Source organism: Mytilus californianus, unplaced genomic scaffold (assembly GCF_021869535.1).
Source record: "Mytilus californianus isolate M0D057914Y unplaced genomic scaffold, xbMytCali1.0.p SCAF_7, whole genome shotgun sequence".
NCBI lineage: Eukaryota > Metazoa > Mollusca > Bivalvia > Mytilida > Mytilidae > Mytilus > Mytilus californianus.
The window spans coordinates 2,683,083-2,827,261 of NW_026262723.1; the positions used below are offsets into that span (position 1 = coordinate 2,683,083).

Consider the following 144,179-nt stretch of genomic DNA (forward strand, 5'->3'; position numbering starts at 1 on the left):
AACAATTAAACATAATAGTTTCTTGTTTTCTATACATCTTTTCCTGATAATAATCAGATAAATGGTAACTAAGTAAATTTTAGAAAAATGTGTTTTTTTTTGTGTGTTGCTTTAATCTTCAATTCTAAATTAGAACGCTTTCTAAAATAGACGTCAGATTATAAATATATATCTGTGCATTGATTTTATTTGGCATTTCAATAGTTTTTCATACTCAGTTACCAAATCAAGACATATCAAGGTAGCAAACAATCCGAGGAAAAGTTTACCTGACACCTTTAGATAGATTATGACAGAAGCGGTGCTACCCCATATTAGTTTTGTAAATTCTAACCTTAAACGCTTTTGAACATTTCTGATATTGACTGTTTTACCCCTAAACTGATTTCGTTACATGTAGGTCTCCATCTAGAACATACCTTTATAACATACCTTTCTTAAATTATGTTTATAAATTAAGAAATTATTAAAAAAAAAGGTTCCAACTCTCTCAGGCAAAGATGGATTTGTGCTATTTGTTTCATGTTCCTTTTTTCGTGTAGCTCTTCAGGTGATTCGGTACTTATACATCCTTGGCTTTCAAATATTTGTTTTTAATCCTTCCTGGTGAAGGTTAACCAAAACAATTTATAAAGTGTTATTTTTGGAAATGTGTTAAACAGCTGTAATGATTCATATAGTTATGTTATGTAATTATTTATTTATTTCATATAATTCAATTTGTTGCATTAGTCTGTCTGTCTGTCTGGTGTATGTCTTTCTGTCTGTCTGTCTTTCTTTCCTTCTTTCTTTCTTTTTTTCTTTCTTTCTTTCTTTCTTTCTTTCTTTCTTTCTTTCTTTCATTCATTCGTTCATACATTCATTCTTTCTTTTTTTCTTTCTTTCTTTCTTTCTTTCTTTCTTTCTTTCTTATTTATTAATCTATTTATTTATATCATTTATTTTGCTTTCTATTATTCTTTATCTTTATTGTCCTAATTTAAAAAAAAAATTATTCTCAATATAAATTTTAATAAGTTGTAATTTCGTTGATACATTTTATGATTAATTATTTGAAAAGATTTATTGTTATTGTTATTCTATATTTAAGGAATAACTGTAATATTTTTTAGTCTATTCGAAATAAGATAAAAAGTGTGCGCCACATTTTTGAGGTTATTTCGAATAAACAGTAAAAATATTACTGTCACCTTATAATTCAATACTAAATTTCATTTTTAAGGAGTAAATCATGAAAAAACGTAGATGACGTCACGTTCACATGACAAAATTATGTCTATGAACTGATAGCTTATATTAGTGTGTAAATTTACTTAATAATACGTAACCACATATGTATCATTTCATAGGATTGTACTGAATCAGATATTTGGGAAAGTAAACAGTCCCCAGGGCAATAAAAGTGTCACTGTGTGACCCAAATATTTTACCTGTAACAACTGCTCCTGGACCTGTACAAATGTCTTCATGAAGAGAATGCATTACTAGTATTTGCAATAATAATTATGGAAATATTAGAATGATTGGTTGATTGATTTATAGTTGTTAAACGCAACTTTTGAGCACTTCCATTTTACATGCTATTGAGAATAAAACAGGGGTCCGAGATAAGATCGACAATATATTTAGTTATCTTTCATCAATATCAGTATATTAAACAAAAATAGCAAGAGATACAGTTGATTCACGCAATGGTGAAAAACTGTTATTTTGTGTTTGTGTTGTAATGAATAAAAGCATAATAGACAATGATAGAAACAAAAGTAAAAATAAAATATGTCATGTTACAACGAACCACACGATCCAACAATAATCAACTCATCCAAAAAAATAGACCTACAAATAATAACAATCAATTAAAAAAACATGGTCCAGGTAGCCTGGGTTAGAACTGCTATGCAATTGGTACGACTAAAATATCTATTTCCTGGCAAATATGAAAGATCAGAGTTTTCTATACGTAGGTTTATCAACCTTATTAAAACACTTATAATGAGAAAAGACTTCAATAGAAAAGAAATTCAGAATTCTAGTGATGTATGCGAAACAGTAAAACGTTATTGGAAGTTTTCAAATTAGTAACTTATCAGGTACTATTTGTACGTATTTAAGTCCAACGTATTTTTTCAGAGACATCACTAGTATACTAAATTGAAATTATCATTTATCAAAACATCTGGGGAAAAAATGGAATGGAGGATATAGAAAATGAACAAGTATTGATTTATTAAATAGCAAATTTATCATTTCTAAATCGCTTTGATAAAATGATAAGATATTTAACGAAAAGCCATTGCTATGGTAATACTTAATAGTTATGTAGTTTTTCATATTGAGTATGAATTTTTAACCGAAACGCCACAATTATCATGTTTTTTTACCAACAAAACGTTTGTTGGTTGTCTAAATATGCATAATGAACTGATAAAAAAGAGACAGAAGATATCAAGGAGATAGGTCTGTTACAGAAGACTTACATCAAATTACAAAGACTGCAAAGACTAAAAAGGAAACAAAAAATTGATCAACATGTATATGATGAATGCCAACAAAATCTGTCTTTGATTACATATATCTTGCTCAAATAGCACCAACCATCGTTTTGTTCATTGCAAGTAAATGTTGGTTATAAAGTGCATTCGGTGATTTCACAGTTGAGAAAAATAAATATATCAATTATATTTTATGTAAGCACAAAAGTGCAGACAAATGGGCTACTAGGTCACAGATGTTCTATGAAGGTCAACAAAATAATTATGACACCCGTAAATCTGTCGGAGTTGTGACTTAAACTATGCTACAAAGGACTCCTGGTTCAATAGCTTCCACTATAAAAGAAATCGTGGAAGGATCTCGAATATTGTATCAACTGGGAGATTTATTCTCAATAGGCGAACGCTGATGGAATGAAAAAAAAAATTGTATTAAGAAATGGTAAATTCACAAGAGGAAACTGAAATCATCACTTTTACATATCTTACGTAAAGTGGAGTTCTCAACGGACCTTCATTGTCGATTTCTACATGGGAACTACATAGTCAGCAAGCTTGGAATTATTTAGTGATAGGGTATCATATTCATAGCAGAAAATGAAGTTAAAGGATTATGAAAGCTTTCTTTTATTCTTCTGTTTGAAGTCTGTTATGTATATTAAATGTGAAGTCATATTTCCCCACATTAAAAAATCAAAAGATAAAATCACAAACGTCTACAATAAAAGAATTGCAAGAAATCTTATAATTAGATTTGCTCTTAAGGTTGGGCCACGTAAGAGCATTTTAAATCATATAATATCGACTTACTAAAAAAAAACTATTTGAATCAAGGCGTGGTGAAAAGAAAAAATGGTGTATTTGATTTTAATGCAAAATCCCTGAACGTGCTTGACAAGAACACAAAGCAATAGAACATCACGTTTATTAAATGTTTTATAGGGTTATAAATGCTACTGTGCAACGAGAAAATTAAGCCAATGGAAGGATTTAGGGAGAGTTGATGAAGTGTCAACTAATGTATGTTCAAAAGATTGTCCTGGTGATAAGATCGATCGTTGTGGAGGTACCAACCTTCAGATTGTGTCTGCATATAAATTCAAGGGTGATAATAACGAAGGTAAAGTATGGTTATAGCTACACCTTTTTTAAAATGTTATTCAACAAAGAACTGTTAACTCACCACTCTACTCACATTGGGGCTAAAGAGAGATTAGTATGTTTCGTAATCAGTTTGAAGTTTCAATTCAAGTCACATGAAACCTTTTTTTTCTTTTGATAATTAGTGAATTATTTCTTGCTGATGAAAATACCCTCCAAATAAATTCAGTTTGTAACGATTATTCTGTTTCCTTCTTCCCAAAAGTTAAACGTACTGTTGAAATAGAAAAAGTAAAGTCACATAGAAAGTTTTGTTTCGTTGTTGCTTTAAATTAACCAAAAGACAGTTATATAAAAATAAGGAGATGAGATATGATTGCCAATGAGACAACTATCCACCAAAGTTCAAATGAAGTGGATGTAAGCAATTAAAGACAACCGTACGGCCTTCAACAATGAGAAAAACCCATACCGTGAAGTCGGCTATAAAAGGCCCCTACATGAAAAATATTAAACCATTTAATTGAGAAAAGTAACGGCCTAATTTATAACAAAACAATTTACGAAAAACAAATCGGACAAACATGAACCAAAGACAACCACTGAACTACAGGCTCCTGACTTGGGACAGGCACATAAAGAATGTGGTGGGGTCAAAAATGTTTGTGAGCACTCAACCCTCCCCTTACCTGGGACAGTGGTGTTACAGCACAACATAAGAACATAAATATCAGTTCAAAAGGGCTTAGAGACTCATCAGATCGAAACAAAGCAGAAAAGCATCAAACATAAACACAGACCGGACGTGGCAGGGTATTTATCCATTCCTCATCTCTAACAACAAAAAGGACACGAAGTACAGATCTGAGACTACTTGCAGTTACTGACAGCTAGTTCAAAGCCAATAACAACTAATAAAAATATCATGTATCTAAGACTAAAATATCAATCAGTACACATCCAACAACCAATGGATTTATTGTAATGACTTCATTAACAGTCAGAGAAAAACTTTGTATGTTGCATTCCACACAAATTAGTTTACCATGAAATTGTTAATTGAAAAGAAGATTGGTCTGTTCAAACATATAAATAAAATGTGGGCTATTGTAATTAATGTGTAATTACAATGTGACACTAAAAGCAGTATATATCATCTAATCTGGTTAATTACTGATTACTTATATCTAATGATTTTGGTTATGTAAAATCTAGCGACTGTTCGACCAAATGTTGGCCAATAGTGTGTGACCTACCCGAGTGCTAACAACCGTTAAGCTGTGGTGGCGAATCAAATTTAACAATCTTTTTCATGGTGCATTAACAGAAACACTTAAACTTTTCAAATTGTATTTAAGATAAGCCTACAATGATGTCTTCTACGTTCGCACCATGATGGATATCTGTTTTAAACACTTCTAAACTGAAACGATACAATGTAAGTGCTATTATTTTCCTCTTTATGATAGAATGGTTTCTATTTTTCATGTTTTTCCTTAAATTGTTTGAAGGGAAAAATATTATTTTTTTTTAGTTTTGATTCCTGTATTGACAATTAATAATATACGGTACTATTTCAAATGATAAATTACGTTAACCTTTATTTTCAGATAGATATCTTGGAAGTACATGCTTTTACACAGCCCCTAATAGAAAAGATCCATCAGTATTAATCCGTGGCAATTGTTTTCAGAAACTGAAGTTTAAGTGTCAGACGGTAGATATATCAGGTATATTGAACCCATAGATTACTATCTGTGGTATTGAATCCCATTTATTAGAAAATGGACATTGTGTACTATTTGTGTATTGTACAAGCCCAAGGCACCTTAAAATAAACATACAACTTTATAGTTACATGCTTTAATACAAACTAAACAGCAAACAAGTGTTTGTATAACATGCATTAAAGTAGAATTACAGATCGTCGAAATCTTAGATAAAGTCATTCACTAGTAACGGTTTTTACTACTGAAACGGTAATTTTAAACTGAACAACTCTTAAATGCCTGAATTTACCGCAAGGAAAAATGTCAAGACCTTTTTTAGTTGTCCAGTACATGTTCAGTACACTGGTTACCTTGAGCGATTAAGTATCGATCAGTACTGGTTCAGGTAATTAAGAAAAAACGCTTTGCGTTCGAATCAGTAGAGTTAAGAACGTTTTAGATCATGTCAGTTTATCGATAGAATTGTTGTCCACGAGTGTTCAGTGTATCAAAATATATACGGATTGCTTCCCTTTGGTAAGCAGAGAGTCAACAAAAGGAAATCGAAATAAAAAAAATAATTGATGAATAATTAAATAAACACATATACTTTTTTTATTAGAGACATAATCGACAACTGTATTGTATACATGTTTTTGTTTTGAACATGTGTTTGGTTTTTAAACTGTTATAATATTCTTCTATAACCAAAATGAAAAACATAATTTCTTTTAATATTGTTACGCAATATATATATATCATGTATATTGAATTCGGAACCTCATTCGTATAAATGTTAAAATAGAGTAGAATCCCGATATCTTCCGAGGGGGTGGGGGGGGGGGGGGGGGCGACTGGGGGGTGGGGGGTGGGGGGGGGGGGTGGTTATACAGCTCTTCATTGAGATCCCTGTTCTTCGACCTTTACATTTAAAACAAAATAATCTTAAATAAACAACTGATCATTTCAAGCATTAGTAGTATGAAATTTAGTATGAAATTTAGCCTCAGCATCAAAATAATGGGGGAGAGCTCAGCGGGGGTATTTTATCAGAGGGGTGGACAGGGGGTCCCTGATTCCCACTTCCTATCCCCCACTTCCTTCTCCAAACTTCCACTTCCCTCCCCTTACTCCAAACTTAAAATCTGCTTACTCTTGTCCCAGAATTATCCCAATTTTACAGCCCCTGTTGCCAGAGTCCTGCCTCTGACTCCCACTTCAAGTCCCTCCTTGCAAGCTGAATCTTATTATATAATTTTACAATATTTAAGAAACTAACAGTGCATATAACACCGTTCCCTTTTCTACTCGGGATGTATTGACATATACATGTATAATCCTCATAGGGCCCGATTAAAATCAGAGACGTGTATATATATCCCTGCTAAATTGTTGCATTTTAAATCTTGGATAACAATATGCCAATTGATAATGTTGAAATTCAAATGTCTAATGATCCAAAACAAACACTTCTTTCTAAAAATAAAAGTATCCTCCTCCTCATATATAAATTAAATATCTACATGTATTATAAATTTCAAATAGTTTGACACACTATGCGACATATTATTTAAAATGTATACATGTGTATAGCAAGTTTTCTGATATTTCAAAATGTAAAGTACTGTGCCTTTCAACTTCAGAGTAATCAAATCATTGATTTTGGGCCAAACTTTTAATGAATAAAAGTAGATGTACACGATGTAGGGTACATATAAATGAGATATCAACCAAACGAGAAAAATAACCAAGAGGGCAACCTCGAACTTCAACAACTGACAGATCTTTATACAAACAGATCTAAATATACATGTATGTTGTAAATAGAATTATTGGCAATCATACCACATCATCTCATTTCTGTAAAGGTTTATACACAAAAAACTCCAAATAACTATTTGAAAAATAAGATTTGACATATTCATGATATATCTACGTCTAGTGAGGTTCCTACCTTTGGACAGGTACATTAACATGGAAATTTGGTGGTGTTGAACAGATCTCAACTTTTCAATCTAAGTAGATTAACAGAACATGTATAACAGAAAATAGAATAGAGACCAGTACAGGAACAGCACTTTACTCTTGTCTGTTTAATGTTTTGCTACAAAGCATTTTTGGTGCCAAAAATATCCTGTCCTACATCATTTTGTGCACAATTTACTGTTGTTAATCATAATTGCCCGCAAATAGACATTTATATTAAAATTACCATCCTAAAGGAGAATACAAAGAACAACTTTTAAATTCCGGGAATTTGCCTTTCTACCTACCCTATATGTAAACAAAAAAACGTTAGACTTGTTTGGATTTTATTTTTGCCTGGAATTACATTTTATATTTTTGTAAATGAAACTACTGTAACAGTACAATTGCTGTGTTATCTTCAATGTTAGCCTATACAGCAAAACTATATATTCTTGATATTTATGAGTATCCTTTGTATTTTACATCATTCTATTGACTACACAGTAAATGATCTCTCATAATCTATATTTTGTCATGTCTGGGTCTTTTAAAATTATTCTGAACTTTATAGTGGGTTTTGTTATGCTTTGTTGAATGCTGTATGCATGGTGACCTTTAGTTACTTTCATCCAAGTCATTTAGTCTCTGCATATACATTTATCGTCTCTGGAAGGTAGTCTCATTGGAGATCATACCACACTGTTTATTTTTATATAGTACACCCGTGATCAATTAAATTCATTACATACAGTAAGGTACATGTACATGATGTACAAAATGTATATGGGTTGATGACATTTTGGCATATTACCCATGTACCTTCTATTTGATATGGGACTAACAGCAAAAATGGACATGAAGTCTGCAAATATTAAACAAATAAGAACTACTAATATACCATTACACCAACCCTGTATAAGGGTGTTGATGAGGTTTACAGAACAGAGAATAATGGGCAAAAATACTAATATACCATTACGCCAACCTGTATGAGGGTGTTGATGAGGTTTACAGAATAGAGAATAATGGGCAAAAAAAATAAAGAATAGAGAAAAATGAGGAAAAAAAGATAAAGAATAGAGAATAATGGGATGCTAAACTATAAAGAATAAGTGCAAAAATTAAAGAATTGGGTAAAATATACTGATGACAGAAATGAACAATGTCCAGAATACAGTTATCAAGTAATTACAGAATAGCCATTATTTTTTAAAGATAAAGAATAATGAGCAAAAAAATTAAACAATGCAGTGATGAAGGACCCTGCATCAATACCCTCCTGCATTACACCCCAGTTTTTGGTGGGGTTCGTGTTGCTCAGTCTTAAGTTTTCTATGTTATGGTTCGTGTACTGTTGTTTGTCTGTTGGTCTTTTTCTCTTTTAGCCATGGCGTTGTCAGTTTATTTTCGACTTTAATGAGTTTGAATGTCCCTCTGGTATCTTTCGCCTCTCTGATAGTAAAAAATAAGAAAAAATAAGAAGCTTGAATTTATTTTTTCTATTTTCCTTATTATTGTAGCCTTGAAACTGTCAAATCATATCAAATCGACTCTCAGAAATTCACAGATTTTTTCCCTCTCCCAAACCTTCATTTGAAGAAAATTGCAACTTTAAAGATTTGAAAAAAACCCACAGTTCAACTAGTTGTGATTTTATGATTTGTTTTTAACAAGACAACCCCTGTATTTCAATGGTGTGTGTTGGTTCATTGCTGTCATATTTGTTTTTTCTAAATTATATAATAGATTTATCATGTTTATAGGTCATTAGTTTTCTCATTTACAAAAGGTAGGTTTTAAATTTTACATGTCAGCAATTTTATAGTTGACTATACATTTGATATGGGTTTTTTTATTGTTGAAGGCCAAACAGTGACATATAACTGCTTATAATTTTGTCATTTGAACTCTTGTGTATAGTTCTATAGAGGACTATATATATATATATGTTTCTCATGGGCAATCATACTAAATCTCTTTATGTGGCATGCCACATCTCCTTATTTTTTTTAAGTTTATGAGAACATAAATCATGGCATTGATTTTCTCTTTTGAATATTCAGAATTGATCATGCTGGGCCTTTAATTCTCACTATACCCAATGGGTTCTGCATATTGTTGATTATAGTACAGTGTGCTATAGTTGTTAACATCGTTGTCCTTTGGTCACGGGTGAATAGTTCCTCATGGCAATCATACAACATCTCCTTATCTATTTTATATAATTTTATGTCATACAATTGATATTTATCTAGAAAGTAATCTAGTTTGTGTCTGTGTTAGAATTCATTTAAAAATAAATTTGCTCCTGAAAAACATTTTTATACCAATAATACAGGTACAAAATATATAATATATTTACTGAATATGAATTAATGACCATGAAATTTGAAATAAGAATAGGTAATAATCAGGGAGCGAACATTGTATTTGTAATAATCAGAAATTAGAATGTACATACTATAGGTAATAAACAGATGTCAACAAAACAGTTAATTGCCTGCAGGGGAGAATTTCTAACTGTCATGGGTATTGCAGATGACTTCAATGATATTCACAAATGTATAACTGCCCCCTTATTTTTAACATGTTCAAGTGATTTTTGGGGATATTCAAAACGATATAAAAGGGAAGAAATATAATGCAACGTGATGTACTTTTATTCTAGTATTTTGTAAAAGAAATATAGTTTTATAAAGATTATGTGGGTATTTATTTATACACTTAAACATTGGTAATAATTGCAAAGCATTAATTAATACAATTGTAATGAGTAAGAAGATCAAACACAAATGTAAAACGAAATTCTGATTGGTGTGACCATGAATCCCAGCTAGACATGTTAGAAAATGAAGCGTCTACAAATGATAAATATGCACTTTTGACACATAGGAAATAAAGATGTCAATGACTTGGTAGTTGCAAGTGCATGTGAGGGGATAATTTTGTGTAAATTGTTTTTGGAAAAATGAAAAAACGCTTACAGCATTCTACAGTACCATAAAGTGATGTTTGGATTAATCTGGACAAGAAGCAAATTGTGCATTGAATAAATTGCAAACTTGTTATTTGTTAGAAAGATCACACAACTTGATGGCTGTGAATAAATTGGATAATCATGATAATCATGATAACTATTCCTTTGAAATAACTACATGTATAGCAATTTGGAATGATAAGAATTCAAAGTATCAGTGAATATTGTAGTGCATCATCATGATCATATCTGAATTTGATTAGTGCCTTTGATAAATATTATTTTAAAATATCAGTTTGGAATAATAAGAATTCATAGATTCAGTGAATATTAATTATATCAAAGCAGAGGTATTGATTTTATAAACTTATCTAGTATATTTAATGACTCTACCGTTCAAAACTTCATACCTCCCTATTTTGATAACACAGAAACACCTATTATTTCATACACATACAAAAAACCCAGCAGAAGTTAAATTTTTAATTATACGCCGGTAACATCAGACGTCAATGTAGAAAATGATACTCCTTTAACTTGAAACTGTGAATCGTCGAAGTTTAGATATGTTCCCTATGGCCATGTTATTACGGGGGACCTCAATATCGTCCAGCACAGAGAGGTTAAAAACTTTTTAAAAAAAGGACCAAAATATCGTCCTCCATCTTAAATAGATTAGAAACAGTGTCGTCAGGTCACCAAAGATGCTCTTTCCTCGTTTTGTAAAAATTGATGTAAACGGGAAAAATCTGATAAAAAATGTCTTGAATCTTATTTAAATAAATGTATGAATGTGGTAGATAATAGAATATCACATTTTGAAAATAATTTAGAAGTAAATAATAGAGTGCATAATACGCCTATTTCCAGAATAAGAAATAAACTTCAAGAACTTTCAAAGCGGTTTGTGTTTGTACCGGCCGACAAAGCAGCCAACAAGGTGGTGGTGGTAAGCCGTAAATACTACACGGACATTCTTAAGAATGAAATTTTAAATTCATCTACATTCAAGTCCATACGCCCCACAGAGAGTCATATAGTTAACAAACATATCATAACCACATCACAGATTAAGGCGTCTTCTGAACATTTGAAGGTTCCTACTATGTATTGGTTATCTAAACTACAAAAAAACAGTAAAATATCGTTTCATCTTGGTCTCTAGTAAGTGTTCTACAACTAATCTTTCAGTGCTTTTAACAAGTTCTTTAACTACTATCAAAGATCTTATCATAAACTATTGTAATAAAATATATAAAAATAGTGGAATTAACTATTTTTGGAGTGTAAACAATTCTTTGGATGTTTTAGATAAATTACGTGCTTTTGATGGTCCTTTTGATTCTGTTGACAGTTTTGACTTTTCTACTCTTTACACTACACTTCCACACAATCTTATCAAACAAAAATTTGATTATTTAATTAAATTGTCGTTTGGTAAATCTGAATGCAAATATATTTGCTGCAACTCATTTAAAGCCTCTTCTCTAATGAGAAATGTAAATATGCTAGATATACTTACTGGAGGTGTGATGAGATGATTGAAGCTGTTAATTTTCTCCTTGATAATATTAATGTACGTTTCGGCAGCAAAGTTTATCGACAGGTTGTAGGTATTCCTATGGGCACTAATTGCGCCCCTTTAATAGCAGACTTGTTTTTGTACTGTTATGAATCACAGCTTATGACCAAACTCAGTAAAGACCCGTCTAAGTTGCATTAAATTGATAAATTCAACAACACTTATTTTGATGATGTTTTTTCGTTAAATAATCAAGAATTTTGTCAATATACTGCCGAAATTTACCCAAAGGAACTTACTTTAAAAAATCAAATTTAAACGGTAAAACCTGTCCTTTCCTAGATTTAGATATTTCGGTTTTACACGGGAAACTCCACACTATAATTTACGACAAAAGGGACGATTTTTCGTTCCCTATTGTTAATTTTCCCTTTTTGGATGGTGATGTTCCTTTGGCACCATCTTACGGTGTTTATATTTCACAACTCGTTCGCTATGCCCGTGTATGTTGTGACGTTTTTGATTTTAACGAACGTAATCTATGTATTACTGGTAAATTATTAAGCCAGGGATTTCGTTACCACAAATTACTTAAAACCTTTACTAAATTCTTCCACAGATATAAAGATTTGGTTTTGAAGTTTGGTTGTACCTGTAGAAAACCTATTTCAAACGGGATTGCACATCCTCATTTTTACGGCAATATTGTTTACCGTGCCCGGAAATTTAGAAACGTTCCTGGTAAACTTATCGATCCTTTAAATAAACTTATTCTAAAAGGTTACCAATTCAACACTGTAAATAGATCATTAAATATTGTTTTTATTGGTGCCAATATTGATTTTGTTATCATTAAATTAAAAGCAAACTAAATATTATTGTTATATACATATACACATTCATGGATCTACAATCTGTCGATACCTGTATCTTGGCATTACACAAGGTCATGTTTTTCTCTGACTGTTTATGACGTCTTTACACTAAATCCGTTGGATGTGTACGGATTGATAATTTAGTCTTAGATGCATGATGTTTTTTTTGTTATTTGTTAGTGGCTTTGAACTAGCTGTCAGTAACTGCGAGTACTCTCAGATCTGTACTTAGTGTCTTTTTGTTGTTTGGATGTACAAGTACCCTGCCACGTCCACTTGTATTTGTATTATTTGTATTTTTATCCATCTGATGAGTTAAGCCTCTTTCAACTGATTTTTATAGTTCGTTCTTATGTTGTACTGTTACACCACTGTCCCAGGTTAGGGGGAGGGTTGGGATCCCGCTAACATGTTTAACCCGTCCACATTCTGTATGTATGTGCCTGTCCCAAGTCTGGAGCCTGTAATTCAGTGGTTGTCGTTTGTTTATGTGTTACACATTTGCTTTTCGTACATTTTTTGTATATAACTTAGGCCGTTAGTTTTCTTGTTTGAATTGTTTTACATTGTCATTTCGGGGCCTTTTATAGCTGACTGAGCGGTGTGGGGGGTTTGCTCATTGTTGAAGGCCGTACGGTGACCTATAGTTGTTAATTTCTGTGTCATTTGGTCTCTTGTGGAGAGTTGTCTCATCGGCAATCATACCACATCTTCTTTTTTATATCACATCTGAATAATATATATATATATATATATATATATATCAAGTATTTACTACCAAATGTCTGCTTACGGTGCTTAAAGTCTAAATGTATTCATGCATTTATCATATGGATTACAAATGTACTGTTTATAGCCAAACTGGCATTTTGTACTGGTCAAGCATATTAAACAATGCTTCAAAGTATCACTTTATATAAAAAATATATGTATATCACCATTGATCAAAACTGCTTTTTTGTCTCGCCTTGATGGAGTCAAAAAGCGACTCTGGCGTCAGCGGCTGCGGCCGCGTCAACAATATATAAGTTTGTGATTAGGTCTAGTTTGTTGTGAACCACAGGTGGAAGGTCAATGATATTTGGTATGCAGTTGTATTAGCATTGGCACATCTCATTTCCATGGAGATTATTTGGCCCTGCCCTCTCAGTCATGGTCTATTGACTTTGAAAATTTTGCTTAGTTTACATGTATTAGTTTGTGATTAGACCAGTTTAAGATGAACTGCTAATGTTAAGTCAATGATATTTGGTATGCAAATTTATTGGTATTTGCAAGTATCGTTTCCATGGAGATTATATAGCCTCACCTCCTTATCATGGTTCATTGACTGAAACTTTTACATAGTTTACAAGTTAATGTTTGTGTTTAGGTTTGTTTAAAGGGAACGACTTATAATAAGTCAATGGTATTTGGAATGCAGTTGTATTAGCATTGGCACATCTCATTTCCATGGAGATTCTTCAGCCAAGTACCTTCAGTCATGGTTCATTATCGAAATTGAATATTTGCATAACTTACATGTTGAAGTATTGCTATTTTAATTTCAACATTTGCATTATCAAAATTACAAAAATGCGAGACATTTCTCTGTGATAACATTTTATGCTAACAAAAGTCAGACAACTATAAACATTAAATTACGTGTAATTATATTTTAGTCTTGTGTAGTATAAAATAGGAAGATATGATATAAATGCCAGTGAGACAACTATTACCCAAGACCATATGAGGTAGTTGTTACATGTAGCAACTTTAATGGTCACTGTACATCCTTCAAGGATGAGCAAAACCCTTACTGCATCATATGCATAGCAAGCTATGCCAAGGCCAGACATAACAAAACGTCAAACAATTCAAAATAGAAACCCAACAGCCTGGTTTATGTACAAAACAAACGAATAACAAATAGGATATTACAACAACCACTTAAATGTAGCATGCTTGTTTTAAATATGGGATATTGAACAGATATATCATGTTAAGGAGGGGTATTTGCGAAAAATACCAGTCGAGAGAATGTTAAATTTCGCGAGCCGTAAGGCGAGGGAAATTCATTCTGAAGACTGGTATTTTTCGCAAATACCCCTCAAGAACATGCTATATCTGTTTAATTACACCGAATGTTAACGTACAAAACGCATTGATGATCGTGACATAAAACGCATTGATGATCGTGACATAAAACGCATTGATGATCGTGACATTACAAGCGTCCAGTCGGATAGAGTATTTTTTGGCAAATACCACGGCAGAGAGGGTAAAAAAGGCATATCCTTTTTGCATATACCCCGGCGCTGTTTAAAAATGAACGATATTCATTTGATAAAAGTAAATTGGTGAAAAATACACTGGCTATCAACCAATCAAAACCCAGGATTCTTACATAAGGTGTAATTATGTTGGTTAGATTCTTATTCTAGACGAAAATTTGGCATTTGCTGATCTTCACTACACATGGCAAAGCACGTAGCATTTAGGAAAAGAGTTGATGTCTTTCAGCAGACTGATATATAGACAATAATAGTGCATTGACTTGACATATCAACGATATAAGGATGAGGCTTAGAAACGGGGAAATGCGTGGCTCTGCCGAGCTTTTTCCCCGTTTCGGGCCGAATCCTTATATCGTTGATATGTCAAGTCAATGCACTATTATTGTCTTTATACTGCAATCAAAAAAAAAAACATTTTCAATTGTTGTTTAATGTGTTAATGTTATTATTTGATTTAAATATTGGGAAACTTCCCCCTTTTATAAAAAGGCCTCATATCATGCAGGCGGAGAAATATACAACACAAATGAAATGTACATTACCTGTTGAAACCCTCAATCGATGGTGAAGGAATTTGTTTGAGAATGAACTAAAATATCAACAATAAACATAAAACATAATGATTTATAGTTTGCAAACCAAAAATATTAACAAATGAAATATGGTTTTTTTTTCTAAAAATTGCAAAAGAAATAAGTTTGAGTCGTTGTATACATTGGAAACAAGAACAGGTGGAATAGGTCGTATGAATAATTAATTATAATTTCGGCAATTTCTATTTAAATATTCATGAGAAAAAGTGACATCAGGTCAGTGACTGTATATGACATAGAAATATACGGTCAACGCATTTTGACTGCTCAAATAGAACGAGTGCAGTATAAATGTCAGTATGTTGCATGCTTAAAACCTGGGTAAAACTATTGGCCTTCTACAAAGCAGGTTTCATACATATTAACATGTTGTCCTTAACATGCTTAATATGCATAGTGTTTGCCATTTGATGTATAGCCACCTTCATTCATTGAATCAGAAAGTTGATCTTGTGATTTGTTAATATCTATTTGCAAATTATGTTCAACAAAATTGATAAATTTGCCACAACTTGCATTGGTGTAATCATATATATAACCACATTGTAAATACCAATTCTATACATCTTGTTGTGTCATGTCTGTGTAACCAATTAGAAAACTTATAATTCGAAGCTAACATAATGATCATATTACATAAATAACACTTTTGATTTTGTTTTGTCATGCTCCCTTTGTGAGCCCCATATTTATTTGAATTAGCGATATATACATACAGGTTTGATGGCCATGGTCCAACCCACCATAAAAATATGATTTACATTGATTTTGAGAAATAAAAAAATACATGAATACCAGTGTTAATAAAGGTACCAGCTGGGGTCCAAGTCAAATTTAATAAAAAATTCAGTTAATGATATGATACAATACCAGTTATTCCTAGATGGTAATAGTATGTCACATTTTTCAACAGAATTGAACGAAGTCCAAAACCGTCTTTTAGTCTGGATGTGGCTCCTTTAATTTCTGTATTCATTAATTTTTCAAAGCATTTTTCTTTATCTTTGAAAATAATGTTTATTCTGTGAAAATTCTTCTGAAAATGATTTTTTTTTCTAGTAAACATGTTAAATTTCATTTAATAAGCTAATAAATATTATTTCTTTATTCTTCTGTTATGTCTGTATTTCAGCATTGTTTTAACTAATTCTTTTATTTTCCACAGTTATTCTTTATATTTGTTCGCTTATTATTCTGATTCATTAAACCCCCTCCAGACCCACAGTATTGTGGACTCGTATATTTTCGTGGATTCAGGAAACAGTTAACAAGATTTAAGTTATTGATTGTATATTATTTGTGGAAAGCCTCGATTAACACATTTTTTCTGGTTCAATAATCACAATTTACATAAATGTACCGTAACATCCCCGGACACGTGCCAAACTGCCCATTTCAAATTGGAATTTATAACTTTATATGGTGCGTAATTACTTCGTGATTATTATTGAATTTTGTAAACTTACCCAATAGCTACATTTATGTCACAAGTGAACGATGCCTTTAAACGTGTGTTAGTTAAAAGTGTTTTTTAGGTCTCGGTAGTATAAGGATGTACCCTACTAGAGATTTCCAATAAAATGACATTACTCGACATAACCAACCTATCTGACCGTATCTCGGCCTATTGCATTGAAGGATGACGGAGGGGAGCATAGACTGCATAATTTTTTGGCTTGTTGAATACACATACGTTGTTGGAATAGATGCTGTTCAAAAATTAGCACAATCAGCTATTTTAATTCTTTACATATTTTGTTATTAAATTCGGGATGACTTTATTGACAAAAACCTTTTAAGGGAATAATTAATTCAGTTACCGGTAATCAAATGCACCGATAATTACTTTGTGATTTCACTTGACCCATATATTTATTTCTCAAAGGGTGAATTTTTAAAGTTAATAAATCAAAATTAAGTTTGAAAAAAATAAAAATAATGGAATATGAAGCGAGATGATAATCTCTTTTTTGATTTATAATTTATAAGATTAAAACAAGACTTTCAAACACGCCGGAATGTAAAAGGTTTACATGACTTGCTTCTTTTTTTTTAGCATACATCTATAATTTATTTCAAGATACTTTTGTCAGTGGTAGAAATTCAGATCACTGATGCATCTATCTGATAGTACTTTGTCACCTTTCCGTAGAATTTTATCAAATGGAATTCATGAGGATGCATCTTCAAGAAAAAATATGATTACACTTTACTAAATCAGTTATTTGTTTACTTCTTGTCGTCTTTAATTATAATGATGCATGGATTCTAGGAAGAGTCTGTGCAAACGTATGCATAATTAAACGTCACTGCTCACAAATTGTTTTTGGTAAATGTTTGGCGTTTAACTTAGGCAAATACATTGTACGTATGAAAAACGGACATGTACGAAATATTTGATTAAAGTTTTGTTAAGTAGGATGGTCATTTTAGTTTTATGACCAACTTATGATAGCAAGGGGATATTATATTTACTGGTCTGTGCGTCCGTCCGTTCTTCCGTCCCGTTCAAAATATATAAAGTTTAAAATTATATATCAAACTAGAATTTGACCCAGATTAAGTGGTGTATTGAACATGGAAATGTGATCATGTGAAGGGGTACGGTGTCTTAAGGCCCCAAATTCTTGTTGCAAATGTTTTGATTATTCATGTACATGTTAATGTATCTTCCATGTTCATAACCGCTTCTTTTGTCTTGTGTTAGCGTGATTGCATGTACAGTAACACCCCAAGGGCGATCAGGGAATAGAAATATGGTCACTATTGGTCTTGTTCCTATCGGCAGTAAAACCATTGTTAAAGCTGGGCGTCCGTTTGGCTGTGCGGGATGTGCAAGTACGCAGTCACGTCCGGTCAGAGTGTGGACGTTAAATCCGATGCTTCTTGTAGAGAGAATGCCACGCTCTCTGCACGTTAAACAAGCATGAAATATTTACTACTGGACGTTAAGCAACCAACTATCAATCAACCGACAGTAGCGTAACTTGAATTTTATTTCTAGTGAGGCAAAATATTAGCAGTCAAAGCCTCAACTTGGTTAAAAGACGTCAATGCCAATAGGGAGTGGACGTTTAATTGAAAATCGGAATCGAAAAATAGTTTCCTACTGGACGTGGCTGTGTATTTATACATCCCGGACAACCAAACAAACGACCCTTTTAAGCATGTTTTACTGTTGAACAAAGTGTTGTATAGAGTACGTATTGGTACATCCTGCAACGCTAAGGAACCAACCCCAGGATGGAGGGGGGGGGGGAGGGGATCCCCCGGGGGTATAGGTGACCAAACTCTCTTGATATGTCACATACTTGCACAAAGATCCTGTCTATGAACAACCCAGATTTGTCGAATTTTATCATGAAATACTAATATTTCTAGTGCGCAATAAATCAACACATTTTAACGAAACTGCTGGTTAAAAGTTTAATTCTCAGTATTCAATTATAGTATGGTCCTGATCATAACAAAAATAACTGACAGAATTATACATGTATGTATGAACTCCTCTAAAATGCTTTTGTACAGGTTTTGGGATATTATAGCTTAAGATCCACTATGTCTTTTAACTTTATACGTTTAGCTTTTGTCAAAAGGCATGGAATAAAATAACTGGGTGAACTATGTAGTCTTGCTAATATCACCCAAGGTACACGTCAGTAGGAAGGGTACTACATACAATGTGGGAATACCAAGTGTCTGTTGAAAGGTACGTCCATCTAAAGTAACAAGTTTGTTCATTGTCAAGAAAAATCAAGTATCATGTCAGTTTCACAGTTATGACCTCTTATTTGAATCAGTTTTTTACAAGGTATACTTTGTCTATTTCTTAAAAAAGATATTTGCATCTACATGTACCTTACATGTATTCATTTTATGAAAGAAAGTTTGACCTATATTTTTTTCAAGAAGTTAATAATGAAGAATGAGTGAATAAAAAGTAAAGCAGTCAACGTTTTGAACCGTCGTCACCCTGATCTCTATACTATGAATACACGGTAAATATTTTCTCTCTATCTCTCTTTTTTAATGGTCAAAATTTTGGTGAGGCGGTTGCCTCATTGCGTCAATAGAAGCTACAACACGGCTCGTGTGTGGGAGATCCTGGTCTCGATCCTCACCCGGTTCAAATTAAAGATTGGCTGCTACTCTAGCTGCAAAGCACGCAATATTTAAGAGTGAGAGCAAAGATTGGTCGGTCCGGAGTCAGAATCATGTGTCCGGGTAGGGTGACATGTCTTCCTGCAATATGATTAAAGTCGGGTTCAAAGTCATCATTGGCAATCATTAAACATCTCCTTATTTTAATATACATATCCATCTTCTCGTCCTAAATACATTCATATATATATATGTCCCTACATCCTGTTAATACTTATATTTTGCCTGGAAATGAATTTGGTAATTTTACTCCGATAGCATTCCCGTTTAACAAAACAACTCAGAACAATCCTCAATCGAGCACACCTCAGAAAATACAACATGTATTAATAGAGAATTTTTTATCATTACATTTTATAATAAAAATTAATGAAAAATACCTTTGTTAAGAAATTAAATGAAAGCAAAGTTTTATCTCAATTTTCGACTGTTACATGTATAAAGAGACAAATTCTGACAAACACTGATTTCGATATTTCTGAAATTTTCTGAAAAATATCCTTCCAAAAATGTTTTCTCCACAACAATTATAATAAAATGATAGACAAAGAAAGAAAAACATCGGATAGCATGTATAATATAGAATAATGGGGCGTTCATCTGCAAAGTATATTGAAAAATAATTGTTATAATCAAAAACCATAAAAGATAACTCAAATCGATCGTATATGTAAGGGATACGTGTGTTTTTATGTGATCTTATTTCAGTAAAAATAAAGGCGGAAATCTAGAGAACCACGTGATGAATGAAAATGCAAGATTTCTATCATTTTTCATTATGATAAAATTATTTTATATGGACAAAAATTCCAGTTTGTGATTTTTAAAGTCTTGGAATACTTTGTTTAAACTTGAGCGACGTGTTTAACCAAATTCAATGGTTGGCAATAACCAGTCCCATTAGGTCCGAACCTCGAGTTACGTACGTATGTCATTTTATTGGAAATCTCTATTACCACCCTTCCAGTCTTATTAAGTCGTAGAAGTTTGAGTAGCCAGGCATTCTGGTCAAACCTTCGCTTCACGTCAGTACGAATTAAATCGACCTGTCGATGGATTTATGTGAGAAATTTAATAAAAGTTTCAAAAACAAGGTAAAATTATTCGTTCGCTGTTTAGGATGTATAATATATTGGAATAAGCTAGTCCAGCATCTCTGTGGGTTATACGTCGGTATGACAGCAACCGAACGACAAAAACAACCAACAGACATCTTGAAGGCAGCATGTCATTATTCAACAAAAGACCAGAGTCTATAGAATATAACAAGCTCTAAAGCATCCAAAGTCTATACAACTGTAAATTAATAAGTTAGTTAAACAGAAACCATCTAGAGATCTTATCTCCTTGTCTGAGACGGTGGTAAGTTTCCTTCTTTGAAACTGGTTTACTTGTATCAAAACATATATAGTTGTATCCATTAATGCAGGGTATATATATACAACTAAGGAGATGTGCATGGTATGATTGCCAATGAGAAAACTATCCACCTAAGGTCTAATGAAGTGGATGTAAGCAATTAAAGGCAACCGTACGGCCTTCTAAAGTGAGAAAGAAAAAGAAAAAAACATACCTTATAATCTTCTTTAAAAGACCCAGACATGAAAAATATGAAACAAATCAGTTGAGAAATCTATCGGCCTAATTTATAACAAAGCAGTTTGCGAAAAACAAATATTACGGACATGAATCAGCGACGACTACTGAATTACAGGCACATAAGAAAAGTGGCGGGGTAAACCATGCCTGGGACTGGTGTAAAAGAGGGACGAAAGATACCAGAGGGACAGTCAAAATCATAGATCGAAAACAAACTGACAACGCCATGGCCAAAAATAAAAAGACAAACAGACAGTGCAATATGAGATCAAACTATAAGGGCTTAACTCGTCAGATCGATACAAACCAGTAAACCAACAACACAGACCGGACGTGGCAGGGTATTATTACACCCTCATAACAAAAGAGACACAAGTTACGGATCGCAGTTACTGACAGATTGTTCAAAACCAATAACAACTAATAAAAACATCATGTATCTAAGACTAAAATGTTCACTTGTGTGTACAAGTTTATTCTTTTAATTCATAACAAATTACTTTTTTATTTGTGTGTGTTAAAAAAGGGGATTACTTTACGTGATACACTGGATTTTTTATCAACAGGATAAACTGACCAGAGACGTTAAACCTAGTGCACAGGTCCGCTTAAGACGGTGCTTGGACACACAAACAAACCTTTGCAAGAACACTTTTGATGCGGGGCACTCATTAATCCACATTAAACTTTGACGGATAACGGTTAAAATATTCGCTCTTCATCCCGGTCGACTAACTTTGCAAAACCTCATATTTTATTGTTCTTGTCCACTGAAATATTTGCCACTGGACATTTAAATAACCACAATAATTGATTTGACCATATGAATTGGTTCCAGCAGAGACACATGTTACTAACCGAACCCAAGATTGTGAAGAAAATTGACGTGACATAAAATCGACATTGCAGGAAATATCCCTTTGTTACAATATTAGCTACATGTAAATAAAATTTTTGATTTTTTTCGTACCATGCTAACATCAAATGTTTTTTTTTTTTTTTTTTTTTTTTTGTCGTGAACTTTTTTAATGAACTTAAAAGATTTTTCCCCCTTCTCCCTTATCAAAATCTTGGGGTTTTATTTGGAAAAAAACAAACATTACCCCTTAAAAGGTCGATCCCTATGATCTATCTTGCTAAAAAGGGAGCTAAGATAGCCAAAACAATATTCAAATGATTGAATTTGTTAAAAAATTTTTTCGATATATCTTAAGATTAATAAAGTTAGATAAGAAACTAGAAACCTCGAATACAAATGTATATTGACCATTAAAATACAAAATATTGTATCATAAGAAAAAATTTCAAATGATCTATATCTTCTTCTTCTTTATATACAGAAAAACATCAACTGGTTGATGATTACTTTCTGGCGCATGCCTGGTTTAAAAGTATTGTTAATGATTAAAAATATATTTAATTTCATAATAATTTTCAATTTTTATATTTAATTTTTGGTATAAGATAAAAAGAAGATACATATTAAACATGTAGGTATTTGTAAGTGTCAAGGAGAATTTCTCTAGTTGGTTTCTCCTTGAAGCACTCAGTAGTGGTGCTGCAGGCTATTGGTTCTGGTAGTTAGTTCCAGTCTTTTATAGTTTGGCAGAAAAATGAAAATTTGAAACTGTCTTTGCTACATCGAAGTTGTCGGTATGTTTGTTCGCGGCTAGACCTGGTGTTTGATTTGCTTTTAATTAGTATGTCAGTATGTGGTATGGCAATTTTGTTGTTTGTTATTCTATGGAACATATTTAATCGGCTTTTGAGTCTTCTTTCTTGTAATGTTGGCCAGTGAAGTGTGTTAAGCATGTTTGTTACACTTTCAGTATATTGGTATTTAGAACATACATATCTTGCTGCACGTCTTTGGACGTTTTCTATGGAGTTGATGTTCTCTGTTGTGTAAGGGTCCCAGACAGTGCAGCAATATTCTAGTTTCGGTCTGATAAGGGCTTGCCATGCTCAGTCTTTGATGGTTACTGAGTTTATTTTTAGATTTCTTCTGATGAATGCAAGGGTCTTATTTGCTTTTGATGTCATGTTCTGAATGTGTTTGTTCCATTTTAAATTTGATGATATAGTTATGTCTAGATATTTTGCATTTTCAATTGACTCAAGAATATGACCGTGCATATTATAATAAAAATGAATAGGTGTTTTATTTGTGGTCACTCGAAGTATGTTGCATTTGTCAGGGTAGAACTGCATTAGCCAGTCTTGTTCCCATTTAATTGCCCCTTCTAGGTCTTCTTGAGTTTAAGGCAATCTGATGTTGATTTTATCTGTCGGTAAATGATGCTATCGTCAGCAAAGACCCTGATTTGACTGTGTTGTAAATAGTCAGGTAAGTCATTGATATGGAACGCCATGACTGTCTTCTGATGTTGATTGTTAACTATGTTCGGTGCTTTATGCATTACGTTCAATAGTATTTATATTTTGTTCAGTAGAAGTTTTCATATCATGCTCAGTAGTTTTGACATTATGTTCAGTAGTTTTGACATTATGTTCGGTGCTTTGGTTATTATGTTCAGTAGTTTCATTATTATATGCAGTGGTATTTAAATTATGTTCGGTACTTCTGACGTTATATTCAGTGCATTTTGCATTATGTTCAGTACTTTCGACATTATGTTCATTAGATTCAATATTATTTGCAGTACATTATGTATTACCTTCCGTGGTCCCGGTTTCTTTATATTCGGTAGATTATTCATTATGTTCAGTTAAAGCATCAGTATTATACTCGGTTCAATGAACTATATGTTCAGTAGTTGTATCATGATGATGATGCAGTGAAAGTCGGGAAATCAATAACGGAAATTTTCAGAAAAAAAACGAACGCGGATATTTTCGACGGACGTTTTCTTCATGGACACTTTAACGGGATCAGGAATGAAAATGGAAAAAATGGAAGCTGTATTAAATTGGTTTGGTTTACGTTGACACGTTGGCTATTTTCACAAGGAAAAAAATACTCCTGGCTTAATTTGTAAGATGATTGATTGATTGTTTGTTGTTTTCTGAACGTACAGTGGCAAATATTTCACGCATATTTATGACGGAGAGAAGAATTTTCAAACAAGAAATAAGAAGTTGCATGCGTTGTCGTTGATACACCATGACCTTAGAGAGACGACAAAAAGATAAACAGCAAAAAATAAAATATAAAAACATATTCTATAGCTTTTTGTATTCCTAGTAGGTAACCCTTTTTGTTGGTGGTTTGTAGCATATTAATCTCATGCACCGATTTTTAAGAGACCACGAAAAATCTCCTTGCAGATACTCCTATAGTATTCTGCATCCTACCCCGCTAATAGACGCTTAAATATCAGATATTTATTAGAAATAACCCAAGATAAATGAGGTTGTGGATGAGGTTTACAGAATATAGAAAGTTGATTCATAAATATGACCATAACAATGATAATTCATGGTAACACGGATTAGCCTCGAACCTGTATCTGGATATTGTCAATCTATTCCTCTTCATTCTGGCTATCATTGGTGCATAGATCTAGAGACTAAATCCAGAAATATGTTTTAAGCGCTCTGTTCAAGAACAGATATTAAGTTATTGGTTTGGGTAGTTTCTAGTCTCTTATTAAACAAAAGGGGTCATGTTTTATGCATTACTTTAAAATAATAAGAACCATAACTGTACAGAAATGGTGAAAATTTGCACATAATTAAAGTTTTGCACTTTGTATTTTGATATTCATTACCTGTCTAATAGACAGTCTATGGTAATCATATTTACACTTAGACCAGTTAGTTTTTGTGTATACAGCTTGAATTTGGAAAATTAAAAATCTTAATAAATGATTTTAAAATGACAATCATACTGATACTCAATGTTCATTTTTTGTAGCACTTTGTACAATATTTCATTCTATACCCTTGCATACCAGCATAAATTTCAATGTAGCTCTCTGAATGTATGAAATTTTTGACTAGTTGTTTTCTGGTTTTTCTGCTATTGCAGAGCGTTTTGCTGTCATTTTTGTCTGAACTCTATCACGAACTGTTTTATCTTTGTTGTAATAATTTCTGACACAATGCAGGAGAAGAATGTAAGATTATCTTTGTCTGCAATAGTGGACGAAATAGTACGTCAAGATTTGTTAACTCGTGCAAGATCGTGATTTTCGAGGAAAATATCGAATGTACAGAATTTGCATGGTAACATTAATTAACCAGTTCTGATTACGACCAGTTCAACATTTCATTCCATACCAATAATAAATTCGGTACGCAGAAAAAGTTTAGTTATTCTGTTAATCATTTAATTCTGTAATTACTTTTTATTTTTTTACCTTTTTCCAAAGTTTTAAACATTTTTTTTAAAGCACCTCTTTATTCTCTATTCTTTATTTTTTGCCCACCTTCTCTTTTTTGGGGGTAGGGACATTATTCTCTATTCTGTAAACCTCATCCACAACCTAATATATCTTGGGTTATTTCAAATAAATATCTGATATTTAAGCGCCTATTAGCGGGTTAGGATGCAGAATACAATAAGAATATCCAGAAGGAGATTTTTGGTGGTCTCTTAAAAGTCGGTAAGTCGGTGCATGAGATTAATATGCACAAACAACCAACAAAAAGGGTTACCTTCTAGGAATACAAAAGCTATAGAATATGTTTTTATATAAATTTTTTTTGCTGTTTGTCTTTTTGTCGTCTCTCTATAGTCATGGTTTATCAACGACAATGCATGCAACTTCTTATTTTTTGTTTAAAAATTCTTCTCTCCGTCATAAATATGCGTGAAATATTTGCCACTATACGTTCAAAAAACAACAATCAATCAATCATGACATCTTACAAATTAAAGTCAGGAGTAATTTTTTCATTGTGAAAATTGACAACGTGGGAACGTAAAACAAACCAATTTAATACTGCTTCCATTTCTTCCATTTTCATTCCATCCCGTAAAAGTGTCCATGAAGAAAACGTCCGTCAAAAATGTCCGCGTTTGTTTTTTTTTTCCGACAATTTCCGTTATTGATTTCCCAATTTTTACTGCATCATCATAATGATACAACAACTGAACATATAGTTCATTGAACCGAGTATAATACTGATGCTTTTACTGAACATAATGAATAATCTACCGAATATAAAGAAACCGGGACCACTGAAGGTAATACATAATGTACTGCAAATAATATTGAATCTAATGAACATAATGTCGAAAGTACTGAACATAATGCAAAATGCACTGAATATAACGTCAGAAGTACCGAACATAATTTAAGTACCACTGCATATAATAATGAAACTACTGAACATAATAACCAAAGCACCGAACATAATGTCAAAACTACTGAACATAATGTCAAAACTACTGAACAGAATATGAAAACTACTGAACATAATATAAATACTACTGAACATAATGCATAAAGCACCGAACATAGTTAACAATCAACATCAGAAGACAGTCATGGCGTTCCATACATTGATGTATATTAAAAATATTATTGGACCTAATACAGTGCCCTGAGGAACACCTGGTGTAACTGGTATGTTGACAGAGGAATGGTCTTTTGGTATGACTGTTTGTGTACGATTCGAAAGAAAAGATTTAATCCAGTTTGTAGCTTGTCCTGATACACCAAAAAAATTTAAGTTTATATAGTAAACGGTCGTGTGGAACTTTATCAAAGGCTTTTGCGAAATCCATGATGATTAGATCGGTTTTTTTTTTTTAATCGTTATTTGATGACAGCTGGTGAATTGGTGAAATTATCTGGGATTCGCAAGATCTATTTGCCCTGAAGCCGTGTTACAAGTCATAAAGTATGTTGTTGGATTCAAGATATTTCATGATGTTGCTTGCAAGTATGTGCTCTAATAATTTGCAGGAAACACATGTTAATGAGATTGGTCTATAGTTACCAGGATGATGTTTGTCTCCTCTTATGAAAACAGGTGTTACGTTTGCGTGATTCCAACCATAAGGTACTTTTTCTGTTTGTATTGATTTTGTAAAAAATAGAGTGAGTATGTCTGTGCATATGTTAATGTTTTCTTTTAACACTATTACAGTTATGTTATCTGGTCCTGTTGCTTTTTTAGGATTTATATTTTTTAATTAATTTATAGATGCCTTCTCTGTTGATGTCTATGTTGTCCATTATTGGGTGTGTTGGTGGACCTTTGTCAGGGATTACTGTATTAGTCTCAGATGTAATAGCTGATTTAAATTGTTCGTTTTATATATTTGCTTTTTTTCAAGGGATCTGTATGTAGTAAACCTTCACTCCTAAGAGGTGCAATACCAGTGTTTTCATTGTTTTGGCCTTTTATGTATGAAAAAGAGTTTTTTAGGTTGTTTGTTGAATCTCTGATTTTCAGGTTCTTGTATTTCAATGTCAAAAATCATGTTTTCGATATATTTCTAATAGGCATTTCTCATCTCTTTCTGTAATTGTGTTTTGATTTGTTTTAATTGTTTAAGGTTTTTACCATCATGTTTTTTCTTTTTATATAATTTGTTTTTTCTTATTTATTAGTTTTTTCAAGTTTGAATCTATCCATGGTAGGTGGGTTTTATTACCTATTAGCTTAGTTGGTATATGCTTTTTGATACTTTCTTTTTTTTTTTTTTTTAAGTAATTCCACATATTGTCTATATCAAGTTTTAATTGGTGTTCTTCCGAATGTGTGTATGTTTCTTTCAAATCTTTTCCAATTTTTACCCAGTCTGCTTTCTTGTAAATGAATACTTTGTGTGGTGACTGTTTGGCTTTTGAAAGGGAAAGGTTAATTTCACTGAAAATTATGTCATGGTCTCCTAGTGGTGGTAATGTTTCTACTCTGTTTACTAGGGATGGATTTGACATGCACAGTAGATCAAGTGTGCGGTCCTTTCTTGTTGGTTTGTCAACTACCTGTGTGAGATTATGATCTTTTAATATGTCTAATAGGTGTTGATGAAGAGAAGGATCTGGTTTGCTAGGTATTACCGATGAATTTGACCAGTCAATATTGCCTAAATTGAAATCGCCACTGAGCATGATAATCGCACTGGATATATTGCATATCCTATTTAGTGAGGTACTTAGATGTTCTAGTGATTCCCCTTTGTCTGATGGTGGTCTATAGTATGTCCCAAGATAAGTAGTTTTATTTCCTGTTGGAGTTATTTTTGACCAGATTAATTCGCACTCTGTGTCTAGTTCAGGCACCTGTGATGTAATCAGTGTGTTAGTGATTGCAAGTAGCACACCTCCATAGCCATCTTTCCTGTTTTTACTGTAGATGGTGTATTTGGATGGTGAAATATATTCATATGCTGATGTGTCATTTGAAAGCCAGGTTTCAGTACCAAATATAAGATCAGGTTTGCATGAGTCTATTATCTCATCAATTTCTGGCTTTTTGTTTTTCATTGATTGAAAATTAATAGTGAGTACTCGAAGAGGTGGAACTGTACTTTGTTTCTTATTCTGCTTAAATGGTTTCGATTTTTGTTTGAGTATTGGTGATGATGTATGAGTTGGTGTTCCAATGTGTTCTAAGTTACATGTATTATCATCTGTGCTTAGGTCTGCAAAGCTATTTGATGTTTCAATAAGGGTATTAAAAAATGTGGTAGAAAAGTTTAGCATGCCACATTTTATGCATTCCCAAGAGATGTTGCTATTATTTAGGATTTTATACATGTGCTGATCAATACCTTCACATTTAATGTGATACCACTCATCACATGTGTCACAGCAGACTGCTTTTTGTCTCCATGTGACTGCTTTGGCACAAGAACCGCATGGGTATTTTGTAGGACCTGGGTTTGGCTCTGGTGCATACGAGTTGACTAAGAGGAGGCTACATAGGTAAGTCAGTACTTATTTAATATGTTTTATGGCTCTGCCTCTCCATCTACTGATGTTTATTGAAAGGGTAAATATGTTTGACTTACTTGGTTCTTGACTTATAGTTGACCAAGAATTGTCTGGAAAACTGCTGTTATAGTGCAGACTACTTTGTCTTGACAGATTAGTGATGTAATTGTTCAGTACTTTTGCTGTTAAAGTCGTCACAGCTAGAGTGATAAGTGCTGTGTGTATGATTTGCATTTTGCTTTTGTTTATTAATACTAATTAAATGGTCTGTGCACGAACTGAGATAGTGTCGAAGTGCAGAGAAAATATATAGCAGGATCGTTAAATAAATGTAACACAAGTTAGTCTTCGTCCCTTGAGCAACTCAAGGGTACAGGGTATTATCGATTAGAACAATCTTATATATATATAGAGGCCGAATAAGTCTAGGTTAGTCTATGGAAAGGTATATACTATGAAATTCAGAGCGAGGGGCTTGTATTATATTTGCCTTCGGGTTTATATGATCCGTTCATCCTATTTTGACTCCTCAAAATGCAAGAGTCTATCCTAAATTGAGGTAAATTGTATGGCTTTCCAAATACCGTTTCGATTCCTAACATCACTGAAGAGACATTAATTGTCGAAATCCAGATATGGTGTACAAAAACCTTTGCACCTTTTGTTTGCGGTGTACCATCTTTTCCGCATGTTTATTGTTTTCTGTTTAGTATTCAATTTATAATTAAGATCCATTTATTACATCGGTGATCCGTTTATTTGGCAATCGCCAATGGCAGTCAGCAGGGTTTAAGAACATTTGTTGTTCGACCTGTTAGTCAAATGCGTTTTGTTAAAATATACTTTTTCACTTTTTTGGTCTTTTGAAAAATGTTGTTTGTGCTGTATTGAGACCCCTCTAACAAGAAATTTGTTTTGCATGCACATGTATAAAAATTATCTGCGGTTTTTATCCAACGCAATCATAGGTTTGAACGTTGTTTTCAATTTAGACTTGTTTATATTTTTTCGTTTGGGCTTGTATTATATTTGCCTTCGGGTTTATATGATCCGTTCATCCTATTTTGACTCCTCAAAATTCAGGTCTATCCTAAATTGAGGTAAATTGTATGGCTTTCCAAATACCGTTTCGATTCCTTACATCACTGAAGAGACATTAATTGTCGAAATCCGGATATGGTGTACAAAAACCTTTGCACCTTTTGTTTGCGGTTTACCATCTTTTCCGCATGTTTATTGTTTTCTGTTTACTAATCAATTTATAATTAAGATCCATTTATTACATCGGTGATCCGTTTATTTGGCAATCGCCAATGGCAGTCAGCAGGGTTTAAGAACATTTGTTGTTCGACCTGTTAGTCAAATGCGTTTTGTTAAAATATACTTTTTCAATTTTTTGGTCTTTTGGAAAATGTTGTTTGTGCTGTATTTAGACCCCTCTAACAAGAAATTTGTTTTGCATGCACACGTATAAAAATTGCGGTTTTTATCCAACGCAATCATAGGTTTGAACGTTGTTTTCAATTTAGACTTGTTTATATATATATATATATATATATATATATATATATTAAAAATTAAATACACAAAAAGAGTTTTAAAAGCAGCATTGTCTAGCGCTTTCATCCATCTTGGGACTATAGTCTTGAAAAGTCCCAAGATGAATGAAAGCGCTAGACAATGCTGCTTTTAAAACTCTTTTTGTGTATTTAATTTTTAATATAAAATTCTGTACACCGCTTGAAAAGAAACCTTTTTTTTGTATGTCTATCCTAAATTGAGGTAAATTACTTGGCCTTCCAAATACTGTTTCGATTCCTAACATCACTGAAGAGACATTAATTGTCGAAATCCGGATATGGTGTACAAAACTCTTTGCACCTTTGTTTGCGGTATACCATCTTTGCTGCAAGTTTATTGTTTTCTGTTTGGTATTAAATTTTTAATTAAGATCAATTTATTACACCTTGTGATCCGTTTATTTGGCAATCGCCAATGGCAGTCAGCAGGGTTTAAGAACATTTGTTGTTCGACCTGTAAGTCAAATGCGTTTTGTTAAAATATACTTTTTCACTTTTTTGGTCTGTTGGAAAATGTTGTTTGTGCTGTATTTAGACCCCTCTAACAAGAAATTTGTTTTTGCATGCACACGTATAAAAATTGCGGTTTTTATCCAACGCAATCATAGGTTTGAACGTTGTTTTCAATTTAGACTTGTTTATATTTTTTCGTTTGGGCTTGTATTATATTTGCCTTCGGGTTTATATGATCCGTTCATCCTAATTTGACTCCTCAAAATTCGAGAGTCTATCCTAAATTGAGGTAAATTACTTGGCCTTCCAAGTACTGTTTCGATTCCTAACATCACTGAAGAGACATTAATTGTCGAAATCCGGATATGGTGTACAAAACTCTTTGCACCTTTGTTTGCGGTATACCATCTTTGCCGCAAGTTTATTGTTTTCTGTTTGGTATTAAATTTTTAATTAAGATCCATTTATTACACCTTGTGATCCGTTTATTTGGCAATCGCCAATGGCAGTCAGCAGGGTTTAAGAACATTTGTTGTTCGACCTGTAAGTCAAATGCGTTTTGTAAAAATATACTTTTTCACTTTTTTGGTCTGTTGGAAAATGTTGTTTGTGCTGTATTTAGACCCCTCTTACAAGAAATTTGTTTTTGCATGCACACGTATAAAAATTGCGGTTTTTATCCAACGCAATCATAGGTTTGAACGTTGTTTTCAATTTAGACTTGTTTATATTTTTTCGTTTGGGCTTGTATTATATTTGCCTTCGGGTTTATATGATCCGTTCATCCTAATTTGACTCCTCAAAATTCGAGAGTCTATCCTAAATTGAGGTAAATTACTTGGCCTTCCAAATACTGTTTCGATTCCTAACATCACTGAAGAGACATTAATTGTCGAAATCAGGATATGGTGTACAAAACTCTTTGCACCTTTGTTTGCGGTATACCATCTTTGCCGCAAGTTTATTGTTTTCTGTTTGGTATTAAATTTTTAATTAAGATCCATTTATTACACCTTGTGATCCATTTATTTGGCAATCGCCAATGGCAGTCAGCAGGGTTTAAGAACATTTGTTGTTCGACCTGTAAGTCAAATGCGTTTTGTTAAAATATACTTTTTCACTTTTTTGGTCTGTTGGAAAATGTTGTTTGTGCTGTATTTAGACCCCTCTAACAAGAAATTTGTTTTTGCATGCACACGTATAAAAATTGCGGTTTTTATCCAACGCAATCATAGGTTTGAACGTTGTTTTCAATTTAGACTTGTTTATATTTTTTCGTTTGGGCTTGTATTATATTTGCCTTCGGGTTTATATGATCCGTTCATCCTAATTTGACTCCTCAAAATTCGAGAGTCTATCCTAAATTGAGGTAAATTACTTGGCCTTCCAAATACTGTTTCGATTCCTAACATCACTGAAGAGACTTTAATTGTCGAAATCCGGATATGGTGTACAAAACTCTTTGCACCTTTGTTTGCGGTATACCATCTTTGCCGCAAGTTTATTGTTTTCTGTTTGGTATTAAATTTTTAATTAAGATCCATTTATTACACCTTGTGATCCGTTTATTTGGCAATCGCCAATGGCAGTCAGCAGGGTTTAAGAACATTTGTTGTTCGACCTGTAAGTCAAATGCGTTTTGTTAAAATATACTTTTTCACTTTTTTGGTCTGTTGGAAAATGTTGTTTGTGCTGTATTTAGACCCCTCTAACAAGAAATTTGTTTTTGCATGCACACGTATAAAAATTGCGGTTTTTATCCAACGCAATCATAGGTTTGAACGTTGTTTTCAATTTAGACTTGTTTATATTTTTTCGTTTGGGCTTGTATTATATTTGCCTTCGGGTTTATATGATCCGTTCATCCTAATTTGACTCCTCAAAATTCGAGAGTCTATCCTAAATTGAGGTAAATTACTTGGCCTTCCAAATACTGTTTCGATTCCTAACATCACTGAAGAGACATTAATTTTCGAAATCCGGATATGGTGTACAAAACTCTTTGCACCTTTGTTTGCGGTATACCATCTTTGCCGCAAGTTTATTGTTTTCTGTTTGGTATTAACTTTTTTATTAAGATCCATTTATTACACCTTGTGATCCGTTTATTTGGCAATCGCCAATGGCAGTCAGCAGGGTTTAAGAACATTTGTTGTTCGACCTGTAAGTCAAATGCGTTTTGTTAAAATATACTTTTTCACTTTTTTGGTCTGTTGGAAAATGTTGTTTGTACTGTATTTAGACCCCTCTAACAAGAAATTTGTTTTTGCATGCACACGTATAAAAATTGCGGTTTTTATCCAACGCAATCATAGGTTTGAACGTTGTTTTCAATTTAGACTTGTTTATATTTTTTCGTTTGGGCTTGTATTATATTTGCCTTCGGGTTTATATGATCCGTTCATCCTAATTTGACTCCTCAAAATTCGAGAGTCTATCCTAAATTGAGGTAAATTACTTGGCCTTCCAAGTACTGTTTCGATTCCTAACATCACTGAAGAGACATTAATTGTCGAAATCCGGATATGGTGTACAAAACTCTTTGCACCTTTGTTTGCGGTATACCATCTTTGCCGCAAGTTTATTGTTTTCTGTTTGGTATTAAATTTTTAATTAAGATCCATTTATTACACCTTGTGATCCGTTTATTTGGCAATCGCCAATGGCAGTCAGCAGGGTTTAAGAACATTTGTTGTTCGACCTGTAAGTCAAATGCGTTTTGTTAAAATATACTTTTTCACTTTTTTGGTCTGTTGGAAAATGTTGTTTGTGCTGTATTTAGACCCCTCTAACAAGAAATTTGTTTTTGCATGCACACGTATAAAAATTGCGGTTTTTATCCAACGCAATCATAGGTTTGAACGTTGTTTTCAATTTAGACTTGTTTATATTTTTTCGTTTGGGCTTGTATTATATTTGCCTTCGGGTTTATATGATCCGTTCATCCTAATTTGACTCCTCAAAATTCGAGAGTCTATCCTAAATTGAGGTAAATTACTTGGCCTTCCAAATACTGTTTCGATTCCTAACATCACTGAAGAGACTTTAATTGTCGAAATCCGGATATGGTGTACAAAACTCTTTGCACCTTTGTTTGCGGTATACCATCTTTGCCGCAAGTTTATTGTTTTCTGTTTGTTATTAAATTTTTAATTAAGATCCATCTATTACACCTTGTGATCCGTTTATTTGGCAATCGCCAATGGCAGTCAGCAGGGTTTAAGAACATTTGTTGTTCGACCTGTAAGTCAAATGCGTTTTGTTAAAATATACTTTTTCACTTTTTTGGTCTGTTGGAAAATGTTGTTTGTGCTGTATTTAGACCCCTCTAACAAGAAATTTGTTTTTGCATGCACACGTATAAAAATTGCGGTTTTTATCCAACGCAATCATAGGTTTGAACGTTGTTTTCAATTTAGACTTGTTTATATTTTTTCGTTTGGGCTTGTATTATATTTGCCTTCGGGTTTATATGATCCGTTCATCCTAATTTGACTCCTCAAAATTCGAGAGTCTATCCTAAATTGAGGTAAATTACTTGGCCTTCCAAATACTGTTTCGATTCCTAACATCACTGAAGAGACATTAATTGTCGAAATCCGGATATGGTGTACAAAACTCTTTGCACCTTTGTTTGCGGTATACCATCTTTGCCGCAAGTTTATTGTTTTCTGTTTGGTATTAAATTTTTAATTAAGATCCATTTATTACACCTTGTGATCCGTTTATTTGGCAATCGCCAATGGCAGTCAGCAGGGTTTAAGAACATTTGTTGTTCGACCTGTAAGTCAAATGCGTTTTGTTAAAATATACTTTTTCACTTTTTTGGTCTGTTGGAAAATGTTGCTTGTGCTGTATTTAGACCCCTCTAACAAGAAATTTGTTTTTGCATGCACACGTATACAAATTGCGGTTTTTATCCAACGCAATCATAGGTTTGAACGTTGTTTTCAATTTAGACTTGTATATATATATACATATATGTAGGTGGCACATTCTCTTCAGACATTATCACGGTTTTTGAACTAATGACATCGTCCTGAACATGCATGAAATATTTGCCACTGGACATAAAGCAACCAATAATCAATCAATCAATCAATTCATGACGAAATAGATCAAGTTGCCTTAATTTCCCTTCACAAGGTTTCATAGTACACACTTTTTTTGGTGTACAAAGTAATTGCATGGATGATTAATTATCACAATTTTTAGATGGCGTTGTACTCGAATCAAGGTATAAAGAACCATATTTGTTACTTTTTATTTAAATGAAAGAAACTTGCAATTGTCAAAAACATTTTTTTTTTAGATCCAAAGATTTTAATAGCAGGATATTTAAAAATAAGTGTGAAAACTAATTACAAACTATTTAATTTAATTTGGAACACAGCATTTTATTTCAAAATAGCCGGTGGCAATTTTTGTTTCAATATCTTGACTACGATACGATGAAATCTTACCCTTGTGGTCATTCATGCGTAGTTACTTAGTACACGGAAAAAGTATGTACTATGAAAATTAGAAGGCAAATACAAGCAATTCGATTGGACGAGAAGTTGTAAGTATGTGCTAAGGTTGATTCCATGACCAGGTGTTCTGTGTTCGGTGACCCATATCGGTTCACTTTATACACGTATATATCGGACAAATAAACAAATGCTAACTGCAAATCCAATCAAGGACGACCACCTCGGCTTCACATCACATAATTCAATCAGTGGGAAATTACCTGTGTATATTTAGATTCTAACTTCTAATTTAAAAAAAAAAATCATGCAGATGTACAAGCTTTATATGTTTGCACATTTTATTCTGATTTCGACAGATTACCGAACTATCTCAACTCTCTTCTCGAATGTACTTTTAAGGATTAGGATACAATGTATCTAAACAAAAAAAAAAGGGGGGGGGGGGTAAAATTAAAAAGTTTTAAACCGTGTTATCGTGTTACTATCAATGAACTTTACATTAAACAAATTGAATGAACTTTGTTTCATAACACAGTCGCAGTTTTCTGCGATACAGGAGATACAATACATATGAGCACATGATGTAATCAAGGGCGAGTCCAGGATTTTAGGTTAGGGGGGCGCAAACTTAAAATTTTTTTGAGGTAAAATTATCGAAACATTCTTTATTAAGCTGAGGACAACTCATGCTTTGCAAATTTTAGTGGGGCGCACGCCCGCCACGCCCCCGCCTGAATCCGCCCCTGGTAATGGCTAACAGAAATACATTTACAATATAAATATAAATAGTACTCAATGAAGGTTCGTTATTTACAAATTGATACACATTGAATGAACAATTGACATTTAAATGACCATCGGAGGACCTGTCTCGCAAAGCACGTGCAATTTAACACCCACATTTGGGGTTTATTCCCGATTGTCCCACTTTTTAAAATTTTAGAGTTCTGATTGTCCCACATGAAAAGTTCTGATTGTCCCACATTATTTTTATATTTTTAATGTTCTTGAATAAACAATGTAATTGTTGTTTGTTTTGCAATATCAAATTAAAATTAATTATTGCATGAGCAAACTAGTAGTTGATATAAATTTTATAAATGTAACTATGAACTGTTGAATAAATCATCAGTTAAAATGCACTTCTGATTAAGCAATATAACATATATGTAATAAACGATATCTATTATGTTACTAGGTTAATTTATAAATCAAATATCAATACTTTTTTTTGTTTTAAAGTTGTTATTTAAGTTTTAAAAATATGGACGCAATTTTGACTTTCTTTTCATTTTTAAGAGCGCTCAGACTGAAAGGTCTAACGACTGATTTAAAAAAAAAAACATTTACAATCTCAATTTTATATAAACAATTTTTATATGTAATAAAATAGATTGCAAGGTCTCAACCTATATTCTCACTTAGGGAAAAGAGATAGGTGTGGACAAGAAATGTCATCATTGTCCTCTGAACAAATACACTGTTTTAAAAACGTCCAGTGGCAAGTTAAATGCTTTAAACAGGACGAGAACATGTTGGTGTTAGATGAATATAAAACCTTCTTTGAAAAGAACTAGATCGACACAGTCATCAAGCCGGAATTTTAACTTGCTAGTTCACAAGATAACAGTCTACAGCTACATGTAGACACATGTGTCACCATACACAGACAAATTATTCTAAGTAAGGACTGACCAGTCTTTCCTCTTAGTCCAAAATGTAGCGTCCTTTGAAGAGAAGCAACAAATTCCAATTTTCTGTTCATTGGTTGGACCTGACTGGGGTCAATTTATTCTTATTGTGTAAAGTTAGACCAGATATCTATACAATCAATATATCTGCACATTATTTCATTTTAAGTTTATGATTTTCTAATTCAAGGATTTTCTTATTAATATTCAAATAAAACTTTCCCCATTTTTTGGCTTGAACTGAATGCTTACTTGAACAATTTTATGATCAGACTTATTATATAGAATATGTTTCATTTCTTTGTTTTATGAATATATCTAATATCAGCTTAAAACCTGTCAATTTTAGAACAAATCCCTGAAACTTTGTAACATGTAAAATTATTCTTATCTCTTTGCATTTCTCTTAACCACATCTTTTAATTTAATTTTATTTTTTTCTCTTATCAAGACTGATTCCTTAGTGTAATGTAGTGACATCGATGAGAGAATGATCAAATTTCAATGCATTAGCATAGTGATGATATTTTTAAGATGAATACAGCTAGCTTATTCAAAAGAGAAATATTACAGTGCGATAAAAAACCATACATTTTATAATTTGATGGAATATTAGTAAACTACGGCAATATTAATTTTGAACGAACGTGTGCAACTGAAGAATGATTACAAATGAATAAATAATGGAATTCGTCTCAAATTAAGCGATCTTCGATTAAAGTGCAGAATATTTCATCGCGTGGTATGATATGCTACCTTCCGTTTATAATTTCGACTAGAACTTGACAGTTTCGACAGATATGACTGTAACCGAAATTCCGTTTTTTTAAAGGAATGTAAATGTCCCTCGTGTGAATTTGTACTATCGATGTTCGGACAATTTAAGCATCAATTTGTAAAGCATGTTTGATAATTTATTCTAGCACTGCTGAAGTCTTCACCAGAAAGAAATTATTTTTGTTGTTATTTGACAATCTAGAGGCACCATCCCTCAAGTTCACCGTATACCATATAACCGGAGTGCTGGTTCTAACATGCATGACATGTAACACTCTTTTACAAAACTAGAGATGACCGTTTTTAATAAACTTGTATTTTCAAATCCCCATATTTCGGAACCATACAGCAATACAGGAGATATTAATGCATCAAATAACTTTATTTGTAGATCTACAGGTATATTTCTATACAACAGTCATGTTAAGTTTTCTGAGCTTGATCTACCAACTATTTGTCAAAAATACACATTGCAAGAAATATACTTAAGTTTCAGATATAGGATTTTCGTTAAGATTATATAAAATTAGATCATAATAACTTGTATGTAAACCTACATGTATGGAAGATTTGGGTATACGTTCACAGTAATGGCTTCATGACTGTATTCTCCATAGACAGCTGATCTTATAGTTTTTTGCCAAATTGAAATTATCCCAGCCACCCCGAAGTTACACTTTTTTAGACTGTCTCTCATTTCTGAAATGAATTCACATAAACACAGCCTATGATGAGCGAATATGTTGGACTGGAGTTAGAGATTCCTAATAAGCGTTTTCTTTTCAAATATTTTTCAATAGAAATTTAATCATTTTTTTTTTAAATCTTTTACTCTTAAAGAAAAACACAGTATCACAGCTTCACTACATACATATGTATTTATTTTGAGCTTCAAAACATAATGTCATTTCATGAAAATGATCGATTGATAATTGTTCAACGTCCAGTGACAAATACTACATGCATGTTCAATACGAATTTTAATGAAAAAATGAAATGGGTGTTGATGCAGATCTTTGATTTTTTCTGTTTAAGTAAATGCTCAAAAAATTTAATTTTTACTCAGTAAAAGAACAAATCAAACACAATACAAGGAGAAAATAAACAGAAAGCTTGAAACAAAAGTGTACAATATAAAATATTTCAGACTCTCTGGTGTATACAGTAAGGATAACTGATATTTGGATGACGTAATTACTATACAGGAACATTATTTGATTAATATTGTTATTCATTATAAACGGCCACTGGCATTGACAGACTTATTCAAGACAAGAAGATGTGGTATGATGCCAATGAGACAACTATCAACCAACTCGTTTTTCCACCGACAAGCAAATAACAAAACTTTTAGGCCTACACGTCTTTCAAGAGCTTGTAGTATAAACGAGAAAATAAACTATTTCTGAAGAAAAGTGTATATCTATTTATTCATTTATTTATTTTGGGGTCGAGTAAATAACCTTACATGTATGTAATACCTAGGAATAATCATACTAATGTATTTTCAGCGGCGGATCCAGGATTTTTGAAAAGGGGACTGGGGGGCTTAATTTCAAAGAACGTTTTTGGTTGTACGATGTTATGCTACAACGTCATATAGATAGTGAGAAACATGACATTTTATTAGCATCAAAGGCCCTCTACGATCTCTGGATCCTCGACCGATTTTACTATCAGTGTGTTTTACAAGGATTTATATAGGATTCAATTCTATAGCTGGTTGCATGAAAAGTATAATACATAGAATACCGATACACACCGCACAGTAAAAAAAGACCAATTCCGAGCAAAAGTTGACTTATGAGACACTGTATAGACATGTTCTGAACTATTTGAAATGTTATATATAAAAATAAAAATGCGTGGTATGATTGCCAATGAAGTAACTCTTCACCAGAGACCAAATGACATAGAAGTTAACAAATGAATGTGTTATAGCTATAGAATAATTCACAAATCGGTGTAACATGAGGGTCTGGGGTCTGGATTGGGGGGGATCCTTCATTCAGTCTGCATTCTTTAATTTCTTAAGTCGTTTTTTTTCTGTTCTTAATACTTTTTTTTCTCTATTCTTTATTTTTTTTGTCCATTTTTGTCCATTTTTCTCTATTCTTTATATTTTTTGCCCATTATTCTCAATTCTGCAAACCCACATCCACACCCTCTCACATTTCTTGCATTTGTGTTAGGTAATTTTTTACGGAATTCTAAATTTTATTATGAATGATCTTTTAGGTGTTTAATTGAATCATAATATAATCGGAAAAAAATATACATATCTCCTAATTTGTTCCAATTATTATATAATCAGTGTTTTATATTATATTATTTTTAGAAGGATCCCAATTACGTTTACTGACACGAAATTTTGCAAGATATTGTGTATTTAAAAAAAATACTTATGTGCAAAATGTCGTCCTCCTCTTTAAATTATATTTTTATATATACAAGTTGATACAAAAATGTCTTGAATAGTTTTAATATTATATATATTTTTTTATACGTCATAGTAAGATTTTTGCAAAGATTCATATAGGGTCAAAATCTTAATCAAGCTGAGGTTTTTATGACGTATTTGCAATATTTATAATGGGACTGATCTTTAAAAAAAATGTGTCACATTTAACAGGTTTATATATTTAATGATTATGTATTCGAATAAACATAAAACAAATATAAATTGCAAAGTGAATGCTCATAAATCTACGTGTCAAAATTGGTATTTACAATAACAAAATATATTTGACATTTGCGATTTATTCAGCAAAATATATAAAGTCATAAAATTGTAGAATGTACTGAAAATTATAGTCTAAGCTCGAATAAAGGGAGACAAGCCTTATAAATCTGCACAAACTTTTTTATGTCAAAATTGATTAAGAGTTGTTCCGTTTAAAATGACCGTTTCAGTAGTGAAAACAATTACCAGTGATAACTCATTTCACAGCATCCGATGATGCATACACCTTATAGTAATGACAGCCGATTAATGTTAACAACATACACTTTATAGTACCGACAGCTGTCTTTTGTAAACAACCATTTGTAAATTTATACTACAAAATGCCATTGAACAATTCTTCTCCATGTTGCATAATCTTCCGTTTAAAACTAGAAATTAAATTGGAAACTTTTGTTTAACTTTTTGATGTACTAAAATAGATGAAATATCAGTTAATGATTTCGACAGTCTTTTATAGTAATGAACAAATCCATTTCATTAAAATTATTAAATTATTTTTTTAGGTTCACGTGGGAGGAAACAAGTGTTAACGAAATGGTGTTACCAAATACTTTTGAATTGGTATCAAGCACAAAGAAAGTGTCTAGAAAGAAAAGATTATCTACCAACTTACACCCCAACAAGCCATGTATGTATTTCAGAACAAGACGTAGACGAGGGGAACAATTGGCACAATGCGTTTGTAAAAGAAAAAAATGTTTGGGAAACGGGTAAGAATGTCAACGAATCAAAAATTAATATTACATGATTATATAGGGATGAAATGCACTCAATCTGTATAATTGTGAGCACAACCAATGTTGCAGGTGTCTAATCTACTTGCTTTTTTCAACACAAGAGTTTTATGTATTAATTTCCTTTTAGTTTAAAGGTCAAATGTCATTCCGTGGGTCTTGTCACAGATTTTTGCCAAAATTTGTATCCAGCTGTGGTATGATGAATTTTGAACTGAAATTCGAAAAAAAAAATCATTTATCTCTATTATTTTCTTAAACATTACAGCATGACATCAAGAAAATTTAAGCACATTTGTCTTACAATCATCTCTTTTGATGTACTATAACCAATCTATAACCTAGTACGTAAACGGCGTACAACGAGATGATGTTGCGCTTATTTCGCTGTTAAGTGGTATTGTTTGTTATTTTGAACACCATTTTTGGGGATATATACAGAAACAGCAAATTCGGTGACTCTTTAGTTATTCTCCATCATTTAACCAGAAAATCATGTAACATAACCAATTTCCTGTACCCTGACTTTGATTCTGAGTGATTACTTTTATCATTAGTATTCTTTTGAATAAAATGTTCACAGCTTTACATTGATCGGAAGATTGATTGAGCGTTACTTGCTTTTTGTCCGGTAGGTAATATTCAATCCATATTCAGGACAAGAACACATTTACAATTAATACAATATGTAGGCCTTGTAAGTTACGTTGAGGTCAATCGGGGTAAATGGTGGAAGGAAAAGGAAAAGGTATGATATTTACAATTCTGTCAGAGGTTAGATATCACTCAAGTGACAATATAATGACATATATATTGGAAAAGGCATGCATTGATCTATTTTTCACCTATTTTTGTGTATAAATAATGATTTATTACTTTATTACATCAAAAATATTTTTTAACCAAAAAGAAATCAGGAAAGTTCAGTTCAAACTAAAACAACAAACTTGTCACGGGTTTCTGTAACCGTAAATTGTAACATTAATTATGTCTCATTAAATGACCAAGTATATTGTTAAATTAAATTCCACAAAAAAGCCTCTATAGTCTAGTCTGTCTACGGCAAATATTGCATAAATCTAAACAAATTGCAACAGAAATGGTTTCAACGGTTTTATAATACCAAAGCATGACACAATCATGTATGAAAAGTCTAGAAAAATCGTACGATCGGAAATCACCATTTTGGGCTAAAAACATTGATTTTAACCAAAAATCGATGGAAATTGTGAAAAAATTTTGAAACCGAAATTATGGCACTATGTTAGCCAATCAAATGTCAAAAACGAATTCAGATGACTAAAACAACTACAAAGAACATTTCCGATGTAAAATTTACAATCCAGAGTTAGAATTTATTGGTAAAATTATTCCTTTTAATGATAAAATCACAAAAAAAAATGCAAAAAAAACCCATATATTTGAGATTCATATATAGCTGTTTTCAAACGTTTTATTTTGAAGGCAGCTTTGAAGGACAACATTTAACACAATTATTTACAATTATTTACGAAGTGAAAAAAGAAAGCAAACGGTTGTTTTAAGGAAAATCTATTTATCTATCAACGAAATAAGTCCAAAATTACCCCCCCTCCCCCCCACAAAAAAAAAATGAAATAAATTTCTACATAAAATGTATTAATGTTAGATTTGTTATAACATTCATTGAATTAATATAATAAATGGCCTTAACTGTTCAATAATTGATTACTTTGTTTTTTACTTGGTTACTTTTGTTTTCACCTAAAAGTATTAGGATGGTAAATATAATTTCTGAAAAATTTATCTTTGAAAATATTTGATTTTGTTTTAATTTAACAAAAAACAGACAATTTTGATATAAGTCTTCTCAATGTATAGTTAAATGTCTCTGCAATGTACATGCATATTGATGCCTTCACATGTCGTCAAGTTCATCGGCTTCTGTAATGTTACTTGTATTTGAACAATTCATTCCCCGACATTCCCCACATGCTGGGGAACAGTCTATTCCGTGTTTACGACAGGAGCATCGTTTTGTGTCACAGTTCAATTTGCAATTACATCTGATTATCCGAAGAAGCTTTTCGGGAGCCGGTGGTAGTATTGCTCTAATTGGAAGCAATTTATTGTCCTCAACATGCCAACCCCAGTCCTTTGGATCTAATTTATCACCTTTCCCAATCCAAACTTGGGTTTGATGATAAACTCTCATGCAATGTAGCTTAGCAGCGTCAGATGTTGGTGGGAGAGTGTGCACTTGTACATATATATTTCCAACGCAAACTTTAGAGGCGAATATTCTGTAGCGCAGCATATCTAATGTTTCAACATCTTGTAACCCTCCATATAATGCAACAAAGATTTGTTCTCCTGCTTTATGAAGGCTCTCGACATTAGACTCCTGGCAAAAGACAGCTGCATGATCTTGTAATTTAATGTTAGCACTAATTTTCTTGAAAACCGTGCCCTTGCCTTGACCAAAAATTCGAGATGTTGTGTCGCATCCGCTAAAGGCGTGAATGAATGGCAAAATATTGCAAACAAGTGGTCCAATTTTTCTCCTTGTCTCTGTTATGTCCCAAATCTTTATTTTGTGAGTGTTTTGCTTGGCTTCTGATTTGAAGTAAATCTTGTTTATAGTATCTTTTGAATGATAACAGAGCAGTATGAGTAGGTCAGTGTCCTCTCCTATGACGGTAGTTGTATGTTGTGCCGACTTTTCTATTGCTGTAAGCACAATCTTTAGATCGGCATCGTCTTCTGCATGGATAACTTGAACATGTCCGTCCTTAAGTTTTTCTCCAAGGGTATTGATAAAGTGCTGTTTATTTTCTGAATTTGAAAGAAATTCATCTTTTTTTGTTTTAATTGGTGTGTCATTGTTAAAATTGACTTTTGGAGATATGATTCCTTTAGTACGTCTGAAATGAGTTACATCTTTTGTAGTTGGAACTGATGGATATCCGTCAAACACAACAGTTGCATCTTTATAGTGATTGCTTACATAATTGACGTAAGTCATACATATGGTGTCAACTGTAGCTCCTTTTGTCCATGGTAAACGGTGTATAAGAGAACCACCATCAAGTACAAAGTGGGTTTCTGTTGGTGCTTTTGGTTTAAGTTCAATCAAATTCCACATATATTCGGCAAGGGTTGATTTTTGGGGTTCTCTTAAAAGGCCCGTGGTTTCAAATATTGATGAAGGAACTCCGCATAATTCAAATTGAAATATCTCTGAAATATCTTCGAAAATACCATGCGCAGCAGTGGTGCATCTCTGAAAAAGGAGCTGTGAATCTATTCTGATAGGTTCGCCGTCAAGTTTTGCCTGAACTTTGTTTCCAAGCGTAATGGCTTGTTTCTTTCTCCTAAACGTGTGGTCAGCTATATTCTTTCCTACTAGTTCTTGTAGAATGGAAGTCCCAACCTTTTTGGCATCATCCACATTCACGGTTTTATCAGCTACTACTCCTGTCTCAATGTTTCGTAGTGAACGGTCTACCTCTGAATCAATGAATGGATTCCGACTTTTCAAGAACGTGAGAAGAGTTTGAATGTCGTTAGTGTCCTTTTTTTGTCTTGCATGTGTTTCGTCTTTGTGTTGTTCACTAGAAAAGTATCCTACCCCGGACAAATCCTGCATAGCTTGATTAATCTCAGCACATGCTGGCATGGACATAAGCCAAAGGGAACGCTGGCTTTCAGTCATTCCTCGACCTCTCGTCAATCCACCCGCTGTTTTCACACTTCTCATTAGGACTTGTTCTATAAATAGATCTGAAGATATTCCAGCCCAGTACCTATTGCTGCGTCTTATGACATGATTCCCATTGATAAAATTAGCATACACATCAGGATGGTCTTTGTCTAAAGATTGCATTGTCATTAAGTAAACGTATGCTGTTTTCGTGTACAGATTATGTCCAGATGCAGCCAAAAAGGGCAACATTGCTTGGATGCTTTGCAAATGAAGAGGCCAGTTACCGGTTCTCTCTGCTTTGATAAATTGTCTTAAAACCTGAACCATTTCTGAATATTGCAGCCACAACTTTGCTGTACGACTTTGCTTTAAAATTTCAGTTTTTCTCCGGACCGTTGTTTCTAGGTTTTTCAAGACGTCCGATTCACCCGCCTCTGAAGCTGACAGCTCTCCAGAGGATAATTGGGAATATAATTCATCAATTTCCTTCATTTCAGTTGTTTCAAGGGTTGAATTGGGTTCTTCCAAAAGTTTAGATACGTCAATATTGAATATCTCTGCAATCAACAAACAATACAGTGCTGTAACCACCAACATGTGACCTCTAAAAGCTCTAGCTACAGCTTTTCCGCTAAGGATATGCGTGACGGTATTCGGAGCGTATATGAGTTCTAACATCTCTTTCAAACCAGTATTACTCATAAAATTCCCTATTGAGCCGAGGAAGCTCATCTCTGTGTGGAATGGTCCTAATCTTAAAACCATAGACTTCAAGGTGCTTCCTGGATTTTCGTTTTCAATAATTGAGAAGGCTTTCCAATACAGAGGTTGATCAAACGTCAAGATTGCTGTTATGTCATAACGCTTTGCTTGTTTGGCGACGAAGTTCAATGTGGAATAAATACAGGTCATGTCCGAAGCATTTAAATCTATCATAGGCAGGAATGAAACCGATGATTTTCCTGGGTAGTCTCCTGTCTGAACCATCTGCATGAAGCCAGACCGCATTGGTATTGGATACTTAAAAGGCCAAACAATAACCGACAGCAGATCAAGACGAAAAGTCTTATCCAGTGTGTTTAAGTTTTTCAACTCAGCATAACTTAATTCAGCCATGCGATCTGATTGAGGTTTGTAATATATGATCTCTATCTTTGCTAATGCCTTTATTTCATCAGTAGAAAAAGCTATTCTAGGAATGGGTTGTGTTCTCTTCGTACCAGGCGTAATTCCAGCTATTATGCCCATGCCATGAAAAGTGTTGAGGCCATCTATCGTTCTTGTGTTGTGGTCAACGTTATCTGCTACAAATTGTACAAAGCTGTTGCTTACATCGCCTGGAAGGTCAACTCCTTGTACAGCTGCAGCACTTGATTCAAACTTCTGGACTTCATAGTATGACGAACAAAATCCTAAGCTGTTCAATGTGGACACAAGAAATCGTGAAGCGAAGTTGTGATGCACTTGTACTCCTAGACCGAGTTGAAGCGGTGTAATAAGTGCTCGAGGTCGTGAAGCTTGCATTACTGCTTGTCCTATGGAAGCTATTTTCACTAATGGGTCCTTCTCAGAAAATATAGTAGAAAGGAATAACAGCAGGCTTTCTGGTAAGTATGATAAATTTGTATCAACTGATGCAATGTTGGCTGGAGTTGGATAAATAGACTTTGTGGTATCTACAGATCGGATGTCGCTTTTTATCAGTTTGGCAGCTGCTTTGATCAAAGCTCTCTTTTTGTCATCTGGATTTAGATTACTTGGCCTCTGGTAATAGTCCTGAAGAATACAACTCACGGTTTCTCGTAGAGTTACAACACTTTTTTTACCTGGTATATCGGTAATAATGATTTCGTCTCCAAAATGTTGCTTCAATCTTTTCTTCAAATATATCTGGCTATAAGCATTCCCATCACACATCTCGTCCATTTTTTCAACAAGATCTGATATCGAAATCTGTTCGTCGTCATGATGTTTAAGGAAGTTGACTATTTTGTAGAAGCCGTCTTCTTGCAAAGCTGGCCTTCCTCTTTTGTTTTCAGGCTTTGCGTCCGGTGATATGGGAGAACGAAATACAGGAATATTTTTGCACGTGCGGAAGTTTACACTACATGCCTGGTGATAAACAGCATCCGCTGCATGGAGGTCGCTCACGCTCTCAAGTCTTCCGCGAACCTCGGCTGCCCAATCATCATTTCGAAGATCACAAGCATCTTGTATGCTACTCTCAAAATCATCAGTACGAACTGGAAATACATTTTTGTCTTTTTTCTTGGAGTCTGTTGCTTCATTTCCACAGAATAAACAATGATGTTTAAAATCAAAATGGGACTTTGATCGTAATTTTGGAGTGTTTGTATTTGTTTCTCGTAGAACAAGTTTTTCTTTTTGTATTTCTTTATATCATTTGGATTGGTATATGTTTTCCTGCAGAGTTGATGGACAAAATTACCCTCTAATGCGGACAGTCTCCTCTTTCCTGGCTAGCTCTGATGATTCCAAGACAACCTTTTTGTCGCAATTTGATCAGCGTTGTTGGGTGGTCATCTTTTAGGCACACAATGCATTTCTCCATGGTATAGTTGTAGCTGAAAAGAGTAAGAACACAAATTATTTGTTGATGTATACTTTAATCATTATATGTCATATAACATATCAATACACATTATAATATTATTCGGAACAACAAGAATTAACAACGTTGACTCTAAATAATAATGTTTTCTTGTTCGTGTGATGTTTCTTTTTTAGTGTGTCTATACACTGTAATTCATTTGTCCATTTCTCAATTTCTTAGGAATTCTAGTACTACTGAAGATAATGAATTATTTGAAAAGCGAGAATACCGAAGTGTCAAAAAGGATGACAAGAGAAGTTGAATCAATGGGCTTAAATCGCGTCCGAGAAAACGAAAAAGGACATACAAACAAACAAGACAAAATATACAAAGTACACACAGAAACGAGCAGCTTGAACTAAGCACAATATTTATCATAAAGCATTTAAAAGTATACTATGTTTGATGTTTTCCATACTTGAAAACTTTCGATTGTGTTTTACTGTAGCATATTTCGTACATTTGTTTTGTTAACCATTCATTTTGAATTGACTTATTGATAGAGCAAGATACGCAATCAAATATTTTTGACTCCATTGTGATAAATTATTTTCATAGAAATAAGAAATTCAGAATAATATAATATAGTACCTGATATAGAAATGATCCTTGCGCTAAACAATTAGCACATTGACTGTGGTTAGCTCCAATAAAATAATGACGCTGAATCGAACATAGGTCACTTCAAGTGATATAGCTGAAATAAAGTTACAAAATAGTTTATTTTCGGCAATAATTCATTAAAAAAGGAAGAAAATAATTATTTACAATTAGTTATATGCAGAAAATGCAATTTTAGTTAAGAATAAAGGCTTTGGCTATAGTAATAAGTGCAAAATCGACGAAATTGTAATTATGACTATCCATTTTTGTTAATTTGGCGTTCCATACTTTTTTGTTTTCGTTAGGGACGAGTCTTACTATGTTACTTTAAATTATTTTTATTGCTATATTTTGGACTTTTTTAGTTTAAATTTAATTGATTTTACGTAAAGATAGTTGATTGTATTTATTTTCTTTGAAATAAACAAAAATATAGCGATCTTTGTCGTTTGACCTGCGTCAAGAACTTTTGTACGTCTAATTCATTTCTAGACGCATTTCTGAATATATAAATACACGTAAAACATTAGGGTATGTTAAAAAAACACTTACCAGCATATTTGTATAATAACATAAATTTATGTTAGCGATTCTTTCAGTGATATCATCTACTCAGTAGGTTTCTATAAATTGACATATGTAAGAGTCTTCTCCCCTTGTCGATATGGCGGACCATTTCTGACATGAATCGGTAGGCACATCACCGTTATTTTTATTTTCAATTTTCACCGATTTCCGACCGTACGATTTTGTTAGACTTTTTTAATGTTAATGTGCTATGATAATCTCATATGATATTCAAAAAATCTTTTCTGTTGCAATTTGTTTAGATTGAATCTGTAGACAGACTAGACTACTATGAATACTGTCTTCTCGCTCCCCTATGACGATAGCGCAATATATCATCATTAATGGATCATAGACATAACGACATTGATAGATCAAAGACATGATGACTTTATTCATTTTGATTAATTTTATGCCCTATGGCGGGGTTATCTCGCTTCTTTCGAAATAATACTTGGCCGAAATGATATGACACATAAATAATCTATGACCAACGTGATGATTTCAACTTTCTGATTCTCATTTGTCTATTTCTAACTAGTAACATACCTTCTGCTTAATAGTATGGCGTTTAAATATCTCCGTTAATACCTTATGCTCGTCCACACTCTACGAACTATATTAATAAGTTGTTCTCCTTACATAAAAAAAAAAATGGTCCTTACATAAATACTGCTCCAACATAGTTATAAAAAGAACGACTGAAATCGACATTACATAAGTTTTGCGGTAACCATCACAGATTCGTTTACCGATACGATATGTTATTGTCTCTACTCATTTGTCGCGGCCTTACATCTTTATCTGTAGCTTGGTAAATGTAATGATTATTTTCAAGTTAAACACCCATCTTTGACGTAAACGCAGTCGTTGTCATCGTCATTATACATTTTCTAATCTTTATGATGTCTCTATATTAATGACCTTCTGCCCTTTATACAAAAGCCGTTGGGTTTTTATCACATAAGCATGAAGATTTAACTACCCCTTGTATAAACTTCATTCTCTGTGCATTTTGTGTTTGGAATCCAATGTTAAAAACAACATTTCAAACTAATAATAACTTACAACTATCATCCCGAAGTCGGTCATAGACTTTTCAGACCGGTTTTTATAGGAAAAGATCAAAGGAAAAAAATCATTTCGAAAACTTACATTTGCGAACAAAGTCCATACTTGAAGACCCATCTGTACCTATCATCTTTTATACTTATACCAGACCAATTACGACTAAAATTTTCAATTTAAGTTGGGTTCAGACCAAGACAAAACATGCTAACAGCCGGAAAAAAATAACGCGGCGTTTGCTCTCGTCGTACACTTCGTGTAAACGCCACGTTTACTGTGCGTCATTTTAAAAATGTAGTAGACACAAAAAGGTAACCGCGCGTTCACTTTCAATATTTCGTCGTTAACGTGAAAATGGCTCGTTTTCTAAATTAAATAAAAGTAAACGCACGTAAATTCCCTGTTCTAAACGTGCGTTGATGCAGATTGTCGTGTGGTTGTGGATACATTGATTCATCACATCACATGACCAATGAAGGTCATTTTTTTGTTCTATAAGCATGTTGAGCGATTATGTGCATGTACAGTATGATAAGATATGTTTTTCTTAATAACTGTATTGTGAAAGTAATAAAATGGATATTACTTGTAATAACAAAATGTCTTTTAATTGGCTTAACTGATTGATCGTTAAAAAAGACATCGCATATATATCCTGTAAGCTGTAGACAAACAAACGAGGTTACATGAATACCGATTTAAAAAAAAATACTCTCGGTTCTCCTCAAAATACAGAATCACATTTTTATGTATGCGTATATATATATTTTTTTTCTAGACGTTCCCTCCTGTATTTATATTAATTGCACCGGTGTAGGCTAAGTACTTGAAGATGGCGTTATTTTGTTATACATAAAAACTAAAATAACAAGAAATACCGCACTCCAAGGAAATTCAAATCGGAAAGTCCTTTAATTTCGAGCAGTTTGGGCTCACAGTAACTTAATTTTGTGTTGGCAGTAATTAAATTTTTTTTCTAACTTTCCTTCATGTTTTGAAGCATTGCTTAGTTAAATCTGTCGTAATGAATATTGTTGACCACATATAAAGCTTATTTTCAATAATTTCTGAAAATGATTATTGTTATCGATATTTTATTAATTTATCATTTGCAACATATGAATAAGCCATTTACCCGGGTAGACTGTAGAAATTTACATTTCAACAGCGTTAAAGTAATTATAGGTGGACATTGGAGTAAACATATGAAATATGTGCACTCGGCGGTAACGTGCGTGTACTTTATGTTACGCTTGGTCTGCATCCGAATGTATAAACACGAGTTGCAGGATCTCAGTATTGCACCTGTGCTACTTCCTAGTTAATACCCTTTTCGGTAAAGCCTTGGCTGATAGTTATATAAACGACCAGCCTCAATGAGGTTATGTTAATAGATTTAGGCTAATCGTAATATGTTTGAAGCTTTAATATCAATATGTGGCCAGAAAATTTTCCTTAGCATACTTGTTCTTATGACTGCCACTAGAAAATATAGATATGCTGGATATGAACAACTTCAGAGGTTTGTTGCATCACGAGTTGGTTGACCGTTATGGAATAACCGTTTCACAGATGATATCGGATATGTTCCTCATGTCGTAACTACAATTCCCTTCCCTTTTCACGAATGTGACCTACCGAATTAGACTATTTACCGGATTTGTAATAACATAAGCAACACGACAGGTGCCACATGTGGAGCAGGATCTGCTTACCTTTCCGGAGCACCTGAGATCACCCCCAGTTTTTAGTGGGGTTCGTGTTGCTTAGTCTTTAGTTTTATATGTTGTGTCATCTGTACTATTATTTGTCTGTGTGTCTTTTTATTTTTGGCCAAGGCGTTGTCAGTTTGTTTTCGATCTATGAGTTTGACTGTCCCTCTGGTATCTTTCGTCCCTCTTTTGCAAGGTTTATTGTTTTACGGTCAGTAAAATCCGCTTATTGGCTTTAGTAAATATTCACAACTCGTCGTCCAATCAAATTGCTTGAATTTCCCTTCTTAGTTTTAAAGTGTGTACTTTCCCGTGCACTTGTATGAAGAACGATTACTTTCACCGACTATTTTTAAATAAAAATTTGCTTTCACCATGTACTTTATATATCCTACTGCTGAATTATTTGCAAAAATATATTTAAAAGACAAGAAACAATAATTTAAAAAAAAACAGAAAGAACCTTATCGTGCAGATTGCAATGTAATTTGATTATTGTGGTAATCCATGCAGTTATAGTATGAACCATGTGGGGGGGGGGGAGGGGGGGAGCTAGGGGGTTCAATCAATTTGACTGGACAGGGAGTTGTCAATATACATAAGAAAAATAATAATGACGCGTAAAATGCTGCTGATGGCACCATTTTTTAAGAACATTTACAAGGTACTTGATACCTTTCATCATAACTTAGACCACATATAAAGCTTATTTTCAATAATTTCTGAAAATGATTATTGTTATCGATATTTTATTAATTTATCATTTGCAACATATGAATAAGCCATTTACCCGGGTAGACTGTAGAAATTTACATTTCAACAGCGTTAAAGTAATTATAGGTGGACATTGGAGTAAACATATGAAATATGTGCACTCGGCGGTAACGTGCGTGTACTTTATGTTACGCTTGGTCTGCATCCGAATGTATAAACACGAGTTGCAGGATCTCAGTATTGCACCTGTGCTACTTCCTAGTTAATACCCTTTTCGGTAAAGCCTTGGCTGATAGTTATATAAACGACCAGCCTCAATGAGGTTATGTTAATAGATTTAGGCTAATCGTAATATGTTTGAAGCTTTAATATCAATATGTGGCCAGAAAATTTTCCTTAGCATACTTGTTCTTATGACTGCCACTAGAAAATATAGATATGCTGGATATGAACAACTTCAGAGGTTTGTTGCATCACGAGTTGGTTGACCGTTATGGAATAACCGTTTCACAGATGATATCGGATATGTTCCTCATGTCGTAACTACAATTCCCTTCCCTTTTCACGAATGTGACCTACCGAATTAGACTATTTACCGGATTTGTAATAACATAAGCAACACGACAGGTGCCACATGTGGAGCAGGATCTGCTTACCTTTCCGGAGCACCTGAGATCACCCCCAGTTTTTAGTGGGGTTCGTGTTGCTTAGTCTTTAGTTTTATATGTTGTGTCATCTGTACTATTATTTGTCTGTGTGTCTTTTTATTTTTGGCCAAGGCGTTGTCAGTTTGTTTTCGATCTATGAGTTTGACTGTCCCTCTGGTATCTTTCGTCCCTCTTTTGCAAGGTTTATTGTTTTACGGTCAGTAAAATCCGCTTATTGGCTTTAGTAAATATTCACAACTCGTCGTCCAATCAAATTGCTTGAATTTCCCTTCTTAGTTTTAAAGTGTGTACTTTCCCGTGCACTTGTATGAAGAACGATTACTTTCACCGACTATTTTTAAATAAAAATTTGCTTTCACCATGTACTTTATATATCCTACTGCTGAATTATTTGCAAAAATATATTTAAAAGACAAGAAACAATAATTTAAAAAAAAACAGAAAGAACCTTATCGTGCAGATTGCAATGTAATTTGATTATTGTGGTAATCCATGCAGTTATAGTATGAACCATGTGGGGGGGGGGGGGGGGGAGGGGGGGAGCTAGGGGGTTCAATCAATTTGACTGGACAGGGAGTTGTCAATATACATAAGAAAAATAATAATGACGCGTAAAATGCTGCTGATGGCACCATTTTTTAAGAACATTTACAAGGTACTTGATACCTTTCATCATAACTTAGAGCACAGCGAAAATGTCTGAATAAATGTCTGAATATAATGCGCCTCATTTATTTTGATAATTTAACACAGCTCAAGTTTAAATGTGAAATTTAAAAGAAATATTTCGAAGCATGTAATTCAATGATAAATCTGTTGATAGTTGATTTTTGAATGTCTATGCCACTAGACTATCTATATAATTAAGAGCCACACATATCTATATATCGCTTTAGTTTTACTGCGAAAATTAAAAAAAATCAAATTAAAACTGGTAGAAAACTACCACTAGATTAGCCTGTTTTTGATGAATTCCCCCTAAATATGTAAACCATGTAGACATCTATTTGTATCAATATTAATACAAACCTACACCAGCAGCTACCATCAGGAGTCAATGACCTTTTAAAATCACCATGTTTCAGTTTCAAATGTAATTGCTGCATTCAAAAACTCCAAATCTGATAAACCACTTTTACAAACTGCACAGATATGACAGCAATGATACTAGTGAGTAGATTTTACAAAATTGTACGCAAGACAAAACTTAGTTGATGAAATCTTTTTACTGACTAGTTATTGACTAAACCAATAGAAAAAAACAATCACTTATAGATAAATTATAAGTCAGATTAATCGAGTTGTGAGTAGGTGCTTGATTGGACAGTCAAGAGGAAAGGTATATCACGGCTGTCATTCGGTAAATCGAGAAAAATGATCGTGAAAGAATAAGTAACGATGGTCAAGTATTCCGATTGGATGGTAAAAGATCTGATAAAGGATCGTGAAGAAAATCTTATCGAGAAGACATATACAACATCAGTAAATAATCTAATATAATGAATTATAATTACAAATATTGGAAAAATTTGACAGACTGTCAAAATGTTTATGATCAGTATCCGAGAAAGATCAAGGTTTAAAAATAAACCGTTTTTACAAAACTACAAACGGCAGATTGTTCCTCGAAATTTCAAAGAAATAAAAAAGTTAACAAACATGATTTTGAATGCATAAACTACTTTTCTCTTAAATGATATCGTTTTATATTATTGTTTAAAATGGTTCAAAAAAATTTTTAGTTTTAGTTTAATCAGAAACTTTGCCACAAAGAAATATTTGTAAAATAATGATATTTCGGATCGTGAAAGATCGGGTAAGGCTTTTTGATGATTGTGAAATGATCGTGAAAGATCTGTTACCTCTTATTCTTTTTGCAAAAATCCATGAAAACTATCAAATCATTTTTTAAACACATGATAATATGTATTTGTAATTGTTATAGCAAAAGATTGGATTTACAGGACTTATTCCGCTTCACTTTTGTTTGAGAATAGGGCTATGATAGTTTAATGATACTGGATCTGATTAGTTGATAATACTTCACCGACTATAGTTGCCTTATAACAATATAAGTCCGTCTGTCCGTCCTGAATAAGTTTTATGTTGTATGAAGAGTTAAGATGGTCTCATATGATTTCCATTAATTTTGATGCAGTCATATCTATAAAACGAAGACCCTTGTTGATTTTTGTAACAATTGAAAAAAAAAAAAACATTGTTTGAAAAAAAAAAAAATCAGGAAAACAACTGTCATATTCCGGACTTGTCAAAAGCATTTTCCAAAGAAAATTGTGGGTTGAACCTGGTTTTCTAGCTAGTTAAAACGCCCCCGTGTATGACAGTTGTTTAATGTTCCGTAATATTGCTGAATTGGGTCCTTAACCAAAACAGACATAACTGGTTAACGTGGTCATAACTGAGATCCAGCAGCCAAAACTCCGTAAATATACATTGCAGACATACAACACAACTGAATTAAACATTCAAACATACTTACAATCAAATCAAACAAAGGCGCCTACAAAACAAAATGTTTGTAGTTGATAATACTGGCAGTATAGTAGATCATGACATATACACTTTCCCGATAAAATACAAAATAAGTAAAATAGAAATACAAGGGTATACATAATGAAAACAACACTACAAAAACCTCATGTCCGAATCGCATCTCTGGTCCCATCCGCATGACGAACGCCAAAAGCCAAAAGCCTGAAAGCTGGATAAAATTGAGAATGGAAATGGGGAATATGTCAAAGAGACAACAACCCGACCAAAGAGCAGACAACAGCCGAAGGCCACCAATGGGTCGTAAATGCAGCGAGAAAATCCCGCACCCGGAGGTGGTCCTCAGCTGGCCCTTAAATAAAGTTGTGTGCTAGTTCAGTGAAAATGGACGTCACACTAAACTCCAAAACATATAAATGAACTAAAATAAAAAACATACAAGACTAACAAAGGCCAGAAGCTCCTGACTTGGGACAGGCGCATAAATGCGGCGGGGTTAAACATGTTTTGTGCGATCTCAACCCTCCCCCTATACCTCTAGCCAATGTAGAAAAAAGAAACACATAGCAATACGCACAGTAAAACTCAGTTTAAAAGAAGTCCGAGTCCGATATCAGAATAGGTAACAAAAGAAACTAAGCAAAATGATAATGATACATAAATGAACAAAGGACTACCAGCAGTTACTGACATGCCAGCTCCAAACCTCAATTAAACTGATTGAAAGATTATGTCTTCATCATATGAAAATCAAGTACAATCCCTCCCGTTAGGGGTTTAGTATCATACTATCATAAAATATATGAGAAGAATATAACCCGTATCATGCCAACAACTGGTTTTAGAATAAATGTGTTTATTTCCGATGCAAAGACCCTATGAGTAAATCAACATTAATACCAAAATATGCAATCCTTAATGACTTGACAACAGTATCGTAACTATATCCTTTCCGAATAAGTCTGTTTAAAGGTATGGTTAGCTTTTGAGGTGAATGCCGACATTTTTGTGCTTTGTAAAGAATATTACCTTAAAATATTGGATGTGAAATACCTAAAGAACGTATAAGATGTCTGCATGTTGATTTATAATTACAAATGATGTCCTTGTACCGATGATAAACTTTTGTAAATGTTTTGACTAGTTTGTGATATCGAAAACCCTGGTGTAATAATTTTTCAGTAATACAGAGATTTCTTTCGTTGAAATCAAATACGTTGTTACATACACGAGCAAATCGAACAAGTTGAGATATATAAACACCATAAGATGGCGACAAGGGAACGTCACCATCTAAAAATGGATAATTAACAATAGGAAATTAAAAATCATCTCTTTTATCATAAATATTGGTATTAAGTTTCCCGTTAAAGATAAAGATATCAAGATCCAGGAAAGGGCAGTGTTCATTGTTAGTATTAGCTTTATTTAAATTCAGTTCGCAGGATAAATCTCTTTAGTGTACATACTGAAATCTATAACTCAAGACCACCCTTTTTGTTTGTGAAGTAGATCCTGAATATTTATTTATTATGTTTTGGCGTTTTCCAATGAACTTTTTGAAAAAAAGGACAAAACGTTCTTTCACAAAACCCTGGCTCATTATTTTTTGTCTCAGACACTGGTGACGTTTTACAAATTCTGAGTAGTAGCTGCAAGCTCCTGTATATCGTATGAGTTGAGAAATTTGTACTCCAGACGCGGATGAAGTTGTTAAAATGCTATTGGGGAAATTTAATAATTTCAAAATTGAAATCATCTCGTTTAATTTTTGTCATAGACTCTGGTATTTAGATGACCGCTGTAGTCAAATTCGGGGTATATGTCTAAAAATGAAACGGAGAAAGTTGTATATGTGGTGTGTAAAATCTCTATTTCAGGACTATCAATGGGACCTAATCAGAAAAGTTTTTATTGTTAATGGAAAGAACATCTTCAATTATTTCATGTATAATTAAATGATATATAGCTTCTTTGATCTAAGTTAAACCCTTACTATAACAATAACATGCACATTAAGATATTTCCAGGGAAAGACCACCAGACCCCCTCTCGCTTCACTCATTCGTGAATGCTTTTAACATTATAAATACATAGTATACAATATTTACTGTTCGGCAAATTACTCTCTTGGGGTCTTATTATCATATATGCCTATTTAGCATTGCCGCCTAAATGAAAACAAGTCTTAATTTAAGTTTATATGTATAATGTATATATATCACCAAAACAAATGAAAGCATTGATTTACGTTCTTAGTAAGTAGTTACACGCTTCAACCAATTACATGTATGTCAGTTGGTAAAGTAATGTTGTTTTCCAATCATTCAGCATGGTCACGACTTGTTTTTCACGATCAAAATAATGCGTTGCCTGATCTTTCACGATCAATTTTGATTAAAAATCAACAAAAATATACTTTTTCAAACAAATTTTGAACTTTTTCAAGTAATAACATACTTTTATTTTACTGGCCTATCTGACACACTAACCATTAAGTTTCAAATATATCAAAATATATTGAAATGTGACCATTATAGATATAAAACATGATTTTTCTTAATGATTCTCATAGGATTGTGTGTCGCCTTTTGTGTTTTCTTAAAAAGTACTGCATTTTTTCTTCACGGTAGAACGCAATGTTATTAAGGAAGTTGAATCATTTTGACAGACATATTTCTTTTTTCTGAATGGTCCACCTTTTGGAAATACAGCAAATTTGTCACAGATTTTGAAGTTAAATTACACTTAATTGCATTCACGATCCTATCGCAATGCTTCACCGTCGTTTGTTATTCTTTCACGATCATTTTTCTCGATATACCGAATGACACCCGTGTATATATTAAGAAAGTGAGTGATTGGCAAATGAATAGGCTGCCGTCACAGGAATGGCTGAACTGCGGAGATCGACACAACAGTACATAACTATGTTTTGGTTGTATATGTCGATGGGTTAGTGTCACATTACTGCAAATTCATGTGAATTCATTACTAAAATAAAATATAGGGGGTAAACTGGATATGCAATAGTCCGTGCCATAGCTCCACACCTTGTGGTAGCAAATAATTTAAACAAAATGTTGTATCCAGTTTACCCCCTATATTTTATTTTAGTAATGAATTGACATTTAAAAATTCAGTTCTCATCATGCTATTATCTACCAAATGTATTTTAACTTTGAATAAATAACCTTTTTATATACTCTCATTTACAGTTTAGGCGTTAAGATTAATGACCGAACACATTTTTCAGGATTTAAGCTTATATCAAAGGGTTTAAGAGTAATGCTTAACATCATTTAGGCAATAGACTTACTGCCTATGTGTTAGCTAATCGATTGGGTCTATGCGTAATGACTAGTTTCACTTATTCCGGCTATCATTTATACATATAGATTCAAGATTCAATAGTTTATTAAAGTCTCGCCACATACATAACATGCATATTATAAACAGTAAAACACATTTCGGATTAAGAAAACCAAGAATAAACAAGTTACAATGTATGTGCCATTCTTAAAAGAATTATGAGAGAAGATATTCATGATATTATTAAATATACATTAATTTTACACATTATAAAACACATATTTTCATAAAAAATGTAATATTTTTAAATACAAGTTATATATATATTACAGAATTTCTTCTTATTAAAATATTGTGACAGCTAGGTTTTGGCAACAATATTAAAAATCATATTATTACTGAATAAAAACATAAATTTATCTTCATAAGCTTATTCTATAAAATCATTTTTAAAAGTGACACTACAGTGAATATATTTTGTTTTAAATCGTTATATAGAGGAAATTTTAAAATCACATGATTTTCATTTTCTATTTTGTTAGTACAGTTAAAACACTCAGGTTCGTTCATTAACTTCCTTTCTTTCATACCGACCAGTTTCAATTCTTAAAGATGCTACTCCACATCTGAATTTTGAAAAAGCACTACGATACCGCAGTGGTAAATTCTGTTCCAAATATGATTCTTTACAAAATGAGGACTTAAATAGCTTATATGTTCTTAACCTATAACCTTGACCATATGAAGTAACCCTTATACACCAGTCATTTTTATATTTTATATATATATCTAAAGTTTCAACATTAATTCGGGATACTGTTTTTATCGATACAAAGTTTGGTGACAGATTGAAAAAACACTAATAATATATTTCTTTTTCACTTTTGTCTTTACAGAAAATAAACCTAGATTTAACTATAAATGTTTAGCAATAGAGTTGAGAAAGGACAATAACTATAAATTGTTGGCTGTTAACTGCACAGACAAATATAAGGCTCTTTGTGTGAGGAAAACAACAACAGGTATGTAAACAAAACAATACACGTGTTTCACTTTAGTACTATGGCATTTACAACGAGAATAAAATCAAAAATGTCATTTAAAAAAGAGAGGCGAAAGATACCAAAAGACATTTAAAATCATAAGTAGAAAATAAACTGACTACGCAATGGCTAAAAAAAAGAAAAAGACAAACAGCAATTCACAAAACACAACATAGAAAACTAAAGAATGGGCAACGTACAAAACACGAACCCCACCAAAAGCTGGGGTTGATCGTAATGATGTGAGTAGTTACAGTTTTTGACAATATGGACCAAACGTATGCCCATTTCATGGTATAAGAGATGTAAAACAGAAATCGAGAATAATTAGACTTTAACCGATCTGCTTTTCTAATCCCCACTTTTAACAATTTATCTATTCATGCGTGATCGTCGGTGTAGTTTTGATACTGAATATTATCTATTGTCATTATAGAGAAAACATTATATGTTAGAATCAACAACTCATTTAAATGCACAGCAAGAAACTACTAACCCAAAGGATAGTTCTAAAGCAACAACGTTACATATTATAATAGATTGCTTTTGTTACAATTAAATGATTTATGTTTCAATCATGAATCCATGCATACGATTTTATTTTGCAAGGTAATTGTATTGCAGGGTGGGTGCAGGTTAACAGGTACGGGCACGATGGAGGCTCTGGCTGTTCGTTACCGGCCTGCTACCTTCCATTTGCTATTTTTTGTCTCTCACTCGAACGCCAAATGAAACGATTCTTGATTTTCCTGTGCAATATATAAAACATACACGTTATGAATAAATTGTTTATATTACACCTGCTCATTCAGTTATATAACTTTACTCAATACTCGGAGTACAAAATGTGTGCTCGATCCACCAAATCTAGTATTTTGTATTTTTGATTTTGATCTGGACTTTAGATCTACAACGCTGAACTTTACATCTCCAGCGCTGGAAGTTAAGTATTAAGCGCTTAACTTTAATCTATAGCTTAGACTTAATATCTATGTAGCGCTCGAATTTACATCTCCTGCTCTAGACTTTCTATATGTTTACAGCGCTAGACTTTACATTTGCAGCGCTGGAGTTTATATCTACAACGACTTTGGATATACAGCGTAGGATTTTAGATCTCAAGCGCCAGTCTTGAGTTCTCCAGTGCTTGACTTTACACCTCCAGCGCTAGACTGAAATCTACAGTTCTACATTTTTCATCTTCAGTGTTAGACTTTTCATCTCCATTGCTTGACTTTAAATTTACAGTTATAGACTTTACATCTCAATCGCTTGACTTTGAAAAAAAAACACAACTCTTTTTCTGTATGAGACCAATAGGGCTCCGTAATGTTTGATACTGAATACTATATATTGTTATTATAGAGAAAAAATTATATTTTAGAGTCAACAACTCATTCCAATGCACAGCAAGAAACTACTAACCTAGAAGATACTGCTAAAACAACAACGGGTAAATAATTTAAAAGATTTTTTTTGTTACAATTAGATCATTGATGTTTTAATTATGAATCCATGCATACGATTTTATTTTACAAGGCAATTCTATTGCATTCTTGATTTTCCTGTGCAATATGTAAAACATACAAAATGTACGCGTTGTATATGAATTGTTCATACAATGTAGTACGCGTGTCCTTTTAGTTATAAAACTTTACTCAGTACTTGGAGTACAAAATGTGTGCTCCAACCACCAAATCCAGTATTTTGATTAATTGATTTTTAAGTCTTGAATACAATAATCATACACAAAAGTTTTATGAATGTAACCCCTGTTGTTATGACTATGTTTGCTAAGAAGAAGTAAGATTAACTGGTCAAGAAAGTAAAATTAAAAAAAAGTATATTATATTACTGTACTGCAAATACACAGAGAAATCTGTATAACTGATAAGTAGTTTTTTAGTGGATAAATATAATTATGTTGAGTTTACAACAGTGAGATAGGTCAGGGAAATACATACCCAAAATACATCTACATACTGTACCTCCTTACAGGTTCACCCCTAAACATACAACGATATTGTCTACCCTACCGTTGTTTACAGTTTGTTTGTATGTTGTGCTGTTACACCACTGTCCCAGGTTTGGAGAAGGTTTCAGCGCTCAAAGTATGTTTAACCACGCCACATTCTTAATGTACCAGTTACAAGTCAGGAGTCTGGAATTCAGTGGTTGTCTTTGGTTCATATCTGTCATATATGTTTGTCGTAAATTGTATTGTTATAAATCAGACCGTTAGTTTTCTCGTTTGAATTATTTCACATTCTTCTTGTCGGGAACTTTTATAGCCGACTATACAGTATGGGATTTTCTCATTGTTGAAGGACGTACGACAGTGACCTTATATTGTTTATATATTCGTCATTGGACCTCTGGTGGATAGCTGTCTCATTGGCAGTCATGTCACATCTCCATTTACTACACCGTTGTCTAGTAACTGTTTCTTCTATCTCAGATCAAATCTGCTCATAGTAGAACGCAAGTCTGAAAATAGTTAATGCAATGTAATCACGTGATTTTACAGTGCTTGTGAAATTATACTTATTTTCAATTGACTCGAAAATGTAAAACCTCCTCATTCTATTTATGGTTTGATCACATAGTTTATAAACATAAAAAGTCCAACTTTTTTATTCAGTTCATACTCCTATGTTTGAACTAACTTCCAATTCTTCGATTCTTATAAACATATTTTTTTCTTTCCTGTGCCAGTCTTTACTTCTTGCTGCTATGTGTTGGTTCTAACATGAAGTATATGCCGTTTGTTTTTTACTTTTTTTATTACTATATACTACATCCGTATTAAAAATGATATCTGTGGTGAATCTATTACCAGATGATCATTAGTTATAGCGCGATTTTGTTCCGGTTTTTCTTTGATGTGAATGAGTTTTGAAGTCCTTTTATTTATTCAGAGCATTATAAAACAAAATATCATTCGAATACTTCGCATTTATTTCTATGGTATCCATTAATTTTCATCATGTAACGTTTGCGATAAACTGGAACTGAAAAAAGGTATATGTACTTTTAATAATATGAAGGAAGAAAATATCGTCAGATCTAATTATAAAATTAACAGCACCTGTTATAAACAGCATCCTTGATCCAAATATATATAATTGTTCCATACATGTTACTTTAGCCAAGAGAGCCTGATTTTGGTGTGCACGAGAACTTCTGCTGTATTCTTCATAATGGTCAAAGTGCATGTGCCTTATAAGGACAGAATCAAATTTAATTTAATATAATTTAAAAATATCACTTTCATCGTACTGTACAATGTACAAAAATGTTTTATTAATTAACAATCATACTTTTATTACAAATAGCACTTACAATTCTTCAGATATTAATTTTTTCCAATTTTTTTTGTTCTTTTTTTATTGTTGTTTTTTTTTTAGGATGGGGGATTTATTGGAAAAATTTTACTTGTTTATTTTAAATAATTGTCCTGTTAGTGTGACAGTTCCCCTATAATATCACGGAAACTCTTCAAAAGCAATATATTTATATAGATTATAATTTCCTGTTGTATTATCATTTAAATAGAATCATTTTATCATCCACCTAAATCATCGCATTGAAAATTGTCAACGATTTGTTTAATAATTGATTCAGTTTTGGTGACAGTGTCCAGCGACAGATTATCAAGAGCAGTAGACATGCATAATCCAACCAGTAAAAACCCGAAAGGTATGTGTTACAATTATTAACAAACAATATGAACAGATATAAAAATGCACTGATATAAATCTGCATGTACTGATCGAGATAAAAAAAGGAGGAGGGTTGACATTAAAATAAAAAAACAATACTAAGTAGTATAACCGCGCCACATTTTCATGTACCTATCCCAATTCAGTTATCATGTCAGTACATTGTAGTTATCGACCAATGTATCTTTGTTTTCGTCATTTCTAGAATTGGGTGTTAATGGCAGATCTTTGATGGTTTTATTAATAAAATTGAGAATGGAATTAAGTTTATTCATTTCTTGAACAGACGATAAATATAACTTGAAGTATTGTATGGACACCAGGCTATTGTTAAAAATTAACGACTGTATATTGCCTTTAGATGTCTATTGGTGGTTTTTGTCGTTGTGTTGCTGTCTCATTATTGTATACACCACTTATTTAATTCACATACGTTACATTATAAACATGACTTTAAACTCTTACATAACCTAAATATTGTAAGTGTCATTCACTTAGTTATAACAACTTATATACGATATACTTCATACAAGTATAAGATAAACTTCATAGATATGGGTGTGTATCCTCAATCTTGCTACATCATAACAAAATTCAAAATGAAGATCTGACAACCTTCGATTTTCATTTGTCTTTTGAGGAACTATGTACTAGGACTGGATATTGATTTCGTCAAGGGAACTATTAAAGGATGTGTACAAGAACAATAAAGCATCCATAAATCTTGATGATAATACAGACAAATGCAAAGCCCGATGTGGAAATAATGTGGTATGGTAGGAGCAATTGCTTCGCCACTAAAATCGCAAATACCAGTGGTAATGTTCTTCGATCCTTTCAAAATTTGTCAATTTCATAGTGATATACTCTAGAAGTTTTAGTGCGGATATTGCATCTATGAACTCGGTATCTTTAACCTGTTGAAATAGACATGAGACATGAGACATATAAAAAGTCATTTACACATAAAAAATATTAAATTTTGTAAATCTAATGATCCCAGCCTATTTGCCTTTTTGTATCCATATTCACAAATAATACTTCAAGTTTTGGCATACTTTTGCTACCAAGTGCGTGTTACGGGCATTATAAGTATGCTTGTTTTTTTTTTAGTTGAACTGTACATTGCTGTTCCATTAACAGTAGCAGTTTTGATTGTATCTGTAATAATCACAGTGATCTGTATAAAAAGAAGGTGAGATTTTATTTTTTTCGTTTATTGACAGGATTGGACGAAAATCAAAACCGGCTTTTAGTATGATGATAAGGGGGACGGACGGGAAAAAGTGGGTACCTAACTTGTGCAATCAACACCCCTCCATACAATTCTCAACCCAGGTCCATGAAATATTAGAGGAAGACTGCACACATGTTGAAATTGTGCACCTGCGATTATGGAATTGTTTGCGGAATTTGTTTTCACATTTTTCCAGACATGGGACCATAATTTTTCAGCAAAACATATGAAAGAGGGTACAAGTTTTGTGTAATCAAACCCTCCTACAGCTTTCAACCAGATCACTAAAACTTCATATATATTGAAATTTGGCACCTGCTTTTACGGAATTTTATGAGGAATTTATACATTTCATATTTCAGATATTTAGATGTTAAGTATACAGAATTTGTCCTTTTTTAAGAACATTGTGCGCGACCCGGCCATTTGAGTCTTTGATATCGATAGAATCATGCAGAACTAACACACTGAAATGCATACACAAAGGAAGGATTACGATATTATAAAATAGAAACTATCGAATCGACAATAGATCGATGGACGACAAGGAGCTTTTATCGCGGGTGGAAAAAAGGGGAGGGGGGAGCTGTTCCTATATAAAGATATACATAGACGTGTTGCTGGTATGGGTAACTTTTTCGGAATGTATCAAATATCAATGGGTGCAATTTCACAGAGGTAATATAACAATGGGTAAAATTTTGTATGTCAATGGGTCATACTGTTCATTTTCTACTGATCAGATGTCGGTGAAAACTGTGATCTGATCTTGTATGCGATGGATGATCCTGTGTGGTTAACCTCTAAATACGATGTCATGTACATATTGTATGTCTAGCTGATAGCAGGAAAATATATTAATGGGTTCTGATTTTCATATATGATTTATATATGGGTAGGGATTTTGGCAAGAATCAATATATGAATGGGGTGGTTTTTAAATTCCAGCCAGACGTCGGTACCCAAATTTGTGTGTTGAGATCCCCCCGTGCCGTTGTTTAACCTCGGATTTGTAGTTTGGATAAGTATATTCAACAAATGAACAATTTTATAGATTAAAGACCACCCGGTAACAATTTAAAAAAATAAATAATAATAATTAATTAAGATAGAAATAGAAATACATATACTAGGTAAAAAAAATAAAAGAGGAATTATTTCTAATTATAATCTCAGGAAATCAAGTCATTGTACATTTGTAAAGTCTTAGATATGACAACAGTTTGATGAACAACAAATTTATAACATTGTCATGTCAACTTATTTCAAACGGGATTGCACATCCTCATTTTTACGGCCATATTGTTTACCGTGCCCGGAAATTTAGAAACGATCCTGGTAAACTTATCGATCCTTTAAATAAACTTATTCTAAAAGGTTACCAATTCAACACTGTAATTAGATCATTAAATATTGTTTTTATTGGTACTGATATTGATTTTGTTATCAGTAAATTAAAAGCAAACTAAATTTTATTGTTATATATATATACACATTCATGGATCTACAATCTGTCGATACCTGTATCTTGGCATTGCACAAGGTCATGTTTTTTTCTGATTGTTTATGACGTCTTTACACTAAATCCATTGGATGTTGGATGTGTACGGATTGATAATTTAGTCTAAGATGCATGATTTTTTTTAATTAGTTGTTAGTGGCTTAGAACTAGCTGTCAGTAACTGCGAGTACTCTCAGATCTGTACTTAGTGTCTTTATGTTGTTTGGATGTACAAGTACCCGGCCACGTCCACTTGTATTTGTAGCATTTGTATTTGTATCCATCTGATGAGTTAAGCCTCTTTCAACTGATTTTTACATCGCGATGACCTTGAGGTCATCCCGATGTATTGCTATCGCCTAGATTTCCATTATGTAAATTAGTTTTGGGTTTGTAACCGATCTATAATCATGATAAATACGCGCACATCAACGAGTGCAAAATAACATTCCTTATCGTTTGATATAAATACATCTCTTCAATGAATACTGATAAAAATATTTTTGTTTACAACATAAATTAATAATATGAAAATGTTTTGTAGTTAGATATATATATATAAGTAAAAAATCATTGATAATATCAATGCACACGTACCGAAAAATTGTGTTAAAGCATGCGGAAGAATATCTCAAAGAACGTTTTGTGAAAATACCGTCAAGGACCGGTAACTCTGTAATTGATTTTGCGGGAAAATATGAATGCCTACTCGTATCCAATCTTAGAAAAATCGAATTTTTACAGAAAAGTGTCCACCATGCACTTGCATTGCACTATTTTTAGAATAGTAGAATAGAATGATATACAAATGGATTCAAATCATATATATATGTAACTGTTATTTTAATATAATATAAATAACAACTCAGTGTATACTGATTTGTATCACTACAATATAATAGTTATTACGGTGGAGTTGAATTTCCTGTCATTTATTCATCATCCACGCACGAACTTGTCTCAGAAAAAAATATATCTCTGTACATTAACCTCAGTTTTAGGTAAAGAGATATGTTGTTTTTTTCTGAGACAAGTGCTTTTGACCATCCTCAAGAACTTGTGGTCATCCGATGTTCAGTACTTCAGTACTTTGATTATAGTTCGTTCTTATGTTGTACTGTTACACCACTGTCCCAGGTTAGGGGGAGGGTTGGGATCCCGCTAACATGTTGAACCCTGCCACATTCTGTATGTATGTGCCTGTCCCAAGTCAGGAGCCTGTAATTCAGTGGTTGTCGTTTGTTTATGTGTTACATATTTGTTTTTCGTTCATTTTTTGTACATAAATTAGGCCGTTAGTTTTCTCGTTTGAATTGTTTTACATTGTCATTTCAGGGCCTTTTATAGCTGACTGTGCGGTATAGGCTTTGCTCATTGTTGAATGCTGTACGGTTACCTATAGTTGTTAATTTCTGTGTCATTTGGTCTCTTGTGGAGAGTTGTCTCATTGGCAATCATACCACATCTTCTTTTTTATATCAGATGGGTAGATAGGTTAAGCTCCTCTTATTACAAGTTGGCGTGATTCGCCCGTCATGCAATGCCAGTGTCAACAAATCATTAAAGGACCAAAGATGTCAATGACAACAATTACATGTAGTATTTTAAATGTATATACATGTATGCAGCTAGTGCATGTTTAGTTTCCTCTAGTATGCATTTAACTTCAATTTGTCTTAATTATTTGTCAATTGTAGACGAAAGCGGAAAACAGATGAAATCGCGAGGAATATGTCCACAGTATACTATTCAACAGTACCAGATGAAGTAACACTTGAAAAAGCTTCCGATAATCCTCACGGTGATGGCAACGGAGCATGTCTCCTAAATGAGACAGATGTTTATAATCACTTGGGTGACACAGATCAGCAAAACCAAACAGATTTAACTGGACCCGTCTATGACCATACCGGTTTAAAAGATAACGACCAGTACGACATTTCCATTATTTCTGAGAAGCGGATGAATAAAGATGGCGACGATTTTAATCATTACGATTTAATGCAAGTTAGCACAGATAACAATTCTGTCTACGATGAAACAAAAAGGAAAACAAATGGAAATAAAAATATTGTTTCTATTGAAATATATGATCATGCAAAACAGACAGAAAATGACTATTACACAACAGATACTCAAAGACAACATGAACCATGTGAACATCTTAATGACCCCACGTATGAAAAGTCTGGACCATGTGACCATCCTAATGACCCCATGTACGATCAGTCTGGACCATGTGACCATCTTAATGACCCCATGTACGATCAGTCTGGACCATGTGAACATCTTAATGACCTCACGTATGATCAGTCTGGTCCTTTAGAAGCTGTCATTTTCGAAAAGTGTGAAACAAAGCAAAGTAACACGGAAGAGCAATGACATAACAAATATTCCTCACAATTTTAATTCGACTGACTCTCACTGGTGGCTGAATATATCTATGCTTTAAAAGATACAGAAAAACAATCTCGAAGCAGAACCTTAAGCATAAAAAAATCTTAAATGTTTGGGTAAGAAAATGTTGGGGTACTTGTATGATAAATTGCTACAGTAATGATGGTAATATTATATTGTTTTCAATATGAAAAAAGGGGTTGTCCTCTACTGTGAAAGTTATGAGACATGATATTGTATGTTTTTGTAATTTTGTTAAACATACCAGTTTGACTGCACGAGTTGGTTTATTATAATGCAATGTTTTGTACGCTGAAGTATGCAATAATTGACAACACTTCTTTACATTTGTAGAGACGTAGGTAAGGGTGAATACTCACAATCATTCAATCAGTACCTTTCAAGAAGAAATATTTACGAACAAATTAAACTAAAATAACTGATTCATTTATAGTTTATTCTCTTTGATATAGTATAATTCTCTCGCAAATATGATACTGTGAATTCATTTTTATTCGTTGGATACCAATTTTCGTGGATTTCGTTGGTACAGTGAACCACGAACTCAAATGTTCAACAAATTACAATTTTTTTATTAGGTTGAATGCAGACTCTGACAATACCACGAAATCAAATATTCATGAAAAAGCAATTTTTCCTCAGTCCACGAAAATGCAAGTTTTCCTCAATCCACGAAAATTGGTACTCACGAAAATAACTGAATCCACAGTAGTCTATTAAGTTATAGGCCCTTTGATGTCATGCAAGGCTGAATTGTTAAAAATTTTGAAAGAATCAACTCAATTTTGAAAGCATTACACTAAGTGATTGCTTATAAAATAAACCAGTTCATAGTTAGTTACTTGTTAAATACAGGAATCCGTAATATTAGTCAGTTTAAAAATTGATTAACCCTTTAAGTGAAAAGAATTTATCATTTTACCCGTTTCGTGTTCGTTTCTTCGTCCATTCCCATATTGTATTTTTCACTCCTCAGAAACTATACTGCCTGGATTTTACGGGAACTATTAGCAACCTTGCAGTATCTTATGGAGTTTTCATCTCCTGTCTTATTTTTATAAACAAAACCAAATTATTCTGTAAACAAGAAAGATGGGAAGAGAATTTCTATCCGGAAGTCCTTGCATGTAACAACTTAGTAGATGTCAATGTAACATCTGTTATTATTTTGTAGCCATTTTGTACATTATAATATTATTATTCTTAAAAGTCAAATAAAAGTAGTTATGACTAAATAAAACTTTTAAAAAATGTTTATATTCAAGTTAAAGCCATAGATTATGCATATACAGCATTAAAACCTTGACCAAATGTATTACGCTCAATGATGATATTAATAAAGATAAACTAAACGAAATATTAGAGATGCACACTCACTAGACTGGTATGATATACGTTTAAATTATAAACTAGTATATTAAGTACTGGTTTCATTTTCCAATGTGATCATAATCTGTCTATTATAGTATCAGTTAGCTTTCGTATTTTGCATAACAATAAGTCGACAGTCTTGTCGGGAGCTTTCGACAAAATAAAATGGCGATTTCGTTGTTTGGAAAGTGTATAATAGTTGGGATTATTTGCAAAGGTAATGTTTATTTCTTCTTCTTATTTTATCCGTTTTTATCTTGTCAATCAAACAATTAATATAAAAAAAGGAGATGTGATATTATTGCCATTGAGACAACTATCAACCAGAGTTCGTATGACGTGGATTTAAGCAAATATAGGTCACCGTCCGGCCTCCATCAATGAGAAAAAACCCATACCGTATAGTCAGCTATGAAAGGCTCCGACATGAAAAATTTGAAACAATTCAAACATGTAAACTAACGGCATAATGTATAACTATAACATTTACGATAAACAAATAGGAACCAACACCAACCACTAAATTACAGGTTCCTGACGTGGGATAACTACATAAAGAACATGTTTTCTGTGCGTTCAATCCTCCCATAGCACAACATAAGAACAAACTGTAAAAATCAGTTGCAAAAGTCTAAACTCAATAGATCGATATAAAGCACAAAAACAACTAACATAAAAACCAGAAACACAAAGAACTGATATAAGAGTACTCGCAGTTACTACAAGATAGCTCTTCCAATGTACAGTCGCTGATATTAGAGTGATGGGCATCATGGCTTTATATCATTCCTTAACCACTATTGTTGGTTATTTGTTTTCTACTGTGTGTGTTTTTTGGCTATTTATTCTATATTATTGTGATTTATATTGCCAAGTTAAAATATTTTAGAATATGTTTTATGGACCCTTATCATTCATCTGATTGAGCTAGGTGAACAGGGGGACGATCCAAATCTGAAAACAAATTTCATGTATTCCAATCTCGCAACATGTTCATTTGTCCGTCCCAAGTCAGAAATAAAATTGAGAATGGAAATGGGGAATGAGTCAAAGAGACAACAACCCGACCATAGAACAGACAACAGCAGAAGGTCACCAACAGGTCTTCAATGCAGCGAGAAATTCCCGCACCCGGAGGTGTCCTTCAGCTGGCCCCTAAACAAATATATAGTTCAGTGATAATGATGAACGCCATACTAAACTCCAAATTGTACACAAGAAACTAAAATTAAAAATAATACAAGACTAACAAAGGCTAGAGGCTCCTGACTTGGGACAGGCGCAAAAATGCGGCGGGGTTAAACATGTTTATGAGATCTCAACCCTCCCCCTATACCTCTAGCCAATGTAGAAAAGTAAACGCATAATAATACGCACATTAAAATTCAGTTCAAGAGAAGTCCGAGTCTGATGTCAGAAGATGTAACCAAAGAAAATAAACAAATGACAATAATACATAAATAACAACAGACTACTAGCAGTTAACTGACATGCCAGCTCCAGACTTCAATTAAACTGATTGAAAGATTATGTCTTCATCATATGAATATCAGGCACAATCCTTCCCGTTAGGGGTTTAGTATCATACCATCATAACATATATGAGAAGAACATAACCCGTGTCATGCCAACAACTGGTTTTTAAATAAATGTGTTTAGTGCCGATGCAAAGACCCTATAAGTGAATCAATATTAACGCCAAAATATGCAATCTTTAATGACCTGACAACAGTATCGTAACTATATCCCTTCTTAATAAGTCTATTTAAAGAAACCTTATCAGTGGAGCTTTGTAATATCGTAATGCTTTTTCATTTAGAAAATTTAGAATTGTTTTCAGATCTTTGATGATAGTTTGTGATAAAAATATATAAGCAACCTTTCTATACTCGGGGCGATTTATAGCTTGCCATAGACACTTTTCTCTTGTATAAAACCCTATGCTGACTTTTTTTATCTTTTTTTTATGACTCTGACTGCTGCTGCGTTGACATGTTCTAAACCCGTTCAAAACAAAGGCGTCATATGTTGTATTATTAATCTATAACTTTACAATGGAGCCTTTGTGTATGCAACCAGTGTATAAATCTCAATGACCAAAAATGATACCAATGCGATGTATAGTATAACATTCACAATTATACCATAGTTTCGTTATATCTGAACTTCGAAAAAAAGAGGGAAGAAAGCAAGGCTGGGGAACTTAGAATATTGTGTCTGAATTTTTAGACAAGAACAACAACAGCGTCGAAGCAGGGCCACTAGCCAATCTGATATATATTTATTGGAAACAATTAATTAATTAGGCCAAATAAACTATAACTTCATTTGCACTTTGGTGGATAGTTGTCTCATTGGCAATCATATCTCCTTATATTTATATAAAAAAATGTGTTATAGGTAATATAAATATATATACTAATTTGTTTTTAGTACGAATAGGTTGATAGCCTCAATATTCGGTAATTGAGATTTATACTCGGCCCATAGGCTCCATTCATTATTGTATAGCTATATAGGTTAACAAATTGTAGTACACTGTTGACATTTTGACTTTAATGCGGTTGCTTAAAAAGTAGTAATAATAATGTTCGATTCGTCTCGTGTGGTTATTGACGGGGTTTCAACAAAAAATATGGTATAATTAACGAAACACCGAAAACCTATCCAAAAGATACGAAATATCTACATCTTAGTACAGACATTTTTTACAAATAACTGCCAGCTGCATTGAGAACGTAGTCAGCGTGTATTGTTGAAAACCAGTCTATGACCTCAAGATTTCTAGTTTTTATATCGTTTGGTTGCTGTCTTACTAACGTAAATGTCTTTTCATACATAATTAGCATACTTCAAATGTTTGTCGAGATGGTCGACAATATTTTGGATTGTATCCAATGAATGATTTCGAAAATAGTATTTTTTTCAACTTCCTCCTTTATCACTATTCTAATTTTTTTATGGATTGTAATATGAATATAGTCTCTAATAAGGACTTTAGCTACGGTTTTATAGTTCAAACTTTCACCATATTTCCGCTATATCCGTATCCTTATTGAAAAGTTCGTGATCACTTCCTCAATATGAGATCAATGAGTCCAATATTATTTCTTCCTGATTTGTTTTGTCAGTCAAAGGTCTGATTTGTATTAGAACCAATTGCTAAACTATCAATAGTAATTTTAAAGCACTTCGTCGATATTGACAAATGTTGTGTTTTGTGTACTTTTTTGGGCATTTTAGTTTTTCGTTTTTTGCCATATAGTTGCCAGTTTGTCACCGAGTTTGAATATCCTTGTAGTATCTTCCGCCTCTCTTTGACAACAAGAGTATTTATGAAGCATTGTGTCTACCTTGACAACCAGAGTACTTATTAAGAATTGCGTCTACCTTGACAACAAGAGAACTTATAAAGCATTGCGTCAAGTATCTTGACAATGCATGTCCTTTAAAGCAATGACAATAAGAGAACATTAACGCATTGCTTCTATCTTGACAATAGAGTACATTAACGCATTGCGTCTATCTTGACAAAAGAGTACCTTAAATTTGGTTTGAAGGGCTATTCAGGTATTTGAATATCTTTTTAACCTGTAGCGCTGTACTTCGGTTTTAATTTTGAAAATGTCAGCCCATATAAACCAATGAATAAAACAGTCAAACTGTGTTATAATTAAACAAAGGTTAATGTATTCCAATTAGTGGATACTGATCTGATACTGCTCTCTTTCGTTTTTTTGAAGATCTGGAGAGGGGTGGAGATCTTGTTCTCTCATACCTTATAAATATAAAAGCCTTATATGATCAAAAACATTTTAGTAACAGTGGCGGATCCAGGGGGGAGGGGAGTCCGGGGGTTGGAACCCCCCCCCCCCCCCCTTTTATAAATTTCTGGATCCGCCCCTGAGTAATCTGACATAAATTTACATGCATATTGGTCATTATAATTTTTAAAGATGTTCCGACAAAACATGATTTCCAAACAAAAGGGAGGTAACTTTTAAAGATGAATATTTGTAGAATTGAATGCGTTACAAGTGAACATGAATTCTCACATCACGGCAGCTATCGGTGATTCAGATGTAGAGCTCAGATGTCAGCTTACAACAGAAAACGATGATTTTGTCAATCTCATTCATTTAACAGCCAGAAATAAAACAACTAACAGTTTTTACCAGATAATAACATTTTATCCACCACATCGTAACAAAGTAGCATCTTTAAGCACTGGCGGACAGTATCTCAGTGGACGTGTTTCACTTACGAACCCTACAGGTTCTCTCAACGTCGCCATCATGTCTTATAATTCAGTACAATGTGAAGATGACACTGACTATGGATGTGATGTATATTATGATAATAATGGACAATTAAATACCATGCAATCTGATCCCACAACGATAACTATTACAAGTATGTACATATATATATAATGTTAGTATTTATACTTGGAGACCTAAATAACGCAACACACACATTTATGTTCCATATAACCAGTAGGATTTGGTTGTTGATTGTTGTTGGCCTAACGTTCAGTGCCAAATATTTCAGGACGATCCAGAAATTTAAAAGCTATTTTATAATGATTTAACCATTCAGAAATGTTACAGGTTAGTATTCTGTAATAGCCAGATCATCAATTTTCCTACATTTTTCCAAAGAAAACAAATTCCGCATGTTTGCCCAGGAACTCACATACTGCATATATTGAAAAAGGTTATCATCTTTATTATAATTTCTTATTTGTAAAAAAAAACAACAAAAAACAAAAACCAAAAAACAAGAAAATTAAATATATAGAACATTCATGAAAGTTTTAAAAATTGTATGCATCAATTGTTGGAATCAATGCCATGAAAAATTGGCAATTTTATAAAGGAAATAGCCGTCTACATGTATCAATTGTATCACACAAACATATTTGATGGCCATTTGTACAGGTTATTTAAATGGCAAGTACACATTCTGTATGTCGTTATGTTTTTGGTGAGTTATTTTTATAGTCAATGAATATAGATTATGATAAATGTTAATTGCACTGCTCGGATTTCAATTGTTTAAGATACTAGTACACTGTTTTAAAGGATACGTATGTTTAACAATACAATGGATTTTAACAATAGTCGGGAACTTGTTTGTTTTTTTCTTTCAAGTTTTACAAAAATGTTACTGAATAAATATTTGCTTAACTAATAAAATTGAGAATGGAAATGGGAAATCTTTGTATGTGCAACCGGTTACCGTGCATGATATGTTAATCAGTAGAATGACTTCAGTATACGAATTTTGATCAACAGCAGAAAAAAAAATACACGTTGTAAAGATACGGCTGACCAAAAAGGTGCAGACGAAATCACGCAAAGCAACCAAAAATACATTTTATAGACAAGATGAAAATACCGAAAGGTAGGGAAGATATAGGATATATACAAAACTAAAAACGAAAGACAAATATGTTAGACAGCAACAAATGACAACAAACACATTACAGACTCTTGTATCATGCTTACTCTGTTTGAGGTGGATAATTATTTCAAAATCCTCACTTATCTTATTTACTCGTTTTAATAAACTACTTTTTATGAAGTATTTCCAATTCAACAAAAATAAGCTGTTAGAGTCGACTCTTAGGAATATTTCATTCTTTCCAATGATGTTTGAAAAAGTAAAGTGTATTTACAATTCTTTGTATATTTATGATTCCAACTACTGTGTACAACAAATATAATAAAAAAATGTTTTGAACGTCTAAACTAGATAATGGTTTAGAATATTTAAAAATTTGTGAATTTATACAAGACAGCGTATGCTAAAAGTGGGTAGCAGATTCACAAAGTAAGAAACAAACCGACCATCAAGAATACTGTTGTATAGTATAACTTTAATTATATTAAAATGTAGTTTTTCTATTTCAATAAATTATATTATACTTGAAAAAGAGGGACGAAAGATACCAGAGGGACAGTCAAACTCATAGATCGAAAACAAACTGACAACGCCATGGCCAAAAATAAAAAAGACAAACAGACAAATAATAGTACAGATGACACAACATAGAAAACTAAAGACTAAGCAACACGAACCCCACCAAAAACTGGGGGTGATACTTTTAAAAGTAATTTAAAAGACCTTTTAATTAGGTTCAACCAGTTCCAATCTAATTAAAGGTAGTTCTCAGCACTTGCTCCTTATTTTGATTTGAATGTTTATAATAATTATTTATGTCGTTGTTAGATTATTGTTTACATTAACAAAATTGTACATGTACTGTAACAGACTATATTTATATTGTTTCAAGCGATTTCTACATAACTTTCTACAAATGTAGGTCCATCATCAAAGCCAGACAGTGTGGTAATGTTTCCTTCCGCTGGTATAGTCCACGAGGACTATGTTTCGTTTATCTGTAAGGGTGATGTAGGTAATCCAGCCGGCACATTCATCTGGAGAAAGCATCTCGCTGGTGAACATAATCCTGTTATTTACAGCGAACCCGTGACTGTTCCCACGGAGATACCAGGAAGTTGCAGTTTCCATGGTACCAGTAACTTGACTATACAATTAACAGAGGATGATAATGGTGCAACAATAAGCTGTGTAGAACAGTCATACCAGGTAGAGAATATGATGAAAAAAACGTCACCATTAATCATACATTGTAAGTATTAATCATAATCAAGTATAGAGGTGTTAATTAGGTCGTCAGAATCAAATGTTCCAGTAAGTGTCAATACAAGGAACAGCAACAAAAACTATTCCCGTGATACGTCTGCTATTTCTAACAGAATTCCTCCAAACTTGCTCAGATTTTCTACAAAACATGAAGTTGTGCATCTCACATCTTTTATCTGTTTGAATTATTTGGTTTTTCATGCCAAAACATGAACTGTGCCATCTCTGTGGTAAACTCGTCATCCGTTGGTGAATCACACATTTTGTAAAGTTAATATAGAATGGTCAGTTTGTTTGCAGCTACTTACCTGGTTTAAATGCATGCAATACTTCATAACTAGAAAAACTTTTATAGCAGGTGCATGCATTTAGATATCATAAATTGTTCAACCCTGCTACTAAATTTAGATTAAGATGAGTTCTGCATCGAGCTTTGTACAGTGTTATTGGTTTATTCTTGAAGAAATTTTACCTTGATGATTTTCTAGATATTTTTTAAACAGTTGTTTTGTTGGGTAGGTGTCTCTTTGACGTAAAGCAACCACATGCACATACCATTTTGTTAATAGTTTACAGAGTAATATAGATAAAAAGAGGGGTGTACTATATAATGCTATACGGTATCCGTACAGCAACCAACCAACACACAACAAATGAAGATGGTTTACCAATGTCAGTTCAATATCATAGTCGGAAGCGACGCAACGACGAATTCTTACATGTATTGATGACGTCCACTAACAGGTGACTGAAATGTGAACACCCCTTGCAATCTTTGTATTTTATTTTAGAGTAATCATAAATTTTCAAACAGTAATAATCTCTTGCTGTTTGATATGCTTCATAACTGACTCCTCAAAATTCACCACATATTTGAAACTATAATCAAGGTATTAATTCAATCAGATCAGAATTATTAATTCTTTATTTTAATGTAATTTCAGATAAAGTAAGGAACGTTGAAATATCAAAAGATCCGGATGTTGACACTCATATTCGAGACCCTATGAACCAGATCAACTTAACATGTGTCGCTGAGGGTAACCCTTCACCTTATTACAACTGGTACAAAGAACCAGATTTGGAGACTGTTGTGTCATCTGGCGATACTTTCATTATCAAGGAAATGTTTACAAATAAAAGTGGTATATACAGATGCAAGGCCTACCACTATATAAGCGGGGCAATGTATAGTGAGGAGCAGATGGTCAACATAACAATAGGTAAGGTCACACCAATAAAATAAGCATAATTTCGCCTGTAACTAGTGACTGTTTCCGCTTAGGTTATAAAATGATCACGAAACTATCAATCCTCATTTTTTGACACAACAATCTTCTGTTAAATAATTTTAATTTTGTGTTTATTCTGATTTCTTTTCACAGTCCTGCAGTGATATCTTTTCTGCAATCAATTACATTAAAGAGGTTTGTTTTTGTTCGACTGCATTTCCGGTTTTATATAGCAACAGTTTTACCTGATTCTATATGCTAAAACAAACTAATTTTCGCGGATACATTTGTTTCATTTGTTACACTTTCATTTAATTTCGCAAAGATAAAATTCTAGCAATTTTCAAACGTTCTTATTCTATTTATATAATTGAAAATCCAAGTTTCAAATATACATGGGTTGTTCATTTATTATTCTCCGGAATGTCCCGAAAATTGACGGTGTTTAGACATAGTACAAACTTACGTTCACGTACACGTGACATTGTGTCAAAAATATTAATTGATTGACAATTTCTTTTCAGTTGAAGACCCGAATAAAATGCCATCATGGGGAGATCCTAAAACTAAAAGTGGGAGTACAGGTAAACATCATCCTATTTACATATACTTCATTTCAGGGTTTGAATAATAGTCTTTGTAAACTTGTTATAAATAGTGATAAAAAAATAGAAAGCAAGTCAACACCATTGCCAACAGAAATAAACAACCAAGACAATTTAATTTACCTTTCCTCAAACCTCTACCCCAAAAAAAAAAACATATTAAGCTCGGGTGCCCAGGAAGGGAAAACAATTTTTATATGTGCCTGTCCCAAGTCAGGAGCCTGTTATACCGTGGTAACCGTTGGTTACTGTCTGTCATATTTGGGCTTTTTTCGTCAACTTTATAATTTTGTCATTAATCGGGACGTTGTTTTTTGTTTGTTTTATCGTAGTCTTATAGATGACTGTATAGTATGCGTTTTGCTCATTATTGAAGGCTATAAATGCTTTAATCAATGTTATTTGGACTCTGGTAGTTAGTTATTTTATTTGAAATCATACCATATCCGCGTTTTATATATTATGTCATTCCCTAAAAAACCAAACACCTCGGTGGTTTCGTGGTAGCGTGTTTGCCTCAAGTGCATAAGGTCGTGGGTTCCAACCGTGGTCAATCAAACTAAAGACTGTAAATTGATATTTGCTGCTACTATGCTAAGCATGCGACATAAAGGAGTTAGAGCAAAGACTGGTTGGCTCGCAGTCCAAATAATGTGTCAGGGTAAGGTGACATGTCTTTCTGTGGACTGCTACCTTGTGAACTAGCACGTCAAATATCCGGCTCACCGTGTCGATCTAGTAGTACAATGCAAGGTTCATATTCATAACGCAATAACATGTTCTCTTCCTGAATATGCATTTAACTTGCCACTGGAAGTTAAACAGTCATCCGTTGTTTGACTCCTGACAAGTAAAAGATAAATTTGTTTATATGTCACATTCGGAGATAGACGATGAATGAATTGATGTATCTGTTTTCTTATTTAGCTCACAATATCTTTGCTATGAAACTAATATAATGTATTTTCTGTGTTCTTTATTGTCTCACTGCAGTTTGCAAATAGGGTGCATTATTGTTTGAGCGCACATGAACATGTAATAACTATACCTTGAGTATTTTTATAGAGGGGATCCTAGCCTTTTTTTTTTATCTTATTGAAATTATACATCTTCAGTTGTCATTTAACTTAGCCATCTCAGTTATTTTACGCTCTTTATGTTTTATGTTGTACTTGGTCATGAAATACACATCATTTAAAACCCTTTGCACCTTTCCTTTATTTTCGTGTGCTTATACATTCACTTTATATAGAGAGACTCATTTCAGTGGACGCAATTGTGAATAAAGATAATATCAAGTTTCATTACTTAGGGATTATAATATGAGCTCCACACACATACATATATACCTACGATGATGCATTGTTTCTTTATGATGTTATGAATTCACGTGATTGATGATATAAAGACTTGTAACTTAAGAAAGCGTTGAAGGTGTACATGGAGGCATAGGTTTTGGATTTCTATACACAGCTTTATAATTACCAGATCATTTCATTTTTTAAACATCGAATGAATTTTATATACCTTTTCAGCACATTGACACAAAATAGAGACTTGAAATGGATGTCTATAATTAGTTTTCAAATAAGAAACCGAACAATGTCAAATACCTCTCGATATTCTAATAATTAAAATTGGAGTTTTGCATCGAATTACAATGTATACTACAAGTTTTAATTTGTCACATTTGCATTCCCACCATAATATCTACAATCGTACAATGAAGCAGTTAATTCAAATCTGATATACGAATGATCTCCCCTAACACTGAAAGCGCATCTGATTCCATATACATGTATCTATCCACTGTCAAAAAACACAAGACAAAAAGAAAACAATAGGGTGATTTTTCATTGTTGTGTATGCGTTTATCTGGCATGTGACATAAATGAAATTATTGAAGAATTTGGGAGAAGTTCTGTATTTCCTCTGCACTGTGCACACGCTGCATATACCATGGATTTTATTTTTACATCGCGATGACCTTGAGGTCACTCCGATGTATTGCTATCGCCTAGATTTCCATTATGTAAATTAGTTTTGGGTTTGTAACCGATCTATAAACATGATAAATATGCGCACATAAACGAGTGCAAAATAACATTCCTTGTCATTTGATATAAATACATCTCTTCAATGAATACTGATAAAAATATTTTTGTTTACAACATAAATTAATAATGTGAAAATGTTTTGTAGTTAGATATATATATATATATAAGTAAAAAATCATTGATAATATCAATGCACACGTACCGAAAAATTGTGTTAAAGCATGCGGAAGAATATCTCAAAGAACGTTTTGCGACAGGACCGGTAACTCTGTAATTGTTTTTGCGGGAAAATATGAATGCCTACTCGTATCCAATCTTAGAAAAATCGAATTTTTACAGAAAAGTGTCCACCATGCACTTGCATTGCACTATTATTAGAACAGTAGAATAGAATGATATACAAACGGATGCAAATCATATATATATATGTAACTGTTATTTTAATATAATATATAACAACAAATCAGTGTATACTGATTTGTATCACTACAATATGATAGTTATTACGGTGAAGTTGAATTTCCTGTCATTTATTCATCATACTTGCACGCACTTGTCTAGAAAAAAATATATCTCTGTACATTAACCTCAGTTTCAGGTAAAGAGATATGTTGTTTTTTTTCTGAGACAAGTGCTTTTGACCATCCTCAAGAACTTGTGGTCATCCGATGTTCAGTACTTCAGTACTTTGATAATGATATCCTTCTGTGTCTTTTTTAGGAAATAACTGTGTATGCCATGGTCTTGATTCTCATAATATCTCTTTGTTTTTTTTTAATTCTGAATAACTTATCACTGAACAAGTTTCTCAGATTTTCAGTTTTACAACTTTTTTTCGATATTACTTCATTTTCCAAAATCACACAGTAATTCAAAGAATATATATAGTGCAGTTTAGAATGTACAATATATAAAATAAGAAACTCAGTTCAATGTTTTTCCTTTCAACGATAACTTTTTTGTTTTACGATAAATACATAAAGAATAAATTATTGAAAAAATGCACAAAAGAAAACAGAATAATAGGACAATAAATAGAATGAGAAAAAGCCTCCCCCCCCCCAAAAAAAAAAAAAAAAAAAACAAAATGCATTTAAGAGATATCACTCATCAACGTTAAATTCCTCAAGGAAAAGGAAACGTCAAAATATGACATCAGCTTTTTTTGTTTCCACTGTTGAGGTTTCTGATTTTGGCCAAGGTACATGAAATGATTATGGGTTGACAGGTATTTTAAAAAGGTGTATACAACCGTGTACTATAGAAATATGTTTTTGATAAGGCACTTAACCCTTGGATACATAAGTAGATGTAAAAATCACAGTTCACGCTACATATAGAAAGTTTACCGTTAAATCGTAAACATAATTATCCCCCTCCCCAAGAAATCAAGTAAACAGATTCTAATGCAAAGATAGAGGTGGCGTACAAATGTATCAAATAAATTTAACTGTTGTTAAATCGGTTTCAATTCTTCTAAACATAAGGGGTTGACTTGGGTAAAGAAGTATGGTTTACCCTGGACTTCTGTGCCATCAGTAAAACCATCGGTACGATGGGTGTCCGTTTATATGTGCGGGAGGATAAAATTGCAACCACGTCAGGTCTGAAAAGGACATTAATTTTAATCAGATGCATCTAATTGGTAATTGTCACGATCTTTGTAAATTTAAGATCGCTTGTAAAAATGCTCTGAGAAGTCCGTAGCTAGCCTGATGAAAGGCAACATTTCTGTCACTGTCTTACATTCCCCCTTATTTTCTAGTGGCATTCAAATCTCTCCTTCCATCGAGGTTGTTTTACCTTTTAAGTAATCGTCTAACTGTTTTATTTTCTATTTGTTTTCGTCTTGAATATGCGTGATATAGTTGCCACTGGACGTTAAACATGTTACAATCAAATATTATATGTTATTGTGTTATCTGTTGCAGTGATAGTTGTGGTAATACTGGCTTTAGTTGTGGTGATAACCGTTGTAATTCTCAGTTATATTTACTACCGCAGAAAAAAGTAAGTACAAAAAGGTCGCCATGAGAGTAATTTTTATGAAGGTAAGGTTTTTTCTTCTTTTTCGTTTCGACTAAATAAATTATTAATACGAGTAAGAAATGATTACAACTTTCATTGTAGTTTTTTTTTCTTTTATTTCACACTTTTCCTTATTATCACGATTAGAATGACAAGAAGCTATATCAACTTGAAATTGGCTCAAGGTTATGTTTGGGTCAACATAAAAAAACATCGTTCAAGCAATCTGGCGATAGACAAAATGCACTCTGAAGTCTCGCTCTCATAGTGTGTTACCTAAATTTTTGTTAAAGTTGTATCTATACTTTTAAATTGAAACAAATAACTTCATTGACTTTCATAGACAACTAAAAAAATAAACAAATGCAAAATTGAGTTTCAAACAAAAGTTTCATCCAAAGATGAATATACATGTTACATGTATATGTGCCTAAGATGAAAAAAAAAGGCCTCGACATGACAAAATTCAAAACTAATTAAAAAAAAACCAACGGTCTGATTTATGATACGAATAATTAACGAAAACCAACGAAAGATGACACACAGCAACCAACGACAACCACACAAAGAATGTTGCGGGGTAAAACAGGTTTGTGAGCGTTCACAATCATTGGTTGATTTACATTTAAGTCGATGACCGTGAATGAAATTCGTCACCACATTTACCGAATTATTTCAATTATATATATTTTTTTCAATTCATGTTAATATCTATTTAAAAAAATAATTTAACATACCAGGCATACAGTTTATTTCGTCAAACAGGGATTTCGTCTACATAAGACTCATCAATGTGACTCGAATTAAAATATTTTAAAGGCAACTGAATTACAAAATTCAAGAGCGTCTACTAGATAATTAATCTTTTAAAAGGTTGCCCAAATATTGCTAAGAGCATGTACATGTATATATCTAGTTATATATAGAAAGACAAAAGCAATGGTAATATTATCATATCTTTTAAATACTTTTGTTTCAGCATAGAATCTTCAGACTTAAGAGAAGTTTTGTCCAAATTCAAGTGTCAGCAAGTATTTTCTAGAATCAAATGTCCTCGATCGTTCCCAAGAATCAAATGTCCACGTTCGTTCCCGAAAGTCACATGTCCACAGTTCTTAAGAAGAAAAGTAAGTGAGACAAAGGTTGGTAGCGGTGAGAGTTGGGCGGAGTCTGATAGAAGTTCTATCCACACTGATCATAATATAGACCTGTCTCCAGAATATTCTACAGTTATTAATGAAAACGAGACTATAGATACCAGACCTAAGGCACATCCGAGAAAGAATCATTATGATGACGTAGTAATGCAATTGGATGAGAAATCAGGTCAGAAAAGAATAGTTCCAACTTCCGATGATCACCTTGACGACGACATGGTTAAATCAGCTGATGACTCGACATTGTACACAAATGCAAAACTGGTAGAACAAAACAAATTAACGTGAGTGACTGTGAGATTTACAATTTGCAACTTAATCATATGGCATTTAAGATGATAAAGTACAGGTACTTTCTATCTAATATATATATCTCTTCAGAAAGTATCAAACTTAAAATTTTAAAAAAAGAATTGAAAACAACGAAAGCAATTTTATCTTTTTTATACCGTTAAAAGTAATATCAAAACATTTTTTGGTCAGTTTTGTTCGACGAGTGGTAATATTTTTCACAATGAAATTAACAAACTGTGAATTTTTATTCGAATGACTGTTTAGAACAATTGTACTTCTGTAAGGTGTAGAGTGACAGTCGGATTTTGAAAGATTGGTTGAAATGAATAAATGTATTCTTCCCGCAAAGTAAAAATGAAAAAAAGGATGCTTCGTATTGCGTAGCAAAGACATGTAAGCAAACACAGTACTTGATAAATTACATGCATATATTGGTGATTTTGAATCTGTTCAAAGTTTTGATTTTTCTACCCTATATACCACATTGCCTCACATTCTCATTAAGAAAAAATTCACACACCTAATTAAATGGGCATTTAAAAAGTCAGAATGTGAATATATATGTTCAAACTCTTTTAGGTAATTTTTTAGTAGCAATAAACAAAAAAACTATGTCAATTGGACATGCTTTGATACTTTATATGCCCTTGAATTTTTACTAGATAACATTTTTGTTCGCTTTGGAGATTCCGTATATCGTCAGGTTATCGGAATTCCAATGGGGACTAACTGTGCACCACTTATTGCGGACCTTTTTTTGTATTGCTATGAGTTACAATTTATGACAAAAATCAGCAAAGACCCATCGAAACCACATCTGATACACAAATTTAATAATACTTTTAGATATTTGGATGATATTTTGGCTCTCAATAATGACGACTACAGTATGTATACTAAAGAAATTTATCCTGTTGAACTTACTTTAAATAAAGCTAATACTAACAATGACCACTGCCCTTTCCTCGATCTTGATATCTATATCATTAATGGAAAGCTTAATACTAAAATATATGATAAAAGAGATGATTTTTCATTTCCTATCGTTAATTATCCATTTTTAGATGGTGACGTTCCCTTGTCACCATCTTACGATGTTTATATATCTCAACTTGTACGATTCGCTCGTGTATGTAACAATGTTTTAGATTTTAACGAGAGAAATTTATGTATTACTGAAAAATTATTACACCAGGGTTTTCGATATCACAAACTAGTCAAAACATTTACTAAATTTTATCATCGGTATAAGGACATCATTCGTAAATATAGCTCAACATGCAGACTTCTTATACGTTCAGGTATTTCACATCCAATTTTTTATGGAAATATTCTTTATAAAGCACAAAAATGTCAGTATTCACCTCTGAAGCTAACAAAACCTTTAAATAGACTTATTAAGAAGGGATATAGTTACGATACTGTTGTCAGGTCATTAAAGATTGCATATTTTGGCGTTAATATTGATTCACTTATAGGGTCTTTGCATCGGCACTAAACACATTTTTTTAAAAACCAGTTGTTGGCATGACACGGGTTATGTTCTTCTCATATATGTTATGATGGTATGATACTAAACCCCTAACGGGAAGGATTGTGCCTGATATTCATATGATGAAGACATAATCTTTCAATCAGTTTAATTGAAGTCTGGAGCTGGCATGTCAGTTAACTGCTAGTAGTCTGTTGTTATTTATGTATTATTGTCATTTTGTTTATTTTCTTTGGTTACATCTTCTGACATCAGACTCGGACTTCTCTTGAACTGAATTTTAATGTGCGTATTGTTATGCGTTTACTCTTCTACATTGGCTAGAGGTATAGGGGGAGGGTTGAGATCTCATAAACATGTTTAACCCCGCCGCATTTTTGCGCCTGTCCCAAGTCAGGAGCCTCTAGCCTTTGTTAGTCTTGTATTATTTTTAATTTTAGTTTCTTGTGTACAATTTGGAGTTTAGTATGGCGTTCATTATCACTGAACTAGTATATATATTTGTTTAGGGGCCAGCTGAAGGACGCCTCCGGGTGCGGGAATTTCTCGCTGCATTGAAGACCTGTTGGTGACCTTCTGCTGTTGTCTTTTCTATGGTCGGGTTGTTGTCTCTTTGACACATTCCCCATTTCCATTCTCAATTTTATTTACAATATAGAAGATTTTGAAATGGCATGACAGGAACAGATTTATTTAGTTGTAATCTTGAGGTTGAAATGGCATGACGGGAAAAGGTTAGTTGTAATCTTGAGGTTGAAATGGCATGACGGGAAAAGATTAGTTGTAATCTTGAGGTTGAAATTACATTAATCTTGTCAATGAGGTTGAAATGGCATGACGGGAAAAGATTAGTTGTAATCTTGAGGTTGAAATGGCATGACGGGAAAAGATTAGTTGTAATCGTGAGGTTATTAGAGCCAATAGTTTTGTCGTTTTTACCTAGCCAATATGATATACAAATAAAATAATGCACATATCTAAAAATCCCGAAAAGGTTTAATATTTAATCATAATGATTGTTTATTTTGCACTGTTAATTAATTCATACGATTTTGGTTATCTTAATCCGCTCCTCTATTTGAGTGCTCTCACATCCAAATATTTTTGGTTTTACACTTTTGACCTCTACCGTACCGGATGAAGTTCATTCCAAAAACGCTTGTCGATTGTGAGTACATTTTTTTCTTGAAGTTTGTAAGTAAGTTATTGATTAAATATGCAGAAATGATTACTTCAAATTTGTTTTGATATTATTTATCTTTACAGAAAATCAACAGACCTGTCTAGAATATATGCCTCTGTAAACAAGAGACAAAGCGATGTCAGTCCACAGAGCATACCAGTGCCTGCTGCACGTTCCAAAAGTCAGCTAAATATAGATCATATAGAATTTGCTGATGCCGGAGTTAGGAGTAGACCACATAGTTTCATTGGCGAAAATAAATTGTAAGCAATTGTTCTTAAAACTTGTGTACATATTCATTAATTAACCGCCTCGGTGATCTTGCGGTACAAACGTGGCGTGTTAACTAACCTCGAGTGCGGGACGTCATGGGTGCGATTAAATGCCAGGTCAAACCAAATATCGGAAAAACTATATTTACTTTTTCTTTGTCAAGCACGCAGCATTCAGTAGTTAGAGCTCGCAGTCAGAATAATTTATTCGAATGTTGTGATATGTCTTCTGCGAACAGTTAGCTTGTGAACCACCATCGTGTTTAAATTCCTACTCAGCGTGTCGATCTTATATATACAGGATCATGATTCATATTCGTATAACATAAGAATTTTTTCTCGGCTTAGCCTGCATGTTATTTTTGCCACTGGACGTTAAACATCCAACCATTTATGCTTAATTTTTCCACATTTGCATAAAATCGGTACTTTGAAAAACAACGTAAGCCAATACCATATATCGATATAAAAACTTATTCGACGAAAAAAGCAGCTGTACAACTAACACGATTCGATGTAAAAGAACTGAAGCCTGAATCATAAATGAACGTTAACTTTCCATAATTTTTAATAAAATTTTCCGCAAATCGTGCGGCTGAACTACTATGCCGAACGTACCAATTATTGTTCTGATAATGCACTCAAAAGAAAGTTGAGCAAGTAAAAAACAATTTTTAAAGTTAAATAATTAATAATACTTCATATAGTAGGGTGCCCAGTCAACAAATTTGATCGATTTGGGTTAACGGAATAACACACGGCTATATTGTATATCATTGGAAAGAGGAGAACAAGCCTCGTCGAAATATTGATGTCGTCGTTGTCTACAGTGGTCACGATTTTCTTAAATTTGGGTCAAAGGTCAAATCTCAAATTTCAAGGAAAACGTAGAGTCACGTTTAGACAGCTGGCCACCCCTACATATTTGCGTTTATAGCAAAATAAATTCGAATAATTCAAAAGGATTATAACTATAGTTTCTATATTTAAGACTAATTTGATAATTTTATTGCCAAATATGGTTCGAGATTGACATTTGTACTTGTAAGGTGCACATTTACAATTTTCATTCAGCTGTTAAATAACAGTGACCTTGACCTTTTAAAAGTTCCAAAATCGAAATTTTTACATAAGATTCGATACAAGTGATCTTTAGAGATGTTTTTTAAATACTAACATTTATAAGTTGCCCTCCCAAAATGTTATTTTTTCCGTCTTTTGATAGAAGGTGTTCGTCATGATTTTCTGGGTAAATATCCAATTTTCTTTTGGTGAACGTGGAAGCACATCAAATAGTACTTAGTTCCAAAACTGATGAATATTTACGCAGAATTGATTGAATTAGCAGGTCTGAGTATATATTTGCTTTACAGAAATAAAAAAAAAAAACTGCAAACGGTGAAAAAGGGGGAGGGTTTATGTTACAAGTTATGAAAACAAAATGAGAATAGAAACAGCAGGCTAATCACTCCATCTTACACACTTATATCAAGTGTAATGTACATGACTTATTGAACATAAATTGGCCTACAATTGACATGAAGTTAAAGATTATCTACAAAAAGAAAGTTTTGCACAGCATCGATGTATTTCACAAACACTTGTAAACAACATCAATCTAATTAAAATATAGATCTCTGATTTCGCTATCTTCATTTGAGCTTATATATAAGAGCACGCGAGTTAATAAAGATCAGAATTTTAATAAGAGCGAAACAACATAGAAAAATTGCCGAAGCTAGTAGTAGCTATTACGTTTCATTGTCTACTGTTAAGTTGAAAGCCCACCGACTAGGTGTAGGTAAGAGAGATAATTTCAGTTGTTCTTTTTTAAATCGCATTCGACGCAAGAAGCAGAATGCGAGGCATACAGAATACAATCTGATGGTGGTGGCGGCAACACCGTAAACTATATATAGCTTTATATTTCAGAGGGCAGAGGAACTGGATGATTCATACTTTGTATATAGATTCATTGTGTTACGAAGTTTCCGTCATATAATCATTATCCTTGACCTCATATTCATTGTTAAGTGACTGCTAATAAACTGTATAGCTTTTTTCGTCATGTGAATGTCTCAATTATCATGAGTTCTAGGATAACTATATTTGGTTACTAATATATGGTATCCTTGCAAGGTCTACATGACCGTCAGACATGATTCACCTGACCTCTACCTAATTTCACGGATCAGTGAATAAGGTTAAGTTTCAGTGGTCAAGTCCGTATAGTCTCAGATAGTAGTGGGTTAAATATATTTGGTGTATGGAATGGTAACAAGGTGTACATGATTTTGTTGCAGAGTTCATCTGACCTTACCTCATTTACATGGAACATTGATAGTGTTAATTTTATGTAATACTTGTTGTATAATATAAAAATTAGGAGATGTGGAAGCAAGCAATTATAGGCAACCGTACGGCCTTCGACAATGTGAAAAACTCTTACCGTATGGTCGGCTATAAAAAGGTCAGTTATGAAAAAAATTAAAGAATTAATTTGAAAAAAAACTAACGGCCTGATTTATAACAAAAGCTAGTGTAGTTTTTACGATAATGATGTTTATGATCATACTTTTCTCAGACTATTGATGACGTCCTTTCATTAGTTTTCAGTAAGGTAACACCCATTTGATTTCGAAAACAGGGAGGGAATGAGGATTTTGAAAATGAATTACTTTAATTGGCCTGGTATGAACTGAAATAATTGACTTTGCATGAGAATGAACCCTCTTCAACATGAAATGCAGGTTAGTTGAGGATATGGATGTGTACAAAAGTGAAAATGAATTTTCGCGCCGCCAGCCCCATCCCTTTCTTCAGAATATAAAATGTTCTACCCTAACGGCGAGTACTATTATATCGGTACTTTGCGTTTTTTGTCTTCATGTTAGTTGTTTTTGTGCTTCATGCCGATTTGATAAGTCAAGCCATTTCAAACTGTTTTTTCCAGCAGATTATTCTTATGCTGTGTTGTTATACCATTGTCCAGGTCAGGGGAGGGTTGAAGGATCACTAACATGTTTAACCCCTCCAAATTCTGTATATGTCTGTCCAAAATCAGGAGCCTGCAATTAAGTGGTTGTCGTTGGTTGCTGTCTGTTGTATCTGTTTTTTTTTGTTGTTGCACGAACGGTGGTACATTTTTATTGTCGTTCCCACTGAGAGGGATTTAGGTCGAAAACATCATATAAGACTTTTGATGTACCATATTCCGGGTGTGAAACAAAACCGACCGATTTGATTCTTATACTACAATTATAACAAAATATTTATTCAATAAAAAGTTTAAAGTTTTGAAAAACAGACACAAAGCATATTTCTCCGAACAAAGTGACAATCTACAAAGTTAGTTGGCTATTCACAACAAATAAATCAACCACACAACAAGCAAAAAAGACAAATGTTTTGAGTGACCTCTGTCCTTGTTTTTGACCTAATAGTGTAAGCAACAAAATGATTAATGGCACGATATAATCCGTGTTTAATCAATACCAAAATGTTGACTTAATTTGTGTTTTTAATTGCTAATTTCTTCAAAACGATTTTTATTTCACGCATGCAATTTGGCACACACATGCACTGTGCCTTATTGATTAAATCAGATTAAAAAAATATTGTGATGATACATGTAATAATTTTGCTTTCGATGAAAATAGGGTAAATTTCGGGTAAAATTTTACTCTTACTAAAATGCTGAAATACTTATATCAAAATCACTTAAATACTTTCCGATTTCGTTATATGATATATTTAATATATAAACTATATTATAGGTACTGTTTTGACTACCAACAAAGAACGCAGTAATTTTATTTTTCATGTTAAAGATTCCCCGTACAATACGGTATCTGGTGGTACCCTGTAAAAACACGAAATTTAGAAAATCGTGACCACAGGAACTTACGACGACAATCATGATTGTAAAATATAATGATTTTCCTATAATGTGCAAAAAAATCAGCCGTGTGTTATCCGTTAACTTAAACTCGTTAACTAGAGGACTTTTTGGACATTGGGCACCCTACTAATATGTTATTACTGATATTTTTGTCACTGATAATTTAAATTTTTTTATGTTTTCTAGAAATCTCTTCACAATCGACATTGATCAACCAGACAGGAGAACAACAACCAGCAAGACATTCGGGAAAGGCCCAAAACAGACGGAACAAAATGGCGACGATGATAAACTGCCAGACCCGCCATCTATTTCAGATACAGAAGACAATTTATTGGACAGTGACGAAACATTGACAGAAGAAAGAGCATTTAGAAACGATGCGCTCCATTCTGATGACAATTCAAAGAATGTTGAGAGAGAAAACATTAAATCAAGTTACACAAATCTTTATGATAAAACCGAAAACCAGAACGAGACCGGAACTCAAACCGAGACCATACTGTCGTCGCCAAAAAAATTCCCTTCTATCAAACCTCCAAACATGGACAGTTATATAATCACGGATAAACATAAAGAAAAAAAATTTTCGAGCGTATAGTTGCTAATACTAGTATTCAAGAGTATATTATCTGAGTGACAGAAGAGGCGTCTCAAGTTGAAATAACTCACTGTTCCTCTATCGTGAATGAGCTTTAAATTGCTGTTTCGGAAGTCGTACATATAACAGATGCATTAACACAAAGGACCAACCTCTGTTTGAAAATTGACGTCAATGTGCCTGTTTCAAAGGAAACGTACGAATTTTTTTCATAATGTAGACATTTTTTTAAACTCGGATATATTTAAATTCTTTTACAAGTGGGTAGGATATAGCTCGGAATATGGTTCTTGTCCATGTCCAAAGCAGAAGGGATACTGTTTTAGGTGAGGGTGGGAGTTTAGTCGTAGTTATTGTTTTTACTTGCTATAATTAAAATTGAAGCGTACTTAATCAAGTATTACTACTGAAATCAATACATTTGTTAAACAAAAAAATTATAATTCCACTAAAATATTTTGTCGGTGAAATTGACCAGTTTGACGTCACCGATTTTGTTTCCAAATTCCATAGAATTATGTTAAATTCTAAATATTGCTGTTAAAGTTAGAACTAAATTATGATCTATTTATACGATCGACGTAGAGATTATTAGTAGAATATGTTTGCCTCTTTTTGTGGTTTTCCGTAATATTACAGACACGAAAAAGTAGTTTTGGTCCAATGCACATACGATGGGAATAAGAGGAAATTGAGACCGTCTCTAAAACGTAACCATGAATAATAGCGGGAATTATTTAAAAATATCTAGAGCATACGTTAACCAAAGAACGGAATATAGAAATATTTAAAAACTGATTTATTATTTAGACCATTTTTTTATTTGGTCAGTTAAAATATATCTACACGGAGAGGTTATGCAATTATGTGGTATATTGTGCTATTCAAGAAACAGTATTATCAACAAATCAGGGTATCAGTCAAGTGTTTTAATTTTATTGTACATGTATATCATTTACATATTGATAAAAGACATTATACACAGGGGTTACTATGTGCAATTGTTGTAACTGTAATTGGTAAGAATATGTGACTGATAGAATTTCTGATGCATTTTGGGTAATGAAAAGACAAAGGAATAAAATGACTAAAAAGCATCTTATGTCGTTTTTAAACAAAAAGGGTGTTAATGTCACGTTTCAAGATCTTCAGAATTTTTTACTTTATCATTTTATCATGTTCAATGTTTGTCCAATGCTTGACGAGACGCAAATGTTCAATTTACGACATTGGTCCAAATAGATATATACACTTGTTGGTTTATATTCTGTGATTTGAATAAAAGGACATTTCGGATATACGTTAAAGCGACCGACCACATCTGTATTCAGAAAGACAAAATAACCCATTTAGACAGTACTAGTATTTGATCTTTATGTAATTTTGGTCGAACAAAGTTGAGAAAATACTAGAGGTCATAACTACAAACCGAAGAAATACAGGACACGACGGAAAAGGTACACAACAGTCCAAAACAAAACACAAAAAAAAAAACCTAACGGATTTAGCAACACGAATCTTACCTAGAAATCGTACTTGATAATCAATATTTTACTCCACTAATAGAATTAATCGTGAAAGTAAAAAAGCTCATTCGCCTCGAGTGCGGGAGGTCGTGGGGTCAAACACCGGTCAGGTCAAACCAATGACATTAAAATTTGTATTTGCTGCTCTTGCTGAGCACACGGCATTAATTAGTGAGAGAAAAGACTGGTTGATATGCTAGATATATCTATTGGAAGTGATGAGATGATTAAAGCCAAAATGTTCTCCTTGACAACATTTATGTACGTTTCGGCAATAAAGTTATTCGACAGATTGTAGGTATTCCTATGGGCACCAATTGTGCCACTTTAATAGCAGATTTGTTCCTGTACTGTTATGAATCACAGTTTATGGCAAAACTCAGGAAAGACCCATCTAAATTCCATTTAACTGATAAATTCGACAACACTTACCGTTATCTTGATGATATTTATTCGTTAGATAAACAAGAACTCTCTAAATATACTGCCGAAGTTTACCCAAAGGACCTTAGATAAATAAAATATTAACAGCAATAGGTATCCTTTCCTAGATTAAGACATTTTAGTTTTAAACCAGAAACTCTACACAAAACTTTACGACAAAAGGGATAATTTTTCTTTCCCTATTGTTAATTTTTAAAAAATTCCTTTTTTTGACGGTTATGTTCCTTTGGCACCGTCTTACGGTGATTATATAATATCCCAACTCGTTCGCTATGCCTGTGTCAGTAGTGACATTTGGATTTCAATGAGCGTAATCTATGTATTACTGGTAAATTTAAAGACAGGGATTTCGTTACCACAAAGTACTTAAAACCTTTACTAAATTCTTCCATAGATACAATATTTGGTTGGCAACTTTGGCTATTCATGTAAAAAACTTATTTCAGACGGAATAGCACATTCTAAACTTTACGGTGATGTTGTTCACCGAGCCCGCAAAATTTATACACGATATGGGTAAACTTATCAATCTTTTAAATAAACTTATTCTAAAAGGTTACCAATTCAACACTGTAACTAGATCTTTGAATATTGTTTATATTGGTATGAATATTAATTTTGTTATCAGTAAATTAAAACCAAACTTAATAGTATTGTTATACACATATGCACTTACACGGTACCACAATCTGTCGATACTTATATTTTTGCATCGCACAAGGTCATGTTTTTCTCTGATTGTTAATGACGTCTTTACATTAAATCCATTGGATGTTGGATGTGTAGTGATTGATATTTTAGTCTTAGATACATGATTTCTTTTATTAGTTGTTATTGTCTTTGAACTAGATGACAGTAACTGCGAGTACTTTCAGATCTGTATTTTGTGTCTTGTTTCGTTGTTGCTAGGAATGTATAAATACCCTGTCACGTCATGTCTTTGTTTTTGTAAGATGTTTTTCTGCTTTGTATCGATCTGATGAGTTAAGCCATTTTCAACTGGTTTTTTTTATGTATCTTATGTTGTGCTGTAACACCACTATCCCAGGATAAAGGAAGTGTTGAGTGCTCACAAACATGTTTTGCTCCGCCACATTCTGTATGTGCCTGTCCCAAGTCAGGAGCCTGTTATTCAGTGGTTGTATTTTGTTCATGTCTGTCATATTCTTTTTTCGTAAATTGTTTTGTTATAAATGAGGCCGTTGGTTTTTTCAGTTGAATCGAGTCATATTTTTTATGTCGGGGGCCTTTTATAGCCGACTATACGTTATGTTTTTCTCATTGTTGAAGGCCTTACGGTTGCCTATAATTGCTTACACCAACTTCATTTGAACTATGGTGAATAGTTGTCTCATTGGCAATCAAACCACATCTTGTTATTTTTATAATGGTCAACTCGTAGACAGAATAATGTGTCCGGTTAGGGTGACATATCTTCCTGCGGACTGTTACCTTGTGAACTAGCACGTTTAACATGTTTAAAATCCTTCTAACCGTGTCGGTCTAGTACAAAGCAAGGTCAATATTCATATTGCATTAACATGTTCTCATCCTGAATATATATGCATTTAATTTGCCACTGGAAGTTAAACAGCCATCCATCATCTTCATAATACATGTACCACGAACACATTTCTCATTCAAAATATCGACAAGAAAATACTCTCAAATCGCTTATCTAAAGTTTGAAACACTGTTAATTGATTACAATAATATTATTTCCTTTATTTAATCTATATTTTAATACTGCCCAGATATTTACTCTTTGAAATTCACAAGATTCTTATATACCGTTTACATGATTCTTATATACCGTTCTACCGTTCATTACATGCCAGTAATATGGTGTGTCGCTTTATTTGTATTTGTTATTCATGGTCAGAGTTGTAGCTGTGTACGAAATATATCTCCGTTATTTTTATAAAATTGATATGACAAGCAAATTCAACTATTAACAATTTATACTACTTAATAGGTTGAGTGGACTATTAACCTTTCAAGAATAATCGTAAATTCACATACATAAAAACTTCAAACATGTACTTCCTCATTTGACAACACAAATAATTTAGAACTAAGTGTTTAAAAATACCATTCGAATATCAATTTCGTATTACAGATCAACTCGTATAGTTTCGTCACATTTTGTAAAGTAAGGTTGAACGAGATTTTATTATTCGTTGTATTCAAACAAAATAAAAGCGAATTCAATCTTTATATGACATAAGATTTTTTTAAATACAGTACAACTGCCCACTAGAGTCCAAATGACGAGGATATAAGCAACTGTATACAATAAAAGTTATGCAGATTTTTAACGTATTAACGAACTTTCAATTGTATATTTAAACTCGTTGAAATATTATATAATTATAAATGTTAAGAGTTGCGAAACATTTTCGGTGATTTTGCATGGAATTGTAATCTCCCTCAAATAGTCATATCTTTAATATTGAAGTTTAAGAAATATCTAAGTTTGATCATTCATTATTTCAGAGAAATCCTGATTTCAACACATTTTAATTTTTTTTTTGTTTTAGAAAAAATACAGTTTGTGGTTTACTGGCATGACTGGAAAGATGCAGCAGACTTGTAGAAAAAAGCCAAGAACATTCCAACTAGCACATTTTTGTATGTTCTGTTTTCTTGACTACTACTGGATAGTGTTTGATGATGTAAAGAGTTCACATCTTACAGCATTTTTTCGATCATGCACGACTTCTTCGTATTACAATCCTGAATCACATAATGTATAATCTCAGTACATGTACACAACAACTTGTATACCTGCATCCTTTATATGAGTCTTAGATTTGTAGTAAATTCTCATAGTTAAGTGATGTTATGCATTAAAAAAAGGATATATAACACCCTTCGGTCATAAAACTTGAGTCAGTACTCGGAGTACAAAATCTGTGCTCGAAACACAAAATCCAGCATTTTGATTGGTGGAATTCTGAGTCTGAGTATGATAATCGTACTTCAAATTTTTATGACCGCAAGGAACGTTACAGTTTCTGTTCAACAATCATCATAATTTACATACTAGTTAAACTTGAAAATTAATATCATGCGCAATTGTTAACTAACACAATCAAAGTAATTCATGTGTTACGTTCAAAATACCCATCGAAGGTTCAAACAATGCATGTTTTAACAATTTATGAATTAATAGATGTTTGCTATTAAAGAGTAATCATTTTATATTGGTAGTTCGATTATGATTTCAGCATAAAACACAACTGTTAAACTACATACATGGGATCTGGTAAATGATCATCTACAATTTTCAAGTTCTTTTGGCTAATACTATAATTATTATAATAAATATTGAATTTGAATCAGTAAACAAAGAAGACCACAACGTTGTATATAGTTGATGTAAGTACACTGTACAATACAGAGATAGTAAAAACTGGCATAACAAATTATAATGCGACAAAACAGATTGTTTCAATTTTCCAATTGTGAACTTTCAATTTTTGTGTAGCAAATTTACTGCAGCGCCTATACATGGAGTTTATATCTCCCAGTTGGTATGAAGTTCCAGGACTTGCATTTCCTATCATGATTCACTTGATAGAGGGTTACTGCTTACAAAGAAGCTACTGCATCAAGGATTCAAAAATGTCTAAGTTGAAGTCATACCTTCAAAAGTTTGACGCACTCCATTATGATTTGGTTGCAAAATAACAAATACAAACACCAAAAAGCCAGTAAACATATATATATATATATATATATATATATGTGTGTCTATAGTTTATTTAATTTTCTGAGCAGTTCTGATACAGTTACAGGGGAGGTAATGACGTTGTTAACGTTTTTATCATTCAAACTGATTTAACTTGAAAACGAGTTCATAGACCCCTCTTTTTTAAAATGACATTCGGTTTGATTACGTATCAAGATTATTTGTACCAATTTTCATGAAAAAGTCAATAATGCAATTTTTTTAAATTTGATAAATATACAGCAAAAAATGACGTTTTTTTCTACATTCATGAACATTTGATAAATTTGAGTTATTTCTAAACAAAAGATTTCATAAATTTATAGGATACTTATATAAAACAGAAAATTCAAATAATTTAACAAAAAACAGCTTGTGTTTGTCTTTTGAAACAAAAAGGCTATGCATTTCTGTCGGAAGGAAAAATACGTCCACAAATCCGAATTTTGAGCAAATATCAGAAATTTCGAACTCATTTTACTCAAAAAGTAGAACATGAAGGTACATTTTTTATTACATATTTGATTTAATCAGGTGAAAATAGCCTATTTGCAAATTTTTATCAAATTTTCATTATGGGATCAAAACTGTATCGTATGCCACTAAAAAGGGCTAAGTGTAGGACTAGGACTAGTTGCTTACTTCCACGTTCTCTCGTCTCATTGGAAATCATACAATATCTAAGTTTTGAATTTATATAACTTCTTAAATTTCTTGAACTTATCAGATAAAGATAAAGAAGGACAGGATTATAATTGATTCTATGTCAGATATTAAAAATATCATATTCAATAACGAGCCTCCACTTCTACGTTCTCTCGTCTCATTGGAAATCATACAATATCTAAGTTTTGAATTTATACAACTTCTTCAATTTTTTGAACTTATCAGATAAAGGTAAAGAAGGACAGGATTATAATTGATTCAATGTCAGATATTGGAAATAACAGATTCAATAACGAGCCTCCTTATTGGGTTTTTGATTATGTGATTACTTGGACACCCCCATGAGGGGCCTCAATTACTGTCTTCTTTATCAATCTCTGTTCAACTGTAACACGTGTAAGCTCGTACTTAAAAAATGAAAATGTATACAAATAAATTTTGTTAAATAATAATAAATGTTAGTGTTTATTTTTCTTTAAAAACATATTTGAAATGCAAGAGAATTATCAACACAAGTCCGGATTTGCGATGACAGTTTGAAACTCAACTCTACAGATCATGAAAGAATAAAAAATAATCAGTGGACATATACTACGACCAAACTATAATTGTAAAGGACTGTTTAATACCTCGTTCCCGATATATCATGTGTTCCTTAGGAAATTATACTATCCACGAACTTTTTACGATCATATCTTAATTGGAAACATCTTGCAGATTAAATTCAGATACAGTCTAATGACAAATGTTTTGTCAATACACAACTATGTGTAAAAGTACGAGTGTCGTTTTTTTTTCTCAATTATTAGTCATATTCTGAAAACTTATATTTCTAAGCCCTATAGCAAATTGGAACTTCTAACCTACATTCAGCAATAAAACTGTCATATAAATGTTATACGAAGTTTTCGAAAATGTTTTACGGAAGAACTTGCTGAAAGAAAAAAGCTTGTGCCGACCGATATCCCGTCCGCCTTCCCGCCGTACTACCAGAATTGATCACCTTTTTTTCGTTAAGAAAATCATGTGAATATTCGATTTCAAAATGGCGATTCGAGTTTTTGACAAGGAGCTTTATTATTAAACGATGCATGACCATTAATTTTTCTCTGAATTTGTTCCACCATAGATATATAAATGACTCAGTCGCGGGATTAAATCCGGAAAGTTGTTGAAACCTAGTGGAATTCAGCAATAATTTCCGCATATGTCCATATGCGATTAATATTCACATTCCAATGATTACAATTGCTGTTGTAGACTATTTTGAGAAAAATGATGAAAAATTGTACATGTTTAACTTTAAAGATCTCGTCAACCAAACTTAGTTCATGTCTTAAAGAGTATACCGAGTTTGATTTTTATGCAATCAAATATTCTTACCTTTCGAGTCAAATCTGTTTTGCTCAATCCGTCCAAATCCTCTCTCTCTCTCTCAGCCATCATTTTTGATTATATGTATGGGCAGATCTTTCGGTAAAGAAAAAATCCAACGTCGTTTATCACGTACTGCTGGAAAAACTATATGAATATGACACAAAATATTTTCAGTACAATTAAGTTGTAAGTGATTGACAATGCAGGGAGCAAGCTCAAGAATATTTTGTCGGAAAATGAGTATAGATAAAATAAAAAATAGAAAATTAAAGAATTAAATTTCAAATAAACAGAAGTGATAAGAAAATTGACAGATAAAATTAGAAAATAAATAATTTTACAAACAAATGAATGTATAATGATATTAAAGAAAATTAATAAACAAAATCAGAAAAATAATAAATTGAATTAATAAAATTATTAATAAAAATAGATAAACTGAATTTATAAGATTAATAAAAATTCTAATTAAAATATAACTAGAACTGTCATGATCTGTTCTTAGATAGAACTGTCAAAATCAGTTCCAAGGGTATAACTGTCTCCAAGTTTTCTAGTATAGTGCCTCTTCTGAAATATAATGCAGTGCAAACGTCAATCAAAATCTCGAATTTCTTAATCTTCACTCGGATTTTGTTTATAAAGGTCGGGGGTGGTCATCCAAGTCCTCGACTACCTACCCTTATCAATGGGTATAGTTTTAATGCACCATGGTTCTTTGTCTTAGAGAAGTTGAATACATTTTGTAGTACAAAAATAAACATCTGTGTTACATGTACGTAGTGAGTAAGTTAAACATGCCGCATTTTGTATGTGCCTGTCTTAAGCCAGGGACAGTTGTATTGGCATAAGAACAGTAACTGTCTCTATTTCATGGAGATTATATGGCCTTACTCCATTATCATGATTCATTGACTTTGAAGTTTTACATAGTTTACAAGTAAAAGTTTGTAATTTTAAAGTAGGTTAGTTTAATAGGAATCATTTATGATAAGCCAATGGTATTTGGTATGCAGTTTTATTGGAATTCTCATTTCCGTGGAGGTTATTTGGCCCTGTGCCTTCAGTCATGGTTAATTGACTTTGAATGATTCTTATAATTTACATTTTTAAAAATTGCCGTTTTAGTTTCAACATTTGCATTATACCATCAAAAATTTCAAAACACGAGACATATCTGTGTCAACAGTTTATTATTATTTAATTTTGCTACAATACGTGACAAAATAGTTAGTGTTCTCTGTTCTTTCCAACTAATCTATAAATCTTGTTTTGCTTGTTTTTATTTTTTATAAAACACAAACTATGGCTGTAAACTTCAATAAATAAAATTGAATTGAAATAACCTAAATGTAACATCTTCAAGTAATGAAGGTTTGAGTGACTCGCTCAAAACGTGTATAGATGAGAAAATTTGGCAATATTGATCATCATTCTTAAATTAAAATACAATGTATTACAAGAAAACAAGCACTTCTATTTTAGTCATCCGTCATTCCCTTTACAAGTCTCAATTAAGCATAATCCCCTTTAAAAATACTCGTATCTTAGTTCTATAACTGCCTGACATAATCATATATAATAGACATAATAAAACAGTAAATAAGAACCATAGTTAAAAAAAATAGTATGCAAATTCGATATTGATGTTCAGTCATGTTGTGGTTTGCAAAGATATAAATAACAAAACTATTTAAATTTGCATGATTATCAAGTACTGTAAATGGAAATTTTACATAACAGCATTGTACAAGATCTTGTCGTCGTGTACTGTTTACATAGAACAATTTATGGAGTTGATTGATGATTGCTTTACGTCCAGTGGCAAATATTTCATGCATGTTCATGACGAGAACACATACATTTTACATACAATAGGTAGGTCTTGCAAAAGTAGGTTGATTGTGAGGTTGGACGGGAAATTTGGAATGCCACTGGAAAATCAGGGTATATTGGATAAGGACAGAGATTTAGCCTTGCAACAGCTGGCCCTTTACGAACCCTCCAAAATTGGAGTTTTTAATGTGCAGAGAGCATTGATGCAATCAATTTTCAGCAATCAAAGCCGGGCTTCAAAGTTATTGTGAAACTGCCTACTCTAGAGGTGGCGTGAATCAGATGTGGATACTAAAAAATTCCAAAGATCTTTTAGAGTACATAAAATCTAAGACTCTTTCATCTTGCAACAGTATTAAAACATTTTACGTTTTCTACACTTTACACAAGTATTCCCCATTCCAAACTAAAAGACAAATTGAAAGAGTTGGTATTGCTTTGTTTCATAAAAAAAAGAATGGCCAACGTAGATACAAGTATCTTGTCTTAGGGAGGGATAAATCCTACTTTGTTTTTCAGCAAACTATCGGCATTCCCATGGAAACCAACTGTGCCCCTCTTCTTGCCGACTTTTTTCTTTATTATCATGAGGCTGACTTCATACAGGAACTTCTTAGGAAGAAAGAAAAGAAGTTAGCAGTAACCTTTAACTTTACTTTCCGCTATATAGATCGAACTAGAGATAAAGGATACAACAGATACAGTTAAGTCTGCCACATATCATGACTTACATCTAGAAATTGACAATGAGGGTCGGTTGAAAACAAAACTTTACGGCAAAAGAGACGATTTCAGCTTCCCAATTGTGAAATTTCCATTTCTTCGTAGCAACATTCCCGCAGCGCCTGCATACGGAGTATATATCTCCCAATTGATATGATGTTCCCGGGGTTGTATTTCCTATCATGATTTCCTTGATAGAGGGTTGCTGCTCACAAGGAAGCTATTAAACCAAGAGTTCCAAATGGTGAAGTTGAAATCATCCCCTTCGTAAATTTTACGGACGCCATCACGAGTTGGTTGACCGTTATGGAATATCCGTTTCACAGATAATAGCGGATATGTTCCTAATGTCGTAACTACAATCCCGTTCCTTTTCACGAATGTGACCTACCGAATTAGACTATTTACCGGGTGTGTACTAACATGAGCAACACGACGAGTGCCACATGTGGAGCAGGATCTGCTTACCCTTCCGGAGCACCTAAGATCACCCCCAGTTTTTGGTGGGGTTTGTGTTGTTTAGTCTTTAGTTTTCTATGTTGTGTTTTGTGTACTATTGTTTGTCTGTTTGTCTTTTTCTTTTTTTAGCCATGGCGTTGTCAGTTTATTTTCGATTTATGAGTTTGAAGGTCCCTCTAGTATCTTTCGTCCCTTTTTTTAGATGCATGCAATCTACTCTGAACTTGGCCATCGATATTCAAGTGAAGTTTGCAATGATACAATTTAATGTATCTAATTTAGGTTATATACTTTTAGCTCGCTTTAGTAACTTTGAGATTCTATCAAACTGTATTGTTTATTGTACAAAAAAATTTGTGCATGATATTCTATACTACCGACTGCCTGGGTGGTCTCTTGGGAGCGTGTTCGCCTCGAGTGCGGGAAGTAATGGTTCGAACCCAGGCCTGGTCAAACAGTGAGTTAACATCGGTATTTGCTGTTTCAGCGGTAAGCATGCAGCATTAAGGAGTAATAGCAAAGAATGGTCGGCTTGAAGTCAGAAATGTGTCCTGGTAGGGTGATTTTTCTTCCTGCGAACTGCTACCTTGTGAACTAGCGTGTCGGTCTAGTACCGAGCAGGGTTAAAATTCATATTACATTTGTATGTTCTCTTACTGAATATGCATCCAATTTGCCGCTGGACTCTAAGCAGCCATCCATTATCATCATTTATTCTATATAGAGATGTAAAGTGGGTCGACCTGTTTTTTTGATAGTGACACTCTAATAAGATAATAAGATGGAGGTTTGGCTACAATATAGTTGAACCGCGATCAAAATTGTAAATTAAACTATTATCCCAACCCCTTTTTTCTCTCTACAGAAGACGCATGCCAAAACAAAACAAAATTATTTAAAAGGCAGTAACGGCCACTACAAATAAATGCGATATGCACTTTATTTTGTAAATAAATTCCTACTGCAACCAAAATTTCCCGGTTTCGGACAGGTTTGGATTTCTACTCAAATATTGTCTGAATATTAACCAGAGGTAATCAACCAAGGCACTTTAATTCTTTGAAATTGTAAATTATGGTATTTCGCTGGCCGTTTATCCCGATACACTGGGTTAATAAGTTCGAGATACAATGAATAAACAAAATATATCCTTAATGAAATCAGATCGTCTAAGGTATCTTTGACAATTACTATATAAAACGAGACTTATCGTGGTTAAAGTTGAAGTTTAATTTGAATTATATGTAGTCATAGAATCACTGAAGTGATCAGATGAGAAGCAATGCGCAACCGCAACCTCGGTCACAATTGTTTTGATGACGAAAGCCAATTTGTACTCTACCAATAGCATAAACCTTAAACTACACAGCTGTAGAGAGGGTCGCGGCATCTGATCACTTCAGTGATTCTTTGACCACATAGAATTCAAATTAAACTTCAACTTAAACCAAGGTAAGTCTCGTCTAATTTAGTTATCCTATTACGTCATATCAATTCCGCAATCAGATGACATTTTAAATCACACTCAAAAAATTTCAATAGTTACTTTTATATTTAATGTAAACCAATCAGTTAGTGAACACATTTACATAAAAACTATTTGAATTGATAATTCTTTTGTTATAAAAGGATGCAGAAGTATTAACATTTGTCCAATCCGCTTTACTCATAACATCAGATAAAGAAACAGTTTAGCTTTTGACGTAGATGCAGATATCACTGAATGAGCAGTAACTTGTCTAGTGTCTATACCCGAATTTTGCAAAACTACTGTAATCCAACGGGAAATAGTACTGCAAGTCACTGCTTTGTTGAACTGCCATTCAACTTGATCACTGAACGTCCTAGAATCAGCCTCTGCAATAGTATTATCAGTTCTAGCAATGTGGCTAGCTGTGAGCCAAGCATTTTGTTCCTTAGCCCAAAGCCAAATAGAATTGCAACATAATGACTTAATTCTACCCATGTTATTGACATAGCTTACTGCTGTAGTATTGTCAGTTGATATTTTCACATGTGTAAAACATTTTAATTTAAATTCAAATGATTTTAAACCATACAAAATTGCAAGTAATTCTAAATAATTTATATGATATTTTTGTTCATCAAGGGTCCATCTACCAGCTGTTTTGTTTTCATTAAGTACTGCTCACCAGCCAGAAAGTGAAGCATCAGTTTGTAAAATAATTTTTGGATTATCTCTCTTCAAAACTCTGGACTGCGTATAAATATTACTTGACCTCCAATTTATTTCTATTTACCTTTTATCAGTTATTCGATTTTGTCATCCATCAAAATTGCCCTATCATTTTTAAGGCATGTATTTTTTTCTATTTAAATATCTCTTTAATACAGTTGACAATAATCAACAGCAAACAAACTTGAGATTATCAAGCCTATATAACTAGCAACTTCTCTGATTTTAGAATTTTATCTTGAAAGCTATTTCTGACTTTCTTCATGTATCAGTTCTTTTTTGTCTTGTGTTAACGTGGCAATCATTTTTTCAGAGTCTATCAAAAACCCTAAAAATTGTATTTTCTTTGTAGATGCAAGAATAGATTTCTTCTCATGTAATATGAATCTCAAAGCATAAACCAATTTTACAGTATCTTGGATATTATAACTACATTCTCCAATTGTATCTCCTATCAATAAAGAATCATCAATATGACCAGATCTCCGGAGTGTATCATATTCAACTTTCATAAGTTTTGTAAAATAAACAAGGTGCATTTGCCAACCCATTTGGTAAACAAGTGTATTGATAAATAGAGCCTTTCCAAATAAATCTCAAATATTTTTGATATTGCTCATCAATGGGCACTGAGTAATACGCATGGCGAAGATCTAAACTAGCATGTAACAATTGTTTTTTATCAAATTCAATGCCATTTAAAAAATGTCCATATCAAAATTACGATACTCTACATGTTCATTTAGCTTTAGTATCATCGGATATTCCCCACTCTTTTTAGGTCTCACAAAATTTTGTTAAATATATTCTCCTTGAATAGATTTTACCTTTTTAATTACTTTGATATTCAGTAAATTTTGAATTTCTGCATCTATAATTCTAGCATCATTATTATTTGCTACTATATTTCTTATAGTTGCAGGATTTTGAATTGGATGTATACCATCAATCTTAGGTCCGAGTACACAGTTATTTCGTAGTGCATTTCTTTTAGACAATAAATGAAAATTAAAAAAATCCCACCTGCGCTTTCTTTTTACAGTGTGTTGTACTACTTTTGGGACAAATCATATCAAAATTATAGAAAACTTCATCGGCTCTAACTCAAAATATGGACAATTTTATGTTAAGGGGGTCTTGAAATCTTTTGACAGCTTCCGAAGTGCTAATTTTTAACCTTTTTCAGCTGGACCAAATCACTACTTTACTTTAAAATTCATGACCCAAATTTTTTTACAGTGTCATTTCACCCCCTTACTTGCTATTTGAGGCATAAAACATGGAGAAATAAATTTGGAAGGGGTATAAAAAAAGTGGCAAGTAACACACTGTCCACACTAAGGACTATATTCGTGGACAACGAAAATCAAAGGACGATAACTGTGTACTCGGACCAATAAACTCAATGGGACATTTATGAGCAATATCTAAAATATTACTATCTGAAGTAATTTCTTCCCATTTATTTATAAAAAGAATTAATCTACCTGCTACAAAATTAATACTCACAACATCTGCAGGTTTACGTATTTGTATTTATTGTGAGTCCACCAGGAGTTTTGTGATTCTCCAGTTTTGTCTGAGCCTGCACGAGATGCTCTACAACGACCTACACCTCTACCAGAAATCGTGAAATAACAAAGTCTACGACCTCTTCTAAAGCCACTGTTAAAGCCAACCCTTCTTCGGATTTTATTTGATATTGTACTTCACTTGCATATATCATTAACAGTTTTGACCACAACACCACCAACAAGTTTTTATCATAAGAAACACTGGCATTCAGCAAATGTCAATATTCACCAATTATATCGTATTTCATAAGAGTTCTCCTCATTTAAGCATACCAATCTGTTTCATGCCCCATCAGATCTATTGAATCCATACGATCATCTAACTTATAAATATGCTCAGTACACTCCCCTTTCTCTAACACGAAATCTAGTTTATTTATCACTTTAACCATGACAGTAGCGGTCTTCACAACTACAGACTGAATTGTTTTTATTTCATTATCAACTGTTTTTGTCTCAGGACTAAAAATATCCCAAATAACCTGGAAAATTTAAACAGTTACAAGACCGTCACAATTCTGTGGTCTCTGTAGTTTCTGAAAATCTATCTGGGAATTCCCATTTCTAAAAATGTCAGTAATATTGTTAGTCAACTGTTTATTTATTGGTGGGGCACACTTTTCACCAGACCTTAATTTTTTTGCTCATGCTAGCAAATCTCGTCTCTTCACAAGAGATAGTTTTTTTACTAGGGGGTTCATCCTTTTTTTCACTTTCTGCGTGGGCACTGTCACAAGCGTTATCAAAACAATCAGAATGATTTTCACCAAACTCATATTCTTCATCATATTCACAAAGAGTGTCTATCCTCTAATTCATAGTATCAACCCTCTGGTTGATTTTAGTCTGTTCCGCTCTAATCTGCTTTAGAATATCAAGCATTTCACTATTATTAGCGTCACCACTGGCACTAGACTTTGTTTAAGAACAAGACTGCGTACTCAAGGAAGGGGGCATACCCTGAGCAGCAGGCTTGGACGAAGGTTTCGACCTAGTTGTAGACTCTTTGATTTTATCAAATAGTAACGAGTCTTCATCATTTAGTCGTAGAAAGTCATCGTCTATACTAGATGTCTCCTTATCAGGCCTTTTCTCAGACTTTTTGTCACCACGAGTCTGAATCATGGCGTACGCCATTGTTCACTTTATACTAATCTAAAACCCAAACGAGAAAGAAATTTATTACTGTAAAAATTAAATCTTCAATACAATTTATTAATTAACTTCCACGAAGTCTTATTACACATTAATTTAGGTGGCACGATAGTATTTACATTCCGGAATTTAGGTTGCTCTTTTGTGTACCCTACTTAATTCAATGTATCTGAAAAGTATGATTGGATTATAAAAATACAATATCTACTGAACATACTTTCCCAAACTGAGGGAAGAATCAGGTGTAGAAAAATATGAAATAATTTTACATACAGGTGAAAATGAATTTTTGAGATTTTTTTTAAATTTTGTATTCACTGCGTGATAAAAACACTAGTGGCCTTAGGTTTATAAAGAAAGCAAAAAAAAAAAACGGTCATCATACATATTCAAATTAATTTTTGAATATTATAATGAAAGTACTTCAGTTGACTGTGTATGTAGAATTTTGGGCAGTGTTAGAAAGTGGTGAAAATTCTAAAAAAGGATTTCATTATCCCTATGGGCCAGGAAATACTACCGTGCCACCTTAACTGGTATATATATATGATGTACACTAAATTAATTAAGATATTTTTTTACCTATTCAGTTTGTAAGTTTGTCAATAAAAAGTTGATTTAGGGCAACTAGAATAAGAACAGCCCTTAAATTCCACCCCTTGGAGTGAAAATTGCTGATTCAGCAGATTTTGCCTGATCTGTGGGTAATAATATCAAAAGTTTCCTAGAAAGTACAACTTTATAATTTTAATATAACTGGCAATAGATTTTTAATCATAAATGCTCGCTTTAACTTTTTGCAGTGTCTGACACATGTGCAATCTCTGGAATTTGAGACGCGACTTATTTTGATTGCCTGTACATCCTATAATTTTCACCGAAATAAATAAAGCGCATATTTTTTTCATTTTTTACCACACAAGTACAGCTATACTAGTTTTTTTAAGCTTTAATTTGTAGTTCTGTGGTAACATGACACCAGTATGAGCTTTTTTGGGACCAGTTAGTGGTTAAGGGGTCCTTTCTTATTCAATTAGCCCCCATATTTAGCTGAAATAGAGTTAGCATTAGGGGTTTCTTTACATTGATAAAACATTTTTTTGCTCAAAGAATGTGATTACCATTGTATGTCATATAGATTTGAGAGTTTATTCATTTTCTATGCAAATGTCATTAATTGTTTTGATTTTCTGACCCTGAAAAGCACAAAAAAGGTAAATTGATTATGTAAGGGGACATAATTTAACTTAGTGAATACATGAGAAAGAGACAAACAAGCCAATTTAGAGATATATTTTATGTATTGTCAAAAAGATTTTAGAATAATAGTTTACTGCCATCTAAAGAATCTTGTGATGTTGCCTACATAATCTGAAAATGCTTAAAGGAATCTAAGGCATGCTGTAAAATGTGGAATGGACTTTACTATCTTTTTTCATGATTTTGTACTTGTACTGTTTCTTTCAGTCAGATTAACTAGAAAGAGTTGACAATCCAATTATTCCTCCTGAATCACCATGTTTTACTTTTGTGCTGATTTGAAACATTATATATTTGGTTTTTGTTCACTCCTTAAGTAAAAGTGGTAAGATGAAAAAAAAAGTGAAAACCTGCCAGCTGGGGTAGGGGTATAATCTTTTATTTTTTTTGGTATGAAATAAGTGCAGACTAGTATTCTTTATTGTAATATGTTTCCTAGTAAGAAGTCTATGCATCATAGGTGTCATGACTGGTTTCAAGTTTGTGGTGTCTTTGTTAAGGTGACACGGTAGTATTTACATTCCGGAATTTAGGTTGCTCTTTTGTGTACCCTACTTAAGTCAATGTATCTGAACAGAATGATTGGATAAAAAATACAGTATCTACTGAACATACTTTTCCAAACTGAAGGATGAATCAGGTGTAGAAAAATATGAAATAATTTTACATACAGGTGAAAATGAATTTTTGAGAATTTTTTTAAATTTGGTATGCACTGCATGATAAAATACTTAAAAGCACAAGTGGCCTTAGGTTTATAAAGATAGTAAAAAAGGACTTTATAAAAATTAAACCGGTATATTGTTCTTGCGTTTCATAATGATAATATATTAACGGAAATATTTTAAAAATAACAATTTAATTTATTAATTATTTATTAACTGCAAAACAAAAAAAACAATGATTACAGACACTTATCAAAGATACCAGGCTTATAATTCCTTCAGTTTTTGTTTGTTGACTTGATTGTATCTTCTTAGTATATTCACGAGATTAAGACATCTGTAAACTTATGTCGCCTCACTATATGTCCGTAATATTGAATGAAATTACTTGGTTATTCTTTTTTTTTTAAAGAAGTTTCTTGTTTTAAGACAGAAATTTTTGTTGTTTTTCTCTCCTTTCATTTTATAACTGTGAAATTAAATTTAGTACATTGTCTCGTGACATATGATAGCAGTTAATGTACAATACATTAATGTCAGTTTTTCCTGGTGTCTCAGAAAAGATAAAAAAGAAGCGTATCTAGAACAAAAAAATACACCGACATGTGGGGGGAAATAAGTGGCTATATTACCTCGGAAAATCCGAATTTCTTAATAACACAGTCTGTAAACCTTTAGCAATAATAATTGATGTGTTATTTACCTCTTTTATGATCCTTGCCTATACTTGCTAGATAAGGTTTTAAGTTTCTATTCTCTTTTAAGGACACACTACCGGGTGCAAGTATTTTATATACATTGTTTGAAAGGTTTATTTATAGACGTATTGTTAGTTTACGGTATTATTTTCACTAATCAAGGTGAGAAGAAATTGTTCACTCATGTGCATAGTAGACCTTTTCAACAACTCTCGACACCGACTATTGACACCTACAGTTTACAGGAGAAATAGAGGGGTCGTATCAAAGATAAAAATCCTTCAGGTATAACATGCATGTAACATATACGTACACATTCGATTTGAACGGTATTATTTGGAAAAAGGGCGGATAATAAGCAAATGTAGCTATTGTGGATTTTCTTTGGTTGTTTTCCCTTTCTTTCATATTAAACTTATTATATGTAAGCATTTATTTATAAACCATTTCTCTTTCAATTCTATAAATCGAATAAAAAAAAAATAATCGGCAATCTATTCACATCCGAATCCATTGCTTCTTCGGTAATATCATAATTAATATTTAGTTGTACGAGTTTTCCATCGAAGACCGCACCGCTTGCCAATAGCCGTTAACTCGTTTTTGGAATGGTTTTTTTTTTACTCTACATTTTATCATCCCCATAGTAATTAATTTACGGAGAGGACATTGTAACGGGACTTTCTGTCTGTTCGTTACGCGTCCAAAACACACTTGTGGACATCGTAGAGGTTGCGTTTCTCAACATATCTTCACTATACTCCTGTAAATATTGAATATAATTGACTGTTATAAGTTGTCCTTTTGTTATTGATACATTTTCTCCGTTACCGGGCATACTATTTACGAGAAACACGTCTAGTGTCTTGTCAGAAGCTATACTGCATAGCCTGTCGTAGCACTTGCGTTTAAGGGTGTCAGTTTTTACTCATATAACTTTGGTTTTCTATGAGAAAATTGCCCTTTTCTCTTGTCCCCGGATTTGTTTTTGTTTCTTGATTTTCCCTTTTGTTGATCTACGCTTTGGTTTTCTACTCTTTTCTAGTTTCACTATGCTTCCCAATTGTCTTTTATATTTCACCTCTGACCAAACATAGGGGGAGCTGTTGGATCCAATTATATAAGTAAAACCCCCGCCGAATGTGTTATGCGACGGTTCCAAGCCCGGAATATGTTGGTTAATGGTATATTCTTTTCTCGGAAGAATTTTTATTTTACAATATTATGCTGCAGCATTGGATTTGATCTCTTTTTTTAGTCAGAGCTGATCAGATCTCGCTGCTTGGTAATGATTACCCGACATTATTGAAGATAACGCGGTAACTCTTAATGTCTGTTTTATGTGTTGCATTGTGTGATTTTATGCTTTATTTGTGTCGTGTCCATAACCCGTGTCTGCCTTTTCCCATTATTGTCAAAGTCTGTTATGTGCTTTTGGAATTAAAAACAAAATATAACCAAAATATGAAATATGACATTCGCTTTATGTAAATGTTCTGTACAACTTGTCACTAAATACAGATTTAAATTGAACATAGTATGAGTGAATTAAAAAAAAACCTGCTAAGTAAGAAGGAATCTTGAGGCCAAAAATAACGGATTTTGTATAGAAATGTGCCGCCCATGTCAATAGACATAAAACAATTGTCTGTTTAAATATTTACTACTTTTATTTTCCTAGTTTAAAGTAGCTTTAATCTCATCTTCTAAAAATATTGCATAGAATATTAAAGATCTCCCTTTCATTCATTCATGGGGGTCTGGATTGGATCCCTATTCTGTATTCTCTTACTTTTTAAGCCATTTTCTATTCCTATTATTTTGCCCATTGTTCTCTATTCTTTATTTTTTTGCCTATTTTTCTCTATTCTTTATGTTTTTGTTCATGATTCTGTAGTATTGGTCCATTTATGTCTATTCTGTAAACCCCATCAAGACCCTCATTCATACTCAATTCGAAATTAAAGAATTTAAATCAGTAAATAGTTTACAAAATTTGTGCTATATCTTATAACTTCACAATTCGAACAAATACCAGGAAGTGTAATAGTGTTGATTAAAATATACTTAAAAGTGTAAACAATTGAACCAGAACAACAGCAAGAGGCGGAATATCGCAAATACACAAACCGCATAGTATATTATCCACGGATGGCTGTTAACATACGTTAAAACATGTTTCTGTTTCCGTTATTCAGTATGTTAATTTTCATTTATTCTTCATGTTGTGTTAAACCAATAGTTTGTCGGTATTCTACTTCTAACACGACTCCGGATTTATTGGTAACATCAGAAGAATCAACAACAAACATACATGTAACAACGATGAGTCCATCTCAGGAAATTTCAGAAACGTCAGATCTATCTTCAACTTCGGAATCAACAACAAACATACATGTAACAACGATGAGTCCATCTCAGGAAATTTCAAAAACGTCAGATCTATCTTCAACTTCGGAATCTGTTGATTTTTTTCTCTCAACAGAATTATCTTCAACTTCTATTGATTTTCATTTATCAACACAAACTCCCAAAACAGAATTATATTCTACAGACATTGTATCTTCGGGAATCCATGCAGAATCATCGTTAATAAGCACAGATATACTGCCTTCTCCAGGAATTCCTGAAACAACGGAAGTATCTTCAAGAGGCAAGATATGTTGCTCTAGCATTTTAAATATATACTTAGTGTGGTCTAGTAATGGATATTCATAAATAATAGAACACTTCTGTGACACGCTAAACTATAAACCGAATGACAAAAAAGGTGTTTGTGATATGATTGCCAATAAGACAAAAATCCATATACTTATAAACAAAGATCTGATCAATTACGGTTCACCCTTCGACCTTCAACAGTAAGTAAATCCTATACCCTTTAGTTAGCCTTATGTACTACGGCAGATAGAAATTAAATATAACAATAACAACTAGATTACAAGTTTTTGTCTCGAGACAGGCACGAGTTTGTGGCTGGGTTTTCATGTTAACTTTGTGAGTTCCTTCCAACACCTAACTTTTTGAACCAGCACAACATACGACAAACCGCAAAAATAAGTTAGAATAGTTTGATATGTTCCAATTGTTGTAACCACAAACCCGTCCTATTTTCCTGCAATGTGACCTACCATATTAAACTTATACATGGTATAATCGTGTTTGTACTTATATGCGCAACATGAGGGTGCCACATGTGGAGCAGGATCTGCTAACCTTTCCGGATAACCTAGGATCATCCCCAGTTTTGGATTGGGTTCGTGTTGCTCATTCTTTAGTTTTCTATTTTGTATTATGTTGTATTATGTGTACTGTTGTGTGTCTTTTCGTCGTTTTTTCCTTTGTTGCCATAGTATTACACATTTTTTTTTAGAGCTTCCAACTTCTTGAACGAAGGAATCTGTTTGTTATTTTCGTCTTCTGCAATCATTTGGCACTTGATGTGGACAACAAAACATTAAATCATACATGCAAAAGCAAAACATTTGGGTTGAGCACATAAAGGTTACTCATTAAGGGGTCAGCAAATCCCGTCGCCTTACTCCACTTAAAATTCGTTGATTAAAGAATTTCAGTGATAATTATGCATCACAGTGTATGATAAATTTGTATTTGTTTTTGTTCACTAACCCCAATTCATGACGGAATATGACAGTTTAATTTTTTGACAAATGACAAGACTGTTACAGAGAGAAAGAACTCCGAAATAGAAAAAGAAAGCACATAAACAATAAGATCTACTATGTCTATGTAAAGCAAAATACCCGAAATCTTAAAAAAATACAAACTTTTAATGAACTCGAGTACATCTAAATTATAAGCAGTTCTCTTGTTACACTGAATGAAGCATACTTCATATGAATAAAGAATCAAGCCCAGTAGGTTCCAATAATAGAATCAACGCCTACTGAAAAAAATGTTCACAATACGTTATAGATAAGCAGTCGAACATAAAAAAAACTTGTGATTTTAATCAGCATATGCGTCCTTGAAAAAAAGAGGCAAAAAATACCAAAGGGAAATTCAAACTGACAATGCCCTGCCAACAAACCAAAAACAATATAAAAAAACATACAACAGCATACAATCACAACAGAGAAAAAACAAAAGCAACACGAACCCCACCAAAAAAAACAAACGGCAATGATATCAGGTGCACATGTGGCACCCGTCATGTTGCTAATGTATTCACAAACCCAGTGATAAGTGTTATTCGGTAGGTCATATTCAAGGAAAAGAGGACATAATTGGGGTTACTACAATAAGAACTTATCTGTCGAAATCTGTGACAAAGATATTCCATAAAGGTCAACCAACCTATGATGACGTCCGTAACATTTTCGTAGGGATGATTTAAACTTCATCACTTGAAACTCTTGGTGTGAAAGCTTCCTTTTAAACTCCAATTCTCTATCAAGGAAATCATGATAGGGAATAGAAGCTCTGAAATATCGATTCAACTGGGATATATATTCTCTTTATGAAGGCGCTGCCGGAAAGTTTGTGTTTAAGTTATGTTGTTGGTCTGTATCTTCTTGAAGTATATAAGGTACTTTATAATAATGGAAGGTATTATGAAGGAGTGTATTAAAGTCCTTACTCGTTAAACTCGCTATCATAATGAATGAAGAAGTTCGATTAAAATTATCACTTCTTTGATTTATAAACGAAAGTTGTGTCTAAAGATTGAAGTGCTTTTAATTAATTTTAGTATAATTTTGTTTATTAAATGTTTACTCTTCAATTTGCAGAAGACACGCAACAAAACAGGATTGCAGGTTAGAACATTCTACTTAAAAATAAGGAGATGTAGTATGATTGGCAATGAGACAAATATCCACCAAGGTTCAAATGAAGTGAATGTAAGCAATTATATGCAAACGTATGGACTTCATCATTGAGAAAAACCATACCGTATAGTCAGCTATGAAATACCCCGACATGAAACATATAAACCAATTCAATTGAGAAAACAAACAGCCTAATTTATAACAAAACAATTTAAGAAAAACAAATATGACAGACATGAACCAACGACAATGACTGAACAACAGGCTTAAATAAGACCACAATAAGCAAAATGCATACCGTATAGTTGGCAATACAATGATCTGACATGACACAATATTAAACAATTCAAACGATAAATGCAGCGGCCTGACTTATTACAAAACAATAAACGGAAAATAGATATGACAGACACCAACTAATGGCAACCATTGAATCAAAGCCCACCGACTTCGGACAGAATGTTGGTAAGCGTTCTACCCTACCCTTACAATTTAAAAATGTAATATTTCTTTTTTGTTTTGGCTATTTCAGAAGTTACTATATCGTCCAGTAGTACATCGACATACATAATAGTGTCTGCCATCTGATCCTCTCCGGTTTTTTCGATTTTATCATAACATCAGAAAACGTATCTACATGATAATTCAATATCGCTAAAAATACAAAAGTAAAAGAAACAAGTTTGAGCTTTCTTAAAAGCTGTGGACTGCTTCGCTCTATCCTAATTTACAAATAGACACGACTCCAGAGGTGTGCCTAGATTGGCCGAAGTTATGAAATACAGATAATACATTTTTGTAAACATTGTATAGGAACATTGTTTAGCAAAACAAATCGTGCATATTGCAGATTAACAAAGCAAATAAACACGTATTAATAAATGATATTTCAATATTGAATTTCAGTGTGCAATATATGCATAAAAAAACGAACATGAATTCTTTTCACGAATGTGACTTACCGAATTAGACTATTTACCGGATTTGTAATAACATAAGCAACACGACGGGTGCCACATGTGGAGCAGGATCTGCTTACCCTTCCGGAGCACCTGAGATCACCCCCAGTTTTTGGTGGGGTTCGTGTTGCTTAGTCTTTAGTTTTCTATGTTGTGTCATCTGTACTATTATTTGTCTGTTTGTCTTTTTATTTTTGGCCATGGCGTTGTCAGTTTGTTTTCGATCTATGAGTTTGACTGTCCCTCTGGTATCTTTCGTCCCTCTTTTAATGACACGAGAAAAGTCTGTAATTCTTTATCTAATTTAAACCAATAGCTGTTGCTGTATCTCAGCCGCATCATAAAGCAACCAATCAGAATCTATATGTGATAAGTAATTATTTCAAGATGGCGTGTATATCGACTGAAACTAATAGCTCCGCACCGTGATGCGAAGCAAAAAGAATTGCTTGTAACGTTTTTTGTGCTTTTGATATCTTTCACAATTCTTGAAATAGTATATATTCTTTCAGTTGAAGTGTTTGCTGGCTCATTATGTGCTGTTGTGATTGTTATGGTTGTAGCATTCACAATATTTTATCAATCAAGGTATGTTATGTAAATATGGAAATAGAAATATATTTACTATCGCTGGTATTCGAAAGTGATGATGTTGAAGAACAATAAATAATGAATAACTGCGTTATTTTCAAAGTGATTAATAACTAAAGTAAGTCCGTGATTCTTGCAGGTCCCAATCTTTATAGATTTATTGACCGTTGTCGTTTCACCTTTTTTCTTTACCTTTCTTTCCAAATTCCAGTGCATGTTTGCATCTCATATTCACAGTAAACTTCAAATAAAGGACACTACGGAAACTAGAATGTCAGCTTCATAACTTGATCTTTTCCTCGATATAGGCACTGATGAACGACTTCAAACAATTGCAAGAATCCATGAAAAACGTGATGATTTCAACTTTTCAATTGTCAACTCCGCTCCATCTTATGACGTTTACATATCCCAATTGATACTTTACGCTCATCAATGTTCACACTATAGGACTTTATAAGCATGGGTGTGCTCCTTACACAAACACTGATCCAACAGAGTGTTAAGGAAAAACAACTGAAATTGACACTCCACATGAATTACGGTTAACCTCAGGAATTAGTTGACCGATACGATATGTCTGTGTCTAAATTTACTACAGTCATGTTTCAAGATCTTAGGTCTTGATATACCTTAATAGTTGTGTTGATTCTCATTGTGGTGCATGCACATCAGGAGACGCTTACCCTGTCGACACATCTAGTATCATTTTGGAGTACATGCGATTCCCTTAGTTTTTACTAATTGCACTTTTAATATAATACTAGTACTTTTTATATGACTATTAATTTTTTTTCATTTAAAGTATTTGGGTAGTACTGCTGGCCAAATATCTCTGCAAAATATTATCGTCGTTATAAAAAGATTCGCTAATAACTAACTTTATGAATCTCATTATGTTTCATAATAATGATAGTCTTTTTTGTTATTATTACTTTTTTTATTATCATAATGATGTTTATGACTACAACTAGTAGATGCTATTGTAATGATAGCAGTGGTAGTAATTATTTCCGCTACTTTAACGGATAATTGGTACGGAGGTTTTGTGTACAATGTACTATAAGTCATGTCAGATTGACGAATGACTTCAGCAAAGTTATTTCGTTTCAAAAGAATTAATCAATACGGGGATTCTGTGATAGTGGTTGGTCAAAGTGAGATTGATTAAGTAACGTTACAATTTTATATTCATCTGTCTAGTCTGTCTCACAGGCATAGTAAGAGGATTGATTTTTAACAGACATCCATTTATAGAACCCGACAACGCTGAACCATTTCTACCACATTATATGGTCAGTTGACATCGCGGCAGACGATGTGTTAGAGATGGAAAGCAGACCAAGGTATAACCACTAACCTATCAGCCACAATAGATTGCGAAAATTCAGTAAAACTATGGTAGAGATATAAACATCGGGTTTTCTCATAAATGATGAAAAAAATAAACGCCCAAAATATTAGTATATTAAATGTTTTGTACCCATCAAAACTTACACATAAACTAACATTTCTTCTCTCTAAAATTATCTCAAAACCTGAAGACGGTATGGAAGTTGTCAAGACTTTACATTACCCAACTTTCTGACGTTAACATAAGATTGGTGTAACAGTATCAATTGTATTGCATCAGAATTGCGCAAATTTATGTAATTGTACTGCACTATATGAGCATTTTGAGAATTGTTATCACTTGAGCGATGTTCTATGCCAAAATATTTATAAAAACAAATACATGCTTTGAAGAGCTGATAAACCGAAAAAGAGCAAAAAAGTAAATCAAAACCCCGACAAGGAATCAGATCTATGAATGAGAGAGATATATTTCTTAACTTAAGGATGTACTTAGGTGAAATTAAAAAAATCTAGAATTTAAAATTGATACTATAAGTCAGAAGAGCATTAGTTAAGGAACAAAATAAGCTAAAAATATTGAAAGGTTGTGGATCTCCTTTTCGAGATATTTCATTTCTAAAAAATGGCGGGAAAAGGCTGACTCGGAGTTTTACTTTATATTTGCATTTATATTATTTGGGTGTCAAATTGGAAAAAAAGAAATCTAGAATCTGCTTAAATTTTGGTAAATGACCTTTTATGAGCTATTTAAGTCTTATATGAAAAGAAAAATGGGTGTTATGGGACAACATATTTTACCCTGTATCGTAGGAAAAAAACCAAGGAGTCCGAAATCTAATAAAAAATCCTTAAACCTGACCTAAGTACATCCTTAAAAATATTTTCTTAGACTTATAACAAAATATTTCACTAAAATGAAATCCGTATTGTCATACTAATACAGATGTATTGAGCTAATAGACTAGTTATACCCTCGAGGACCAACAGTCACCATCAGAAAAACGGACATAGTTGTAGTTATATCCTGTAAGCCCTTCTCATTTAAGGGGCATACATTATCATGTCATATTTTATTAGTTTGTTATCATAATTCCAAAATTTTTCGTCTATACCAAAGTATTGTTAAACCAGTATTAACATTGTTAAAGTTGATTTCCATATTAGAAACAGAGGGAATTATATTATCTACGTTTACAAATAAATCTATCAAGCAATCATTCAATGTGCACACAAAACGATGACTACAATACAGGTTATAATCCTGTACACATTTCAACATCTTTTCCTCATTTAAAAACGCAACATGTTACCGGATTTATACTTGAAATATGCAAGACGACGGTTCCCACAGCCGGAGCAAGAATTTCCTACCCTTCCAAAAGAGGGCAACCGTTCCTCAATCTTTACTTTGCTGTAGTTTAGTTTGCTTGCTGTTGTTCGTCTGTTTGTCCTTTTATCTTTGTAAATGTTGTTTTCTGTGTTTCTATGACATATTTTGTTGTTCTCCACTCTGTATCGTCCGACCCGGTTTTATGTTGCAGTGATCTCAATAGCAAAATTTTCGCTCAAGTGCAGCATTGGTAAAGAAGTATTGATTAATATAATCGTGCATACAGTAGTCGATTTAAAAAGCTATTTATGTTTAATTGAAGGAGAACGACTGAAACCGACACAACAGAAGTTTTACGACAACCATCACAAATCGGGTACCGATACGATGTGTCTGTGTATCAACTCACTAGTGACATGTTTTTGCGGACTTTGAATGGTCGTCTGTTACCGAGTGTGGATTCTAAAGGCGGGTGATACATGCATTGCAAGAAACGCTTACCAAGTAGACAAATCCCGTCTCGCTCCTTAAAGAGTTTATGCGATTCCCTTCAATATTTTTGTGTGTTACTTTGATTTTATCTTAGTGGAGTGGCGGAGAGGACAATTTTAGAAATTTGAATTTCAATTTTGCTTTAAAGTTATTCGCGGCTTTAAAGGCGTCGCTAATAGAAATGACGCTTGCAAAGTAACTGTTCGATTTACCATGTCCTTCACTAGAAAAGAATACTATGGCATCCATGTATTATTCTCAAATTTAGCACTGAGTTCGCAGTAATTGCAGTAGATCTTACTAATGTTACTTGATAAGAAAGACTGGTACATTATCAACATTGATAAAATAACAAGAGTCTTTTATTCACGAATAAGGTCTTTGTCTATTATTTTAACTACTCTTTGAGTAATTTGGTCTTTATGGCTAGCATGTGGTCAAACCGCGTTATTGAGCAAATGTTCATGCTTTATATTTGGTATATCATATCAGCGTCGCCTGCTCTAACAGCACCATCATTTAGATTTGCTTATCTTCCAGCATGGTATGTTATGTTTTCACTTTCTATGAGACATTTTCTTGCAAATTATACACTTTTATGAATGGATAGGCCGGGTCAACATTACTTTCAACAAAGAATTGGATAAATCTGGCTTCATATCTGGTGCTTCCCTTTCAGTCGTGCTACTGATTTCAAATTATGTTTAATTGTGTAGCTTTTAAAACAAGAACTGTGATACCTAACTATGGTTGAATCAGTTTACTTATCATTACATTGTTCATTGAAATAAATAAATAAAACGTCACGTCTCACTACTGCAGCATTTAGCGGACTTTTTTTTCTAGATTCTGTTGCTATTCTTAAAATTTTAGCAAATACAAAGTTTCAGTTAATGTATTTGTCAACTCCAATTTCAGACCACCTTTTCTTGGCATTGGACGGAGCCAGTTTTAAAGAACTAGTGTAATTGTCCTTTTATACTTGAATATCCAACAGATCTAAAACACTCCTGAAAACCAAACGCACCCTACAATGATTGTCACTTTCACGGTTAAATTCAACAAATTGTCACTAAACAACAATACCTAACAACATAAATAAATCGCAGTTTCAGAAATTCTAAAGCAAACAAGAATAACGCGTTATAATAACAATCGCAAAATTGTCTAATGTGGGCGTATAACTAGAAACAATAACAGTGTCGGTTCATGTGTGACAAATATCCGGAATCGAAATTCTGATAAAATGCAGATGTTTAACCAATTATATTGCTTATTACTAATTTTTTTCAAAAAGTAAATCGAGTCGATTGAAGTAATTTACGACGGCTTTACGGTTGTACCATTAAAATACACAGTTATTGCACGTGTAAATAATGCTTGGTGAAAAGACGTGGTTTTTTTTTCCAAAAAATTTTAGATGCTCTGTGCTTTAAATATAGCACTTACTAAAAATACCCTCATAATGTATGAAGTTCAAGAGTAACCATATTAACAAATTTAGTTCACAAATCATGTTTAGAAAAGAGTTCATTATGAGATTACTCTATCGAAACAGTAGTGGGGTCTCTGATGACAGTTTGGTAACGTCAGTTAAGGAAATACACCTCTGAGGAGCCAAAAATTTCTACAATTAAACTTTCTTTCTTATCCTGATTTTTTGGGTTATATGACTGTAAACAAATAATTGGTGAGAAAAAATCATATGGTGGTGCAGTTCTTTTTTTGCTACAGCCATTTGAAAGTACCCAATTTTGATGATTTTCCCATTTTTCGTCAATTTTTACCCATTTTTGGGCTATTATCATGAAAAAAATCACAGTTTCACAATTAATTTTTTTTTCATACTTTCACATAAGATGAAGTGGACCAATCTGAATAAATTTAACTAAAAAAACTATAGGTAGGTGTAAATATAAGAAAGTTTTATAAAATTGTATTGCTTTTTTGTGTCATATTTACCATGTTTTCAATTTTGTAAATTGGGGATTTTTCTCTTTTTTAGAACAAAAAGCTTATTATTTTAACTTCTTTGTTATAAATGATTGAAAAAATATATATCTAAGAAATTTGAAACTTAAAGTAAACATTGATATGGTATGTACATGTATCTGGTAAAATCATTTATTGTACCCCTCACCCATTTTCTCAACATTTTGGCTAATGAGACCGACTTGATTGGTTATAAAATTTGAAAATTTTATTATTTAAAAACTACTTATTGTAAATACACAATTTTTTCACAGAGTTAAGTTTGATTATGATATTTTTTTAATTCATTGATATTTTCCACTTGTATCACATGTTTTGGAAGTAATTCCTTAACGAGATTTCAACGAGACTGAAACGTCAGAAGAATACATCCTTAAGGTAGTTTTAACGTCATTGGCATCACATTTGACATTTACGATAAATATTTTTTTGAAGTTGAATAATCGATAGACATTTTACGACATTAATATTCTAGTATGAGGTATTTAGGTAATTTAAACTCGTAAACTAAGCGTCTTTTTCAACATTCGCCGCTCTACTATCTCCTTAATCAATATATGAGGCTTGAAATTGGGTGATCTACTGTTGCCTTAACTTAACTCAAATATCTTTTTTTTTTATTTTTGACAGACGAAAGACAATTTTAAAGAATTTTCGAGACAATTCCAAGCATAGTGGTTCGACCCTGTACGAAAATAGAATCGAATTGGACCAATCTAACTACCAGGATCTGACTCCGGCCAGGGACGCTGATGATCAATCATATGCTGTCACGCTCAACACTAATACATATTACAACATTAACTCATAGGAATCCAAACAAGTTGAATTAAATGGAATATTTAAAGAAGACTAGGTATAAAATCCTATATAATAATTACATATTCGAGTTAGTATTATAGTGTTATTAACTGCCTGTTTCTGTATTGGCCCTGTTATAGATTCAAGGTTAGCTGTATTGGACCCGAGACTCGAAGAGTTCAGTTCATAACACTTTTATTAAATGATTTTAAGAAAATTAAAAACCGGAAGTGAACGTTCCGTATTAGCCCATGGGCCAATACGGCTTTTTTTCCATATTGGCCCTGTTTTTCCGTTTCAAGACTTTAAGACGTTACAAAACATTGCACATCATTTAACCTGTTTATTTTATGATTTTAATTCAAAAAATATAATACACATGTTTTTATGCATAACGATACCACCAAAGTTAAGTAATGGCGTAAGAAAATTGAAACCGGAAGTGAACGTCCAGTATTAGGCCATTGGCCAATACGGCTTTTTTCCGTATTGGCCCTGTTTTTTCCGTATTGGCCTTGTTTTTTCCGTATTGGCCCTGTTCGAAAAGCAATATAAACTCTTGATTTATATCTACAATGGAATGTTTTCAGTATTGCACATGCTGACTTATCCGTATTAGGGCTTATTTGCTCATATCATTTAATAATTGTTTTTATTAAACACAATGACTATGATAATCTTTGTGACAAACAATCAAATAAAGATAATATTAAGATAAAATAAGATACCACGCACATTCACATATGGGTCATTTCCAAAATCAGTCAATATTCTTTTACGGCTGACCTGTGAGGAAATGTAGGCTTTGTCATTATTTGAATGTTGGTGTCTTGCATAGTGCACCGTAAGTTATACTACTTGCAGAAGAAAAATAAGGAAAAGGTACATGGGTTTTCTTTGAAATCGTGCTCAAAGCTCTAAAATTACCCCAAACTACATGTCCCCACTCCAAAAATACCAAATATCAAAATAGACATTTTTGTAATTACACAAATCTTACAATTTTCTGTTTTAAGATAGAAAATAAAATGTAGAATGATATTATAAAGGCTTTAGATAGTAGCTTGCTATGATTTCAGATTTATTTTAATTTTTTATAGTGTCCTTGATATTTTGTCAACTACATAACGAAAACGTGTTTGCTTGCTATAATATAACTTCTGACACCCCTTTTGAACTAGAAAGTGCCTCAGCACTAACTCCACATATCATTATAATAATGGAAGCATAAAAAGATAACTCTGTAAATGGTATCAACAATTATTGGCATTTACGTTGGTAGCGGTAGCCCCGTATTTTTTAACTTGTCCACTTAGCTTGGCAACGGGATTTTTTTTTTCAAGATAACAATGCAATATCACGTCCACATCTATATCATTATATTAATAAATTGTCTGTGTTTTATAGAAAAGCACAGTGTAATATGATGTCAAAGTATCAGTGGTATTAAAAAATGCCCCATAGAGTGAATACGCCTACTACCTCACGGTCAACTACATAACAATTGACCTAATTTTGTTATGTAGTTGACATCCTTCAGTTGTTCATAAGACCTAGTTCTGGTAGACATCAGTGTTAATATTTTTTAATTTGGTGTTGCATATTTGCTTTAGGGCTTAAAACTTCTTGAATTTAGTGCAAAACTGCATAAACTGCCAAAAAAGCCTCATTTTGAAATCGTGTCGTTTACATTTAGATATGAGCAGCAGCTGTACCAACAAAGATATATTGTTACATGTTACATTTATTTGCGTAAAATATCTTTGAGTAAAGCTGTTGCTTATGTCTATTTTTCCCAAAACAATGTGTAAAACGGTAATTTCAGGTCAAATATGTCAATTTCAACATGTTTATGATATCACAGCGACATCATTAGTGTCTGTGACCTTTCTGCACTTAAGTGTCCAGATAGTATTAATCTGTCCATTTATCAATTACATTAACATTATTTTAAAAGGCTTCAGAATTTTCCATTCGTGTTACAGACACACACTTCTTAATTCTATTAAGCTGTTTTTGCGTACTGTCCTAAACTATTTTAGCTATTCGTTATTATTCTGTGGTTAACATGTCAAAATGTACTATTACATTATTTATTTATGTATTTCTCTGTCTTTGGTGTTTTTGCATTTATTTGTACTGTGTCCCGTCATGTAATGTTGTCATTTTAACGGCATATTTAACATTACCATTAAGCGCGGAGGTTTTGCTAGCCACAAAAGCAGGTTCAACCAACCATTTTTTTATTAAAATGTCATGTACCAAGTCAGGAATATGGTAGTTATCTAATAGTTCGTTTCTATGAATGTTGCATTGTTGTTTGTTTTTTGTTGCACTTCTGTGGTCTGTTATTTCGTTGTTTTCCTCTTATAGTTGATGTGTTTCCCTCGGTTTGCTTTAGTTTGTAACCCAGATTTGTTTTCTCTCAATCGATTTATGACTTTTGAACAGCGGTATACTACTGTTGCCTTTATTTACTATAATTACTGAAATCTCTATGGATCTTTTTTGTTCGACTTATACGCATGTTGTGCCGACATTGTCCGCGTTTATAATCATATGAACGAAAACTTGACACAACAGAAGGATAGCTGCTTTCAGATAGCTTATACCACCACTCATCACCCTTTTATAATGTCTAGATTATTACAATGAAAGTTTACTTGTTTTAAAGAGAATCAATTTTTAACTATGACATTGTCCTATGTGTATTTTATTTCATTGTACATTATTCATTGTATATGCTCTTAGACGCATTTGTAGGTACCCTGCCTGCAAGTGCCCCCCGTTGTAAAGGGGTAGTTTCTTAATAAATATATATATATTACAAATACACATGAACAAGTGATCTTATGTCTTGGAAGGTTGAGAAGACTGAACAAAATGGTAATTAATGTATTAGTAACTGTAGTGATTCGGATCAAAAGTTATTTGTTCATTGCCCTATTGATATTTTTAAATATTCATTACATATTGATTTAATAAACTTTTTTTTTAAATTTGTATTAATTACACCTATATTTAAAGTTTTGTTATTTTGTGATATGTGATTTTGAAGATTTTGTTGTAATCTTTATCATGGATGTAATTTAAACTTCACTCTTCGCTGATTAAAGAATTGGAATAGAAAACTGATTTTTTGGGATAAATCTGTAACTTGATAAATCAGGCTTTTTTTTAAATTTTAAAGTGTGCACCACATTTTTTATGTTATTTCGAATAGACAGAAAAAATATTACAGTCATTCCTTAAAATTTAATTCTTAATTCCATTTTATGCCGGACTAAATTATGAAAAAACGTTGATGAAGTCACGGTCAAATGACAAAATTACGTATATGAGCTGATAGACAAAACACTTTCAGCCAATCAGAAGACGTGTTACATCCAAAATTAAATTATTCACAGATGTATTTTGATTTATTGTTTCTACCCCAGGAAAAGATTACCGTAACTTGGTCCTCAATACTCTTCAGCTTCGGACTGTATTCAGCCATATATTTTTTTAATTCGAAAGTCACCAATGAGTCTTTTGTAAGTGCGTCTGACGTACAAAATTATAATCCTGGCATCTTTAAATGTTACATCATTGGCCTTTTTTTGAAAAATACTGGAGAAAAAACATCTTCGTGACGTGTTTAAATAAATAAAACAAGAATGTGTCCATAGTACACGGATGCCCCACTCGCACTATCATTTTCTATGTTCAGTGGACCGTGCCATTGGGGTCAAAACTCTAATTTGGCATTGAAATTGGAAAGATCATATCATAGGGAACATGTGTACTAATTAAAGTTTCAAGTTGATTGGACTTCAACTTCAACTTCATCAAACAGTACCTTAACCAAAAACTTTAACCTGAAGCGGGACAGACGGACGGACGGACGAACGGACGCACAGACCGAAAAACATAATGCCCCTAGGTGGTGCATAAAAATGTCATTTGATATTCAGATCAACACGATAAGTGTACATAAGATGTACTACAATAGTTAGATCTGCTTAACCTTCCTGAGCATCTGAGATCACCACCAGTTTTGGTGGGGATCGTGTGGCTTAGTCTTATAGGTTTTATTTAGTGATTTTTTTTTGTCGTTTCGTCGTCTATTGCATTTTTCATTTGGCACGGCGTCGTCAGTTTCTCTTTGACTTGTAAGTTTTTGGATGTCCCCTTCTGTTTCTTTTTTTTTGTCATTTAGTTAGTCACGTTTTAGAACGATATTAGAAACATCAGTCTAAAATTGATATGCAAAGAGAAGTTTTTCTACATTTAATCCGTTTATAACATATCATCTTATCAACACAATAGAATACCCCCACCTCTTATGCATTGTGTTTTCTTGTTAACCTATTTAATATATAAGCTGATATATTTAACAAATAAAATTGTCTAGTTTACAACTTAAGATATATATTGCTTAATTGTATAGTCCTTTACATTTTTGAACAAGATTATATTACGTCTGCTATTATTTTCACAAATAATTTTGTGCATCGTGAGAAAATGTTATATTGCCTTACTAACTTACCCGCTTACTTAACAAAGCAATTATACATTAACATTATCATATTGATTAAAGTAGATACACATTAGTGAGAAAGAAAACCCATCGACACATACCGGTATTACCAAAAATACAGCTATTTAATGTGTCTACACAAACTAGAAAAGGAAAAAAAATACATTGTATATTATAATTATAACTGTGTATTTCAATTTTCAATGTCGTCAGTATCTATACTTTGTAAGTAGATATAAAATGAGGGTTTTTGTTTTTGTCTATTTTTTGTACAAAAACATGCTGTGCATTGAAAATAAGACAGAATAAATGATTGAAGGCATATTAAAGATTATCTATAAGCAGTTAGAGTTATCTTCCATGTTATATTAAAATTTTCAATAAAAAAATTTTATGACAAAATATTTTTTTATATACTTTTTTAACTACCATGTAATATTTGTATTAGTTTTATGAATTGACGAACGAACCATTGTCCTCCTTTCCTTTTTGACTCCAAAAAGAAATTATTTATTTGAAAGTTCATAGGAAATATTGCCATTGCTCTGATATTCAGACGGTTGTTGGTTCTAAACTTCCTTCTATGTTATCCTTCGCAATATTTAAGGACAAGTAAACAGGTTGTCATAGTAAAAAAGTAGAATGACAAAAATACCGAATTCCAAGGAAAATTCAGAACGGAGAGTGCCTTAACAAATAGCAAAATCAAAAGCTCAAACACATCAAACGAATGGTAAACAACTGACATATTCCTAACCTTGAACAGACATTTCCTAATGTAGAAATGGTGGATTAAACCTGGTTTTATAGCTAGCTAAACTTCTCACTTGTATGACAGTCGCATAAAATTCCATTAAATTAACAACAATGTGTGAACAAAACAAACAGACATAAAAATGTCAAAAATTGGGGTACAGCAGTCAACATTGTGTTACAGCCCTTGGATGGTGTAAACTTCCCAAAATAACGTGTATGGTGTAATGGTGTATGGCATATGGTGCAATGGTAGAAGGTGTATGGTGCTATGGTGTATGGTGTAAGGGGAATGGTGTAATGGTGTATGAGGAATGGTGTGATTGTGTAACGTGCGATCGGGAATGGTGTGAATGAATGGTGTACGACATTTCATTGGTTGAAACCGAAGTTCATTTTATTTTAATTTTTCGGATTGTAAACATAAACAATAATAATAATCCTATTGTTCTTTTTTCCCAGTAAAGCAAATTACTTTACTCGTTAGACTCTATGTCATATATATTTAATATACACATATTAAAAAATCTTTTTTTTTCTTATTCTTATTTACATTAAATCACCTTGATTTTACAGACAAAACCCCTATTGAAAATATGCATCTTAAATTTTGTAAATCTACTCTAGTAATAAGAAAAAAATGCATCCAATTTAGGGGCAAGAGTTGAATTAGGAAGATTGCCTATAGAATGTTTTATTAAAACACAAACCCTTTTATATTTAGCTAGACTATATAATAATAATATTAATCCATTGATAAAGGAAGCTTTTTCTCTAGCACAGTCTCTAGATTTGACTGGAACTTATTCATGGTATACATATGCAAAGAATATTGTTGAAGAGACTAATATTGACCTTAATATTTTTTCTAATTGTAAGGACATAAAAGATGTAAATAAAATAAAAAACGATATAAAGTTAAAAATGAAAAATAGATATGAAGATTTAATTGAAACTAAATTTGAAAACATTGATGATAAAAGTAAATTTTATCTATATAAAAAACTTAAAAAGGATTGCAAACTAGAATCTTATCTAAATATATCTAATTTTCAGATAAGGAGATTGATCACTAAATTTAGACTAAGTGATCACTCCCTCTTAATTGAAAAGGGGAGATATTTTAAAATCCCAAGAGAGGAACGACTTTGTCATAAATGTAAAATACTAGAGGATGAGAAACATTTTTTACTCTATTGTGATTATAATAAAACACTAAGAAATGCCTTTTTTGAACACATATGTACTGAAAATAATAACTTTAATAATTTAAATGAAGAAGAAAAAATTCATTATTTACTAAATCCATCAACGCCTTTACAAACAAATAAGTTAGGATCCTTCTTGAAAAAGTCATTAGAACTGAGGGCAGGGGACTCTTAACAACTTGTTTGTTTTTATAAATTTTTATGCTGTTTTTATTGTGTTTGTTTGATATGTATGTATATATGTTTATTGTGTTAATACATGTTGGTCACAAATTGTAAAGTTTATAAGACAATAAAATATTTGATTTTGATTAAACAATGGCTTTAAAATTACAGACTTGTGATCACATGCAGTTATCATAAAAGAAAGGATTTTATTTAAACTAGAAGGCGGATAGAAAGGTTATCCACGCATCGGAACAGTATTTTTATATCACGGGTTATCAACATCATTTTTAAAGTTGCTTCGTTCCCCACTTTTGACAGTCTCTTTATAAATATCTTATCGTCATTCACCTATGTTTGCCTTGGATTTACGATTCTGTTTTCCAAAAAATGTTCAAAGGAAAATTGTACAGTGTTATTGCACATAAGGTGTTGTATAATTATGAACAATCTCGTCAATTTCGTTAGATTTGTCTTTACGGATTATAAATGATATCTTGAACGTCCGAAAAAATATACTTATGTGAAACGGGATGAAATATTTGCCACTTGATATTTAGCCACCAACAAAATCAACCAACCGACATAATATACTAACAGTATACTTTTCCTAGAAGAGAACTTCTCATACTTTTCATTATAAAGTACAAATGAAATCTGTCATGTCAGTCACACTGTTGGATGATGAGGTGGAATAGTTTTATTATACAAACCATCCTGAACTACTGAGTTCAAATCATCACACCTCAGCAAGCACGACTAATTTATGCGCAGACCAACCCATCACACAATAGCCCAAAAGGAATCTGTGATGTACCCGTCCATATTCAGAAGTCATGGAAGTGGGAAATACAGATACTGATACTGACTTTAGTGACAGTTTTATATAACGAATACAGAGATGAAATGCTGGCACTCTAAATTAAAGCGGACAAGATTTTGTTATCATTGTATTGCAATGTTGCTGTCATTTGTATTATACAATCCATCCTGACATCAAAATATTGCTGATTTACTATGCGGCTGCCACTATATAGATTTACATAATAAAGTGGAAATATGGTCAGTTTTGTTTGATACTTTAAAATAGTTTTGTTATACGAGTCAGCCTGAGGTATCAAAACTACTGAAATTTTCTTGCGAGACAATATTTTTAATAAAAAGAGGACATGCTGGCTATCTAGATTGATGGGGACAAATTTTTGTTGTCATTGTGTTGCAATGTTGCTGTCATTTGTATTATACAATCCATCCTCACATCAAAATATTGCTGATTTACTTTGCGGCTATATGCTGATTTACTATGCGGCTATATAGATTTACATACATGACATAATAAAGTGCTAATATGATCAGTTTTGGCTGATGCTTTAAAATAATTTTGTTATACAAGTCAGCCTGAGGTATCAAAACTACTAAAATTTTCATGCGAGACAATATTTTGAATAAAAAGAGGACATGCTGGCTATCTACATGAAGATTGATGGGGACAAATTTTTGTTGTCATTGTGTTGCAATGTTGCTGTCATTTAATTTGTATAATGCAATCCATTCTGACATCAAAATATTGTTCTTTACTATGCAGCTATATAGATTTACATGATAAAGTGCAAATATGGTCAGTTTTGGTTGATTTGTTTAAATAATTTTGTTATACGAGTCAGCCTGAGGTATCAAAACTACTGAAATTTTGTTGCGAGACAATATTTTGAATAAAAAGAGGACATGCTGGCTATCTAGATTGATGGGAACAAATTGTTGTTGTCATTGTATTGCAATGTTGCTGTCATTTGTATTATACAATCCATCCTGACATCAAAATATTGCTGATTTACTATGTGGCTATATAGATATACATAATAATGTGCAAATATGGTCAGTTTTTGTTGATGCGTTTAAATAATTTTGTTATTCTAGTCAGCCTTAGGTATAAAAATACTGAAATTTTGTTGCGAGACAATATTTTGAATAAAAAGAGGACATGCTGGCAATCTAAATTGATGGGGATAATTTTTGTTGTCATTGTGTTGCAATGTTGCTGTCATTTGTATTATACAATCCATTCTGACAATAAAATATAGCTGCTTTACTATGTGGCTATATAGATATACATAATATTAAAAGTGCAAATATGGTCAGTTTTGGTTGATGCTGTAAAATAATTTTGTTATACAAGTCAGCCTGAGGTATCAAAACTACTGAAATTTTCTTAAGAGACAATATTTTGAATAAAAAGAGGACATGCTGGCTATCTAGATTGATGGGGACAAATTTTTGTTGTCATTGTATTGCAATGTTGCTGTCATTTGTATTATACAATCCATCCTGACATCAAAATATTGCTGATTTACTATGCGGCTATATAGATTTACATAATAAAGTGCAAATATGGTCAGTTTTGGTTGATACTTTAAAATAGTTTTGTTATACAAGTCAGCCTGAGGTATCAAAACTACTGAAATTTTCTTGCGACACAATATTTTGAATAAAGAGAGGACATGCTGGCAATCTAGATTGATGGGGACAAATTTTTGATGTCATTGTGTTGCAATGTTGCTGCCATTTGTATTATGCAATCCATTCTGACAACAAAATATTGCTGATTTACTATGCGGCTATATAGATTTACATAATAAAATGCAAATATGGTCAGTTTTGGTTGATTTGTTTAAATAATTCTGTTATACGAGTCAGCCTGAGGTATCAAAACTACTGAAATTTTGTTGCGTGACAATATTTTGAATAAAAAGAGGACATGCTGGCTATCTAGATTGATGGGAATAAATTTTTGTTGTCATTGTATTGCAATGTTGCTGTCATTTGTATTATACAATCCATCCTGACATCAAAATATTGCTGATTTACTATGTGGCTATATAGATATACATAATAATGTGCAAATATGGTCAGTTTTTGTTGATGCGTTTCAATAATTTTGTTATACTAGTCAGCCTTAGGTATCAAAATTACTGAAATTTTGTTGCGAGACAATATTTTGAATAAAAAGAGGACATGCTGGCAATCTAAATTGATGGGGATAATTTTTGATGTCATTGTGTTGCAATGTTTCTAACATTTGTATTATACAATCCATTCTGACAATAAAATATAGCTGCTTTACTATGTGGCTATATAGATATACATAATATTAAAAGTGCAAATATGGTCAGTTTTGGTTGATGCTGTAAAATAATTTTGTTATACAAGTCAGCCTGAGGTATCAAAACTACTGAAATTTTCTTATGAGACAATATTTTGAATAAAAAGAGGACATGCTGGCTATCTAGATTGATGGGGACAAATTTTTGTTGTCATTGTATTGCAATGTTCCTGTCATTTGTATTATACAATCCATCCTGACATCAAAATATTGCTGATTTACTATGCGGCTATATAGATTTACATAATAAAGTGCAAATATGGTCAGTTTTGGTTGATACTTTAAAATAGTTTTGTTATATGAGTCAGCCTGAGGTATCAAAACTACTGAAATTTTCTTGTGACACAATATTTTGAATAAAAAGAGGACATGCTGGCAATCTAGATTGATGGGGACAAATTTTTGTTGTCATTGTGTTGCAATGTTGCTGTCATTTGTATAATGCAATCCATTCTGACAACAAAATATTGCTGATTTACTATGCGGCTATATAGATATACATAATAATGTGCAAATATGGTCAGTTTTTGTTGATGCGTTTAAATAATTTTGTTATACTAGTCAGCCTTAGGTATCATAATTACTGAAATTTTGTTGCGTGACAATATTTTGAATAAAAAGAGGACATGCTGGCTATCTAAATTGATGGGAATAAATTTTTGTTGTCATTGTATTGCAATGTTGCTGTCATTTGTATTATACAATCCATCCTGACATCAAAATATTGCTGATTTACTATGTGGCTATATAGATATACATAATAATGTGCAAATATGGTCAGTTTTTGTTGATGCGTTTAAATAATTTTGTTATACTAGTCAGCCTTAGGTATCATAATTACTGAATTTTGTTGCGAGACAATATTTTGAATAAAAAGAGGACATGCTGGCAATCTTAATTGATGGGGATAATTTTTGTTGTCATTGTGTTGCAATGTTGCTGTCATTTGTATAATGCAACCCATTCTGACAATAAAATATAGCTGCTTTACTATGTGGCTATATAGATATACATAATATTAAAAGTGCAAATATGGTCAGTTTTGGTTGATGCTTTAAAATAATTTTGTTATACGAGTCAGCCTGAGGTATCAAAACTACTGAAATTTTCTTGCGAGACAATATTTTGAATAAAAGAGGTCATGCTGGCTATCTAGATTGATCAGGACAAATTTTTGTTGTCATTGTATTGCACTGTTGCTGTCATTTGTGTTATACAATCCACCCTGACATCAAAATATTGCTGATTTACTATGCGGCTATATAGATCTATATAATAAAGTGAAAATATTATGGTCAGTTTTGGTTGATGAGTTAAATAATTTTGTTATATGAGTCAGCCTGAGGTATCAAAATTACTGAAATTTTGTAGCGAGACAATATTTTTGATAAAAGGAGGGCAAAAATATTTCCAAATTTTTTAACCCTATATAAATTAACAGATTGACACACTCCCCATTTCCATTCTCAATTTTATAATTATAAGTGCAAATATGGTCAGTTTTGGTTGATGCTTAAAATAATTTTGTTGTACATGTTGTACATGTACCAGTCATCCTGAAGTATTCATTTTTGGCATTGTTTGTCGATTTTATCTGAAAACCAAGTTTATAAGATTTACGATACATGTTAAAACCGATAATAATAGCATTGTAACCAATATCGTTTTTAATTTACAGATAGGCAGATCGCGGATAAATTTGCATTACAAGCAAAGTTTTATGCGTACTTTATTTACAAATACATGTATATATATTTAATCTGTATTGTTTATATAACCATCATAGGCATGACCACGGAGATTTTAATTTTATACATTAATTTACAATATTGTGATCAAAATTCGTTTTTTAAATCAAATAAATAATTTTGTAGTCGCACGCTTTCTTTGAAATTTAATTGCATTATGGGTAATTTCGGATCGTGTAGATAGAATGGGGAATGGTGTATGGTGTAATGTGTAAGGTGTATGGTGCAAAGGTGTAACGTGTATGGTGTAATGGCACAAGGTGTATGGTGTAATGGTGTATGGTGAATGGTGTATGGTGTGAGTGGGAAGTTTACACCATCCAAGGACTGTATAATCTTAATCACTATAAATTATGGTCAATATATGGACGTTGTGCCTTGCCTTTACTCTTTTTTGTTTTTTTTTTTGATTTTTTAGTTTTAACACAAATAAACGTTTTATTCCGAAATATTTACTGTATACAATTATCTTAGTCGTCCAGGTAACAAACTTGGGGTCCCTGTTTACAAAATTGGCCATCTGTCTAGGGGAAATAGAAGGTTGTTAGAATGATGTTAGAAGCATCTACCTCTATAACTGAACCTCAACATAGTAAGCAATTAATAGGATACCCACACAAAACATGTGCATGGAACGCAACACACACAATATGCTAACACTTTTATATAATTTTTGTATATAATTTTATGCATATATGCATATATTAATAAAAATCTACATTCTTATACAATAGACTATAAGAGCATGTAACTTCGTTTAAAGTTAATATTAAAGCTTTTGTCTTAATTTTCATTATCACTGACTTCACTTTCGTCTTATCGGTGATGCCAATGCCTTTTAATTGAAGAACAAATTTAAGATTAATTTTTAAGTTATATTTCCAGATATTATAAATATCTTCTGGTGCTATAGGCGTTTTGTTGTATTTTATTGAATTCCTAATTTTCCTTAATCCATTTAGAATATGTAACAACTGTGTTTGGTAAATTATCATATTTGAATATTCCTGTGTTTATTCCTAACAGCATGTCTTTTTCAATACTAGGATTATTTTTCGTATGTGTGATTGGATAAGTATTTTTTGAAAACTTGTTTAGAATTAACTTTGATGTACAACAACTAAACAATAAGTGTTGCAGGGTTTCTATGGTGTTGTCATTCTGACAAATATGGCAGTTTCCATTTGTTAGTTTCATTTTTTGTAATCTACCTTCAGTATATAAAATATTGTGCATAGATCTCCAATGAAATTATTTTACTTTATTTTCAATGCTCTTTTATTTTAATCCCGACCGCAAATTTTCCAAAAGTAAATTGTTTTCAAATATTTCCTCCCAATTGATTTGACATTTTGGAGATACTTCTTTATTTAATAACGTACGAATATGATATTTGAGTTTTATCTTTGGATTTATTATTTGGTTGTTTAAGCTCCTAATCTCAAGGTCATTTGATATCTTTTATTTCAATTCATTACGAGCTTCGGCTTTGAACTCGATAAAATTTTAACAGTTCATGATTCCATATCCTGAAAATGAACCCCTCAATTCCCAGTTTTATTATTCTTGTTTTTTCCTTCGTTCCTTTTCTGTCTGTAAAGAATGTCCTTCATCATTAAGACACCCACTATTCTACATTTAATTAAATGTAACGAGAGTTGGTTTTCTCTGGCTTCGTTGTCCTCCCGAGTTGATGAATATTGAACAAACCACGTAAGTTTAAACATATATTTATTTAGAGATACGATTAAAGTTACCATGTTCAATATAATGAATACGTTATAAAGGTGGCAGCTTGCCTTCTTGTTGTCAATAAAAATTTTCCTTACCGTAGAGCCAAGAACGTATGACTCCTTAGTAATGCGTGAAATCTTCAATCGAATGGTTTTCTGTATATATTTTTATTTTTATTTTGGCGCTGGTAAACAACAGCAGGGAAACTGTTCGAACTTTTTGGACTTCATTATTCCATGCATAGCTAAGAAGTCAAGCAGGACATGCGTTTGACATCTACTGTACTTATGCCATCAGTAATGTACTTCACGAAATTAAATCTACCAAGAAGCGAAAAATTCATACCTCTAGATGACTGAGTGATTGTACATATAAACAAAAAAAAAATCGACAGAAACGAAAAGTTAATGTTTTTTAGTTGATCTATGTTCTAAAGTGTATGCTTTAATGGAAATATTGTGCATACAATGTGCCAGAGCAATGCAGATGACATTATTTATTTTTGTATGATTTTTTTTTATTTCTGATCTTTCCTGTCTGGTTGAAAATAATAATAGAGGGCAAAATATATAAACTACTGCTATTATAATATTATACAGTTAAAGCAGGAACACATTAAATAAGGGAAAATAAGTTTCAAAATTTAAAAAAAATTCGTAAAAAATTTCAAACTCAAAAAAGGTGAAAGAAAAGAAAGGGGTTCATGCAACATGTGCTTGTGTTAAAATTATAAATGGTAGAATGCCCAGTGAATGACTTCATTTATTTTTCCAAGGAGCATGGTATTTATCTCGATGAGCATGGCGGCGGATAAATGCAGGTAAGGAGACGATAGATAAAACTTGTCAGCGCTCCCGATCTAGTTTCTTTTAGAGTTCAGGTTGTGTTTTACCTTGATTTGTATTTTCTTATGAGATGAAGAACATCGGTAATCTATTGTTGCATCTCATGTACATATAAAAATAAGGAGATGTGGTACGATTGCCAATGAGACAACTATCCACCAAAGTTCAAATGAAGTGGGTGTAATAAATTATAGACAACCGTACGGCTTTCAACAATGAGAAAAACCCATACCGTATAGTCGGCTATAAAGGGCGACGACATGAAAAATATGAAGCAATTCAATTGAGAAAACTAACGGCCTAACTTATAACAAAACAATTTCCGAAAAACAAATATGACATACCAACGACAACCACTGAACTATATGCTCCTGACTTGGGACAGGCACACGAAGATTGTGGCGGGGTTAAATATGCTTGTGAGCACTCAACCCTCCCCTAAAATAAAACAGGGGTGTAAAAGCACAACATAAGAACAAACTTTAAAAATCTGTTGAAAAAGGCTTAACTCATCAGATCGATACAAAGCAGAAAAACATCAAACATAAACACAGACCGGATGTGGCAGGGTATTTATCCATTCCTTATTCCTAACAACAAAAAGGACACTAAGTACAGACCTGAGAGTAGTACTACTCGCAGTTACTGACAAACAATAACAACTGATAAAAAAATCACGTATCTAAGACCAAAATATGAATATGTACACATCCAACATCCAATGGATTTAGTGTAAAGACGTCATTAACAGTCAGAGAGAAACATGACCTTGTGCGATGCCAAAATAAAGGATCGACAGATTGAAGTGCCTTTAAAGTGCATATGTGTATAACAAAACTATTAGTATGATTCTAATTTACTGATTGAAAAATCAATATTTATACCAATAAAAACAATATTCAAAGTTCTAATTACAGTGTTGAATTGGTAACCTTTTAGAATAAGTTTATTTAAAGGACTGGTAAGTTTACCCGGATCGTATATAAATTTCCGGGCTCAGTAAACAACATCACCGTAAGATTAAGGATGTGCTATGTAAGTTTTTTACAGGTACAGCCAAACTTCCAAACCAAATCTTTGTATCTATGGAAGAATTTAGTAAAGGTTTTAAGTAATTTGTGGTAACGAAGTCCCTGACTTAATAATTTACCAGTAATACATAGATTACGCTCATTGAAATCCAAAACGTCACTACAGACACGGGCATACAGATCTGAGAGTACTCGCTGTTACTGACAGCTAGTTCAAAGCCAATAACAACTAATAAAAAATCATGTATCTAAGGCTAAATGTCTGGGGTGGGTCTCGAGAAATTCATATAGAACTATAAATACTACAAAACTTTAACATTTTACCCCAAAATAAAGTCAAATTTAAGTAAAACTAGAGGCTCTCAAGAGTCTGTGTCGCTCACCTGTATCTACAGTGGTTTTGGAAATCATGTAAAATAAGGTTAAAATCATAATAAATAGTATTAGATATCCTAATAATCCTAATGATTGAGGCAAAGTTTGGTTTAATTCGGCCCATCAGTTAAATTTAAAGCAGGTCATCCCATTGTAGTCTTACAATAGTTACTGAAGACCCCTTATCATTATTTAAATTAGTTTTCAAGTTGTGACCATTTGAAATTGTTTTTATACAATTTTCCAATTGACTTCTATAGTAAACCCCTATGTTCTATTTTTAGCCATGGTGACCATGTTGCTTAGATGACAGGGTCATCGGATACATTTTTCAATCAAGATACCCTATTAAAAATTGTGGCTTAGTTTAATTCTATTTGGCCCAGTAGATTAAGCGGAGAAGAATTTTGTAAAAGATTACAAAAATTTACGAAAAATTGACTTTAAAGGACAAAAACTCCTGAAAGGGTCAATTGACAATTTTGATCATGTTGACTTATTTGTAGAGCTTACTTTGCTGAAAATTATTGCTGTTTACAGGTTGCAGTCTTGTAATTGACTGCTCCATAGGCTTACATGCTAAACAGCTGATCTTTGAAATTTTTTTAAATCAAATGCTACATAGAAAATTTTGTTCATGTACATATCATGCATGTAATAATGTGGAATTGTTATTTAATGGAAAAAAGTGGGTCATGCCACGAAGAATAAAAAGTTATGAAACCTTGAAGTTAAAAGTACTTTTTTCTACTTTCTGTTTGCTGTTTTTACTACGCCGCACCACTTCCAGTGAACACGATATCCTTCCACTTTCCTGGTTTGATATCCCCAAAAAAGATGCTATATTTTTTTTAAATCTAAATAGATGTTTCAATTCAGCATAAACTTTTAATCAAACGGAAAAAATAGAGTCCAGAAAAAAATTCAGAAAAAAATGGACTATTTTATTTCACTCCATGTTTTGAAACTGAAGTTGTAATACAAGACTGGTACCTTTAAAGTTTATCTATATCTATTATAATATTCAAGATAATAACCAAAAACTGCAAAATTTCCTTAAAATTACCAATTCAAGGGCAGCAACCTAACAACGGATTGTCTGATGCGTCTGAAAATTTCAGGGCAGATAGATCTTGACCTGATAAACATTTTTACCCCAGTCAGATTTGCTTTTAATGCTTTAGTTTCAGAGAAATAAGCCAAACTGTATTTTACCCCCCCCCCCCCCATGTTCTATTTTTAGCCATGGCGGCCATCTTGGTTGATGGGCGGGATCATCGGATACATTTTTTAAACTACATACCCTAAGGATGATTTAGGCCAAGTTTTGTTTAATTTGGCCTAGTAGTTTTAGAGGAGAAGATTTTTGTAAAAAATAACAAAACTTTACGAAAAATTTTGAATAATAGACTTTAAAGGGCAATAACTCCTTATGGGGTCAATTGACAGTTTTGATCATGTTGACTTATTTGTAGATGTTACTTTGCTAAACGATTTTGCTGTTTACAATTTATCTCTATCTATTATAATATTCAAGATAACCAAAAACTGCAAAATTTCCTTAAAATTACCACTTCAGGGGCAACAACCCAACAACGGGTTGTCTGATGCGTCTGAAAATATCTGGGCAGATAGATCTTGACCTGATGAACATTTTTACTCCATGTCAGATTTGCTCTAAATGCTTTAGTTTCAGAGATATAAGCCAAAAACTTCCTTTTACCCCCCTCTTTCTATTTTTAGCCATGGCGGTCATCTTGGTTCTTTGGCGGGATCATCGGATACATTTTTTAAACTAGATACCCTAAGAATGATTTAGGCCAAGTTTGGATTAATTTGGCCCAGTAGTTTTAGAGGAGAAGATTTTTGTAAAAAATAACAAAAATTTACGAAAAATTGTGAATAATTGACTTTAAAGGGCAATAACTCCTTATGGGGTCAATTGACAATTTTGATCATGTTGACTTATCTGTAGATGTTACTTTGCTAAACGATTTTGCTGTTTACAATTTATCTCTAGCTATTATAATATTCAAGATAACCAAAAACTGCAAAATTTCCTTAAAATTACCAATTCAGGGGCAGCAACCCAACAACGGGTTGTCTGATGCGTCTGAAAATATCTGGACAGATAGATCTTGACCTGATAAACATTTTTACTCCATGACAGATTTGCTCTAAATGCTTTAGTTTCAGAGATATAAGCCAAAAACTTCATTTTACCCCCCTTTTTCTATTTTTAGCCATGGCGGTCATCTTGGTTCTTTGGCGGGATCATCGGATACATTTTTTAAACTAGATACCCTAAGGATGATTTAGGCCAAGTTTGGTTTAATTTGGCCCAGTAGTTTTAGAGGAGAAGATTTTTGTAAAAAATAACAAAACTTTACGAAAAATTGTGAATAATTGACTTTAAAGGGCAATAACTCCTTATGGGGTCAATTGACAATTTTGATCATGTTGACTTATCTGTAGATGTTACTTTGTTAAACGATTTTGCTGTTTACAATTTATCTCTAGCTATTATAATATTCAAGATAACCAAAAACTGCAAAATTTCCTTAAAATTTATTTAAAATTACCAATTCAGGGGCAGCAACCCAACAACGGGTTGTCTGATGCGTCTGAAAATATCTGGGCAGATAGATCTTGACCTGATGAACATTTTTACTCCATGTCAGATTTGCTCTAAATGCTTTAGTTTCAGAGATATAAGCCAAAAACTTCATTTTACCCCCTTTTTCTATTTTTAGCCATGGCGGTCATCTTGGTTCTTTGGCGGGATCATCGGATACATTTTTTAAACTAGATACCCTAAGGATGATTTAGGCCAAGTTTGGTTTAATTTGGCCAAGTAGTTTTAGAGGAGAAGATTTTTGTAAAAAATAACAAAAATTTACGAAAAATTGTGAATAATTGACTTTAAATGACAAACTTAACGTTTGAAAAAAAAAGACAAACAGCAGTCAACCACCCCCTAACTTAAGATTTAGCAAAATAAACCTAACTAGAAACCGGGATTTAATCATGTTTTCTATTAGGTTTAATTTCTATTGCTGTATTAGTGACAACAAATATTATTTTCCTTTGTTATCAGTATAATAATAAACAGGTGATGGTAGTTTTATTGAACATTCTATTTTGTAGAACGTATTGCTATTATTTGCTCTGAAAGATATTTATTTTTTATGTCTGGAGTTTAAATCAACCTTGAATGTCAATGCAAATGATCTATCCTCTAAATCTTTGTAGTCATATTATTACTTTTCTTGATTTCTTCTATGTGGTCATGTAAAATCCATCTAAAAAGTATTGCTTTTGGATGTATGTGTAATTTTTAAATGTTCTATACTTGTGTTCAGTTTTCGATTGATACCTTGTTTACTATCATCATATCTATGGTAATATTTTTTATAAGTTTGTATATAAAAAAGCAAATGCTTTTTTTTAAAATTTTTTTTGTTGCTATTTTTTGTTGTTGCATATGTCTACTTTGTACATTTTTCACTACAATCTGTAATGATAATTTGAATCTATTATCTTTGGATTTATAATAAATTTCACTTTATGATGTCTTTATGAAGTATTGTGCACTTACTGTTGCTCTTTACAAAGTTAATGTATGTTTCCCGTTGAAATAAAAAGTAGCGCCTAATTCATGTATTGGAACATTGCCAGTCAGTCTTCAGCTGGAGTATTAGTCCTAAAGCATTTTAAGGATATTCGCTATTCTTGTTTTTGACTTTTCGTCAGATTTTTTGGAATACTTTAGTTTTATCCATGTAGTGACAATGAAAATGTGCCCGCTAAGTCCTTCTTTTCTTTTCATAATTCTATAACATATAATTTAAAACGCCGTTTTTGAAATTCTTTTAAAGCCTTGGTTTTTTTTCATTATTTTTGAAAGAAAAAAGGTGTCAATGTTAATTGTAGGAAAAATCTAGAGAGAATCGTTTCTCGCAAAATTTTCAATTAATTATATCTCAAAAACAAGGACACGGATCTTTCGTTTTTCTTCTTTTTAAGTTCCGTTATTTATGTACTATAAATTTATAAACGTCTTTAAAAAAGCTTGTTATTTTGAAACAGAGGAGCGAACATTCTTAAAATATGAGTCAACTCTCCTTGTTTATTCGAAAATGTCTCTGCCAAAAAGGACAGCTTATTTGTATGTTTTCCAAATATGAGGATAATATGTAGTGGTTATATAAACTCAGTTACTATACATGGTCTGTTTGCATCAATATAACTTTGAAAAACCGAGGTGGAAAAATACCAAGTGGACATTCAAAACTCATGTCGAAGAATAAAAAAAAGACAACGCCGTGGCAATAAACGAAAGACGACTAAAGGTAGAACAAGTTCTCAAACACTACACAAAAACTAAAAACTGAACCAATAATTAAACAAAGTGCCATTTTCTGGTTCTTATACATGTTATATGATAAATTTTTCGATAGATCATATGGACCTCATTGAACAGAATACGGAAATTTCAAATCAAACAAAAATTAAGAGGTTAGTTGCACCATATTATCAAAAATTGCAATTCTTAAAAAATCCTACAAAAATGAGAAAAAAGCTCTAAAACAAAATATATCTTGGGGGATTGATATTTGTATGCTAAAAAAATCAAATAAATCTATGATTTTTAGGTCGAGGAACCTTTTTTTATAATTTTAAGATGCAATTAATATATATTGTTCTTGGAACAGACTTCTATTGAAGTGTTTGCAGTTGCCTAAAAAACTGCCATCTGCGAGTAACGATCATTTTGCTTTTCTGTGTAAAGATACATGTAGCGCTTCGCTAATTGTCAATAGCAAGGAGGACAATAATTTTCCATAATAAAAGAAGGGCAATTTAAAGTTCGATCTTAATGCAATAAAAGTATGTTTTTTGTTTAAGTCCAACTTATTTACCGTTTTAAGTCATGTTGAAATGCAAACATGACTTTGCTACTAAATTGGTGGCAACATTGAAATAAGTAACCAGCGTTATGAAACACTTGGTTTTGGTTTGCGTGATATAAACGAACTAGAAATAATGCTGCTGCTTTTTTTGTTTGTTTAAAAACTGTAAGACATGTTAAATGTGTTAAGAAGTTAAATATTCGAATGAATGCTGTTTTTGAGTATTTCCCCATAAGCTTTTATAACACAAATGCAGGTAATTGTGTATGTAACGACATTATTAGTAGTTGTTTTATTAGATATACAAAAGGTTGAATATCCTTTCTGACCACATGAGATCATTCACGGTTTTATGTAGTGTTCGTTTTAACATTTCGGTGCTGTGTTTTGTGGACTGTTGTTTGTTTGTTGGACTCTATTTTTTTTTGGTCATGGTGTTATATTAATTTCTTTGATTCATGAATTGAGATTGTTCCCTTGATATCATTTTACTTAATGACACTTAGTTGCAGTAATGAAAACCGCCTCAAAGTAAAGTAAATAGGACTAAACGCAGTATAAAAATATCCGCGAAAATAATTTAATTTGCTCACGGTAATAACCAATTCATAATCATGATAAATTTAACCACAGTTTTTGAAACTTTCATTACTAAATCGAAGCGAAAGATATCGAAGGGATATTCAAACTCATAAGTTAAAAACAAAATGACAAAACCGGGGCAAAAAACGAAAAAAAAAAACGAGAAAATAACAGTTTTTAAAGCACAACATATTATATAAAACTAAAGACTGAGAAACACAGACCCCACCAAAAACTGGGGGTGAACTCAGGGGCTACGGAAGGGTTAGCAGATCATGCTTCACACGAGGCACCCGTCGTGTGGCCCATATAAGTACTAACCCGGTGATAAGTCTAGTTCGGTAGGTCACATTCAAGGCAAATATGACGTGACTGTGGTTACAACAATTGGAACTTACACGTTGTCATCTGTGAATCAGATATTCCATAACGGTCAACCAACTTGTAATGGCCTCCATAACATTTTCGAAGGGATGATTTTAACTTCACAATTTGAACACTGGTCTAATAGCTTCCTTGTGAGACGCAACCTTCTATCAAGGAAATCATGAAGTGAATACAAGCTTTGGAATATCGTATCAACTTGGAGATATATGCTCCATATTCAGGCGCTGCTGGAATGTTGCTACATAGAAATGGAAAGATGACAATTGGGAAGCTAAAATCATCTCTTTGTCGTAAAGTTTTCTCTCAACCGACC

The 144,179-nt window shown here is 32.7% G+C and overlaps 2 protein-coding genes and 1 long non-coding RNA gene across 3 annotated transcripts; all 3 read left to right on the plus strand.

The window, feature by feature from the left end:
* The first annotated feature begins 41,357 nt into the window (after positions 1-41,357).
* LOC127708175 (uncharacterized) lies at positions 41,358-69,212 on the plus strand. Its single transcript, XM_052213022.1, has 6 exons — positions 41,358-41,558; positions 59,933-60,058; positions 61,464-61,532; positions 63,704-63,778; positions 64,915-64,996; positions 68,237-69,212. The coding sequence occupies exons 4-6, from the start codon at positions 63,748-63,750 to the stop codon at positions 68,919-68,921; spliced, it is 798 nt and encodes a 265-aa protein (XP_052068982.1). The 5' UTR covers positions 41,358-41,558; positions 59,933-60,058; positions 61,464-61,532; positions 63,704-63,747; the 3' UTR covers positions 68,922-69,212.
* Positions 69,213-70,420: 1,208 nt separating this feature from the next.
* LOC127708171 (uncharacterized) lies at positions 70,421-92,919 on the plus strand. Its single transcript, XM_052213014.1, has 9 exons — positions 70,421-70,545; positions 74,349-74,741; positions 76,657-76,986; positions 77,945-78,223; positions 78,757-78,816; positions 82,826-82,904; positions 83,902-84,363; positions 87,132-87,311; positions 91,408-92,919. Exons 1-9 carry the CDS (start codon positions 70,494-70,496, stop codon positions 91,820-91,822), a joined length of 2,250 nt encoding a protein of 749 aa, XP_052068974.1. The 5' UTR covers positions 70,421-70,493; the 3' UTR covers positions 91,823-92,919.
* A 21,929-nt stretch (positions 92,920-114,848) lies between these two features.
* LOC127708040 (uncharacterized) lies at positions 114,849-127,435 on the plus strand. Its single transcript, XR_007985130.1, has 3 exons — positions 114,849-114,913; positions 116,397-116,472; positions 122,276-127,435. It is a non-coding gene; the product is annotated as an uncharacterized LOC127708040 (long non-coding RNA).
* Positions 127,436-144,179: the final 16,744 nt, after the last annotated feature.

Bases quoted from the DNA above. Each gene is read 5' to 3' on its own strand.
- LOC127708171 (XM_052213014.1), top strand. From the start codon at position 70,494: ATGGCGATTTCGTTGTTTGGAAAGTGTATAATAGTTGGGATTATTTGC. The intron at 82,905-83,901 runs GTAAGTACAAAA...CTTTTGTTTCAG, and splicing joins ATTTACTACCGCAGAAAAAA to CATAGAATCTTCAGACTTAA. The intron at 87,312-91,407 runs GTAAGCAATTGT...TATGTTTTCTAG, and splicing joins TTCATTGGCGAAAATAAATT to AAATCTCTTCACAATCGACA.
- LOC127708175 (XM_052213022.1), top strand. From the start codon at position 63,748: ATGCATAATCCAACCAGTAAAAACCCGAAAG. The intron at 63,779-64,914 runs GTATGTGTTACA...TTTTTTTTTTAG, and splicing joins AACCAGTAAAAACCCGAAAG to TTGAACTGTACATTGCTGTT. The intron at 64,997-68,236 runs GTGAGATTTTAT...TGTCAATTGTAG, and splicing joins GTGATCTGTATAAAAAGAAG to ACGAAAGCGGAAAACAGATG.